Consider the following 144,179-nt stretch of genomic DNA (forward strand, 5'->3'; position numbering starts at 1 on the left):
AGGGTACTCCAGAGACAGTAGTCTCCAGAAAGACGGCTCTACAAACTCTGGATTACTTCTGTCCACTGTTGGCATATGCCAGCTCAAGCTGCTTGCATCCAAGGCTTGTTGCAGTAGGAAGAAGATTGCCAGCATCTCTATGGCCTCCCAAGATGGATGATTGTCCATCAGAACCATTGCAAGTCCCACTAAGTTTGGTTGTCTTTCCAAGAAGCTCCCAGAGGTGTTAAGTGAGAAATTACAAAGTCTTTCCAGTTAACAAGCCCATGTGACTTATCTTTAATGTTATCATTCCATCCCTAGTCTAGCTGAATCCTCTGTAGAATGGGATGATACTGTTCCAAGCACATACCTGTATCTTTGAATATGTCCATTCTCTTTCATTTCCAGTATCAGCTTTCAGTTCAATAGGCAAGATTGCTCTTAATCTTTCTGTGTGACTAACCAGAAAGGAAGTGTTTGCCATTCTGAGTATCTCAGATATTTTCTTGGCTCTCCAGCAGAATTTTCAAACTCTCCTCCAGTGTTTTGTGTAGAATATAGCACTTCTTATGTGACTGTATCTTATTTCAGGACATTGGCTATATTACAGAATATACTGGACATTTGGTACTGTTAATAGCACAATGTTCTGAATAGATTCAGGCAAATGAGCAGAGGGTATCACACAACACAGTGAGTTATTACTGAAGCCCAAAATGCTCCAACACATAAACAAGTTCACTCTTAATCTTTACTGTGAACTAAGTGTGTAACAGACATTAATTCACTTGCACAAATCCCACAATGGAGAGATTTTATTCCTGTTTTGCAAACACCAAAATGAGACGTTCACAAAATGGTTAAGCCAATTGCTGAAGGTCTTTAAAAATTATGTATGAGTTGTGAACAGGAATTTGAAAGCCGACTCCATTCAGCTTCGACAGACTCACCAATAGCCTCTACAGAAATTTCACTGTGCAGCTCAGAGTGAGAGCTGCTACCCTACTAAGCTTATAAGTGATCAGGTCTGAGGGCCAGGTTTGCAATGAGCTGAAGGATTATGAATAAATGATGCAACAGAGCCTACAATGGACTTTTGGGGGATGGGGATGTCATGGTCTAAAGCATGGAATGAGGATGGTTTCAGTCACTCACAGTGTTTTGATAATTGTAAATCATTCTTTACAACCTCACTAAGTCAGTTTCTTTTCTTAGGCAGTTTTCTACCATAGTGACAAATCATCTGAGGAAATAACTTAAAAGGGGAAAGAGTTTATTTTGGTTCCTAGGTTCAGAGGTTTCAGTTCATGGCTTGCTGGCTCCGATGCTTTGGTCCTGGGGTGAGGATAAAGATCATGATGGTGGGGTGTTCACGGTGAGGCTGTCCACCTCGTGGCAGCTAGGAGCCAGCCTGAGTGAGAGGAGCTAGGAACAAAATATATCATTTCAAGTCAGACACCGTGATATTTTTCCTCTAATTAGACCCACTCCAAATAGTCAATCCAGCTGTGAACTAATCAATGGATTTATCATAGCCCATCATGTATCAATAAACTCCCAATAGCATTATCACCAAGCAGTCAATGTATGAGTCTTTGGGGACATTTTTTATTATCTAAACTTGTAAGAAACTCTAAAACATCAAGACAAAGTATGTGTGTGGGGGGGGGAGGGGGGTGCCGGGAGGATGCGGCATCTTAATCTGTATCTATCATAGAACTCCACTGTTTTCCTGGCTGTGATTTGAATGACATTTTCAAAATTCCAAGGTCAGTTCACTTATTCCTGAGGAAATTTCCAAGTAAAAAGGTCTCCTTATTTTCAACAAAATATCTTTGGCCCTTATGCATTCATTCAGCAAACACAGTCATACCTGTGATTCAGATCCTGTTGTAGGCCCTGGTGCTTAAGGACAAAGAGAAGGGCTTTAAAGTTACATAACTCATACAGGAGAGGCAAAAATGCAACCAAGACTTACCTATAAAATTAAAATAACTGTGCACTTAAAGATTATTTACTCGGAGAGAGAGAAAATGAGAAGAGACTTTTCTGACTTTGGACGGTGACATTGGGCAGGGTGATGTAAGGAAGAGGGTACCTGACACAGGAGGCAGGGGATGCAGTTGGCAGCTGCAGGAGTGAGAAGCCCTGTGCATCTGTAGGTAGAGCAGACCAAGATACCAGCAAGGCTGCTCTGAAATCTTTTGAAGCCAAGAGGCAAACATACCAAGTGGCACACAGCAATTTCCTTCTACCTCTCCTCAGTGTTTACGGACATGAGCCAAGCCTCCTCCTGTAGCAACTCTGTTATTCTTGATGATGAGAGTTGGTACAGTAGCATCAGACAAATGAGAGAATCAAAAGATTTTGGGTCACGCCTCTAGAGGGTTTTGCTGTAGCGTGGTGAATCAGCTCAGGTTCTCATGACAGAAGCATGGGATGGGGGCTTTTTACATTACTGTGGCCTGGGAAGCAAAGTATGACAGGAAGCAGTGGCTAGGTATGAACTTCAAGGTCTCCTCCCTTGACCCCAATTGTGCAATTCTGGCCCCTCTCCCTTGAGTCTTCAAATAGCCTCCTAAAGATCACCAGCAGCCAGAGAACAATCATTCAAAACATGAAGTAGATTAAATAATAGGCTTCCGGCTCAGGCCTCAAACAAGCAGTCCAGGAGGCTCTCCGGGTGCCAGGGCTTCCTCATTTTAATGCTTCTGGAGGTGTCAGCCATGGAAGTCTCTTTGGAGGAGGCTTCAAGATCTACAGGATATCAACTGAGGAAAGACAAACAGCGGATACTTGCAGGAGGGTTTGCAAATCCATTTGAACTAGTTTCTGCGTGTGAGAAGATTTGCCAGCCTGAGGCAGGCTTGCACTACAGAGAAGTCATGTTTAAGATCATAGAAGAAAGTCAATAAAATGGGTCTTTGCGCTCTTCCTTTGGTCACTTTTATTCTGTCCCTTCCCTTCTATCTTGGGTTGATTGGAGCTATTTTCCCCTCTCTCCTCGTGGCTTTCTTATTGGCTTCTCTCTCTCTCTCTCTCTCTCTCTCTCTCTCTCTCTCTCTCAGCAGCTTAGAGAGAGAGAGATGTAATTATTTATTCTCATTTACTACCTAAGGAGACTCAGAGGTGCAGACTCAAAAGCCATGGAGGCAGAATTTGCCCTGTAATGTGTCTCCACTACTATATCCAGTTCCATCCTTTTTGTACTTACCTCACTGGACACATATCTAGGTCCGTGGTTATCTCTGCTCCTGTCTGCTGCACTCTAGACAGGGAGGTACCACACTCATCCTCTGTTACAAGTGAACAGACTGAGCCCCTCAATCCTTCCATGACTAGAGCAGGCAATGCATTACCTATACCTAGGGGCTACCACAGCAACAGCATTCTGTTGTCTCCGATATCTAGTATCCCATGGTTTTTAGATGATGATGAAGAGGAAGATGACTAATGCTTTGGGTGAGCAGAGAAATGCAGGCGTAAATAGATAGACCAAGCCCCTGGATAGCACACCCAGCCATGGCTGCCTTGAGCTTCTGTGAGCTATGCACCAGAAACCCTCTGTAGCCTTTGAACTGTCAGTACAGATTCCACCAGGGAATGAGCAGTATCCCGAGCTTCCTCAGGCCCCTCTGAAACCAAGCTAAGGAGAAAGCATGGAGCAACAGTGAAACAGCTCCTGGAGCTTCTGGCCCTGGGCCTGGTGCCCTCGCTTGTGGAAATGGAAACATGAGGACTGTCTAACAGGAAGATGCCTCATTGTTCCTGACTTAAACCCAGTCACTGTCACTTTGTATCTCTCAGGCAGGTGGAGTGATGCAAGGACAGAGGAGGGGAGAGAAAAGGGAGGAGACCTTGGAGCCAGGGAAGAAGCTACTGAAGAAGCTTTCTTGTGATATAGGCGTCCAAGACAGGAACCCATGCACCTTTCCTATAAGAAAACCCTAAATGGGAATATCACTCTTCCCAATTATTGTCCATGAGATACTATCACATCAAAAATTTTCCTTCTATTTTTATTTCTTTCACCCTTTCAGATTACATCAAGTGAGATAGTTTAAATTAGTCCAATGTGCTAGCATCTCTAACAAAGATGATGTTGCAATCTTCCCCACCAAGAGCTAAATCTGCCAGGTCAGGGTGCCCAGATCAAGCCCACGAAAGAAGTCCAGTTTCTACTGTGCTTTCCCCTTTTTAAGAGTTATCTGTTTCCAGATGGAAGTGTCCTTGTAGCTCTCAAGGAATGGTGGAAAGTGTTTATTTAAATCTGATTCACAAAGTGCCTGTAAACATTAAAGAAAACACCAGACAACCTCTTGCAGACACCCCCAAAAGAACCTGGAGGAGAGGCAGAGAGGTCTGTAAGCAAGAGACAAGAGCCTTGGAAGATAAGCCTTGGCAGCCTTGCTCTGAGGACCTCATGGAAATTCTGGAAAGTTCTAGAGGCCAGTTTTGAGGTAGCTGTGCAGAGACTTGGCTCCTGCAGCCAGCAGGGGCCCCTCTGATTCCCTGCATTCTCAGAACAAACATCAGTCTCTCTGCTCTTTGTCTTTAATGACCACAGCCATGGGGGAGCAGCCTTTACTCCCAAGGAGGCTGTTTGTATCCAGTCCATGAGGAGAGACCTAAATTGGCATTCCACATAGTAATAAAAAAATTCCCAGCAATTATTAAAAGATTCTTATCTCTTGCTCCCTACGTGGATAATGAGTTCCTTCTCTGCTGGACTGAGACAGGCTGTCTCTGCTCACACTTAATGAAACCGGACCAAGTTTGCAAATGAGCTTGCCCTGCCTCTCCTCTTAACCTCTGCTTGTCGAGCTGTACATCAAAACTCTGGCTTCTGTCTTTTCTTATTAACAGCCCGTAATCTTACCAGGGACCTTGCCTTGGCACTTCCTCTTTACATCTGCAGATCTGGCTTTGGCTGGACGGAACAACTGGGGATTTTAGCTTCTGGATCTGTAGTTAGAACATCTGGGTGACCCCGTTTAGAGAAGGCTGAGGGGTGACAGGCAAGTTTTAGCATGTATTCTCTGATAAGTCATTCATTCCTTATCACTTTTTTTGTAGGACACAATGATCCTGGAAACCGTTTAGCAATGCTTTTAATGAATGTTCTCTCTACCTGGGCTGAGTCATTGTGAATTTACTATTTTGGGGCTTTTGAGGACTTTCCTTTATTTTAATATCATTTCAATAAAAAGCCTTTGAAATAGGAATAGCTCTTTTGAAGTAGGGTATACTTAAGTAGGTAGAGCTTTCCCTGAAAGGCTCAGCCATGTTCCCTGCTCTGGAAGACAAAGAAAGAAATGTGCATATATGCCAACGGGGGCATTGCAGGGGCCCAGGTTGACATGCTGGAACCCTGAGTGTATAAATTTTCACATTGATTGGGTGATAGTTTCAGGAAATTCTGCATACAGGAAGTATGACTGCCTTTGTTGGAAAGATTTTTTTGTTGGAAAATAATAATCCAATTCAGGGATGTTTCATTCGGACACTTCCAGCTATGTGTTATAATGCTGTATAGCAGAGAAAGATCACTCAAGGCATGGCAGCTTAAATGTGTGTGTGTGTGTGTGTGTGTGTGTGTGTGTGTGTGTGTGTGTGTGTGTGTCCTGATTGTTAGGATTGGGAAATCAAGCAGGATTCCTTTCTTCGATTCTTTTGCCCTCTATAATACAACTGGGAAACTGATATCTCAGGGAGGGATATTTACCTGGTGACAAGCTTGTCCTAAGTGGCTTTGCTCATGTGCATGGCATTTTGGAGAGGACAAACTCTCTTGGAAAGTTCTCCTTACATGGGCTTCCCCCCCTCCCCCCAGTGTGTTCTCAAAGGCTCATTCAGGGTCTCCAGCAAGCCTGGACCTTTTACACGATTGTTCGGTTTCCAGAGATGTTTCTAGAAACAGGCAGCAGAAGCTACTGGCCTCTTGCAGATTCTATAGCTGATGTACACTGAGTCTCCTTGGATGCCTTCCCGACCTAGTGAATCTCTGGTCCCACTTGGGTAATACACAGAGGAGAGGCTCTTCCTGCCATTCTTTTACCTGGGTGTGTATAAAAGTAACTTGGGAAACTCGGAACAAAAGACAGACTCCTGGAATCTCCTAACCTGAATCCTGATTTAAAAGCACAGGGTTGAATCTGTGTGTCCTGCCCATTCTTGTGATTTTCATGTGAGCCAGGTCTGGTAGCCACTGGCCTGTGTCCTCCTCTTTTTTTTTTTTTTTTTTTTTTTTTTTTTTTTTTAGCTTCCTGAAGTGCTAGGTCCTCATTTCAAAAGGACTAGGCAATTAGCCCTCTCAGCTGGTAAAACCAGTTTGGTTATTGAGGAGGGAGAGCCCTAGGGTGTGTTTTCTATACTTAGGGTTTGACCAATGACCTTACCTAGCTGCCCTACAGATGCCATTGGTCACCAGGGCAACCCAGCCAGGAAAGGTTAAAGGCTCAAAGAAAACATGCCTTCACTATTGGGAATGGGGGTTGAGACAACCCTAAGAGCAGGCCATACTGATATATATATATATATATATATATATATATATATATATATATATATATATCATAATATATCAAGATTATAATATATATATGACTTTTTAATTATAATTTAATTATAATATAGATGACTCTTGATGTCTTCTTAGAGTTTCAAATAAAGTTTGAGATTATTTGCTATCTCCAAAGTATACCCTATCCCTACCCCTTAAGCCCCTTTTTGTCTCCAAAGACATCTATATTAAAATTAAATTATGCATTCATGTAACATAGTGGTTACGAAGGAGATCCTGGGTTTAAAGACATAAATAGAATCTTGGCCCTAGTGTTTTGCATGAGTTAACTGTGCTAGAATGACCTTTGCATCACTTCAATTTTTTTCACTGTGCAAAATGCTAGTATAGTCTGCACATATCCTATTTGGGAAAGATATAAAGAAGTACTTACAGTGCAGTGTCCAGTGCTCAGGAAATGGTTCTGCTATTACTTTTTCATTTGTTATATTTTGATAACACTTAACATGCAGTCTCTCCTATGCAGTCTCTTAACGTATTGTAAGTGTGCCATACAATATTGTTATCTATGGATAATGTGCAACAGATGCCTGGAACTTATTTATCTGCCCCAATTGAAACTCCATACTATCCACTTTCCCTGGCCTTTGGAGATGGCTATTCTATGCTCTGCTTCCTTGAGTACACTCACTGTAGATATGTCACACTCAGTATAAGCAGGAGATGTTTGTTTTTCTGTGCCTGGCTTGTTCCACTTTGCATAATGTCCTCAAAGCATAATGCCCTGATGTCTCACAGTGCAGGACTTCTTTTCTGAAAATGTTGGGCCAGATCTCAAGGTGTGAACAGTTATGTGCCTTTACTAAGAAATACATACTAAACCAATGTTTTCCTTGCATGAACATCACAGGCATGAACATCACATATGTTAAGGATTAGGCTACTTGCGTGTGTTGTACTGTTACAGGGTAGGAACACAATGAGTTTATTTATATCAAAGTCCCAACAAACAAGTGAGCAATGTGCTTGGTCATCAATGCTACCATGGGTTAGCAGTGCTAATGAAACATCATGTGCTCTTGCTGTGTTTTCTTAGTTTGTATATTAGTCCTCTATGGAGGGTTTAAGGACAGAATGCTCAGGTTTTACATTATAATCCCTAAAAGGTACAATGCTTAATTTTAAATCCCCAAAGATTAAAATTCTTCACTTAAAATTCTGTAAAAAAAAAAAAATCACAAATCTTCATAGATTAAAATTCCAAGTGTTGAAATCCTAAGAGCCAAAAATCACCCAAATGGCAACCCTCCTTTTACAAAGGCTGTCTCGCAGAAGACGAAGGCTGAATTCTGGAGAGCAGATCAGCCATGTGATATGAGAATAACAAAAAGTTCCATTAAAAACTCCCCATGTGACTGCATCAGCATTCTTTCCAGATGACGAAATCTCCAGAACTTTAAATGAAGTAAAGATGTATTTGCCAGAAGAAGCCACAGAAGATAACTAGTTTGAAAATATTTATGTCCATGGCAGGGTGGATAGACCCTTCTGTAGCACTGTTGCTCTGGTATCGCTAGCATGGTCTGTGAGAAATCTGTGATCCGTTCACAGATGCATATGGAATGCATCTCTGCACATCCAAAACAACACAGAAACATGACACATATGTCGGAAAACCTTAACAGGGAATGATCATTCTGTGGATATCAAATCGTAGCAGAATTTCAAAGAGAACAATGTCACATAGGAAATAAATATGAGTGTATTCTCCTAGGAAAACGAATGCTCTGAAAGATGAAAAATAAAATAAAATAAAATGAAAAGGCAACTCTCCATCCAAATTTGAAAAAAAATTTTTTTTTTTCAAATACAGCCAGTGCTCGTGAGAGTTCGCCAGCTCCTACGGACTGCCTTTGTGTTTTGTATTATCTCTCCCTGTAATGCACTTTTCATACAGTAATTTTTCTTTTTAGTTATTTCTGTTTGTTCTTCTGTATTAGTTTTTACCTCTATTACTTTAAGCCAATGGGTACTTTTTGTTTTTGCAATTCCTTACGCTGCACATTTCATCTTTGTACAATTTCCAAAGAGTTAAAGGTTGTGGGAAGACTTTCAGACAGCTCTAACTCATTTTGGAGGTTTCTTTTTCAAAGAATTTGATGGAAGTACATTATCACAAGGTGTCAGTAAACAGCATGTTTATGCATAAAATTGTGGACCCCCCAATCAACAAAGAGGGGCCTCCTGGTGTATTTTCATTATGGAAGCTAAAATGACTTGCTAGCTCAGGTCTTTGGATGGTTGCAGATGTAATGGTAACCCATCACTGTTTTTGATTGATTTTATCCAAAAACAGAGGCTTTCTGTTCTCCTTATTTAGATGACTGCAATTATAATGTAGGGTTTGTATAACCCCAATCATAGTTATACAAATTCATACATTTCACTCTTTCACTTATGCACTAACAGTATTTGTTTATCTTTTTATACTGACAAATTATCATAAGTGTATTGAATGGTAATGCTTATAAAATATGCATATTATTATTGTCTATTTTACTACAAAGCATGAGTGTTTTGGTCACTCTTCCATTGCTGTCGCAAAATTCACAAGACTAGATTATTTATAAGAAAAAGTTGTTTATTTAGCTCGTAATTTTGGAAGTCTAAGGACAGTGACTGGACTCTGCTCTGCTTTGCTCTGGTGAGTCTTCAGAGAGAATGATACCACAGAGACTGGAGTGCACATGAGGGAGGGGGTGATTTGGGAAGACAAGAAGCCCGAGCAAGAAGAGGAGTTCCTTTCATGTTGAATTTAGCTTTTGCTTCTTCTTATGCCTCCTCTTCTTGTTTCTCACGTGTGAGGAAGAGAAAGACAGTATCTTAACATCTCCACGTCTATCTCCAGCTGAAGCCTGTGATGACAGGGATAGTTTTACTGTGAAGAGTACAGTAATAAGTACAGAGACACTTGTCCACAGCAAACTCTCAGGAGAGTTAACTTACTCCCTGAGACCAGCTTTAATCCTTTCTGATGAGACTGTTCCCTGTGACCTGATTCCCTCCTGTGAAGTATTTCTCAAGGGCTCCACTGTCTTTCATTTCTCTACTGAGGACCAAGTTTCCAACATGTGAATCCTTGTGGAATGGACAGTAGAGATCTACGAAATGTTTTGCCACAATCTAGATTTCTCAAATACATTTTTCTTTAAAAGTTGCAGTGAATGAATTGTAGACAACTTGAGGGCTGGTGAGATGGCCCAGTGAGTGACAGGAGTTTGATCCCTGGAACACACATGAAGAAAACAATTCCCCTGAACCGTCTTCTTATCTCCACATGTTTACCAGGGTACACATATAAAAATACATACACACACACGGGGGGGGGGGGAGAGAATAAAAAAATTAAAATTAAAATTCTTTATTTTCCCAGAATTATATCTCTTTGGATTTTGAGCCGTCTGTATTAAATGTTCATTGGGTAAAAGGGCACATGCTAAAAACCTGGCTGGAATTTCTCTTTCCTGCACAGTGTGCAGGAAAACGGCTCATATGCAGGTAGACGGCTCATAATTCATCTAACTACAGAACATACTGCCTTATGGTAACCTGCATAGATTTCTTAGTTCTATATAGAATCCTGTGAACAGCCTAAAGCGGCATGTATTCCTTTAGAGATGTAGTACCAATATAGAGCTCAGAGTGCCAGTAAGGAGCTCAGAGGGACTGATGTAGGACTCACAATAGTGCTTATGTGCCTCATGGTGCCCTATGCACAGCTCTCAGTGGTAGTGCATTTTCCAGACTGCTTAGGAGCCTCACAGAGTTCATTCTTCATTTTTATCCTTCCATAGTACACTTTATAGAGCTAATTGTTCCATATACGACATATATTTCCCTGTATATAATTTACAGCATTGATTTACTATTGCAATGTGCAAATCCATGTTGCCCTGGAGAGTCACTATAGTCCACATATAAGAACACAGTGCATGTTGTAGAGGCCATACTATCTTGAGTAGACATAATTATGCTCTTCAAATGTTGGCCAGTATTGATCTCATATTTGGTTCTATTAAGCTCATAATACCCTGTGAAAGACTAGAGGATAGTATAGTCAACCCTGATAGCAGTCACAGTGCACACTAGAGAGTTAGCAACATTCCATTAAATAGCTCTCAGTATACTTTCGTATGGCTCATAATGCCCCGAGGTTGACACATTGTGGTTAGCTAGATGAGTTCATCCAGCCCTACTCTTTTCAGAGCCTATAGTGTCATCCATTAAAGCTCATAGAGAACCCATATAGGTTCTGTAGTGCCTACTATAGTCCTCACACTGTAATATAAGTGCTCCTACTATATGTTTATTGAGGACACGGCTGATGGCTTAGAGCATATAGTGAAATATCTAGAAGTTTTAGTACCCAGGATAGAGCTCTATAGAGCTCAAGTGACCTGTGTAGGTCTGACCATGAATCTATACTGATCTTAGAGTCCTTGCGTAGACCTCACAGTGTCAACGATAGAGTTCATCACTGAACTGTGCTGAATACATTGCAAACTCCACCTCTATTGAAGTCACTGTGCTTCTGATCCAGGTCATACTTCATCTGTCGGGAGGTCATCATGTACAGGCACCATGGTCATCAGGCCCTGCGTAGGGCTTGTAGAGCCCTGTATAAACCTCAGGATGATTGCTTCATTAGGGTTATCATTGCTGTGAGGAAATACCATGATCTAAGCAACTTCACAAAGGGTTTATTTGGTTTACACTCTTACATCACTGTCCATTGCTGAACGTAGTCAGGACAGGAACTCAAACAGGGCAGGAACCTGGAGCCAGGAGCTGATTCAGAGGCCATGAAGGGATGCTGCTCCATGGAAGGGCTTGCTCTTCATGACTTGCTCAGACTACTTTCTTTTAGAACCCAGGACCACCATCCCAGGGGTGGTAACACCCACAATGGGCTGTGCCATCCCCCATCAATCACTGATTAACAAAATGTCCTACAGGGCTTTCTACTGCCTGATCTTATGGAGATGTTTTTTTTTTTTTTTTTTTTTTTTTTTTTCATTGAGGTTCTCTCTTCTCAAGATACCCTTATCTTGTCTCAAGTTGACATAAAACTAACCAGTACAGTGGTCATATAAGAGGGTCATTGTACCATTAAAATAACTCACACTGCACCAACATGTAGCCCAGGGTATACTTGTGCTGAACTGATACTGTCCAGTAGGAGTCCATGGTGCCCTATAGAGGTTTTAATGTAAAATATACTTCATATATTATTAGCATTTTAAAACAATATTTTTGTTAATTCTTAAAATTTGATGCAGTGAAAATTGAACACTAACTTTTCCTCCTCAATTCTTCCCATAACCACCTTCTATATTCCTATTCCTATCCACCCAACTTAATGTCCTCTCCGCCCCACACTGACTCTCATTTGTGATGCTCGACTTGTCTTTTCGTAGCTCTTAGTGTACCTGTTAGAACCCATGTGAAGGCCTCCTGATTTGTGCACAGTTCCTACTGCACTGTATAGAGTTAAAAGTGTGCTGTGCAAAGCTCACACTATGAAGTCCTCTGCCAGTTTATTTTCGAGAGGTCATACTGCAGCTGTAGAGATCTCTTAAAACCCTATGTGGAATTTACTGGATACCTGCACTGAACTCACAGAGCCCTTTGCAGAAGTTGGAATGTCTATATATAAGACATATATCCTTTATGGAGCTGATAATTCATTTTCATACAAGTGTGAATGATTAGTATTATGCTGATTTTCTGTCAAGGGTTAAGGGTTAATGAAAACATTTATTTACTTATTTAATTTATTTATGCAACTGTTCTAGTTTAGCGTAACGCCTCACTAGCAGCTATTGGCAATACCAAAATGAAGGTAATTAGCTACTTCCAATAGAGCTATATATAGAAACAGCAGGCAGTGGGCTAGATTTAACTTAATCTTTACCTTCCTTGACCTTGTATGACACAATCTTAGTGCAAGGTGTTTGAGGTCAAACTTCCTGTCAAAAGTGAACCCTTCCTAATTCACTTGCATCTCCTTTGATCTTCCGTGACAAAAACAATTTGGGGAAGAAAGGGTTTATTTGGCTTATACTTCCACAACACTGTTTATAATTGAAGGAAGCCAGGCCAGAAACACAAACAGGGCAGGAACCTGGAGCCAGGAGCTGCTGATGAGGCCATGGAGGGGTGCTGCTCACTGGCTTGCTTCCCATCATTTTCCTCCTCTTGTGCTTTTCCTCTCTTCTTGTTTATTTTTCAATAGGTCTCTTGTCATCTGTTTCTCAGCCAAGACCATGGTGACAGTAATAGAACTACATTCATGAGTTGCTGTGAGGAGTAAGTTACATCACAATTCTAGGAAGAGTGGTACTTCTGTGCATTTTGTTCAGCTGGTGAAGAAAGGCATGGAGAATGGGTGCAAATGCAAACCCTCCTTTGCAGCCCAGAACTTAATGTTCAGTATGAGTTAAGATACATACAAAGGGATACGCCATGCAAGTCATCTCAACTGGATGATAGTATTCATCATGAAGTTGACTCTAAGAATCTTTCATAACTCAAAAGCATAGGTAATGTGAAAAGTAAGACATACAAAATCATATTCCTGTGTTAAAGGAATATTTCCTATATTTAAAAAGCCTTGTCTGACCATGAGGTTAGGAGTTGAATATTCCTGTCTAGCTGTAACTGGATGTTTGTTTCAATACAGGAAGTAGTAAATAGTCCATTTAAATCTTCATTGCTTTGGTTTATAAGAATTGTTGATTTCCCAGTTGAGACACTAATCTCCTAAACAGCCTTAGATTTACACACACACACACACACACACACACACACACACACACATCCCAAAACCCAAAAACACTTTTAGTAAATGATTGGATGGATAAGCACATATGAATGCATGCATATGTGTGGGCTCTCACAATGGAGGAACAAAAACAAGGAATCATAATTTTGAGATCACTAGACCCTACACCATACATGAGTAGGACAGTCTCCTGAGCTAGTACTACTCAGTAATAGTATCAATTTTGGAAAGGAGGAATTTGAAAACAGGCACACAGAAAGGAAGGCAGAAATCTACGGGTTGCAAACATTAAGGATTGCCAGCAAATATCACATGTTAGCAGATAGGCATTAGATTCTTTATTAGTTTACAAAAGAATCCAATTGTGCTAAAACCTTAACCAGGCCTTCCACCTCTAGTACTCCTGATGATTTGTGTTTCAAAACGACAATTTTGTGTCACCTTGTTTATGAGAAACCTTGTGAAGAAATAGGGTTACAATTATCATCTTAACTAACATCAGTAGTAACAATTACAACAAGCACTCTAGACTGAACCATAACCATAGCAACCGTGTGAGGCCTTTCTCTGTGCACTATTTTGCTGTGTATTCCTAAATCTCTTGTGAGCATTGGGATTATTATTCCCACTTCCTGGGTAGGAAAACCAAGGCTGAAGGCCTTAGGAGGTTTAAAGATCACTTTCAGGGTCACCCATATGGGAAGAGGTTCTGCAAAGTTTGGCACTCAGCCACCTTCATTCCAGAGTGATTTTGTGACTTGGGAGATTCTCAGGCAGAGAAAGTTCATGGGAGTCACTCCAAGGATCAGTCACTTTCCATTAGACTCTGGAAATAAGAAGTGATGAGAGACTTGAAAAGTGTAATGGTGACAAGGCAGGGGTTAAGTGGGAGAGAAAGGTCCCTAGGGCTGAGTCATCTGCTGTGCCTCCAGTGTTCCATCTCAGCGCCCACCGAGGCCAGGCTGCTTCTCTGTCATCGCTGGCTTATTTTCTTGTAAGACATCTTAGTCATAAACTCAGTAAGTCCTTTCCCCATCAAGAAACCCAGGCAAGCTACTGGGAAACACCCAAACCAGTTTTGCAGCCTGACTCCATCATATTATAAGCCTGGAGATTGAAGGAGGAGGTTCAGAGGTTAATTAAAGTCAAAAGTTAGGAAACTTATTAATTGTTCATTTAATTATGCTGCGCTCCTCCCTCCCCCTCTCCCTTTTGTCACACCTGAGCAATGGCTTGGAGAAAACACGCTTCTTACACAGATGTTTCTCCTTAAACCCTGCCTCTCCCCCAAAGAAAATAACAGGCAGTCTGTCTGTCACTGTGGTCATCCAAGAAATACAGACTCAAATTGTCAAGGTCCCAGGAGTTGGGTGCTGTAAGCAGAGGGCTTCTGACACAAGCTCGGAGCCCCACTATGTGCTGCAATGCATCTCTTGGAGTCCCACTATGTGCTGCAGTGGAATTCTTTGAGAGGTATTTGGAGGTGGGCGTGTGCATTACCTATGAGGGTAGGATAGTGGGACTGGCTAATGAGTTTTCCTCCTAAGTCTTATGACTTTGGGGAAGTTTTGAGTCTTTGACTCATACAGAAAACCATGGAAGTGTGAAAGACAAACAGGCTTATGGATATTGTGCCAATTAAATAAAGCCCTGCATCTAAAGCACCTACTACAGTATTCGAGGGCACAGTCATTCCGAAAGACAGGTTAGACCCTTGGGGATGGTAGTCTGTTGACAACCCAAGGCTGTTGTATTACTCGCCTTGTCCTTTGTTGAGACAAAACCAGAAAATGGCAATCAGTCCAGACTGGTCCCTTATGTTAATGGCCCTGTCTACTTGTGCAGATTTCCAGATGCTGCCAGGCCTCAGAGTGAATTATTGACTTGGAATTCACTCTTCACAGAAAGATGGGTCCCATGTGAGACAGCTCCCAGCTTCCAGAATTCACTTTGGGGCTCCTTTTTTCTCATTTACTAGGTGGGCTCCCCTTGGCCTGAGGGAGCTAATATGTTTCGTTTCGCAGTGAGTTTTGTAGATTGCATCTGGCCAGATGTTCCTCTGTGTGGGCTCCTTAAAGCAATGTGGGAGGGAAGGAACACCCTGGAGTACATGGGTTTTCAGCCAAGAGTACTGGTGTTACACCACCCTGGACTACACCAACCTCCGTCACTGTCACTGCTGTTAGGGAGCAAGACTGCATTCCTGGCTGAAAGCAGAGAGGCAGTGGTCCACATGCCATTTTAGATATTTCTTCTTTTTATTAGGCATGCTCGAAAGATTATTCCTATTGATAACACAGACTGTACTGTCAGAGACGTCTTTCAAGAAAGGAGCCCAATTACAAGCTATTACCAAATGCTTCAATGGCTACTCTGCCAAGTGACTCCAGAAGAAGTAATGAGTAATGGCTAGGGCACCATGTATTTTGTTTTATAAGTTTTTTCTTCCAGTATTCCATTCAACTGTCTGCTGTAGCCAATCAGCATCCTCCCCTTCTACCTAGCTTAAATCTGGAGGCACTTAAGCATCTTTGTTCTAACTCAAAGTCCAAAGCAGTGCCCCTAAAAGTTCAGTGGAGACACAAAGTTTTCACAGGAGCTATGGGAGGCCTTGTCATTCATCAACCAGGAATGAGGGCAGGCAGCTCTATCTTCCCTTAGAGTGTCAGCCACCCAACTGAAGCTCAATGAAAAGAAAAGAAACAAGAGGAGAACTCCATCAGTTATTCTTAGAAAATATCAAGTCTACTATGCCCTGCACTTCTTTGATTGAATAATGTGAGTTCAAAACTGAGCTCACATTTTTGGATACCAATTAGAAATCAGCCATCCTGATTGGATTCTAGGAACCTGTATCTCATCACAGGGGTGGTTTGGGTATCATGACTTCCAAGAGCACGTATTAATCTAGAGACAGTTGTTGTAGCCTGACTTTGAGGATGATGAGGGGAAGGAAAACAGTGTAGTGACAGCGAAATGGTGACAATGAAAGTACAAACAGCTAGAAGGCCCCTCCAAGAGGATGCTGTTACACCACACTAGCTTCCCCATGACATCTCTGTATTAAATCGCCACACAGCTTCTGGACTGAGACCCTACTATGAAAACTGAATTGATGGAAGGTTGGAAAGAAGGAATGAAGTGCTCAAAGTCACCAGTGACAGAATCCAGATGTGCCAAACTCTTAACTGGCCTGCCTCCAGGTCTTTGGGACTTTGCTTTCCCATTATCCTGTCTGTATTTCTAAGGTGTTACCTGCCCAGATCAACTGAACCAAGTTTCTGCTTTGCACTCCTGTGGTACCAATCAAATTTGTATCTATTTTTCTGTGGCTGTGTTTCCTTCTTAAAAACTTGGCCATCACAGGCTATGTATCTGGCTATGTATCCATTTGCCATTTTGCTAATATATTATATAAGATATGGGAAAAAATATCCCTAAATAAAAGTCACAATAGTTTTGTGCAATCCTGAGTGAGGATCTAGATATTACAGATAGTCCCAATGGGGGTCATAGATAACAATAAAGGCCAGACTTTTCATGAACAATGGCTAGTGGTTATTCAATCCTGACTGTGTACTGATTTTCAATTACAAGCTTGTTGTATGTCATAAATCATCCATTCCTCATTAGAATTATCAAGGCCAGGACTCAAGTGAGGTGTATGAGTCTCTTTGGATTATAATGCAAAACTAGATTCCAAGATTATGAAGAGTGAAAAGCCTCATTAAATGTGTCACCATATATTCCCTCTTGCTTCAGCCTAGTCCCAGCCTTGCCTTAGAAAGTATGTGAGAATATATCCTTCTTCCTTCTACCCAGCTGCTAACTTCTTCTCTTCTACCTCTCTTAAACCTGAAGCCATAACCGTTCAAGGTCACATGGACCTTTTACAAAGAGCAAACTGTGTTTGTCCCATTTCTAGGGGCTACAGAGAGCAAGTGGCAGAATTTGAATTCTTAGTCCAAACCCATTTCTTTTATGCACATGAAGTTATAGGTTTCTCACTTTTTTCCAATTTACAAACACAGTCGGAGAATATATTCTAGGACTGTCCACTTCTCGAAATCTCAGTCTTGTGTGGAAGAATCTTGAGGGAGAGAAGGACCCAAAGAGGAAATGGGCTGGTAGAGGAATGTCAATGCTGGATCGGAAGCTACTGAGAATGTCCATGTGCCACATTGTCTCTCTGTCTATATTAAGCAGAATATTTGTTGTTGTCAGGTTTCAGAACAGGCAGTAAGTGTAGTTTTTAGAATATGACATGTGTTAACCCCGCAGTGAAAACATGGGTGTGAGTAGCTTTAAGAATAATCTGAAATACAAAACTGGGGCGGGAGAGATGGCCAAGTGGTGAAGATGCTTCTTCTTCTTCCACAAGACTAGAATTTGGCTCTAGCAACCATACCAGGCAGCTCACAACCATCGATTCCTCTAGCTCCAGCTTAAGGGGAATTGAAAGCTCTGGCTTCCACAGACACCAGCGCTCCCAGGCACAGAAGACCCCTACACAAGCACAAATGTATAGACATACTTAATAAAAATAAATCTTTTAAAGTAATAGAAAGTGAAAAGAAAATAATAGGAAATAGTTTCTATCCTTTTCCTCCTCCTCCTCCTCCTCCTCTTCCTCCTCCTCCTCCTCCTTCTCTCCTTCCTCCTCCTCCTCATCTTCTTCCTCATCAACATCATGCTTTCCACAACAGTCATGGGGTTTCTGATTAAACTCAATATCAGGTAAACTCAGTAGGGATTTTTGATTACCATTTTCATGGGGATGGGTCAGAGAATGCACCACCTCTATGGTTTCTATGTATAGAAACAACCATATTAAAGAAAGAATGTGATAAGGGCACCCATCTTTATTGCTGCAAGTGTTTCAAGTCAGGATAATTAATATCTAGAGATGAATCTGGAAATTTAAAATGATGGCTTTGGGAAAGGGCTTTACAGCAATACCTGAACCAAGATTTTACAATATGCCTGTGACCTGTCATTCACTGTGCCTGTTGGGTGGTCACTTATAAATCACGATGTTAAGGGAGATGAAGGAGCAGAAAGGAAGTGAAAAAATTGTGACTGAGGGTGTTGGTTGTATGGCTGAGAAGTTGCATGTATTTAATGCTATTGGCTCCATTCTCTCTCTCTCTCTCTCTCTCTCTCTCTCTCTCTCTCTCTCTCTCCTGTGTGCATGCACACACACATTTATCTGTCAAACTTTTATTGAACACGTATTAGCTGATGACTAAGTCTCTGGGTAGAAAACCACCAGAGACCTCAAATAGCTCCTGCTATACTGCCTTGCTCACTTAGGACCTCCCCTTTTTGGTCTGGCATAGTCCCTTGTGTGGAGTTTTATAGGACTTTGCCATGCTGACACAGGAGTATCCCCCAACATGTTTCAGGCTTCCAATGCTGTGTAAGTCTGTTTTTCATTTTTGTAGTAAATACCTGTGGAAAAATTAGCTCAAAGAAGGGAAAATGTAGTTTGGCTCCTATTCTCAGGCCATGGTTGTCAGGCTCCACTGTTTTTGACTTATGATGAGACAAGTTATCATGACAGTATAGGAGTGTGGAGAGGAAGTTTCTGCTGATGACTTCTGAGAAGCAGAAGGAGACAGGATGTGGCAAAAACTTCCAAGTCCTCAGTGATGAAATTTCTCAAACCTCATAGATTCTTAACCATCTTGATAAATACCATGAAACTGTAAATGTACCAAGGAATTAATCCATTGTTTAGGTCCAAGACCCCATAACACAGTCAACTCTCAGTAGCTTAGCCAGGGAAACTGAGCCCTTCAACACAGGAGCTTTTCATGGGATACTTGATAGTCAAACCATAAAAAGTGAAGGTAGCTGTGTGAAGAAATCAAAGTAACTTGGAAGCTTGTGCATGAGGGAATAATATAATCAAACTTGTACTGGTGGCCTAGTTAGGAAAGGTGAGAATGGAAAGTTGGAGGTTCTGGAGTAGAAAAGTGTGTGGGGTGTGAAGGGGCGCATTGAAGCAGCTTTAAGGTCAGCTTCTGAATCCAGTGATGATGTCACCCCTAGGCAACAAAGACCCTCTTGTATTTGTTGCCATAGCAACCACCAAACTCCCAGAATACACCTCACCTGTGCGCCTCTTCTGAGCTCAATGGTGAGCATGATTACTTGGAATCTACGTCACAGTCCGAATAAAAGATGAAGACCCTGACCCATTGCCATTTTTTCCTCTTTCTTCTCTTCCTAGCTTTCCCCTCAATAAGCCTCTTCTCGTGGGACTGTGTTGGCCTGACATGATCATTTTGGAAAAGAGTCTAACACAACAGTCTATATGTATCTGTGTGTGTGGATGGGTGTTTATGTGTGTCTGTGTGTCTGCGAGGGCATCTCTGTGTGTTTATGTGTCTGTGGTCATTGTGGGTGTCTATGTATGTGTATTTGTGTGGATGTCTGTGTGTTGTGGCAGAAGTCTGGGTTTGAAGAAATATCTGCATAGGTGTAAAACATTGATTTGAGAATAAAATGGAAGAATAAAGGACATATTTAGATCATTTGACAGTTTCTTGGGTATGTTAACCACTAAGAAGATCGGGGATTCTGGTTTCCAGATAGGTAGTGATACTATTAAAGCCTTATATCTAAAATGTAGAGGAATAGAAGTTCTCAGATAAGAGTGCAGGCCAAGGTAGGGCAGTCCAGAATCCCTAAATGACTTCATGAACTGACACACTGTGCATTAGGTAGGGCGTTACTGTATAGAACCATTGGAGTGTTGGAGTTGTGTGATGAATCAGACAGTTTAACTAGTAGATAGGGTGTGAAATGGAAGGGGAGATTTTCTCACTAGCATGGGAAAGACTTGCTTCTATTTAGAAGCTGGGGGGTGGGAGAATAGAGCCATGGAAGATAAATTGAAAGAGCAAATGAGAGAGTAGACAATCATTAGAGCAAGTCCCTGCAGCACTGAAGGAAGTGACCCAGAACAGAACCCTGTGCTCTCCCGTGCTTTCCTGTCAAGGAGCAGAAGAATATGGCTCATTTTTGCTTTAGTGATTTTACTCCTAATTATTAACTGGGGCAAAGTGGTGGCTAAGGAAGAAGCACGGCAAGCACATGGAAGTAGGAACGTTCTGAGAGTCTTTCCATGTTATGGCACACATGGAGATCTACAGGGCAACAGAAGGAGGTGGTAAACAGGAAACGGGCCTTGCCAGGTCTTTCTTGTGAAAATGAAGGCAACTTACTGAGATGGTTTTGGCTCTTGGCTCATCTGGAAGATAAACAAATGGTAAAATGCTTCACATGGTTTAATTTCTTACAGGCACAAGTGAGATATCGTGTGTCCACCAAATATCGATATTACTTGGTAAATTGTGACAGGGGCTAATTTTTAATGAACTCTTATTCTGTGTCAGGCATTGGTCAAAGCCAAATATAGGAGTTAAATCATCATGCATAATGGATAACGACCAAATGACAATTTTTTGTAGACAGGCCTTTATTATTTCTTCTTCTTCTTCTTCTTCTTCTTCTTCTTCTTCTTCTTCTTCTTCTTCTTCTTCTTCTTCTTCTTCTTCTTCTTCTCCTTCTCCTTCTCCTTCTCCTTCTCCTTCTCCTTCTCCTTCTCCTTCTCCTTCTCCTTCTCCTTCTCCTTCTCCTTCTCCTTCTCCTTCTCCTTCTCCTTCTCCTTCTCCTTCTCCTTCTCCTCCTCCTCCTCCTCCTCCTCCTCCTCCTCCTCCTCCTCCTCCTCCTCCTCCTCCTCCTCCTTCTTCTTTTCTCCTTCTCCTTCTCCTCCTTCTCCTTCTCCTTCTCCTCCTTCTCCCCCTTCTCCTGCTCCTCCTCCTTCAATTTACTTATTCACTTTACAACCCAATGTCAGCCCTTCCTCTCCTCCCACTACTCCCTCAGGCAAGTCTCTCCCACATTCCACCTTCTTCTCAAAAGAGAAGGAAACCCCCACTCTGGGTGTCAACAGCCTTCAGTTTCCACACATTAAGTCATTGAGGGACTAGGCACATCCTCTCCTACTGAGGTGAGACAAAGCTGTCCATTTAGAGGTGCAGGATCCACAGGCAGGCAACAGAATCAGGGATAGCCTCTATTCCAGTTATTTGGGGGACCCATATGAAGATCAAGATGCTTATCTGCTACATAAGTGCAGGGGGGCTAGGTCCAGCCCATGCTTACTCTTTAGTTGGTGATTCAGTCTCTGGGAACCTCTAAGGGACTAGGTTAGTTGGACTTCATTGGTCTTCCTATGGAGTCCCTGTACTCTTCTGGTCTCTCAATCTTTCTTCCAAATCTTCAGTAAGACTCCTTGAGTTCCACCTAAAGTTTGGGTGTGTGTTTCTGCATCTTTTTCCATTGGGCTGCTAGGTGGAGCCTCTCAGAGGACAGTTATGATAGGTTCCTGAAGCAGCCTTTTCTACAAAGCCCTAGCTGACCTCAAACCTTCTGCCTTAGTTCCCCAAGAATCACACGAGTCTTACCACTACATCTGATCTGAGAATACTCTTTATTTATCTCCATTTATAAATAAAAACATGTATATAAAATAGTTTATAGTGGTTTCTTTGAATAGAGAGACCAAATACTTGATATCATCACTAAATTTTATACTGCACAAGGTAGGCATCTAAAATTATTTTATTTATTCTCTGAAATTTTCATATCTGTCTACAATGTATCCTAATCATAACTACCTGCCATTTCTCCTCCAACTACTCCAAACCCCCCCCCAAAGAAAACAAAATAAATGTTATTTAATGAAATGAAATTATTAGAATGTTTTCTCTTCATTTTGTTTGAGTATGACATTTATTAGACACCAGCCCTACAGAGCCTCCTGCAAAGTCTCTGTGGCTCTTTTCCTGAATATCTCTATGACCCACAGACCTATAGGGAGAACCAACAAAGCCATAGCAGTAATTGCTCTTTGATTCTGAACCTCTTGTGTGATGATCCCTAGGTCAGTCTGACTCCATCCCTGCTGGGCTTCTCACAATACACACACTTTCATAGGTAGCTTTTGTTTCTCCTCCAATTGATGGCTTAATGGTCTGGTTCATGCTGTTTAATTCTCCCCTAGTTTCACTTTACTGTAACCTGATTGCATTAGTTTAATGTTGCCCCAAAAACAAACTCTGAAGTTAGGATTTTGATATAATTAGTTTTTATCAGGGACATGATCCCTGGAAAGACAGCAGGGGCATAGTGAAATGAGACATGGAGAAGAAAGATAACAAATCAGGCATATGGGTGCTGTCTCTTTTAGAAGATGGGCCTTAACCGGAGTAGAGATGCCAAAAGCTTATGCAGAATACACCAGAATTGCCCTGCTTTGAGGCAAAAAGTTGGGATATATTTTTGCCAATTTCTCTAATTACAAAAGGCTGGTATTGGTGGTATAAATCCCTTAGGGTTTCTGGACCTCCAGAAGAGCAGGCTAATGTTCACTTATGGTAAGAAGATATACTGTGATAAAAAAATGTTCACTTTGCAAACTATGAAGATTGTTGTCAGATAACCTCCGGGATATGCCAAAAGACAAGGCTACACACAAAAAGTATCTGCCATAATTGTTAAAAGACACTGAGACTAGGAAGATGGGTCAACAGTTAAAATGCTTGCTGCACAAGCAGTAGTTCAGATCCCCAAACTCACACAATCTCTGGGTCAGTCTCATGCCTCATCTGTAACTGCAGATTCAGAAGGCAGAAATGGTAACCCTAGAGCAAAGTGGCTAGTGAGATTAGCTGAAGCCTGAGGGCTGAGCTTGATTGAGGAACCCTGCCTCAAAGAATAAGGTGAAATGGTCACAGAGGAAGACTTCCAAGGCCCTCCACACATGCGTACACACACGCACATTCTTCCACATACATACATGTGTCCCTACACACGAAAACATGCAGATATACAAACTCACACTACACGTGTGTACACATGGAAAGAAGGAAAAAAAACACAAGATAAATACTATGATCCATTTAAATAAAGTTTTCTATCAGTGAGTGCTCAGGGGGTATGAGCTGCCACAATTAAAACAGCAGCATCTTTATTATTAAAACTAGTATGAAACACTATTCTAGTCAAAGAATACTTCAATCGACAAACAAACTCCCAGATTTCTTATTGTATCCTTCCCTGTTCTACTGCTTATGGCTGTCTGGGCTAGAGATTAATATTTTGTTATAAAACGGGAATCATTTAGCAGATTAAACTGTTCATCTCTGAATTTCTGTGTTCTGCTTTAGAACACCTCCCTTCCCTGCCAAATGAACAATAGATGTCGCCGCTATTGTTTTATTTATTTATTTATTTATTTTTTAAGCCATGCCTCTTATAGCTCCAGGGTCAGGAGATAGACATCTTGTTCTTATGAAGGCTCCCGAGGGGTTAGCTCTAGTCAAACCATGTTACTCTGGAAGACTTTAAGCCATTTTAGCTGCTCAGTGGAGAGAACACATCCCGGGACCCAGGCAGGTTTCCAAGACAACTGGGGGTTTGATGGTTCATTGAAGGATGGCCAAGGCAGCTGTGTATTGGTGCTCTGGAAGTCTCAAGCTATTCTGCAAGAGCTTTTGGTTCAGGAAATACAAAACATATTTGCTACAAACATTTCTCTCCTCGATTTTTAATCACATATATATTGCAAAGAAATGCACCCCATCTGGTTTTTTTACTCGTTTAGACTTATATTATCCAAATGAAAACTGATATTTATTTGATGCCCCACGTCATTTTTTCTATGAAAGAAGATATATGGTATAAGGCAAGTATTTATTATTCTCATCCTGCTATGGACTGGACTACTGAAGTGGCTCCCATGTCAAGAAGGTTGGCCATGTGGTGGATTCCTTTGAGAGCCAGTTTCTCTCAGTGGCAGACACAATAGGCAGCAAAGGCCTCACCTAATTGTATTAATCATCAAAACTTGGCAAACAGAAGAACAGCGTGAAAAGGGGTTACAGGACCTCAGATAGCCACAAGTCCATCCTTACCTCATTTTACATCTGAGGAAACTGAGCCCCAGAGGGGAGAAATTCTTTGCCTAATGACACATGGTTAATTAAAGGCAGACTCGGGGCCAGACGCTTGGTTCTCCAGAGCCTAGGAACAGTGGAGCAGAGATCTTTCTTTTTTCTTCTGTAGAAAGCTGTAGAGCCTCAAAGTACAGATGGAAAGCCAGACGGCAGACACAAACTCACAGAGGTACTGGTAGGACAGGCCCTTAGGAATCATGAGGAAAATAGGTTCAGAGAGACTTTAAAAGCTTACTCCTTTCTGTAAAGAATACTAGCTATGCTGGCCTTCCATTCTTGTTGTCTACCTCGCCATTACTGCTGCCCTTAAGGCCTGACCTAACTGTTCTGAGTTAGCTCTTTGATGAAGGTATTTGGCATAATGTTTACCACAGAACAGAAGCAATTATTATTATTTATTATTATTGTTACTTAGCATTACTATTTTCACTATTACTCTATGGTCTTATTTTCTAAGATAAAATTTCTTAATTTTGCCTAACGTTTTATGGAAACAATATTTATGAGATGCAGCTCATTCTTATAGAGCATAAAAAGGGCAAGAAAAACATCAGACAGGTCTTGTGAGAATATCAGAGTCTACCCTTTTCTTGGCGATTGGTTGAGGTTCTGAGAAGGTATGTCGGAGATCGGAAAACTGGAGTTTTCTGAATGAAGTATTACCTAAGGTCATTGACATTTCTTTTTAAGAAGATACATTATTGTGTGTTCACATGCATTGCTATATTTTCTATGTCATATGAAGTATTTAACTTTGGGAAGGAAATAACAATGTAGGGACTGCATTATTTTTCTTGTTACTCATGAGAAATAATTTAAGTGAGGAAGTGTCTATTTGAATCTAGAGTGAGAAGAAATACATCCCATCATGGGGGAGGAAGGCATAGACACAGGACGATGAGGTAGCTGCTCACCTTGTGTCTGTATTCTGGAAGCAGAGAGGAAGAGCCAGGCCTTCAGATCTCAAGGTTTACCAGAAAGATTTCACTTCCTTTAACAAGCTTCCAAAACAGTGCCACTGGCTGAGGCTAGGTATTCTAACATTTGAGCCATGGGGAGATAGTTTACAGTCAAACCTCAGCAGAGACTTAATGGGTAGACTAAAGCTTTTGTGCACCAAAAAGAAAAAAAATTAGATTATGTAACAAAAATTGTTTAAGGGCAGTAGCTAAAAAGCACTCACCTTCAAAAGTCTGATTTGTTATCGCTTTGCGATGGAAGATGGAAGAAATGCTAAAGCAGAGGAGCTTGGCAGAAGATGAAGAGACAAACCTGGAGAACACAAAGGGAAGAAAATGTGGAGTTTTTGAAGAACAACCCAAATCCAACTTTATACTTTCTGCAATAGGGGGGTTGGGTTGGGGTAGGGGAATGGGGCTGGGCACTAGTGGCTAGAAATTTTGGATCAGTCTGTCTTGCTTTTCTTCTGTAGTAGAAGTTTAGTTTGTCTTGCTTTATTCTTCTTGAGTTTGGTCTTATACTTTTAGCACCCAAGGCAGGTGCTGGCACTAAGTAGATACTCAATAAATGTGCACTGAGTTGAGACCATCGCTAAGTGGAAGTGAAAAGCCATGATAAAGAATCTGGATGCTATTTGTCAGGCAATGGGGGGCTGTTGATGCTTCTTGCTCAGAGGAGTGACGTGCTCAGAAACGAACTTTAGAGACATTGGGTTGGCAGCACGCAGTGGATAACTGCAGCCAGAGACCGGAGGTAAATATCAAGTCTGAGTCTAGCACTATTTCAGACAGGAAGCAACTGAACTCACAGGCAGTCAGAAGGCTGCAAGATCCCCATGACAGAGCAATTGCTTTGGTAGAAAGGTATCAGATTTCTGAAATGAAAAATTTAAAAGTCAAAAGAGGCAGGCTAGGGAGATGGCTCAGTCACTAAAGTGCTTGTTGTAAAAGTCTACGGACCTGAGTTTGATTCGCAGAACCCATGTAAACGTGCCATAAACGGTGACATACAGATATGATCCTATAATCTACACACTGGAAAGGTGGAGGTAGGTAGGTCACTGGGATCTACTAGCTAGCCAATCTAGTTTACTTGAAAAGTTCTGGGCCAGTGAGAGACCCTATCTTAAAAACAAGGTAAATGGTGCTTCTGCAGAACAATAAGCGACGTTGTCCTCAGCTTCCTTGTGCACCTCTATATGTGTTTATACACTTCCCCTCACCCACGTATACCCCCTCACACAAAAGAGAAGGTCACAATAGGAAAGGTAATAAAATGCATAAATGATTTTTTTGTTATCTAAACATAAGGAAGTAAATGCTGAGACTCCAAGACTCGGTCCCTAGATGCAGTCAGTGATAATGTCAGAGGAATGCAGAGAAGAGTGGGATCTGTGGACAGGTTGAGTTGCAGTGAAAGATGAGCCCATTTTAGGCTTTTAGTCATTTCTGGCTACTGATAGGACTTTAAAGGGCACTTAACCATAGTGTGCCAAGAGCAACCTAGAAGGTAAGCTTGGGAAACTGATACAAATTTAGGGTCCTCCATGTGGACCCGAGATCCCAGCTTGCTTGCTTTCTTTCTTTCTTTCTTTCTTTCTTTCTTTCTTTCTTTCTTTCTTTCTTTGTTTTGTTTTTGTTTTTTCAAGACAGGGTTTCTCTGTGTAGTTCTGGCTGTCCTGGAACTCACTCTGTAGACCAGGCTGGCCTTGAACTCAGAAATCCGCCTGCCTCTGCCTCCCAAGTGCTGGGATTAGAGGCGTGTGCCACCACTGCCCAGCCCCAACTTTCTTGATTACATACGAAAGTGAGTTTAAAGACAAGGTGAAAGGAAAGGTTTGGTTACCAATTTGTTTGTGTAGCTACTTCTTCTGAGTTGAAACATATCCTGATGGAGGGAAGAGGAAGGACTGTGAGACTGAGCAAATAAATATGAACTCAGAAGGCTCTGGAAGCTTCAGAAAGGTAAATTCCCAAGGTTTCACAGGAAGTCATAAAGCAGTACAAATGTTGGAGACAGACAGACAGACAGACAGGGAGATGGGGGGGGGGAGAAAGAGAGAGGATAGAAGAGAGCCCAACAACTGTTTTGTCTGCAGGTCATGCTGAGCTCAAGGAGTGTAGTTTTCATGGGTCCTCACACATGTTGGTCATGAAGTACCTTTGAGTGAGCCATGTTCCAGCATGTAACCCCTCACCTACAGTCCAACAAGTGACCCCAATAAGCTCATTGCTTCACCAAATTAGACTTGGTTACAACTGTGGTTATGATATCTTGTTGATTGGTCTCCTGGAGTGAATAAATGTTTGTTCATGTTTCCCCAAAAAATGTTATACAATGCTCTACATCTCCAGACAAACACTTTTCATGGCTATTGTAATAAATATTTTTAAAAAATGGCCTCTGGTCAAGCCGACTATCTAAGCTGTGGCAGCTCTGCCTAGCTCAGCCATCATGTTCTGTGGCCAGAGGCCATGTGCGCACTACAGCTGGAAATGGCCAGCCAGAAACACCAGCCCTGCCACCTACAAGACGACAGAGTGGGAGATGGCTCTGCCAATCTTCCATGTTGTCTCCGCAAGGCTGGGCATTGCCCAGACCATCCCGCTATCTATGGGGGCCCAGTAAGAAAATGAGACTCTAATGCTTAAATATTAACCAAAGGCTTTATATATTTAGTAATGCTCAATAACAATAAATATGCCCATACAAAGAGAGTTGTTTCCCAATTAGCTAACCTAAATGAAAGTTGTTACACACGACTGTTCTCCATACCTGCATGCCTCTCTACCACTCCTACATCTCTGCTCTCCCTAGCTCCTCCTCTTCCTTTTCCTCCCCTTTCTCCTCATCCTCTCCTTACTCCTCCCACCTTAGCTCCTCCTACACATGACCTCTCAGAGACAGCATGGCTACCTGAAGTCACATCTTCATGTGGTTGATTTGCTCCTCATACAGATTGGGTCTGGACATAGTCATGCCCTAGAGGAACCTTAAACACTCACAGGTTCATTCATGAATGCATTTTCTAATGACCCTCTGTGCTCAAACTCAAAATCAGAGGAATTTGATTTTGGGAGTGGGTAATTTAAGAACCAAAGGCATCATTAGGAGAATAAAAACAGACATAAGGCTTCTACGTGGATAATAAAAATGAAAGATGCTTCTACGTCAACAGAGGGCCCCTACTTTTGCTTTTGGTGTGTTTTGTTTGGGTATGTGTTCAAATTTAATGTGTGCATCCAAAGCCCTGCCAACAATTAAGTAGATAAAAGGGCTGGAGTTTTTCTTACATCAAATTTACAACCACGGTCACTCTATATGTGTCTCTTTTTTGGTGCCCAACACTATGACCAGTATAAGTTCAGGAAATTGGCTCAATCTCAAATGGCTCAGTGGACCCATTTAGCAGGTTGAAGGGACCATCTTGATTTCAACTGGTTTCTGTCAATGGCACTGTGAAGAGACAAAAGGCAAGGAAAACACAGGGGATACTCTAATCTGGGAAGTTCCTGTAGGCTCCAGTTCTGATGAATCCCAATTCTGTCAATTCTGGGGGGAAAAGGTCCTTATGGGCAAAGATGGCTCAGGGTTCATGTTGAGGGAGGGTGACATAGGGCTTCATTCTTCAGCTCAGACATGAAAAGGCCTTTCTACCTTCCTTCCTTCTTAGTCATAAGCTCATGTTTTCAATGTAGTTGCCTACCAAGTCCTACTCAATGGAAGTGGTCTACACTACATCAAACACAGCCCAGTTGGGATATCCACTTGTATTTTATTCCAGTGTTCCAGTGTTATTGGAAACCTAGTATTTCTTCATTCCCTAGAGACCATTTGCATATATGCAGAAGAATCACTGACCTTGTAATACCAGTTGCAAATCACTTTTGATCAATTATTTGCATGGAACACTCCCATATCCTTTATCTCAGTAACCTTCCCAATCATTCAAGAGAGGAGGATAATACCACCTACCTTCATTGTGGAATACACAGGTGATAGATATGGTCCAGGGAGGTGAATTCACTTTCCTGATGTCAAATAGCAAGTCAGTTCGTCATGCTTTCAAAATGCATTCTTAAACATTACAATAAATATTAGACACATGTTTACAGGTAATTTCAGCATTGCATGACTTTTTTTTTTTATTTTATTTTAAGGCATTGTCTTAGTTAAGGTTACTGTCATTGTGATGAAACACCATGACCAAAAGCAAAAGGGTATATTTGGCTTATACTTCCATATCACTGTTCATTATCAACAGAAGTCAGGATAGGAACTCAAACAGGAAAGGAACCTGAAGGCAGAAGCAGATGCAGAAGCCACGGAAGGGTGATGTTTATTGCCTTGCTCCCATGGCTTGCTCAGCCTGCTTTCTTATAGAACCCAGGATCACCAGCCTGGGAGTGACCCAACCCACAGTGGGCTGAATCCTCCCATGTCAATCACAAATTAAAAAACTGCCCCATAGGCTTGCTTACAGTCCATCTTATGTCAGCATGTTATCAATTAAGGACACCTCTCTGCTAGCTTGTGTCAAGCTGGCATCAAACTAGTCAAGATGTGTAATATTGGTACCAGATTCGAGTGTTCTTTTTATTTTAAAAATGTGTTAAGATGTAGAGCTAGAGATCTGACTCAGTGGTTAAGATTGTTATTTTGTTATTGCAAAGGTCCCAGGTTCAGTTACCAGTACCTACACGATAGCTCACAATCACCCTTAAATCCAGGGGATTTGATTCTTTCTTCTTGCATCTGCAGGAACTAGGAACACATCTGATGGCCATACACACATAGGAAAAACATCCAGACAGAGAAAAAGAAAATAAATCTAAGATCTTTTAAAAATGTATTAAGTGCCCATATGACTAGGGTTCAGTGTGACACTTCTGCATATGAATAGTGCATGAACTGATCAAATCCAGTTATTATTAATAAATTCAAAAAATATACAACCTATGCATGTTGAAATAGAGACCTACCTAGACCAACATTTGGTACACACACATACACACTCACACACTCACAGTGGGGAGGGGGAGGGAGGGAGGGAAAGAGGGAGTGAGGGAGAGAGAGAGAGAGAGAGAGAGAGAGAGAGAGAGAGAGAGATATTGATCCCCCCCCCCAATCATCTTGTTCCTTGGGAGATAATCATTAAAGATGCTCCTACCCCAACTTCTGTGCATCCAATCCCCCTGTCCCTGGATCTGTGGATCTACCTAGTGGCTCTCTTTTTCCTGACAAGAAGAGTGGGTAGTGGGGAGCTTTTACCTCTTGGGATGAGGAAGGAACATTTTCAAGGTGTGCCAAGTGCATACTCATTCATAAAACAAACATTTGTAGAGCTTCAGCAAGAGCAGGGGTGGTGGCAGCCACAGCAGTAGGGACTTGGCAGTTGGTTCATTAGAAGCTGAAGCCCCCCTGGAGACCAGCAGGGAGTGAGGCTGGAGGTGGGGGGGGGCAGTGCAAAGGCCAGCTGGCTCTCCAGCAACAAAGTCAACACTGCCCCAGATGTCTGCCCCCGGGGTTGAGGCCATTAGCTACAGTTTACCTGCTCACTTCATTTTTCAAAATTAGCCAGAAAAGCCTCCCACAGAAACACAATGGGCAGAATTTCTCAGCAGGGGTAGAAAGAAAACAAAGCCTATCTTTTCCTGTACTTGTATCAGTTTATTAAATGTCCCCTAGAGCTCTGGAGGCTGGCTGACAAGATTCTGATTGCTCCCACGAGAATGTCTATATGACCCTCACCTTTTTTTCTCTTCCAAATGCATCCCAGTGAAGGACAGACTGATGTTTCACCCACCCCTGTCCCCAACCTTGAAGAGAACTCCAGTACTGAATCCAGAGAGACATTAACCTCTCTCTCTCTCTCTCTCTCTCTCTCTCTCTCTCTCTCTCTCTCTCTCTTTCTTTCCCTCTCTTCGTTCCTTCTCTCTCTCCCTTCCTCTGTTCCCTCTTTGTCTCTGTCTCCAGCCCCCCAGGGGATTCTAGAGTTTAAATTCCTTGCTTGACTGTGAGAGTTGCCAGGAGACTGGAAGATGGTATTAGCTTTCAACCACCTGATTTAATCTTTTCTCTCACTCCAGCTTTCCTGTGTTGCTGCTCAGACAAGGCAGAGGGCAAAGGGGAAAGGTGAGAAGGTTAAACACTTGTCTGCAGCGACATCTTTTCATCAGCTATGCTGAGAGCCCAGCCAGACAGGAGTGGCCACAGTGTTGGTGGACTGGTGAAAGATGTTCTTCTATCTGACTGCCTCTTGGTCATCAATGTAGCCTTGTTTGAGCTTAAGTGGGAGAAGTACGGACTGAAGGAGGCAGGAGGGATTGCTATGATTGAAGGAAAATAATACCCAAATTATAAGGACCTCAGCATAAGGTCGCACAGTTGAAACTGTCCGGCACAATATATATGTATATGTGTATGTGTATGTGTATGTGTATGTGTATGTGTATGTGTATGTGTATGTGTATGTGTATGTATATGTATATGTATATATATATATTTACACTACCAAAGCTCCTTCTAGATTATAAACCAATCAGAAACTTAAGAATCCTTGCAGGATAGAAGCCTCTACTTCAAGCACACCCTTGATGCAGACCAGGTAGGATCCAGTGTTGTGTGGGTTTTGTCTTGGTGGAGTCCAGGAAATAAGACAAAGTTTGGAATGTGGTCACCAGCAATGTTCACATGATTTGGCTATTAGTCACAAGTATGCAGGGATTTTTACCTGTCTCCTCTCCAGTGAAGCTGTTTGTGATAGAAAATGCCTTCTTCTTCTTCCTAGCAGGTTCTGAGTAATCCTTGTAGTTGGAGGAACAGAGGCAAGCCTGTAGCTACCCTGGAGAAAGTGTTTCCAAGATTATCATTTGTGACCAGGTCATCCCCAGGGCCTCCACTCTAATTTCTGAGTTTCACTTCTTACTGTGTATATGTCAATATTTGTGAAACACAACACTCTCCCCTCACTGAAAAGTAGGTAAAAGAATTTTTTTGTTTTTTTCTGTTTTATTTTAAATCTTTCAACTCACTGTCACCATCTTCCATATTTGAAGAGCTACCTTCCTGAGTCATGGTCAGCTCTGGAAGTCTTTTTCAGTCCATTTTGGACAGTATCTTAGGCTGGTTACAGATATCAGTCCGTAATTCTTGAGACCTGAAAATGCTCTCTTATCAGTACTGTCTTTGAATATGTGACTCAAGATGAGGATCTTGATTTGATGAGACTACCTTAGTATTTAAGTGGATACCAAACTTGATCCTGGGAGCTTTATAAGAGAAACACAGAAGATATTTGCTAAGCAGAACACCACGAAAAGATGGAGGCAGAAATTTGAGTGACATAGCCACAACCTGGGGGATTGCAGGGGAGGCTGAGACCACCGGAAGACAAAAGAGGCAAGGACTCTGTCTTTGTACTTCTTGAAGCCTTTTATATAATCTGGCACCCTCACTGGACCAGGTGAGACTATGGTGAACTCCAGGTTCCTCAAGCCAGAAGGAAATCCGTTTCTGTTGTTCTAAAACATTCAGTGTGTGGAATATGTTATCATAACCACGTTCAACTTAAATAGGTAGCAACATTTAGTGCTTAGTGCACAGCCTGGAGCTTGGCCGGGCCAGAAGAGAGGCTGAGACCTGTGACAAGCTCAGTAAAATAACACCGGTTAAGAGATAAAGTGTGGCTGTCCAGATGAGATCAAGTAAAAGTGCTTGCTGCCAAGTCTGACAACCCGAGTTCAGTTCCTGGGATCCACAGGCTAGAAGGAAATAATTGACTTTCACATGTGGGTTGTACCATGTGTGCACACCCTCTCAAATAAGTCAATCTAGACTATGGCAGCAGGGCCCAGGTCTCCTCCATATAAGAAGGACTCCGCTAGTGGCTATCAGTCTTCATCAATACAGGATTGCCAAGGTAGCATTGGGAATCTATATCTGCCTGATGGGTGAATGTGAGTGAGAGAAAGGAAATTGAGATGGGGTATTTAACAAACCCAATCTGTAAATGGCCTATATCATATCTCCAATGTGCTATTGGTACCTTTTAATCATGTTAACCCACCTCTGATAAGCAGTCTGGTAGTCTTGTTTCTGACTATATAAGCTAGTGATATCCCATCTAGTTATATGTGAGTGGAGCATTTTAAAAATAAATTTATCCTTAAATGGATACAGATAAAGATATCATTTGTACATATTAATTGTGTATAAGATAATGTTCCGATCAGTGTACACATTATGCACTGTGATAGTTTTCTATTGTAAGGAGGAAGCATGAACTTTTAGTGTGGACAGCTGTGCAGAGCCTCAGCCAAAGGAGACCAATAACCACACAGGCAAGACAATGACTGACGTGAGCACACATAATATGAGTCGATCTGAAACTGTACTGCTTCCGCTTAAAGGCTTTCGTCAGGTGTTGTGAAGTAAAACACCAAATACACATGAAGCATAAGACAGAAAACATAAAGCCAGTGTGGCTTCAGCATTAGCAGGAAGAAGACTGGTCTGTGGCCAATGACTGAATTTTCTCCACCACATGAACTGCTGGGGGAAATAAACACAAACTCTGGGAACAATAAGCAGAATACAAATTCTAGCTTATTGGGGACCTAGGACCTATTTCACTGGGTCTATGGCTTTTATTTTATTTATTTATTTGTTTTGCTTAATTGGGAACAGGAGAGTTTGTATAGGTTGCCCAAACCCTGTGATACAAACACAGCACAACACACACACACACACACACACACACACACACACACACACCACACTAATTAATAGCTCTAAGGATATAATGTAATATTAAAACAGGAAATGTTGGTAAATAAAGTTATGTTCAGTGTTATATAAAACATTACATAGAAAAAAGTATCCTATTAAATAGACATAGTTTAAGAGGGACAAATGGTACTTATGGAGAAGACCAGATAAATTCAACCTTTTGGAACCTCAGCAAACACATACAACACAAAAGCTGACACAGCTGAAGAGACTCCAAGACATGGAGAGCAAAGTGACTGTGGACTGATGGCAGAGTCCAACACTAGCAGACAGCCAGTGCCAGTGCTACAGAGCCAGACAGAGTCTCCGAGTGCAATATAGCACCATTGTCTAGGACCAGGTCCTCAGATGTAGGGCCAGGACCGAGTCTCAGAGCTGCAGCCTATGGGTGATCTTCTTCCTCCTGGTGGACCCTGTCTTCTCAAGTGCCTTTCTTCTGCACCACATGGTCTCTTGCACAGTTGCTTTATATGGTGGGTGCTCCTGAAAGTTGACAAGAAACTGTTCGTCTGCAGTATACTGTTTATTTAGTTTTTGTTTTTTTGTTTTGTGTTTTTTTTTTTTTTTTTTTTTTTTTTTTGCTAAATAGATGTCTGTAACTTGTTTTAAAACAGATTAATAGCAATAATAAACTTATGTCTACATCCTCTTCCCTGCTGGTGACTTGTAATGATAGGGTTAAGATAAACTATTTAAGATTGAGTAGTGACCGAGTGAAAATAGTACCCGAGATTACACTGGAAGCTTGTAAATCCTTCCTTTTCTCACTCCAGCAGCTGGGAAAAGCCTCTCGGGAGGCTCTGGGTTGGTGGAGAAATTACTTAGATCCATCAAGTAAGCGTGTCTCTAGGAACAAGCTCCAAGATGAGAAGGCAAAGATCCTGTCCGAGTCACCTCAGCATGGCCTTCATTCCATCCACATAAAAAGGTCAACCCATGAAAAGAAAGGTCTTGTCTTTCAAACCTGAAACCATCCACTTAGTCAGAAATTTTAGAAGGCCCCTCTTCCCACAGCATCCTACCAGGACTGGTATCTCCAGCCCTCACTCTGCCATATTTGCCTCAGGCCTCAGAAAGCAGAGAAATCATAGCCAAAGCTTGAGTTGACAAATGATCCTAAAACTGAAGAACTCCCAGGCAGGATTTGAGCTTGACCTCGGAGCTGTTGGTCAAATTGGAGATATATATTTTAATGTCACTATTCCTGGTAGCATGAGCTTGGGGTTTATGCCAGAAAAGCTTAGGAGAGGCCTTTCCTCACCCTGGGTCCTCTGCCTACATTTCTCCTTCTTGGAGACATTTTTTCCCTGTTTAGGTACAAATTTTGTTTTATGATCTCTAAAACAGTTAGCAACCTGATGGCTTTTCCAAACCCAAAGCTAAAAGACCATGGGGCAGGTTTGAGTGCCTAGATAAAGGTCCTGGGACTGGTCTATATTGGATATATTTGTAAGTTTGGTTCTAAACTACGTTAAGCAAGCATTAGAAAATTTCTGATGGTTCATGCACAATCCACTCTATAGTGGAACTATATAGAATATAAGTATATTTTATATAGTATATAAGAAAGAACATTAGAAGTATGTAATACTAGAGTAATATATATACATATATATTCATAATCTTGAAAGTTTGTGAATACCAAGTTTAAGAGTATCTTAGTTGTTTTATTGAATAATATATCTAAGCTTCTGATGGCCACCTTTAAAAGGAAATTTATTAAAATGGAGGAAATAAATTTACTCCTATGAAGAAAGAATTGTTTCCATTTTATTTTATATATTTTCCACAGCCATAGTTGAAAGCATATATGCTCCAAGAGATCTAAAAGGCCATTGATAGGTGCTATGGAAAGTGCATTCCAGAGCATCACGGAAACCAAGAGGAGACTGAATGTGAATGGCTGTTTAATGAGACAGTTTTAATACTTGGTAAAGAACTTGGGTATGCAGCAGTCATCCCATTGATGTTAATTGAACTAATGGAGAGTGAGAAAACAGTTGAAAAAAATGTTTGTTTTATCTACAGAATGGTTAGCCTTTCTCAGTAGTGCCAAGAGCTGAGCTGGAATGTTGGGAATGCCAAATGGGGAAAATGGGGAAAGCCAAATTTGGTGTGTTTGGACAAGGGAGCATGACTTTAGAAATGAATAGATTTGTGCTGGCAGTTTTTTGGATAGTTTTAGTAAAGATAGGAAACAGAGCAAAAAGACTTGGAAGAATAAAGGGATATTTTGGAACGAGAGGTTTACACAGATGACATTCTGGAAGCATCTATTGCTGAAACAGAGATGATGGTACCTAGGATGAAGGGAAAGGTGTGGGCTGTGTGGAGAAATGGGGCCATTCCTGACAGTGTCATTCATCTGTGTTCGGGAGCATCCCTCTGAGTATGTGGACCAGTGTGCGGACAAGTATATGATCTTCTGCATTGTAATGAGTTCTATTTTGAGATGCTATGGGGACAAGAGTGTGAAAATTAATTTCTCCACCTCCCTTCTACATTTTCCTCTGTTCCTGTATGAGAGTCAGGTGCCTTACAGACAACACATTTTCTTCTTTCATAAACCTTCATTGTAAAATATAGTACCAGGAAAAATGCACCCAAAAATAGTAGATCCTTTGGCCCTTGGGTTGCATGTTCTCCTTTGTTAGCAACTTCACAGTCTGAGGATAGCATCTTCATTTCTGTTCAAAGATGATACTACCCACCTTGACTAATCCAAATGTCGCCATTTTTATGCTGTGGGATATAATTAAGGAAAATTAAAGGTGTGACTTTATGCAGGGAGGACAAATCTTTTGTTTTTCTAAGTGTAAAGAAAAGATAAACCCTCCTGACCTAAAGACTCATGGTGAAGCTGGCCGCTATTATCACTGCTGCTGACTCTGTAAACCAGGATTTACAATGACATTAAGACAGGCATGATGGTCTGTATCTTGAACAGTAGAATCAAGTGGTTCTCTGTGAGTTCGAGTCTAGCTGAGTTCCAGTCCAGCCAAGGCTACATAGTAAGATCCTGTCTCAAAAATAAAGTAAAATTCTTTACATGTGACTATTGATAGGGTGTGATTGCGGATAGACGGCAGTTGGACAAAAGGCAGCATTTCTATCTCACATTTCTTCTGCGTGTTTTGGGAGACACACTGCTTCTTGAGTTAGTTCTTTGAAAACACAATTCCTTGGAATGCCTTAAACATCAGTGTTCATCAGAGCATGGCACTTAGTAGGTGCTCAGCAGGGGGCAGTGTGACACAATGGTTAAAAGCATAAACAATAAGCTGTCCCTCAGCCTCCTCTTCCTCTGCAACATGAGAGTGATCAGTCACTTACATAAATCCTAGATGAATTATATAACACATACTATTACTACACACAAAAGTAGCCGATGAATAATAACTTTAAAATTTACTATAATAAAATATCTATCTCCAACCTAGATTTCTCATCCCAATTCCAGACCTGGCTTTGTCTAGAAGGTCAGGAAAGGAATCTAACTTAGAATATTTACCTCTTAAACCTAACTGGTGGCTGTTCTGTGCTCTCTAGCTGGTATCTGCCCAGCATGTCTTTCCGCAATCCAGAATCCAGTTCCAGGGAGTTTTGTGAGTTATTTGGCATTTTCTTCTCCCCACCTCTATCTACCGAGCTAATCAGAGTTCTTCCCATAAGACCACCTCAATGTCTCTTGAAGCTTTCTATCTTTCCACAATACCCACCACCTTCATAAGTGGTCTGCACCACCCATCACTGCTGACACCTCTGTCCTTTACCACATTGCTAAGAGCACTCTTGTACGACACAAATTCTGGTCTTGCTGCCCTTTGCTTGAAACTCATCACTGTTCCAAGACTCCTAGGATGAAAGGCAAATTATTCTTCACCAGCAGTCCTGCTGCACCCCCTTCAATGCCCTCCCCGAACCCCCTCCACAGCCCCCCTTTTCCTGGACTCCACTTATTGCAGAACTGTTTCAGTTCCTTAATTAATAATTTTTAAAAGCTTCTTGTTCTCTAGGTCACAGAGTTTTAGCACCAGCTGTGTCCCTCCCCTGTCCCACCCAGTTTGGCCTAGCTCCTCCACCCATCCTTCAAATGTGTTGCTTCCCTGAGAGACATTTTCTGAATGGAACCATGCCCCTTCTTTTAGCCCTTGTACCTATCTTTTGTGGATATTTATCACAATGTGATATTGTATGCATTTTTAAAGATCCACAGGACAAGAAGAGAGGGGAAGACCCACTTTGGCTTTCTTTTGAATTCACACTGTCATTTATATATTCTCTCTCTCTCTCTCTCTCTCTCTCTCTCTCTCTCTCTGTGTGTGTGTACACATTTGTGTGTACCTGTGTATTTATGCCTGCGTGTACATGTCTGTGTGTATTGTGCATTTCTGTGCATGCCTGTGTGTGCATTTCTGTGTGAGCATTCCTGTGTGTGCATTCCTGTGTGTGCATATATTTGGAAAGTATCATCTCTTACATTTGAATACTCATCCTATGGTTTTCATTTATTACTTCACTCCTTCCTTTCTCCAGACATTTGATCCCCAGGGGTTGGAATATGTCATTATGCCTGTGATGATGTGATGATGATGTAAACCCCATTAATATTTTGGGGATACTTTTGCTGTTCCACAAAAGCCAGGCCAGGTTTCATGCTTGACCTTCTTTAACCTCTGAAAGATCTTAAACACCTTGTATGGAAAGTGAGAGACCACAGTTACTTAGAATATGTGTGTGTGTGTGTGTGTGTGTGTGTGCTGTGTGTGTGTAAGAAAGAGAGAGGGGGGAGAGGGAGAGAGAATGGGAGGTGAAAATATTAATAAGGAAAGTCATATTAGGCAGCAGTTTATTCTTATGTGATTCAAGTTGAGCCCTTGTTTAAGACTGTCCTCTAAGAAAAAAAAATAATAATCAGGTGCTATATCCTAACAAGGGGCAGGAACTAGATAGAAACAGTAATCCAGAAAGTGTCTCCAATGAAGTATATATTATATAAAGACTGGCCAGTAGTGCAGGAATGGGACAGATGGTGACAAGTGACATTTGGATGTCTTGATTCAATGGAATGCTGCAGAGCTCCATGTAAGTATCACCCCAACTGGTGGGATGTCAGGCTGGATTCATATACACTTATATGAACTTTGGTATGACTTCCTCTCATTATTGATAATGGCCAAAACTTTCCACATTCAGAGTACGAGTAGATCCCCCCAGGGATCTGGTGAACACTGTCTGTATAGTATGTCTCCCAATCATGGAGCAGGTGTTCCAGGGACTTTCCAGGTCCAGATGATCCCATTGTTGATCTAAAACACAACCCAGATTGTCAAGTTGGCTTGCATCTTTCCTAACTGCTCTGCTACTGGCGCATGCATCTCTCCCTACATGTCATGTAAAGGAAAATTGATCTAACTTAGCAGAAAAGAAAACGGGACCACTGTCCACCTTAGATGTACTTGGAATAAGTAAGGGGCTTCTTGGAGCTTCCAATGTACAGAACCAAGAACTGCTCTTGTATATGAGGGCGTGTGTACAGCATCATTGGGTACCCACTAAAGAGTTGTCAGGTCAAAGCCAAGTTGAGGTGGGAAGAGAGTGAACAGAAAAGGTGCCAGTTAGAGCAAACAACCCAGAAGACCCAGTGGCTGCGCCCTCATCCTGAGATGTACAGCCAAACACTATGGCAGCTTAACCGAGATGACATTTTTCATTCTTATCTCCTTCCATGTTTGCAAAAACCAGGGCCGGAAGAGATGAAGAAACTGAGCCGAGGTTGAGCAGCTGGTGAGGATGATTGGAGGGAGCACTGGTTTAAAACCACACAGACCCCTTTAAATCTGCACTATTTAACCTGGCTGCACTGCAAAGCTCCCAAAGGAGACTCCATAGCATGGCTGTTTCTCCAGTTCCCAGTAATGCAGACTTCAGTTTTACTTTTTTTCTTTTCAATGAAAGAAAAGTCTTGCATGAGTTTAAGCTGTATTCAGACTGCAGTGCTGCTTTCTAGTTTCTGACTCTCGGTTAGTAGAATTTCTATCTACCTCTAGACTGTAAGCCAAACACTCAAACTGAGACCTAACAATGCTTTGACAATAAGGCTGCAGTTTAAGGAAGCATGGTACGCAGGACCAACCATATCCATATTCTTCCCACGGGGAGGCTGGGTAACAAGAAGCTATATAGTGTTTGCCACGGGCCTGGCAACACTGCTATAATATGTTACAAACCCTACCTCCTGTAACCTCTTAAGACTGTCCCCCGATGGAGAGAAATAACGTATCCTGTTGTAAAAGTGAGAAATGAAGATTCTGGGTGGTTGTGTGCCTCTCCTTGTCACATGGGGTGAACACTAAATTCAGGAACTCGTGAACTAAGTACTTTGTTTCCTTGGGTGCCCCTGTACTGGTCATGGGTTTTTCTCACCAGTTCAAATCTATGTAAGTCTTTTCCACGCTGCAAGGGTTAGAAACAACAAAGGCAGAAGGATGTTCACTGTCCATATCAGATGGGGTGCTCAGTGAATGGGAGTTTGGGAAAATGTATCTCTGTTGTTAATATAATAAGTGGATTTTCACATAACACAAAGCAAAAAGGTTCAACAAAATAAAAAGATACTATGGGCAACCAAGAATCCCTCCATGGCTGATACTCCAGATGCACCCTGGGTATCTGCATGCCAGTGATACTGAAGGTGTAGAGCATAAGAGCTGGAATAAGGCTGTCATTTAAGTATGCGTCTCTGTGATCCTCTGATCAGACTTCAATCCTCAAACACTCAATCAGCAAGTGAGGGATTGATCATTTACAGTTACACAGTGAGGAATTTCCAGGAATGATTTCCCTGTAGCATTTTAATAAGTAATCTATAAATAATAATTTATCGAAGTTGCCCACCGTGTTAGAAAAAGGAATATATTAAAGAACCCTGGCTAATTGAAGTTGGCAGTTAAGTTCCCTGAATCGAAACCAATCAGTTTATCTACATGACTTTAAAGAGTTGGGATGAAAATTGCTCATTATGTTCCAACATCCCAATACCCAAAGATCCAGATGTTTCACAAAATATTGACACAGCCTTCCAGGAAACCTATGTGCAACACTGAGTTTAAAACGTTCTGATCCAATTAAAAATAAATTGGGCCAGAAAGAGTCTTACTTCTCTTTCACTGGGAGCTGAAGGATCTTGGAAACTGACAGCTGTGTGGCCCGAGTCAGCTGGATTGCTGGTTCTAAGTTGGATGGACACACAGCTTGAGTTGTCAGTGACTGCACCCACTCCCTCCTTAAACTGCCTTACTTGGGACAATCAATCATGCAGGCACCGTAGCAATCAGACCAACGAGGCTCCCATGGGAGCAGAATAGACAGCAGCAGAGAAGCCTGGGTTTCTGGTAGTAAGAGAAAACACGGTCCAGAAGGCTTAATGGTGGCTCAAGGAAAGACTCTTTTAAGACCTTCTCTGGGTGCCCCTTTCTCTCCTGTGGTTTAATAATTTCTCAAGGCTTGTTTTGACCTCAGCTTAACTTTCGTATGTGTATGTGCCCATGCCTATGCCTGTGCGTGCGCATGCGTGCCTGTGTGTGTGCACGTGCATGTGTGTGTGTGTGTGTGTGTGTGTGTGTGTGTGCCTTTGAGGCATAAAAACCTCTCATTATCCTTTTCCTACTTATGTCTCACCCAGCTTCCCAAACTGTATTATTATGGGGCAGTTGAGGGCAAAACCTGAGAATGAAACATCTGATGTAAGAGATCCTCTGAAGGCATTTGCCTCAGCTGGCTTGACAGTCCAGTCGCCTCTAATCCTTCCTCAGGATTTTAAAACAACTAACATTTTGGGACTTTTGATGAGTAAATCATATGAATTGTTTTGAATGCTCCTGGGAGTTCTGTGAGGTCACTATTACAAGGGACCTGTTTCACAGCTGAACAAAATAACAAGATTCGGCAATTTGCCCAAAATGCCACATTGAGCACAGGCAGTGACAACATCTTTTTACCTAGAAAATCAGGCACAGGCTTCTTTTGACCAGCACTGTATTCAAGGCAGACTACTTGGCATAGTTCACCAGAAAATTTCTGCTGAGTTGAGTGGGAGGAAAGAAGAAGAGGGAGAAGACATTTCTTGGTCATGCAGTTCGTTTTCATACATGATAAGTAACAAGGCAGAGCAGTATGGCTTGAAAGAGCATAGAAGTGTCCTGAGAAGTGTACTGATGATATGGCCACTAAAAATCAAAGTTTTATTTTTAAAGAAAGGCTTTAATTGGCTTTTAAAGAAAGGGATTGGTTTTGAGGTATGATTCTTAGAATGACGGGAATTAGGAAAGAATTATCTGGCAGAGTTAGAAACTTAACAAATCGCTCTGACTTGGGGACTAAATGGTGACTTTTAGTTCTCAGATGATCTTCTAGGACAGACTGCCAAAGTTCATGTGCATTGATGAGGTGCATGTGGGTTCCCCATCTTGGCTGTCTGTTCACTACTTTCCCACCATATTCTATTCTCAGCCATGACATTGTCAGAACCTCTCCTATAACATTTCAAATCAATGATACTGTCCATGTTTTTATTTCATATTTTATCTATGTTTTCTTCCAGTTGCTGTGGTAAAAATACTCTGCCAAAGGCAACTTAAGAGAGAAAGGGTTTACTTAAGCTCACAGTAGTAGGTTACCATGGCCAGGGAGCCAGGACAAGAGCCCAAAGAGTGTAGCCTCTTCCAAAGACAGATGAGAACAATGGATTCATGAATGCGAGTGAGGGCTCAGCTCACTTTCCCCAGGTTCCACCCACAATTAACATGGGCTTTCCTACATCAATTAATGAAATTAATTCAATATCCCATGGCATGTACAGAGGCTCATCTGCCAAGTGACTCCAAGCTTCTTCAAGTTGACAATTAGCGCCATCACATCCTGATATAACATTGATGCTTTCTTCACCTGTGTTCACTATTTTCCCTGGAATACTGCTTCCTCATGAAAGTCTTCTCTCATACCATGAGAGGGTCACTTCTCCCCACCATAGAGTTTAACAGTACACATGGATAGTCTCACTTTCTGTACAATCTTTAGCACAGAGAAGGTCTCCACAAGATAAACTATCAGGAAAGAGCTGTCTAGGTTACAACAAAGCCATTCTGAGGTAACAGTCAGGGCCAAAGACTGTCTTCATTGGCCCCAGTCAAGGCTAGAGTGTATCGATGAGGATGGCATGAAGTTGTCCGGGAGGAGGAACCGCTGTGCTATAGTCACTGTCCTGGTATGTCAATCAGAGCATCCCTTCAAAAACTCAGAAAGACATGGAATTTCAAACTTTAAACAATGGGAAAGGCTTGGCATTATTTTGTTGTTGTTAGGCCTTCCTTGCAAGGATTTAACATTTATCTTCCCTAATACCTAGAAATCAATGGAATGAATTCCATGTGCCCTGCACCAGGACTTTTATCTATTGAATAAGCATCTACAACATTGGTCAAATATGACTGCTTGGCTCCCCAGAATGCTGAGTGGCTAAGAAAGAACTGATGCTCGAAACAAATGCTTCCTTTCATATGGAAGTGTCTACCATGTCTTCCCACTGACTTGTCTACACAGTCTTCTGATATGAGGTAATTATTTTGTATTTGTTGAATTAGCTGAGGACACCGATAGTCTCAGGAAGATCTATTAAATGTCAACTTGTTCTTTTCCAATGCACTTAACTAGCAGATGCTGTCCTTAGATGTGCATGTGATTGGGGTGGCTATGGAAGGGGTTTGCAATAAACAGATGCAAGGAGAAATTTGTTAAGAACATACAGAACCGCTCATGTTTCTCAATTAGAAGTTAAAAGGCACAGCCTTGGGAGCTGGCTTTTCTTCACGTTGGGGAAAGTGTGACGTAATAATCCCCCATTCTTAAGAAATGAAGAGAAATGAGTGCTTTGCTCCATTCTTGATATATGAAAAAAGCCAACTTTAAAGCAACATTTTATTAGAACCATAAGTTTTGTTTAAGAAATTTTAAAATCCGGAGTTTATTTTCCTTTGGTGTTGCTGCAGAGAGTCAATAGAAATCAAGATTTTTCCCCCTGTATTTTTGCTGCTTATTAAACACACTTGTTAACCAGATTTCTCACATAGGTGCAAAATGGACTGGGAAGAGGGAAAGGTGCAGTTTGCTCCATTGACCTGTTTCTTTCCCCTCAGGACTCTCCCAAACAGCTGTGAGAAAAAGAAGGGTGGGGGGAAGAGGTAATTCTGCAGCTCATAGCCAGATGTTCATTTCAAACACACCCTGAACAACTTTTGCATGGTTTATTACATTTTCTGAAACCATTTTTCACAAGCCTGTTTTCTCAGCTGGGAAACTTCTGGTGTAGTCTTTTCAAAAAATATTGCATTTGGCATTACAAGAAAAAAAAAAATCGTTTGAGGCATTCAAAGGACAATCTGTTTGCCTTGGTCTTCAGAAGCCAGCTATAGGAATTTACGAATCCCGTGCCACCAGAGTGTAGGTTCTACTTTCCATCCCCTTTGCAGAGGACCTCCAGAGCTCCACCCACTTACTTATTTTAGTGTTCTGCCCTCTTAGATTGGCATAAAGTGCCTGAGAGAGGAAATCTGGCTGGAAATAAACAGGACCAGTGGAAGAATCCACTAGAATCCAAGCCAAAGCAGAACCCTCCACGTTAACCTATAAATACAGCAATCTGTTTTTATAGGTCCTGGACATTTCTAGTTGCATCCACCTTCTGAGATGAAAATGAGAAAAAGGGTTTTGAGTGCCAAGGAGTTCCATAGAATTCCATTGGCACTGCTGGGCCCATCCACCCTAAAATTCTATCCTGGCTGGCAAAGGGAGGGAAGCTGGGAGTACAAGGGAGCCTACATTCTCCTTAGAGTGGTGCAGGTCTCCTGGCCACTTGCAAGAGTTGAAATCATTGTTCTTGCATAGATCCTCCATGAAGAATCAAGCCTGGAAATGATCTCAGGAAAAGAATGGGCAACCCATGAGGCAAAGTCTGAGTCTGAATGGAAACTCTATTTTGTCTCTGGAATGAATCAAGCCATATAGCTAAAATAAACCAGAAGAAATTATAAAACAGTTTTAATTTGGCTGAACTAGAAAGCTAAAGATTAAATCTTAGGCACGAGTCTTCACCTTCCCAAAGCTCATTCCCTCCCATTTTATTAATATAATTTTTAGTTAGCATACAAGACAGTGGATTTCATCATAATGCTTGCCCACCTCACCTACTTTCAGAATTAGGTAGCAATTTTCTTTCCAAATACAGCTTGTTATTTACAAGTGCATGCATGGGCTGAAATATTACATTGCACCCCACAAGTCATGTGGTTGTTGTGTATCAGTTCAAAAGCTTTGTAACATCCCCACCAAGGTTCACAAAACGTTGCAGGAGAAGGGGTGGAAAGAATGTGAGACCGAAAGATGGAGAGGAGGGCTGGAAAATGTTACCTACTGGGAAAGACAGCCACTGCAATCCAGAATCACAGCAGCTATGGGATGCCTGTTCTGGGTCTGCTCGTTAACAGTCACACTTGGATGGAGTAGAAGTTCTTGGATTTAGGAAGAGGGCAAAATGTCGCCTTCAGTTGTGTACCCACTAGTGACCCTCCAGGCTCCAAAGGATAGTTCCACTCCAATGTTGATCAACTGGCTATGGTTCAACTGACTGGGTTACAGAACAAAACCAAGAATCATGAATCTTACAAATGTACCAGTACTTATGAGGGGAGGTTGATAAGCTTGGGGGTGGGTAAGAGATGATGGGGAAAGAGGGTAATATGAATACTTTATGTACATGTGTGAAATGATCAGATACCAAAATTAACAAAAAAATTCCCTAAAACAACAAGAAAAATCAGGTTGAGAGATGTGACATGTGCAAATGTCTCTAGAATGGATCAGCATACTACGATGCATGTTGTTGGCTATCTTTCTACTTTATGTTTCTGCAACATCCTGAGACAATAAAATAATGCCCCCCCCCCCCGAAGATACATCTCAGAGTTGCTGAAGGCAATGTGCAACAAGCAGCTTGCTGAGCCGGTCTTGCTGTTAGGAGGAGAATATGGGCTGAAGACAGATTCAGGAGTCATTGGTTCAGGGATAAAGAACACACATAAGAGTCCCCAAGACAGGATAAGAAAAGCCAGAGTTAAATAAACAGAGCGAGTGTCCCAGGTGACCACATTGGAAGAGCTACCCAAAGAGGGGGGACCTACAAATTAATCAGAACAAAATGGAGTGAAAGGTAACAAGCACGAGGCCAAGAAATAAATGAGGGGATGTGAGGAAATAACTCTGGTAAACATAATGCAAAATACAGAATTTAGTGGGAAACAAACATTTCACAACACTGCACATTGTTCCATGAAATGCTAGGAAATACAAACTAAAAAAAAATGGTGCTGAACCTTTTTAAGAAAAAATAAGACAGAGTCAGGATCCATTGTCTCTCTGTGACCTTAGTAATTAGCAGAGTATCAGATCAAGTATGTTATTTTGCAAATTTCGGTAAAAATAAGAAACAGGCTAATTCCTTCCAAATCACTGCAAGAGGTTAAAGAAACCAAAGCAGAGTTCATCTAGCAAACGGCAGGAAATAGAGGAAACAATGGGAAAGCATACAAAGCATCACAAATAAGACCTCAGCAGCAATGACTCACCGCTACCCTTGACTGTTTGGAGAATGTCAGTCCAGGTGCAATCCAGAAAGACATCTCTTGGAAGATAGAATTTTCAAAAGTGTCTCAGAGCGTTTCAATGGAATTAACTAGATGATGTATATCAGAAACATTTAAGTCAGAGCAACCGAGGTGTCAGTCTGCGGATTAGAATGGAACCCTGAGTTGACAAAGGGTAGAAGCAGAACAGGGATTAATTTATGAAGAGTTACATTCTATTATGGATACGTAATTGTGGTATAGTCCAGTATTCTTGGTAATAGAGAATTAAATAGGTATGTAAATTCATCTGTTGGTAATTCAAAGGGAAATTATGTTTGCGATGCTTCTATACACATTAGCCTCAACTAGACATGCCCAGTAGACAAAAATAAAGGAGGATAGGGTAAGGGTTTTATTATTCTGACAGGACCACGTCAAATACGTATAATAACTGTTCATTTAGCTAGCCATGCTCCAGACTATTTTTCCTTTTAAACACAGTGAAGCCTTTTTACAATTTCATTTGCTTGTAGATATGATTCTCACACAGATATAAATTTATTCCTCTTCCCTACACTACATATGGTCACATTTCTCTGGCAACGTTCTGGAAGCCGTGTTGCAAAAGTGCCTTGGCAGCTTTGTTCCAGATGAATCTTCAGGTACCGAGTTATTGACAAACTTGTTGAGACTCTGTAGGGTCCCAGCTTCCGAGAAAACTAAAACAAAATTATCAGTTTCCTTTACTTTCAGAGAGAGCTAGGAAACCTGCCTTCATTTCCCTGTCCAGTGAACATAATTCTTAACCCTTGTCCAAATGACCTAATTCAACTTTCCCACTCTATAAGTAATGAGGAAGGGTCATATCCTCCACTCTTGCCTTTTCAGAACTTAAACATTGGTGACAAGAGAATTGGGTATGGCATTGGGACTGTTTATAAGTATATCTGGGTTAGTCCTCAAATATTACACACACACACACACACACACACACACACACACACACGGCAGTGAGTGAGATATAAAGTGAATAAGTAAAAAAAATTAAATTAAATTTTAAAAAATCTATTACATATCATATTGAGAAAATACTACTCAAGACATTCCCACACTGATTAGAATAGAGATTTTCTGGCAAACTTTCTCTCATTTTCTCTTCCACCTAATATCATCTTCATCCATCGCCATCATGTCTACTGCAATTGTCACACATCAGCAGCCAGAACATGTTGCATATTGCAAATTTTGTCTTAAAAAGTATTCAAGTTGGACTCTACTAAAATGTCTATGTTTCTGATGAATAATAAGAGGGAGCACACACCCAACAGCACAGAATGAACACATCGTTTTTGAAATGTCCCACCAAAAGGAAGTTTACCCCTTTGTTTCTCTAGGGAACCTTTGTCTGGAATCAACTCTGTCTCTAGTGAGTGAATCTCTGGTGTTCAGCTTGAGCTTGCTGGGTGTTTTGGGTTGTCCTTGCTTGTTCATCATGGTCCTTAAACTGTCACATGTCAACTGAGAGAACTCACTCCAAGCTTCTGGGCACAGTGAATTGGAAAAATAGCCCTAAAGTGGGAAGGCTAGGGTAGCCCTTCTTGAGGTTCTGGGGAGTACAGCTAAAGTGTCATGCATGCTGGACAGATGCTTTGTCATTAAGCCACAACTCCAATCCCCAATGGTGGTCTTGATTATAGAGATCTACAATGATTTATTTTCATGTTGACTTTTTTATATGTTCTTAACAGCCAGGTTGGCTAAACTCCTATTTGAATAACTCAACATTCTTGCTTGATTTGAAACTGTCTTTTCTTTACAAAATAATCTATTTTCCATCTGCATTGTAGTGAACCTTTCCCTAGAACATTCTCATTTGCACAAGAATATGGCTTCCACAAGGATATGATATTATTCTCTGTGTGATCACATGGTTAAACTTCTCTGGTGACATACTGAACTTAGTAGTCATTTGTAAAAAGATCTTAAGGTCCATGTGCATATCTGCATTCATCCCTTTATCATTCATTCATTCATTGTCTCAGCCATTCATTCCCTGTGTATGAATTCTATGTATTAGGACCCTTGCTAGTTGATAAACAGATACAACTTCACTGTTCTAGTTAATGTCTGTACTAACAAAGTAGACTTTCTTGAAGCATGCATTAAAATAGTGTAGTTTCACTAGCAGAGTCAGAGGGCAAGAAAACCATCAGAAACATAAATACCCTACTTAGGCAGCTTCTTGGCCTGTACCTGGCTGGCTGGCTGACCCTCTGGGCATTCTTGGTTATGTCTGGATGCTCAGGATGTACACATTTGTAGCTCTCACTATAGGACCCCTGTAGACTTGGAGCATTTCCAGGTTGACACTGTGATCTAAAAGAGGATGCTAAACAGGGAACACTCAAGATGGGGCCAAAGAGAGGTTTCATTCATTAACCCCACTTCCCTGCTTCATATATTGAATCTTTGAAAAAAAATAGGATGAAATGTTTGCAACTCTGTTAGAAGAAGAATACAGGAAAATCCCTGCAGGTCAAGGGTTGGTTTGCTAGCCTGACAAGATGTGTCTGTGTAAGGTTACTAAGCAAAATCCATTTACTTTCACTGTTGCATTTTAATTTCAGGAAGACTTCAGTATCATGAAATCTTCATTTGTACTCTACCCTTAACAGTTTGACATGATCCCAAGAGTTGAAAATAGTAGTGACATTGCTGATATTTTTTTTAAAAATTAATGTTGGTTGAATACTTATTTTCTTCAAGACCATATGTAGCCCAGAAATAACACTGTGAGTAAAATGCCATCAGCATTCTTACATTATTGTCTTAAAGATGTATTAAGAGTACATAGTGTCTTACTGTAACCATTGCACAAGACAAAATGAGGATTTGATTCTAAGCATTTGGCATTCAGAGTTTCATATGTTATTCCTATGATATTCCTGAGTGAACAGCACTCTGTATTTTGATCTACTTTTATTTTTAAATTCCTGGTAATAAGTAAAACTGAACTATATGTACGTTAAGGTGTTTGGTAAATCAATATGTAGACAACTGACACCAGAATTGAGGCCTTCAACCAGAAATATTGTAGAAGCTTCTGCTTGACAAACAAAGCCTGCAATTAAAAGTCAAAAAATTAAACCACAAACTGGTGGGTCTGTGTAAGTGATAAGATTTATTTCATGTATTTAAGATGAGGGTTCAGCCACTGATAGAATTTATTTATTGGCCCATTGGTTCCTCCATACATCAAAGCAAAGGGCTACAGTGCACCTCAAAATATGATAGGTGGGAGGCAGCAAAGGTGAGTGGTTAAGAGAATTAATTGGAAGCTGATCTGGATAGATGTGTACCACCATCCACTCAGAAGACTACACAAAGCCCCATTCTATGGACAGTTCTGTAGTGAAGAAGACTAAATATTTTCCATTAGTTATTTGGCATGTTTTATTTGTCATGTTCTCCTATGAGCCAGAACATGAACACAGTGTGAGAGTCTCCTTGGATATAAGGAGACAGATTCCGCCGGAGCAGTGGCTGTCCAGTTTTAAGGAACAACACCTGCAGGGGTGTGGGTGCAAAGCTAATGTCACAGAAGTGCACAGGTGTGGCCTCCCATAATAAAAGTGAAAGGCATTGTGGACAGGCAAACTGTGATGAGGAGAAAAAGAAGGAAGCTTTTACCAAGTATCCTTTGCCAAGCAGAACAGTCTTCTAGAAATGCAAAGGAAGTGGTGGCTCTGGGCAAAGGGGAGGGGGCTGGGCCTGTACTAGTGAACTGAGGGCACCATTGCTGGAGGTAACCTGGTGAGAAAGATGAAATTGTGAAGAAGAACTTCTGGGCATAGGGAGAGAGGATTTCAGCCTTGATGCAATGGGTGATGGGCGTCCATGGAAACGGTTTTGAGCACAGTGAGTCATATTCTGTTAGTCTCAGCTTCTTTCTCATTTAATTGTTTCTTGACCTTTGGTGTTTTTAATGAGGAAAGATTCTTTAAATTCATCCCATTGAGTAAAATATTGTGTAATGCTGTAAACATATCAATCTATAGAAAAATCACAAATAATACCTGAAACTATATAAACCCCCACAAAGTAGAGAAGACACTAAAGGCTGAACATCTCGCCCAGAACGTCTGCATGCCATTTCAGTGAACTGATTAATAATATTTTATAAAATGTTTTTGGATCAATAGTATGTTAAGGCAGCCTTTCCATATCAATAAAGGCATATGTTAGCATTTTAATGAGTGCAGATTTCTCTATTTTATAAGGGTAATGCAATTTACCTATCCTCTCTTTATTGATAAAAAAAAAAAAATCTTTCTCTAATTTCTGTGCAATGTCAACAGTGCTTCAATGAACAATTCAGAGCCCAATGCAATTAAATCATAAAATAACAGATAGAGTAGACATCAAATGCAATGAAAATGAAAGCAAAGCAACTCCCCACTTTAACCTGTTATAGAAAGAGGAGACAGGGAAGGCTATGTCTCCTGCCACACAACTGTTCCTTATTATACCCCTAATAACGAATGCTACGCTCATCAAGTCAGGCAAAATGAAATTCTCATAGCTTATGCTCATTTAAAGTGTTGTTACTTATTATTTGAATTGTACATTCTCTATGACCCAATATAACAATGTAATGCCTGTATGTGATTTGCACTAATCAAAACAGAGATACCCATGTTCTAACAGGGGAGAAGTGATAAGCTAATGGAAAATATCAGATAGCTATGAATGAGCACTCTGCAAAGTATTAGTAATGAGTTGTGGGTCAGGGTGGTAGATGCCTTCCACAAGATCTTCTGAAAAGGGTTTTCTAAGGCTGTCTCTTTAAGATTGAGACTAAATGAGCAAAGGTTTCAGGAGCAAGAATAGCAGCTTCAAATATGCAATAGCAGCAAGCGCGAAGTGGATGCTGAGCTCAGTGGAAGTGAGGGATGGAAAGAGTAGGGGTCAACTTCAGTATCGCTCCCAGTGCTGCCTACAGATACAGTCGCAGGAAAGAGGAGACACAGGAAGCACAGGCGAGGAAAAGGAGGAATGTAATTGCTATTCTTACTTGCCTATTTAAGCAATTGGATGGGTTCTACTAGATCAGAACTTGACTTAGCGTTTGAAAGAGCACTCAGCTTCCCTAAACTACGAGTTAAGGACTCTTTGTCATCCCTGGCCCTAAACTCACAAGACCTAGTGAATACCTGCTCACTGTACGTGCTACATCAGCTCTAAGATGAGTCAGCCCTCCTTAGGCAGGCAGCAGACCCATGTGAACAATCCAGAGTGAAAGAAGACAGCCATCTCCACTGTCAACAAGCAGGGCTAAGGGTGTTGTACTAAATCCTGAGCTGACAACGAGAAGAGAGACTCCGTGCTTATCCTCAAGTGGTTTCAATTTTAATGCTTGAGAAGAATTCGAGATGAGTTACTACATGGGTGAGCACATCAGTTCAGTACTAAGTCAGAGGCTTGTGTTCTCTCAGAAGCAATATGTCTTTTTCCGATATGCAATACACCATCTATTTATTGTGAATTTGCAGTGAGACCATAAGTGCTGGCCTCTGTCTCCTTTCTTAAGAAGAAAGCTAGGTTTTCTGTTTTAAGTAAAAAGTCTAGGGAAGGATGAGTGAGAGGGAAATTATATATATATGTATGTATATATATATATATATATATATATATATATATATATAATACTTAATATAATACTTAATATATAATACTTAATATATAATACTTAGATATAGTTCATATATATATGAACTATATCTAAGGTGGGTATGGCAACACACTAGGGAAGTAAGTATCTCTGCATTTGGGAAGTAAGGGGTTTGATGCTAGGCTAGGCAATGTAGTGAGTTTGAGGCCAGTTTGGATTCCATGAGAAAGACACTAAGTCAAGAATTCAAATCAATGGGTAAGAAGATTACCCAGTGGGTAAAGTCCTGTACATAAAAGTATGATATATTGAGTTTAGATACTGGGAGTCCTTTTTTTTTTTCTACATGTGGTTGCACATATCTGTAACCCTAGAACTGAAGTGAAATAAATGGTTTCCTGGAATTCATTGGCTAGCCAACTAGTGAGCTCTAGTTTCAGTGAGACACCCTGTCAAAAAAAAAAACCCTGAGGTAGAAAACAACAGATGACACAATGTACTCATTTAGTTTCTTCTGCAGGCATGAACATGTATGTGCACACACATAAACATAAAAATGCACATGAACAAACAAACATACTTGTACCACATACATTCATAAATGACAATGAAACAAGAGCAGATAGAAATCATTCTAGACTGTGATATGTTAGCTTCTAGGCAAATAGACAAAGAAATCTCGATTTGACAGCACAAGGTTTATACAAGAATGCAGGTGGTTTATAGAAGAAAACATGTCCTAGACATGTAGAATCAAATAACAACAGCAAAAAAATCCCTGTACAATGTGAAATATGCCCATCATTGAACCCCTCTGTCTCAGGCAGACTTGTTTTTTATGGGTCCATCAGAAAAGTACAGAAACATTGAAAGTGTACCTGCCAATCTGAACATGAGAGAACATTATTGGCCGATAGAATCCCAGAGAGCAAGCTACCTATCTTTTAGATGTCAGTGTTCTCCTCAGTATAACGTGGTCAATCACAGCATTGATTTCACAGAGCTTATCGCATGTCTCATATATCTTCATATTTAGGACCCAGAAGAGCTTAGATGAAATCTCAGGTCCTCATTTCACTCGATTGAAAACTTTTACATATAACAGAGCTCTAAGCCCTATCACATCTTTGTACATTGTGACAACTGATAGGGGGCTCATCCTTGGGAAAGCCTGGCACTCCTTCTTCTAGTAATCCCTGGCTCCCTATAGTTCTTTGTCTACGAGTGAGAGGCCCCTTCAATTTTTCCTTCTTCCACACTAACACAGCTGTTGATATTGCCATGGTTCTGGTCTTGCTTACACAGCCACATCTAGGTGAGACGGTTTTGCAGCAGACTTCCTGGTATCCTGGCTTTTGCAATCGTTCCACCCCCTCTTCCATGATGTTCTTCAATCCACAGATGCAGGAGCTGTGACAAAGATGTATCTATTGGGCTGGGCTTCCCACTGCCAATCTCTGCATTGTATCCACGTGTGGTTGTCTGTGACAGTCTTCATTTGCTGTAAAGAGTAGCTTATTTAATGAGGAGTGTTGGGGGCCGACTTTTAGCAGAAAGCGGCTATCAGCTTTGCAGCCATCTTGAGCCATATACCCTGACATGAGACTTGAATTACAATAGCCTACAACATCTGAGAACACTCCGATAATCTTGGTTTAGATACCTTGAGATTAAAGGTGTGTGAGATTAAAGGTGTTTGAGATTAAAGGTGTGTAATTTAAGAGTATGATTTAGAAGTATAGAGATCAGAGTTAGAGACAAGACCTAAGGGCATGATTAAAGGTGTAACTTAGAGGCGTGGCTTAGAAGTAAGACATATAAAATGCAGAGGCAGACAGTAGGATTCAGACATTAGGGAGACTATAGAAGACAGAACCAGACATCAGACTAGAGAGAGAGATTCATACACATCAGACATTAGGTTGAATCTGCCCTCACCCTCGCTCTTGCTGAACTCCGACCCGCAGACCGGAGCAGCAGCTTGTGCCGGGATACAGTGGCCACCCAAACGTGGGTCGGCCCGGGCCTCAACATTTTGCTCAGGCCAAGACATTTTTTAGCCGCCCCAACGTGGGACTAGTGCGGTCCCCAACATTATTTTGGCACCCAACGTGGGGCTAGTGTGGACCCAAACAGAGGAGTGATAGCTACACTTATATAGAAAAGGTGGCTTGTGGCTAAAAGGGGAGACTGCATAGGTTTTTCCCAACACAGTACCTTTCTTAGTTATTTGGTAATTTTATACAAGGCACCCTGACCACACTTGCTTCTCATTCATTCCAGGTCTACCCTCCCACCCTTTGTATTTTCAAAACAGCTTTATTGAGGTATAGTTGACTTAGAAAAAGGTCTTTGCATATTCAATATACACAATGAGGTTAGAGGTCAGTATATACCAGTGATGCCATGACCACAATCCATGGCATAGATTTATCCATCACAGGCAAAGGGCTTCTGTGGGCCTTCCTACACTGAAGCCTTGGGAATCCTTACATTGTTAAGGATGTCCGCTATGAGAAAGACCAGAGAGGTACTTCTCATACAGCTGGATCTTGTTTCATCCATCTCAGGATTTGATATGCCCTCTCAATAAAAAAATTGATGTTGTTAAGTTTATATAAATCAGAGGTCAGCTGTGAATGCAGGGGTAGACAGGCACTCCTACAAAAGGTTTCCAGAGAGAAGCTCCCATAGTACCTGCATCAGTATCCTTGGGGTCCAGGAATACTGCTCTTCAGATCCCCTACTATGATTTGCATCACATTGAAGGGAGAATGTAGCCTGCCTGGAGTTCCCTCCCCTCTAAGTCTTCTGGAATGGTCCACAGAATTCTAAAACCAGAGGAAATAAAGGAAAGGAAGAAAAAAACCCATAGTTGGATTTTTGCTGATGGAAATTATTTCTGGGGGTCATGACATAGGATGACCATGAGATCCTGGAACTGGTGTTTGTCTTTGTGGGGCAAAGTGCTTTAGTTTAGAGGAGACACAGGAAGCCGGAGCCTGGCAATGCTTCTCTGTGGCTCTGAGTTAGCAAGCAATAACTTCTCCTGGATCAGACTTCTTGGGGTCTCCAGAGCCCACTCTGTCATGACAAGGTGGCTTGTGTGGGTCCTGTGTCCTGCCGCCCCTATATTTGGAGGGGATGTGGAAATAATAATTTTCTGCCCTTTCTCATTTCCTAACTGAGTTTCTGCCAAGGCAAGCTGGTACAAACCAGTGCCATCAGGAAAGCTAGAAGCAGAGCCTGATTCTCTCTAACACTTCATGCCCAAGTGTATTCTTGCTCTAAGTTTGCATCCAACACTTAGTCAAGCTTGTGATCCTGTAAAAGGCTTGAAAAAAGAAAGCCTCAACTAGGATGCCTTCAGTGTGTTGCCACGTGGCTTTTGAGAGCTATGTGTAAGAAGCAGGCATAGCCACCAGCTAATGGTCAGAACTTGCATTGAAGCCTCTCATGCTGCCATGAACCCTTTCCACCAAGACAACTCTAAGCCTGTGTTCTCCCATAAGAAAGAGAAAGAGGGGGCCCACCAGAGAATTTTGTTCTTGGCAGCACTCTGTGTCAGCCTAGCGTCTCCAACAAGTATTTCCATGGGAAGATCTTCCATCTGGGGCTTGGCAGAGAGGGGGAATTTCCTTTGATGTTCTGCCACACTTTCCCATCAGCCTGGAGTAAGGTGCAGCCCTAGAGACCTGGTTCATTTTGAAGGATAGTGTTGGTGTACTTAATGTAGTCAAGAGATGTAAATGGGACATTCTTGTTTTCTTCTGCAAGTCTGAAATGCGCTGAGAAAAAGCAAGTTGTTTGTTCGGCCACTACTTCCCATCTCAGTGTGCAACAGGTCACAAGATGTGACAAGTTCACGCACTAATTCCTTCCTTTTCAGTTAATAGAATAACACAGATGGGCACAGCCTGGGATCCAACACAAATTTAAGCATGAGCAGAAAGAAAATAGGGGTGGCTTGGTCCATTCTCAGTACTTAATGAAACAGAAATTATTTTCTGCTGCCTTGTTGCCTTCAACTGAGTAGCCCTGAGTCGCTACCCTCTGGCAGGATAGTGCAGGCCCCTGCAAAGGCCATGGTCTCAACCATGGGAAATGTTCACAGCATATTACAGCATCAGTTGCACCAGATAGCATGTACTGCTTCCCAGCAATCCATAGACGATAGTGTCCTGACAGAGGCTCCAAACCACTCCATATGTGGCCTGTATGTTGGAAAACAACGACTAAAAAACAAAACAAAACAGGCTAGACCTTTGGTCACATATTATCTGGCAACTATCATCCTGTCCACTGTGAACCTTGAAAGCTCATGTGAAACCGATTTTAAATGTCTTATCGCACACCAGACTGTGACCTTTCTGTTCGAGGGTGACACTATACAAGACTGTGCTCGTCAGCATGTTGCCATAAAGTCACAAGGGGAGCATGGTGTTCTTTCTGAAGACCTACAGGTAGTTAATGGATGCCGACAGAAGGAGAAACACATGTCCTACAGCAGTGTAATTACTGGAAACTTTCAGTAAACAACCACCCCTCCCCACAACCATTATCTTGCGAAACTAGAAGGAAATGTATAGACATAAAAAAAAAAAAAAAAAAAAAAAAAAAAAAAAAAAAGCAAACCTAAGAAACAGAAAAGGTCCTGTTAAGAAATAGCAAGTGGAGCGGAGTGGCAAGAGTGGGGGGAGACATAGCAGGCAATGAATGTGGGGACGAAATGGACAGAGTCCATTACACACACATATACAAAAGTCACAATGAGACCCTACATAAGGATACTATGTATCCTTAACATATGCTAACACAAATGAATGAAAACTTTAAAGTGACAGTGAACTGTGGGTAATGAAACAGTTGAAGCCTAAAGTCATCTTCAAGTCTGAGGCTACTGATGAGCTATGAGTCTCCGATTAATTGCTCAGCTCAACCTTAGACTCTAACTTTTCCTTGTGAAGAAACTGAGGCATGTTCCATGCACTTAGGTGAAGATCAAGTTAAATTTGGACAGCCTTGAGTGGAACATAAAAGGCAAAGGCTATAATATGTTGAGATATTTAGTTGTGCCAACCAATTTTGCTCCCAACCCTTTAATAGTCAACATAATAGTCAATATGCCCTTAACTAATCTTCACCGACTTGTTCTGAGGTAAATATCATTAGCTCCCTATGACAGTGGTAAAGAAAGAGAAGGAGGACACTGAGCTAGACCCAATGACTGCTGAGTCTTAAGCATTGTTTCAGAGGCAAGACTTTCAGAAACCACATAGGACAAGTTCTTAACTTCATGACAGGTGCTCAACACTTGGGATCTATTATTATTTCTTCATGGTCATCACCAACATGGTGATCATCACCACCACCGCCTGAGGAACAGCTTATGTGTCAGTGTTGTAGCCCTGGTTGTAGAAAGACCATGCTAGAGCTGGTGATTCCAGAGAATTTGTGACTTGGAATTGGTTGGGAAATCAAAGAGGAGAATGACCTGGATGTTTTGCAATTTGAGTGAGACTATCTTGACTCATATCTTTATGACTTACTATCAGTTATACTTTGCTTTAGGCCTTATTCTCCCCTCTCACAATAGTCAAGGTCCATCCTTAGAAGAGACCCTTCTCTTCTTTCCTATGACTCTAGTAAATACAGCAAATCTCATTGGGTCCAGCCACCAGAACAGGAAATGATCCATGGACCTTGTCCTTAGAGATGAGCCTATGATTCAAATGGCCCATTGAAACTTTTCTGAAAGCTACCATGGTCTGATATTAGAAGAATGAAGGGGACTACCTCCTGTCACACTTGTGTTGGCATGGCATCAGTGGCCTAACATGCCATGAGTGGTATGACATAATGGCTTTTGGTAGCTATTTCCACTTCTTTCTTTTCAACTCAAGGAAATATGCTGACATAGAAGATCCAGATAATAGTGGGGGAACCAAAGGTGTATGGAGAGGTAAAGGAGAAGAAGAGAAGGGAGTGGAGGGGAAAGAAAGGAGAGAAAAAGGGGAGAGTATCATTTTCACCTCAGCATCCTATCATATTTAAGGTGAGTTCTGTTCCTAAATTTGCATATTGACTTCCTATCATCTTATACAAAAGACTATGTGTATGATGGATTTCTACTATTAACTGTCACCTTGACAAACCCTAAACTCACCTAGAATATGGGTCTCTTGGAAAACCATCTTGATTTATGGGTGGACATTCATCTAAACTGTGGGCAGGGGCATTCTTAAGGTGAGGCTTCTGGGCTGTGTGCAAATGGAAGAAGCAAGACGCACAACAGTGTCCTGGGCCTTCTGCTGCTTGGCTGTGGCCTTAATGACCTTAATGGTTCCATCCTGTCCAACTATACCTTGAACTATGCACTGAGATAACCCTGTTCCCACTTCAGTTTCGTTTGTCATAGTATTTTATCACAGCAACAGGAAAAGTATCAAGTCAGCACACTCAGAGTTCTTCAACAGTGATGCTGCAATGAGTCTGTGTTGGGTAGTTCCCATGGCCTAGGGAGGCCTTGCTGTGAGGCCTCTCAAATGTCCTCAGTGCCCAAGCCTAGAACATTTATCTTTGTCTCTACGAGGGAACCTAGAATCACATCACATTGCCTTCTAGTCATTACTCTATTTTAGTGTTATGGGTGAAGGAAAGAGAACAGGGTTTTAGGCTAATTAACACAATCCTGAATACAAGTATAGCTGGGACAGAAGTCTAGGATTTAGGACAAGTTAACTCTGAGTCTTGGTTTCCCCCCCTCTAAGCTAGATCTGGAGCTTTCGGAATTAGAATAGGGTATTTTGACAAGAAATCCAAGGTAAAATGAAAATGAACAAAACCAACATGTTTCGGTGCCTGGGCCCACAACTGCTCTCATTCCTGACAAAGGGTAGCACAGGAATTCAAGACTAGTACCCAGAGCCTTTTGGGAACCTGAGAACCATTCTACAATTCAGAATAACGATACTCCTTTGTATAATAGAAGTTGTACGAGAGATTGGTGTATAAACTATCAACAAAATCTTAGCCTCACCTCTTAGCGTGAATTGCAAAAAGGTAATCAAAAAGTATGGGAAATTTCTCACTTGTGCCATAAATGAATAACTGCTGCCCATGTATCATGACCACTCTCCTCTATGGCTTTCTGTCTTGTAGTTAAGGGGTTCACAGCTCTCAGTTTCCTTACTCCTCGGGTCAGAGTACTGATGATCCCATAGCCCTCTCTGAGTTTAGGGTTTATCTAGTAACAAAGACACCATGGCAGATTCCTAAGTTTTTCCACTCTGCCACTTCTGATTTCTGCTGGTTTGTTTGCATAAGGAAATCAACACCTTGGCTTGCTGAAGTTTGTGACCTCTGTAGCAGAGTCCTCTATAGGGTCTCTGTCTCTGCTTCCTTTCTCTTCAAATATTCCCTCATGTGTCTGTATTCCCTCGTTCTAGGCAATGGAAATGTATAAGATACAACCCCTGGCCTCAAAGAGCCCGGAGTCTCTTTGAGGGCACAGACTGAGAACCGTTTATGATCCTATTTCTTTAGCTGTCAGCCAAGGAGGTGGAGTTGAGATGCCTGCCAGAGCCTTGTGCTGACTTCTCCGCCTGGGAGAGAGGTGACATTAAAGAGCGTTTATGCTTCACATGGTACCCAGATGCCTCCCTTTGTCCCCTGTGAGCCAGTGAAGAGAGAACTATCTTCCTATAAAAACAGACAGGCTTAATGCCTGGCAGGCCCTGGATGTAAATTTCAAACGATGTGATTTAAGTAAAACTTATTTAAAGTGAAAGTTGTGGTCATACTGAAGATACAGCCCGTCTTTGTTTCTCGCCTTACATAAATGCATGTGAAATTCCTTTCTTTCCCTGTTCATAGTGCCCATTGGGTATAGGTATCCCTTCTGGCTGATTCAGAACATTCATGAAGAAAATCAGAACCAGGGCTTCATCTCTTCCTGGAAATGTTTTTTTCTCTCTCAAATAAACCTGCTGGTAAAATGTTTACAGGGATGATATTTCACACGAGAGAGATGACCCTGTTAAATGCCAAGGAAGGAAGGATCTGCCACCTCATTCAACCTCCCCACTTCTACTTCTGTTGGAGAATAAGAAGTCCATGGGTCCAGAGCAGGGAGGGATTGGGTAGATGTAGGGATCCAAGGAAAATTCTGGAGAGGAACTTCTTGGATAAACTTTTCATTCAAGTCTTTTGTAGTATTTATTCATACATTGTTATTTCTTTTATTCTTCCCTTCCAATCCATCTAAGAAAATAAGTTAATATTCACTTACTACCTATTATGTTCTACAAGAAGAAAGGAGAAGCAGAGACGGTGTTTATTTATAGTATCCACATGAGTCTCTCTTGTCCCCTTGGTAAATCTGTCATTGAGGCTCCGTCTCTGTGAAGAGGTTTTCCTTACTAAGCATTTCCCAGGTCTTTTCGATTCTCTGTTTTCTTAATTTCCTAATTTTACAAATTGTCCACAAGGGATGGGACTGAGGAGACAAAACCAGCAGAGTGAGGCCATACGGAATTTGCTTGCCAAGACTCAAGAGGGTCCTGCAATTGCTGGAGCCTCGAGTTCAACAACAGCCTTAGTAACAAACACAAACAGTTCCCTTGACGCTCATTTGGAGGGATATGGTAGGGGGCCAGAGCAACTGGCTTGTGTTCTAATAGTACTAAAAGCAAAATCCAAGTGAAGACAATTAAATTCACAAAGAAAGTAATTCTCTCAGGACTTGCTCAGAAAAGAACAGTGGCCATGGTGTGGACCAATTAGAGGAAACCGGAAGAAGCAACTTGAACCAGACTTACCAGCCCTCAGAGAAGAGAGTGTGTGTCCTGAGTTGAGGGGATACTAATTTTTAAGTACAATGTTTAGTTCTTGTGAGTATGGAAGCACCTGTCCTTGAGGAGAGGTGAACTTCTCCAGAAGTCTCAAATGGGCAATAATGGCCGAGGTTGTACTGCATTTTTGGAGAAAAAAAAAACATGAATAAATTAGGAGTGTGGGCAAAGCGCATTCCACATAGATTCTACTGTAGTGTTTGTAATAGGAAGAGGAATCAATATGTTTTTCAGTTTGTGACTAGGAGGAGGAGCTGTGTCTAATCTTGGCCATTGACAGAAAGCCAAGATGAACTGAAAAGATAAAGTTCGATTTGCATGAATGGGCTATGTTTATGATGATAGGGAAATTGAGAGAAGTCAACAGCCACACCAGCAGCTACTAGGTCAGACATCCTCTGAGGCACAGAAATCAGGAAAAGGCATCCAAAGGAAGGCTGCAGAATCTCATGCTGGTCAGAGCACCTTGGGTAAGTCACAGACTTGTCCATGGATCATTTATTGATCATGTACTAAGTACTTGGCATTGTGCCAGGGACATAATACTCTAAAACAGTGGGACAATAAGATAGTCTAAGCCACAGCTCAAAATATTACAATGGGCAAACAGAAAGAGAATGGTAGAAGATACTAAGAACATACATAATTAGTCTACCAGTGGGTGAGATGCTAAGGGCATATATTACTACTCCATCAGTGGGAGAGGTAGCCTTCCTTCCCCACTGACTCCATTCTGATTTAGGGCAACACTAAGTACCACAGCAGTTCTACACTTATCTCTGTACGTCTAACTCACTCATCCTGCCTTCATACCTGGCCATAGCCCATGTCTACCTGAAATCCTGTAATACTAGCTTGCTACAGTGTGGATGCAATTAGTGTTCTTTACTATGGCTGTATCTGATGTGCTCCTTTCTCCAAATCTTTTTCCTGACTGTGTCAAAATGAGAACATGTTCAAGTTAAGATACACATCTGGGCAAAGAGATGCAGGAAGGCACTAATTATATACAAACTCAACAAGATGCTTATGGAAAACAAAAGCTTTCTTGGGTGTGCGATGAAAAAAATTCTAAAGTACATCTATTCCTTGAGATCACACAAACCAGGTTATTATGTCAAACATTAATGAAAGGAGGACTTTAAAAATGTAATCAAGGTCCCAAAACAAACGACAAGGAAATCATTGAGGGAACATGATCTTAGTGCAAGACCATTTCAGGAAGAGCATTTTCTTTAGTCTCACAGACAATAGGTGCAAACAACAAGAAGGACCAGGTGCATTGGGGCTAGCCTACAGAAGGAGGGTCATGCAGCAAGCAGTGTGAACACCATGATCATCAAAGAGTAGAGCTGGCTGACAGCCTGGAAACAGGGACTTCAGCCCAACAGCTGCAAGGAAGTTAATCCTTCCCACAACTAGGGAAGAGGACTCTGGACTTCAAATGAAAATTCTAGCCCCGCCAGGTAAGATTCAGAACAGAAGAATCTAGTCACACAGTGCTAACACTTCTAACCCATTAGAAAGGTGAGGTAAAATCGTGCTGTTTGGTTATTGTGTGTGTATGTGTGGTGTACATGTGGTACAGGCACAGGAGTGTATGATGTACATGCCCATGCATAAGGAATCCAGAAGGGGATGTGTCTTCCTCTCACTGTCCAACTTGAGACAGATAACTATAAGCTTACTATTTCCCCTAGGCTGACTGGACAAGAATCTGCTGGCATCTACCTGTCGCTGACCCTTCCTCCTTTGTGTTGATATTATAGACATGCACAGCTTGTGGGTGTTGGGGATTTGAACTTTCATCCTCATGCTTGCGCAGCAAATGCTCTTACCACTGAGCCAGCTCTCCAGCCTCCATTGCACAGTTAAATCTTAAATTGTTAAATGTTAAATTGTGGTTACATGGGGGATAGAACACTTCTACATGAAAAGAAAATTCAGATTTTCCAAAACGCTCAGGTTTAATGAGCATTAAGGAAGCATCCCTCCCTTTATTCACCAGTGCCCAGTTTAAGGCTTTGAATATGGTCTGATGACTGTAGTGTCAAAGGGATACACTCCTGCCATTAGATACAGAGCAAGGGTGTGCTCTGTCCTCGACTCTAGCATGGAGCTGCAAGTCTGATTTCATAGAATATTGATACATGGATTCTTTCTCCAATAAAAAGAACTAAAACTGTTGAGATCATCTTTTGTTCAGTTAGGACTGAGTCAACGGTGAGAATAAGGAAAACCTGGCACTGCTGACACAGAGAATAAGTGAGTAGCCTGCTTAAGAAGTAAATAAATATCATCTACTTTTGCTCCACAATCAACAGATCTACTACTCCATGAACAGAACTTGAAAGCTTTAAACATCACGGAGGCTCAAAGAGGATGGGTGAATGCTAAAGGGACTCCCACAACAATATCTTGACCAATAACATAAACGGAAGACCCATGTTACCTAAGAAGAGAAGTGTGCAAAGGGTGACATTTGACCTGTGGCATTGTCTTCCAAATATACACAGCCAGAGTCAAGAAAAGCTCTTTGCCAAGTGAGACTGTCTGGGTCCTTGCCCAGTTACTGGGCCTTACTTGTTATAGAAAATTTATTACCATAAAAATGAACAAATTGTAAAACTCAGACTTTAGTGTTGAAAAATTAATTTGGCCTTTGGCCCTTTTTGTGTGGTATCTTCAGAGAACTTCCCAATATACTTGGCCAGTTGAGTGCTCAGGGTTAAATATGTGTACTCAGGAGGTTACCACTGTGTTAGAGCCATTTCAACAGGGAGGCTGTTAGAACTGGGAACACATTTAGACTTTCCAAAAGGCACACCAAAAGAAGACTCTGTACATTGCTTACCTCATTGTTTGTCAGGGATGACTCCCTGTTGGAAGCACATTGGGAATTGGAAAATTGTTCATACACTAGGCTGGAGAGAACATAAAAGCCAAATCAAGGGTTGCAGATTAAAGATGGAGATGAGAATTAGCTTGAAGGGTGCCCAACACTTAAAGAAAGCCAGTAATAAATTTAGAGAGTTGTAGGAAGAATGATGTCATACTAGAGATGGCATAGGAAAGTCAGTGTACGTCATAGAATGGGGCTTGACACTACTGTAAAGAGTCTGACTTTAATCCCTGAAGAACTTTACCAAGGACATGGTTTGATGATTTTCATTGTTGAATGCCATCTGTGAAGATGGTAGTTTGGAGAATAGTCAGGACAAACCAAGATAAAACCACATTTTTGTCTTGTCAGTGACAGAAATTTAGATAAAAAATAAAGTGAGGAGGGTGAGCTATATTTTAGGTTTGGGGCATGTTATATTGTGGTTGTCTGCCATATGTGTGTGGACATGTCTGGCCTCTATTACTTGGGACCTAGAAAATGACTGGCGGTTCGTCCTGTAGACATGTTCCATTTGGAGTGCTGTGCCCATGAGTTTATGAAGGAAGAGGATAGCACTATTACTTTCTTCATAAATCTGGATGTTCCTTTAGACTGTTGCATTGGCTGACTAATCTTTTGTTTTAAATGGAGCCATTAGTACATCCATTCATCAAATGTCCAAAGTTTAATGAGACTCTGCTGGGACAAGCATTATTCAGGCAGCAAGAGTGATAGAATGCAAGGCGAACAAAATCCCAATAATCTTGTAGCCTTAATAAACAAAGAGTTAACTACAATGAATAAAACACTAAGTAATATTTATATATTAGAAAAATTGAATATGAGAGAGCTACGAATGCTTAACAGAAAAACAAAAAAGCCTCAATGCTGAGAGACAGCTGCCATTTTAAAGGTAACAGCGGCTCCATGTCTGATAGTCTGGCCTATGTATTAGTTGTTTTCTATCCCAGTGACAAAATACCTGATGGAATGCCCTAAGGGGTAAAGGTTTTATTTCATTGCACAGTTTCAGACACTCTTCTCTATTGTGACAGAGACAGTAGAGCAACAGTCAAGGGCCATGTAGTGGTGGGCCAGGAAATAGAAATCTACAGAGATAGAAGCAATAACTGCTTGTCCTGACCCAGTGACCTATTTGCACCAGGGCCTGCCACCCAAAGATTCCATGCCACCCCCTAAGAGAACAGAGTGGTGGAGTAAGTAACAAACGGGTAATCCTGCAGGGAACATTCCAGATCGAAACCATAATACTCAGAAAAAGATATCTGGGCTGATGATATTTGAGCAAAGATCTGTGGGGGCAAGGACTGAGGCAAGTTGAGGTCATAAGGAAGAGGGAGCAATGTGAAGATTCTATGGACAGGGAGACAGTCAAGAAACTAGAGGTTGAGAAAATGAGGGACAGATGAATATGGGAGGAATGAGGATCAAACAGGTGAGTTATCACGGAGGTGTTAAGGACAGGGCTAGTGGATCTGGGTGAGATGGAAAACCACCGGAGGGTTCCAAAGTGTTGATGGAGCTAATGCTCCTGTCAACCAGGCTCATAGGTATCCATGGTTAGTGGCAGCTACTCTAAACAACTGTATGTGTATTCATTGTTATAGTTAATTAGTATCAGTATTACATTCATCTGTTCAAGTGCTCACCTGTACGCTATAGAGCGTGTTTACACCGAGCATTGTGATTAAATGTTGGGATCATAGGCATTGCTAGTGCAAAGCCTCTTCCTTCCATAGTTTGCAGAACATATCTCTGTGACACCAGAAAAAAAGGGTTTCTTAGTAAAAGCACATGTCATACATGCCTGATAACCTGAACCAAGGTGGGGGGTGGGGAGCACTGAGGCAACAGCTCGGCATTCCTACAGTTAGATATGGTTGCAGACAAAAACATCACCTGGGAGACTGTGGAAGCTTGCCCCCAAATACACAGAATAATAGCAGGAACTATAGAGGCTCACATCAATAGCTGGAAGGGGACAAGTGACTCCAGAAGGATTGCTACCTCTCCTGCACATGTAACACACACAACAAATAAACATATACTTATTCTACTTCCAATTCCATATTTCATCTCATATATAAGAATTTTTAAAGAATTAGTTAAATATAATGAATACTGACATATTTTCTGCATAGCCAGACCCCCATTTGACCAGAATATGTTATTGTCTGGTTTTATTTACATATCCTATTCTCTTCCTTTCCTTATTTTTATATATGGAGCTTTGTTTTTATGGATTCTTTCAAAGTGTTTGCTTTAATTTCATGGTAGCTTTATCTTTCTTCTAGAATATACATCCCAGGACCATGGGTGAGAGCATAACTCATTAAATTTTGTATAGAATCCGTGCTTGAGATGACTGCATCCTTATGGCTACTGCTACCCCATTTGGAAACTTTTCACAGTGGGAGACGTCAGTGCTCAGCCACAGCTGGGAGACTGACTCTTGTGAGGGGGAAGTCCTGGTTTGTAGCACTTACCAGTTTCCCCAGTGTGAGCATTCGTCCCCATGATCACTCTCTAGTTAATGAAGCCTCAGCAGAAATCACAAGTATTTAACAATTTGTTAGGGCTAGTTCCAATACTCTGCAGTTTGGCTATTCAGGCCTACTTGATTAAGTACCAATACCAGGAAAGAAGAATTAAATGAAGACATTCACGTTTAGTGTGTAATTCTTCTCGGTTAACAAGAGCTTTGAAGGTCCTTGCATAAAGGCTACAAAGAGAAGTGTTCTAAAAACCTTGATATACTACTGAGTGCTTTGGTTGTTTGTTGGTTTGCTGTCCTGTGTTTGTTTTGGTTGTCAAACAGTTTAAGAACATTGTTACTTCGTTAGCTAGGAAACTTTATTGGAATACATTGTGTGCATACATTTTAAGATAAGGGTCCTAATCTTGACTGCTGCTTTGGAGCCAAAATGGAGGAGGACATGCAGTCATTTTAAATACTGTCTCAGAAGTGTTTATAGCCCTCGGGTCTCAGCACAGACTGGAATGAGATTGTCTGCTGTTGATGAGGGAAAAGCACAAAAGATCTTGGAGGACAAAAGATCTTGGTACAGAGAGATGCTCGCATTTAGTGAGGCAGTAAAGGGAGAAGCTGAGCCAACAGGGAAGAGGATCTGACAGATCTGACAGTGTCTTCTTTCAAGTTACACAGTTTCCACATGGGCTTCTGATATACGAGAGAGAGAGAGAGAGAGAGAGAGAGAGAGAGAGAGAGAGAGAGAGAGAGAGAGAGAGAGAGATAGAGATCCTGATTTAGGGAGAATGCTCATTGGTATAGTGATTGCGTTCACATTTCCCAAATCCACATAAAAGCTGGACATCCTCACTACATGAGCTTCAGCTGTAACACCAGCACTCCTACAGTGGGATGTGAGATGGAGACAGGAGGATTCCAAGCAGCTTGTAAGTCATATAGGACAGGAGAAAAAATAGAGAAACCATGATTTAACCAAGGTAGAATGTGAAGACTGACACAGGAAATTCTTCTCTGACCTCCACTTACACATTCTGGCATCTCTGTCTCTGTCTCTGTCTCTGTCTCTGTCTCTTTGTCTCTCTGTGTGTGTGAGAGACAAAAGTCTATAAATATCTTTTCATTTCATTATATTTTTACATTTGTATTTGTTTATGTAGTATGTGCATATGCCCGTGTTTGTTTGAGGCATGTACACATGTAACTGTGTGTGTTTGCATGCATGTATAGGCATTCTAGTCTGTGTGTAGGCCAGAGCTTCACTTCGGGCTTCCTCCTCTATTGCTCAAGGCACATTTATTTTTGCAACAGCATCTCTGGAAACCCAGAGTTCAGTGGATTCTATAGCTTTCACACCAGGAATCCTCCTGCCTCTGCCACCTTAGTGCCAAGATTACAAGCACACATCACTATGTCTGGCTTTTCATACGAATTCTGGAAACTTGAACTCAGCCTATTCCTCAGTGGCTCTTGTAATCTTATTTTATATGCAAATTTTTCTTTAATTGTTGAAACAACTTGAGTTGCTGTTCGCATTTTTCTCACATCACAAATGAGACAATCAGACGTAGAGAAGATCAGTAACATGTCCAAGCCCAAGTGAAGCAGTACACAGCAGCGGAGATTCAGCCCAGACATCTTGTGTCTGGAGACCTCATTATTTGCAGGGCTGTCTCAGTCTGCTCCCCAGGGCTCACCACAGTAGCTACTGCATAGATGTTCAAATGTGCTTGCTTGTTCAGTGAGCTACAGGGAATGGATTGTGGTCACACTTCCAAGAGGAGAAGTTGTTGGAGGAGCGCACTTGTTTTTAGAGCTTTTAATGTTGTGGAAGAAAAACTATACGGAGGTGCATCCCGACTTTCTAAAATCTTGAAAGTTTAAGTCTTTCTTGGAAAACTTCAAAGAGGGAAAAATAAAAGTGTATGAACCCAAAGGTAATTGTCCTTTTATACTGTTACACTTGTCATTGTGCCAACATCCACAAATTTACCCTGGAGATGAAATGAAACTGCCAGATCTTCATGATTATAAGATGATTACAGAGGAGGGACAGCTAGAATCATAACGCAGGCAGGAGTCCGCACACCTTTCCAGCTAGTGAGGACAACCAGGATGCTTCCTGGTGGTTTTTTTCCCCCAGACTTACTGCATAAGTATCTTTTTATTCTCCCTCTGTCGACTCTTTCTCTCCTGGTAGTTGGGCAGCCCTGTTTGATTGTTCCATGAGTTCTGTTGGCAAGGAATTCTTGTGAACATGTTAGTATCATTTAAGAGGCAGTTTATCCGAGCTGGACTGAAAAACAGAAAACCCAGGTGAGGATCCCGTGAAATATCAGCTGCTTCGGGTGTGTTACGCTTCGGATGAAGATTTTCACTGCCGCTGAGAATCCTTCCTGATTAAAAGATTCTGCAGGAAAACGTTAGAGTATGGAAAGATAAAGCTTGCACAATACACACCAGCACGGTGTTCCCACAGCCCCAATTTACTTATTCACTTACTTATTCATTCACGGGACATAAAAGACAAAGTAACAAGGTGACTAAAGCAAGTTCTGACTTCAGCCATTTAATTTAGAAAAATGTTTATAATTGCAAAGGAAAGCTGGAGTTAAAAGAATCACAGACATAGAACCCATTCCTAGGCCACTCGCCTTTCTGGTGAGATGCAGACAGATCTGTGTAGAATATTCCAAACAGCCGCACCCTCCTGGGGCCGGCTGTGATTAGACCCTAGCCGACCACAGTTCAGGCAGATGAAAAGAATGAGCGTGTTCTGATAGAGTTCTACTCTGCTTTTCCCTCTGGGGCTGGTGGGTGGGGACAAGCCCATTTGTCCTGTCTTACAAGCGCAACATCTCTCCCTTTTAAAAGGAAGAGCTTGCCACATGCCATATGCCTTACTATTCGTCAAGCGGTAGAAAGAACTCAATACAGACTAAGAAGTACAATGCCCAAAGGGACACCATCAATCCTGTGTTACCACAACGTCCTCGCTCTCCAGTTGTTTATATTGATTTATCTTTTGCTCAGGTAGACTGACTGAGAGTAATTTTCTCAGTGAGAGACCTCAGATTGCCTGTGCTCTGAGCCCCTGTCTGCTGGAGACGCTGTTCCTCTGCCTAATACAGAATCACCAGAGAGAGTACTTGGGAACCGCCATCACTTCCCCCCACGTGCTACAATTTGTGATTTTTCAGATGTTTGAGCCGATTTCAGTATATGAATATTCCATGGCTTGGAATCTATTTCTGTCTATACACCTTTATTTCTGACTTTTATGTGATGGCTTATGCTTTAGACTTGGATGGCCAACATGATTGCCTAGAGAAATTTTGGTCTAAAAGGCTTTTTTATTCATCTTCAGGATGGGTGACCTCTTTTAGTTAGCAGATTAAGCTTTTTGCTTTATCCAGAAATGTTTCCGTCTATTATTACTGTATGTGTTATTTTAGATCTGCTTTTTCTTCTGCTTAGATTCTCAAATGTTGCACGTGTGTGTGTGTGTGTGTGTGTGTGTGTGTGTGTATGCATAGGGACATATATAGACACATATGCGTATGTTCTATGATCATTCTGGCTTCCCATTATTTGCTTCTATGTTTTAAAATCATTTTACTTTCTCTGCCAAATTTCTGTAGACTTTTATATTCTGATATACATATTTTAAGTATTAAATCATGGGTCTTTAATTTAGAAATCAGGATAAAGTATCTTTTAATTTTAGTCATTTTATTTAGTACTTACCTATTTGGCTTGCATATGCACGTATATATTTACTTTTAAATATACTAAGCTATTTTGGAGTTTTTTCTCTGATCTCTGCAGGTTAGAAAGCTTTGAGGCACCTTAGAGAACCCATCAGGAAAGCCCAGCTTTTCCCTACATGGGCATCTGCTTGTCTTGAGAAACCAGGAAAGAACAGTGACTCCTCTTCTTTGCTCTCATCTCTGCAGTATCGCTCCCTACAGATTTTCTTAATGCTTGTGCAATCTATGAGTATTTTGTATAACCAATAAAATGGTTTTGGCTAGGAGATAGCCAAAGGCCAAACCATGTATTCCACACCACACCAGCAAGGATTATTATGATATAATAATTTTATTAATTTTGTATAATTTACTACATGCATATAGTGTATTTTGATCATACTCAAAACTCAATCCACCTCTAACTCCTTCCAGCTTACTGGTGTGTGTGTGTGTGTGTGTGTGTGCATATGTGTCTGTCTGGGTGAGTGTGTGTCTCTCTGTGTGTGCATATGTGTGTGTATCTATGTGCATGTGTGTGTGTCTGTGTGTGTATCCACATGTGTGCATGTGTGTCTGTCTGTCTGTGTGAGTGTTGTATGTGTGTGAGTGTGTGTCTGTGTGTGTTGTTTGATTTTCCACTTTACCATCATTGTTGCCCTCCTTTTGGTTAGCTTTCTGCTTGGAAATATAACCTTGGACTCACTTCAGTGATCTTAGTGCACAGAATCCCAGCTCCTAGTTATGAAATCCAGAAACAATCTCCCCAGAGAGTCTCCCACAATCAAACACTACTAAGTAGCAGAACATAGAAGATGTCAAATCTGCAACCATGCAGGTATGAACACCAACTCTGCCTCTGCCTCAACACACAATAAAAGTCCCTTTCTTAGACATACACATGCACGCACACACATCCCCAGTCCATGTCAACATAGATGCCACTGAGCAATACAAGAATGCAGTGATCAACATTTGTTGCTATTTGTCTGATGTTGAGCTGCATGCCAAACAATTTATTTCACATATAATCATGTGAAATTATATTTCACATATAATCTAGTAGCCAGCTAGAATTTAGTTTTTTGAACTATGTGAATCACAGTGTTTTTTTTTGCTTCTTGCTTTTTATGTAACTAATTGGACACAGATGTTACATCTCCTTGTCCTTAAACGTTTTGGAAATTTAACCCCAGTACTCTTCACCTATGAGTCTTGTTGCCTACCTATACTGTTCTTCTCCTGTCCACCCTCTAGGTCAAAATATGAATCTCATATGCAAAACTCCCATATAACTTTAAAACAATTTCTACAATCCTCAGAACATACATTTTTTCCCCTTGAGGACCCATTTTGTGAATATTTGAAAAACTGAGTTCTGACATTCAATGGAAAAAGGTTTTACTACATATTACTTATCAATGATTTAAGGACTTGATTCTTTTTTTTCAAGACGGAGAAATGTTACAATGTTTTCTACTCCTGGGAAAACAAGATAGCATTTGGCCACATAATTTTAGTTGACCCAAACTTCCTTGTATAACATTTGAAGAGTTTACAGGAATGCCTACCATACTATGGGGTGCTTGGTATCTTAGAAAAAGGGTCCACTTTATTCTTTGTGTATCTCCATGAGGATACATTCATGGCCAATACAGATCTGGATCCTGCCCAAGACCACTCCTCTGACTTCCAAAGAGAGGATACACTCAACTTCCAATGGCCCATCCAACAATGATGGGACCATGGTTGACGGGAATTATCTCAGTTTTGTCAGTAAAGAATAGGCACTTGGTAATGATCCATTTCCTTCCCCTTCATGTGTCCCTGCAGCGGAAGACGGCAGGACAGAGCGAGACCCTTGGCTCAGCTTAGCCCTTTCCTCCTCTTTCCTTTCCCAAATACCCTGTCCTCTTCCATGAGGTTCAATCTTAATTCTTGAATTCCAATCAAGTTTTAGAGGAAGGGGAAATACAATTTCTTGCAGATTTTGTTGGTAAAGAAGCTGATGCTATCTCCCATTGTTCTTCCCATCATCCGGTTTGAACTTGTATAAAGGTATGCATCCAGCTGTGTTCTGCATCCTATGAACCATCCTGGAGATTGACTTAATTTACACCAAATATGGATAGCAAAAATACTGCTCGAGTGCAGAAATTCAGAACTACTAAAAAAGCAAAAGTGTAAGTAAAGAGAAAACATCGGGATGAAGAGAGCCCTCAGTATATGAATTACACGTATAGATGCCTATAAAAATAAAAGAAAGGAAATCAATGAAATGAGAAACGGTCTATAGGACATCACTTCTACAGCTCTGACAGTGGCTGTGCCCCATTGTATGAACAACTACAGACTAGAAGTCAACTATACACAGTGGTTATACAGTTGGTGCTCAATAAATACTCATGAGAGGGTTAGCTTCCTATTCCTAATGTTCCTGCATTTCTAAGCCACAGAAATGGGGAGTAATAAAAATATATCTGCATAAAGCTGAGGCAAGATGGGCTCTACTCTGGATTGTAAAAAGTCCTTTTTTATATTAACTTTGTATTGTGGAATTTTCATAGATTTACCAAATAATTAGCAACAGGGTAGCAGGCAGCTGGCACACGGCTCTCATTTGACTTTCAGTTGATTAACTTTTCAATGTCATCAGAAAGCACCACTATTTTTCCAAAGCAAGAAACCAATGTCAGCATTTTATTGAAACAAAATTTTAGTTGGGAGTCACTGAGTTTTATATTGGGAGTATTTTTGTCTTTGAGGTATTGAATCCAGGAAATTACAGCCAGATCCAGTCACCCTGCCACTATAGTCTCCAGTCAAAGGGATTTTCTCTGTCTTTAATTTTTTTGGACTCTGGCTCCTTTCAGGCATATTCATGAGATTTCCTCACAATATCTTAGTGATAAAACATCTCCCAACCCAGGTTTTCCTCAAGTCTTTTTCCTCCTGGTTTGAGTAGAGTCACTGATGAGTAGATAGACTATCTGTGGGGAGTCTGAATGGCATTTCTGATGATACTGGTATAAGAGTGTCTGCCAGGAATCTAGAGTAACTAGAGTAGATGATACAGTTGTTATTTTGAAAACTATTTTGTTAGCCGAGCAGTGGTGGTGCATGCCTTTAATCCCAGAACTTGGGAGGCAGGGGCAGGTGGGTTTCTGAGTTTGAGGCCAGCCTGGTCTAAAGAGTGATATCCTAGACAGCCAGGGCTACACAGAGAAACCCTGTCTTGAAAACAAAAAACAACAAACAAACAAACAAACAAAACCCCCAAAACCAAAAACCAAACCAAACCAAACCAAAACAAAAAAACCCTGAAAACTACTTTGTTATCATTTAATTTCATAATATTTTGTGCATTACACTAGGAGATAGTCCTTTATTGTGGAATGAGCGATAACTAGAACATGACATCCTGTGGTTACCAACTAACTCAAACCTTGAGGAACTTTAGGACTTTACAATGGCAGTGTGGCATCTGATCTATTCAACTTCTCCCTAAGCTCTTTCCATGGAAATATGGGCCAAGAACCACCTCTCAAGAACACTGTCCTCAACAGACAGCAAACTTCCTTCATCTGCACCTCTTCAATTTTCTTCTCTTTATGCTTCAAAAGACACTTTCCCTAATGCGCTAAGGCACCCCCTCCCCCCAGCTCCAGCTTATCTTGCTTTGGCCTCTGGTTATATTTTGGCCAAGTCTATAGCCTAAATCAAATAAAAGGCAGAAAAGGAAGGAGTCAAGAGGGTGATTGCAGGAAAGAAAGCAGTCTTCTCAAGGTGTCTGATTTCTGGGTGAGGTATTCATTACATCAGTAAACCCTTCCCAATGTGGAAATTACAACTTCTGTGAGCATATCTCCTAGATATTTTGATGCTAAAAGAGCACATATCCCTATGCCTAACTCAGTTACCACATAACACACTCATGTTTATTGCCACCATGCTGTTAAGTCTACTTTACAGGAGTTTTAAATGCAGAGACTTAAGAGTTAAAATAAAATGTTGTTATCTATTTAACATATGCTTTGGTTTAGTAGCATCATCATAAGAGTTTCTTGGACTTAAAAGAAATTTAGGGACAGGAGTCCACGTTTCAGCTTTAGTATTGCTGACTTCTGCATTTCCCGTATGTCTGGGTCTGTTTGTCTCCTGTGGAAGTGACTTCACTGGGACTTTCATTGGGTGTGCGAGGGGGCAATTTTCATGCTAAGTTTGAGTGAAGTAGACCTTAATTTAAAGGAAACTTAGATCCTTGATCATTTACGCAAAAGATAATTTAGAAGCTAATGATTTTGCAGTTTTAAAAATCAATATATAAATTATAAACAGGGATAACATTGCCAAGATTTGAGTTGGTGGTTTAAACAATGAAGTTGCTGAAAGGTGCCATAAAACAGAACAGAAACACAAAGATCCGGTCAGAAGAGAGTAAGACCATTGTGGAGTGAGATGGGAGCTATTGCATTAACAGACAGGAATGGGAAAAGTATAAGAAAAGTGATAATTTAAGTGAAAACATAACATAATTTCTTTGAACTTCATGGACATAAATTTGGATTTCTTTTTCTTGCTGAGTCTAAGAAAAACTTCTTGAAAAATACTAAACTTTTGAAATTCCTGAATTTTAATGACATAAAACCCCTTAAAGTTTCTGCTTATACTGTTGCTTATTTATGGGATAAGAGGAATTGATAAGCAGTTAAAGGTGTTTGTTTGTTGCTTTCACAAAGGACCAGAGTTCAATTTCCATTGTCTGTGTCCTGGGGCTCACAACCTACCTGTAGTTTCAGCTCCAGAAGATTTGATGTCTTTTTCTGGCCTCTACATGCAATTATACACACTTGACCATGATGAGAGAGAGAGAGAGAGAGAGAGAGAGAGAGAGAGAGAGAGAGAGAGAGCGCACACACACACACACACACACACACGAACTAATGTACACATGCGCACACTCACACAAGCGCAGACAGAGACACACTAAACCTCTAAAAAGAAAATAAACAATTGATTATTTACATAGCTGTATAAAACCATGAACTATCAGATTTCTCTGTAACATGAAGAAGCTCTTTAGGCAAACCTACAAAATCTGAGGGGAAATCATTGCAAGTTCAGTGTTCTACATATGAAGAAAACATTCTGTACTACTGGTGAAGCAATGAGTCTGGAAAGACATAAAAGAAAAATCACAACCCTTATCATCTAAACGTCTTATCTCTGTGTTCTAATATTTCAATGCAATTAGAGCAGAGATATCCATATATGGAAAATAGAATAAGTGAAAACTAATGAGTAAATAATGCATATAGATATATGAAAAGATGTGTCTATAAACACATACCATATATAAGTATATATAATTAGGTGCTGCTGCTGTAATTCTGTAGCTCAGACTTAAGTCTTGAATGAGAGTTAACACTTAGCAGTGGATGATCTTTGATACACTAAGCTACCAAAACAGAGCAAACAAAAAAACACCCCCATCCTCAAAAATCCCACTCCACTAAATTCAGCTTTGGATATAAGGGATAATGTAACTGGTCAAAATCAAAACACCAGATATGGCAATAGGCTATGGTAATAGTAGATAAATGATTTGTAAAAAAAAAAAAAAAAAAATGTGTTGAAAAATGCAGGTGTGTGCTATGATTAAGTTAATGGAATGTAATATTTCACATCTGTACTCAAGCTATACAAAAATACCATGAAGAATAGTTGTTGACAACCAAAGTTCCCTGACTAACAACAGGCTTAAACGAGTATAGGGTAACTAGAATCACTTCCTGTGAACAACAATCTTCCAGTGGATGACAGGACCCTCTCCCTCATGACACTCTCTCCAAATCTGTGTTTTAAATGTTTGTAGCTCACAATTTCATAGGCCTCTTTCAGTGGAAAACCAAAGCCACTGGAAAGCATTTATCTCAATGGCTGTGTGTTTGTTGGGGGCAGGGTGCCTGTGAAGTGTCAGTGGAAAAAGAGTTTAACTGTTACAGAAGTGGGAAACATAATTATACTCCAAATTTATTCAGCCTGATAATGACCAAGAAAATAGGATAACCAGAAAAGAATAAAATAAATTTTCATTATTTATATTATGTATTAAATCCAAACCTAATGGATGATGAGAAAATATTGATGTGAAGGCAAAGAGAATTTAAGACAATATATATGGGAAAATAAAGATGCCTATGAAAGGTGAACATCCAGAGGTTGAAGAAGACCTTTTATAGGGCTCTTAATTTTTCTTGTATCACATGTGCATTTTCCCAACATAGTCTCTGCTGTTTCGTTATTCATATTTTATATTTTTCATTTTTGATTCATCTTGTTTTTCCTCTCCAAATCAACAAACACCAAATTATTCTTCTCCTTCCATAACTTGTTCAAAAATCACCAGATATGGTAGCTATAGCTGTAAGTGTTCATGCTGAATTATGTATTAAATTCTGCATTTATAGCAAAGAATTTTTGCCATTACCTTATTTCTTAAAAGACTACTGTAATTATGCTTTCATTTCCCCTCCACCATTGTGACCACTATCCTTCTGAGTCACTGTTTAAACTGCAGACATGTTATAAGGGATAAAATGTTTCTTTTCATGCATTCTTTAAAATTCTGAACAGCAGTCACCTCTCCTACCCAGCTTTTCTTTCTGCTGAAAACTACAACAAATATATCCACATATGTGTCTTTAGATTTTAGAATTTTAATTTCTGTAAGTTGAGTTCTAAGAATTAAGATAAACACACCAAGTAGTATGTTTAGTTGTAATTCTTTCACTTATAGCTGTTTCTTGATACTTTGGAGTATGCATGTATTAAAAAAAACATAACTCACTATTGTCCATTTATGGTAGACATTCCCGTTTGTTGTTTTTACACATGTACTTCTCAACTGACACTGGTGTTCAAGCGTACCATCCACTGCAGTGGTCTAATTTTCTTCATTTAAATTAGTCAAGACACATGGAAGTCACAATCACAGCTCCTGATACTTTCTCATCTAAAATGTTGGGCCACTAAATTTTACTGTAATCTTACTTCAACATAAGAAATTTTTATTTGAAAAATTTATACATGCATACCATACCCACTCTTATTCCCTCCATGCAAAGCCCCAACAAATCTCCCTCCCAACTTCATGTCTTCTTTTTATTTTTATAACTTACTAAGTCCAATTTGTGCTGTCTATAAGGTCATTGGTGTAGAATCATCTGACAGGCAGGAGTGACCTGCCAATGACCACCACCTAAAAGAAAATTGACCCTCTTCCCTTCAGCAGTTATCACCTGTTAATGGCTCGGTGGTTAGTAGTGAGCCCTTGGGAGCCCCTTCCTGTTTTATGTTGGAGTTTGAAACTCATTTTTGGTGTTGTGTAGTTCTCCTGTAGGGATCCATGGCTGCCGTGAGTTCCTATGTACAACAGCTACATCGTGTCCAGAGGACAGCGGCTCACAGCACTACCCCGTATCTTCAGACTATTACATTCTTTGTACCCCCCTTTCAAGTATGTTTCCTGGCCTTGGAGAGATGATTGATACAGACTTCTCATTTAGGGCTGAGCACTCACGGCCACTTATTCTCAGATCAGTGACTAGTATTGAATCTCTGCATTAGTCACTACCCAGTGCTGTAAGAAACTTCTCTGACCAAGGTTGTGAGCAGCACAACTTTATGAATACAAGCGTTTAGAAGGTAACAACCTCATGGGCATTTAGCAAATAATATCACCAGGTTCTCTCCTTAAGCCTATGACTCTCCCAGCCTTAGGTTCTGAACATGTTTTTAGTACCAGGCATAAGTTTCTTCCTGTGCAGCAGGCCTTAAATCCAATCAAGACAGTGGTTGGCTGTACCCATAAAGAGTCATGCATCTTGCCTGATGAATTGAAATTGTAGTATAAAGGATCCACTGTTGGCTAAGACCATTTTTTTTTCTTTTCTTTCTTTTTTCCCCTAGCAGCCTACATACCCTCTTCCAGCACTTTGATGGCCAACAGGGAAAGAATTTCATGATCAGCTCAAGATACAATTTCTTTATATTTTGAACTGAAGCATGTGGGTTTTGTTGTTGTTGTTGTTTGTTTTGTTTTTCCATAGGGTCAGACCATGTTGTTCTGTGGGTAACCAAAAGCAACAGCTCTACCCTGTATTGTTTAGGAAACCTCTGGAGTCTTGATAAGATTTGAATGTAATCTTTGCTGGACACAGAGAATTTCAGATAGTAACCCAACTCTTCTGGGAGCAGTACTACCCATCCATGCAAGGTACAGCTGTTCAAGAGCCACATAAGATGGGTATGCCAAAAACACACTGGAAGCTAGAATCATGCAACCCAAACAAAAAACACAAAAAGCAGATAGTAGAATGCACATGAGAACACTGGAGAGACACTGTGAGCTAAAGGTTAGAGAGGATGGAGGCTGTGGATAAGGAAGAGGAGGGAGAAAAGGGGGAGGGGTTACACAAAGCTAAAAATGTATGAAAAGTTAAACATATGTATGTATGCATGTATATATGTATACATGTATAAAGAGAACATATTTTAATTGTCTTTAGAGTTAGCTATACTCCTGTGGTAGGAGCAAAAGACACCATGCAGAGATCAGGAGTCTGTTGTCCTTAGTCTCCAAGGTTTACATGCAAATTTTGTTACTTTCCAGCTGGGACCAGGAGTGTTAAGTCTCCTTAAGGCTTCCCATTCACATCCTTAAGATAAAGAAATAATTTCATTCATATGGTTCATATAAAGGTCAAATGGAATGTTTAATGAAAATAAAATTCATAACAAAGTGGCCCGACTCCTAGCTTGAACCTGAAGAACAGCAGCCAGTAATAACAATGTCTTCTTTAGGGTGCCCACACATGAGAGAATGGAAAGCTTCACATTTCTGAGCTAGATACAAAAATCTCCTTATGCCTTTCATCAGGATATCCATGATTTCTGCCTTGTTTGCATGGACTCCCATTCTGGAAACAACTAGGGTGCATCTTCAGTAGGTCTTGTCAGATACTTGCTCCTGTCCACACACAAACTCATGGCTCGAGCTGCTGATGGGTGTATCCTCTGAGCTTGGCTCTGCTGCCTGACTCTTCTTTCTGAAAGAGAGAAGTCCTCTTTATCTTCTGGTATTCTGCTGCTTCCTTCCTTTGATCTGATGCCTCATTATTTTCTTGTGATGTTGTCAAGGTGGTGATTCTGTGACCTGAGGGTCACTTATAACCATAGACTCCACTAGGTCTGAGCACTCTGAAGCAGTTCCCCATCCTGATCTTGCCTGAGTCCTATGATGACAGCGATTTCTCCACTGAAGAAGGTACATGAAAATGTATCTTGAACCTCCATCACCCCTATGCAGAAGGCCTCTGAGCTGACAGTCAACCAGAGACAAATATGGTGACTTAGAATTGTGGGAGAAGTGTGCAAATTCTCTGATGGCTAACACTCACTGAGGCTGGGACTTGCTGGGAGCAACACAGATCAGGAGGATGAGAGAAGGGCCTAACTTTGCTAGAAAATGTTCTATTTCCCATGGGGTGCTGTGGATCACCAACATAGCCTAGTCTGTGTAGCAAGCTCTGTGAAGAACAGGGCAAGAAAATGTCATCAGGACTAGGATTGCATGAGCCTCGGGTTACCCCACATCTGCTTCATTCAAGTTGAACTCTGCTCACTGCCTCTCACATTCTTCAGAAAACAGTTTCAGCCATATATTCAATAACGTCCATTCAGTGTTCTTACTTCTTTCTTTTTGTAGAGTAATCAAACTTACACATGATGTTATATGCATTTAGTTTACACAACATGTGGTTTTGAAGTGTGTATACTCTGCGGATGAAGGGAATGCTCCGGCAGCCGTTACGGAAAACAAACAATTGAGCTGCCATATGGGACCAGCTGTCTCACTACTGTGTATGGATCCAAAGGAAATAAAATCAACATGCTTAAGAGACAGCTGTGCCCTCATGTTCACTGCAGCAGGTTCACAAGCTAAGATATACAGTCAGTGCACGTCCACAACATATGAAGAGGTCTCAATGTGTGGCGTATATGTGGACAATGGACTACTATTCACCCATCAAAAGGATTAAAATGTCATTTTTTCACCACATGAATAGTCCCCAAAGATATCACATTAAGGGAAGTAACCAAGCACATGAAGATGGGGGATCTTTCCTCCATCCCCAAAGGATTTATTCACCATCTTTTCTTCCTCTTCTCACATCCTAACAGTCTCTGTGATTAATCTCCTTGTTCATGCTTTCTGAGCTTTCTTCCTTCCCTGCTTTTCACATCCCCCTTTCTTTCACTATGTTCAGTGTCTGTCATTGAATTCTACATACATGAGCATGTATAGTATGTGTGTTATTTTAATTAAAATATAATCATATAATTTCCACCCACCTTTGCCATTCAATTCCTCCCATACCCCCACTTTTTCTCCAATTAATGTCCTCTTGTCCTTTGAGTATTATGTATATACATATGCACATATATTTATGTATAATGTATTGTTCATATATATGTGCATAAATATATAAATACAATCTGCTGAGTCCATTTAGTGTAGTTTGTGTGTTTATGTTTTCAGGGCTATAATTTTGTATTGAATAACTAACTTGGGGTCTAATTCCTGGAAAAGGCTAATTCTTCTGCACTCAGTAGTCATTAATTTTCTGTGGTTCTTTTTCTAGTGGTAGGGTCCCTGAGAACCTCTCCCTTCACATTAGCATATCTTTTTGTGTTGTCTTTGTTCAGGTTTTGTTTTAGGAAGTCATATTGTTGTGGTATCATGGGTGTAGCTTCTCTGCTGTTTCTAGGAGACAAGATCTCATAGTAGACGTCCTCTGACTCTACCTTTTTGTTCCTTCTTCCAGGATGTTTCCTGAGCCTTAGATTCAGGAGTTGTGTTGTTGTGTATCTATGGTCAAAATAATCAGCTGGTTGTGATGTACACAGCCTCAAGAGAATTCTACTTCTTAATATCCCTGAACATATCTATTTTCCTATCCTCCTTATGCCCATCTGCTTGTCAATTTTAAATTTTGAAGGACCCTTGAAGTCTATGTACTTTCTGAAGCTTTCCTCAATTGTCATAAAAAAATTATAATTTTACCTTATTGGGAACCCCATGAAAACTCATAGCCTCCAGAAATTTGACTATGTACATAATAAAATGTTTTTAAGGGTAGACATAGATCTGTGTTTATTCTTCCATCCTTAGTACTATAAAAAGTACATCAAATATGTATTGGCTGATTTATATCATACAAATATATTTTTTAAATTTCTGCATAAGTAGGACTAGCACATGAAAATGTAGATCATTTATTTTTATTTATTATATTTATTCATTTTAAATAATAATAATATTCATTTATTAGGAAAATAATAATGGCAATGAGATACCCACTAGGAGAGTAAAACTAAAAAGCCAACATTATCTGGCATTTGGAAAAGAACCTGAGCTTTTTCTAGTGGAAATGAAAAATAGCACAGCCTGAAAAACAGACTGTAAACTTTTTAATGAAGAAAGTACACTTATCACAAGACACAGAGATTCTCTCCACAGTGTTTGCTAAAAATAAATGAAAACGTATATTTACTGAAACTACAAACCAATCCATTCATTGTGCCATGCACCTGTAATCCCAATACAGGGGAAGAAGACAGAAGAGTATAAGGAGGTCAAGGCAGCCTGAGCTGCATAGAGACCTGTAAAGGAATTTTAATCCAACAACATTGTTGCTCTGACAAAGGATCACATCCAAAGACTTTCCTAAGCCTGTGTGATCTGGCTGCAATACAGACTTGTCCTTAGCATACACCTTTAATCACCCTGGCTGGAATACAGACCCACCCACCTTTAATCCCAAACAATGTAGGTAAGATTAATTTGTAGAAGGAAGCAGCCATGTTTAAAGGTGATGTCTAATTGAGGGCAGACAAAGCAATGAATCATAGATATGAAAGCTTTGACAGAATGAGCCAGAGAGTGAGAAGGAGCCAGAAGATTAGAACAAATTGCCAGAGTTAGTTTGAGACCAAGTAGAGCAATTCTGTCAGAAGCCAAGAGAAGCCAGTTTGAATCAGTCAGCTTAGAAAGGAGTTTGTGCCAGAATAGCTGAGTTGAACCAGTCAGCCAAAAGTCAAAAATGGTAGTTTATTTAGCAGTAAGCCGGCAAAATGACAATTACTGTTGAATAAAAATTACTTTTACAGAGACCATCTCAAAAAACCAAGCAAATCAATGACAACAGCATAAACATGCAAAATAAAAACATTGACAGATCCAGTAGCTTCATTAATGATTGCTTAAACTGAAAACAGCCCAAAGGTCTTTCAACATCAGAGTTGGCAAACTGTGGTATACCTATGCAAAGGAATTCTATTTAGCAGGAAATCAAACAAACTAATACAAATAACAACTGGATGAGTCTTAAGAACATGATGCCAAGTGTCTTAGTTCCCTAAGTTCGCTTAGTTCCATTTCTGTGAAGAGACAGCATGACTAGCAATTCTTATAAAAGAAAACATTTAATTGAGCTTGGCTTACATTTTTTGAGGTTTATTCTGTTGACATCATGCCAAGAAGCAGGTAGACTTGGTTCTGCAAATCGATCAACACAGAGTAGAAGGAGACCATGTACCACATAAGCATAGCTTGACACTAAGCATAGCTTGACCATAGGCGACTTCAAAGCTCACATAGACAGTGATAAACTTCCTCCAACAAAGCCACACCTCCTGATAGTGCCACTTCCTATGGGTCAAACATTCAAAGACATGAGTCTTTGAAGGCCATATCTATTTAAATCACCATGAGTGAAAGACATGTACTCAAATAATGTCATGCTTTTTCATTCACTGACATAACACTCTGGGAAAGATTAAGAATGTATATAGAAAGAACAGTTCAGAATGTGTCAAGAATTGAATATGCAGTTAGAGTTTGAGGAGTTATTAACATTATGCAGCAACTTAAGTAATGGTAGGATGCCTCTACAATTGCTAAAAGTCATGGAACCAAATATAGCTTTTCTGTATGTACTCCAGTTCATTTAATAAGAATATAATATAGGAAGAGGGAGCATTTTGGATATAGTACAAGCTCTTTCCCATCACCAGTGATCCAAAGAGGATCACCAACATGGTTATATATACTCCATCTTTCCCTGAAGGATCTGAGGTGGAGAGGCCAATCACCTACTTGCAGTCTCCTCAGAGGTTCAGTGTCAGAAGCTAAAGACCTAAATTGTTTCACAGATCTGTGAGTAATTGGAGGGAGTAGCCTAGAGTCATTGAACAATTTAGTATAGAACATAAATCTGACTGTTTGACTGACATAAATTTTATTGGGCTTTTTAATATTAATCTTACCCAGTAGACCAATGACTAGGCTTCAATAAAGGTAATGTCTGTCAAAGGATGACATTATTTAATTTTTGAAACAGAATTAATCAGTCTTCGTGTAGACTCTTCCCTCATGTATATTCCTTCATTATTGTATTTAATAAAGTGTATTTTAATTATTTGTTTCTACATAAGCCTTCTCCACAAGGACTTTGGGTTCCTGAGGTCAGCCTACTTGTCTGTCTACTCCAAGTGCAAAGAAAATAAGTGCTTGGTAGATTTTGTTGAAGAATAGATGAACACCATGATGAGTCCCACCTCTGTGCACGTCTTAACCTTCCTCCCGGTTTGTACAGTTTCTCCATGTAACCTTTCCCCTATTTAGATCCTTTAGCCATTTCTTTGGCAACACTATCTCTTTCATGGTAAGGGTTATAGTCCACTCACCACCTGCAGCTCTTACTGATGTGCCAGATCCAATGGCCTTTATGTAATACCTATTCAACCATACTACAGTTTCCTGCCCTTACTACTTCACTGATCTCATATCTCACCATTGAGTGGTGATCCAATTCACTGCTGACACCTTGTTTTCTTTCAGTGTATTATACATGTCTAGCTGGGTATAGCTTAAAATGCTCTTCAATATGACGTTCACCCCATTATTCTTGGGGGGATCTTTGCTACAGTAGTCTTTCTTGGACGAAGCCTTTCCTCATCCACAATATCACATTACTCTTTATCACCACTTCCTGGCATCTCTGAAGACATTCACTTTAATGAAACTTCATTTGGAAATAGATCATAGAGTCCAAGACAGCGTACAACAGAGTAGAAAGGGACAACTAGAAGTTGTGACATACTTATGACCCTTGTACAGCCTCCAGGTCCTATTAGAGAGTAAATAGACTATTTAGACTGAAATTGTCCAAATAGTCTATGAGATAACTGTTTTGTGTTTTGTTTTGTTTCTACCAGCTTGTCCAGGGCGCAGTATCTTTGTTGCCTTTAGAAAAGACTGTGTAGACTCTTGTTTCATTGCTTCTGTCTTGAAGGCTTAGTTATAATTAGATTTAGTAGCGAGCACAGTAAACAGTGTCTTCTGGTTATAGCTGGTAATATGCCTTCAGGAGGCCTCTGTCCTATATATAGGTAGTGATAACTTCATTAAATATGAAGAATCTAAACAAACCTTAAAAAGTTATACTCAGTAATTAAACAAGAACCACAGGCACATTTAACATAAACTATGGGTATACTCTGGTAAATTAATAAATGTATTGTCTCTCTAAAGCCAAACCCACACAGAGTAGGTGAGTAGGGACTGAAATTGTCCAAATAGTCTGTGAACACTGGCAGGCCACTTAATCTCTATGCCAGTTTGATTATCTGTGCATATTACTAGGATCATTCTCAATTGTATGTGGGGTGAGTTCCTCACCAGCGAATAGATACAAAGGACTTTGCATGATGACTTCACATACTTTATACATACATAGTACCAGATATACAGCCTAAAGGTGATTGTACATGGGAGGGTGAATAGATTTAATTTTTTCTTTTTTTCTCCACACTCCCCCCCCCTTTTTTTTTTTTTCCAATTTTTGTCCAGGCAGTAACACCAGCCCTACCCAATCCTTTTTGAGGAATAAATGAATGAGAATTACAATAGACAATTTCTGTTCCTACCCTACCACACCTACTCTTGTATTTCCCCAGATGCTGAAGATGGCAGGGTGTATGCTGAACAGAAACTTTTCTTGCCACATCTGCCAACAGCTGGAATTCCAGCCAGCACTGCAGCTTTGCTGTTGGGAGGCATCCCTGGCACAGCCCTTGAGGAAGTAAACAAACTCCACCACACACTCTGACTTCCCTCTGGACTCCATCTGGGGATTCACACCCACACCCCAGATTACCCTCTTCTAACCTTGCAGTAATCCACAGTGAAACTGCTAAGAAGTAGGTTGTTTGTGGCAGACAGTGTGAAAGCCAAGTCTGAAACTTTTAACTATGGCTCAAGAAATCCAGTTCTCAAGAGCTCTTGGGACAGGTCAGTCTTCCTCAAGGGAAGGTTAAATGTACCACTTCCACTCACACCCACCATGATGCTTCTGAATCTGTTGGAACTGTTTCTGAATCACAAGCACTGTCTGCAGGAGCTTTTTTTTTTTTTTTTTTTTTTTTTTTTTTTTTTTTTTTTTTTGTAACAGCCAGGATCTTAGGATTTTATTCTTTTTTATTTTTTTTATTCACCTGCATGCAGTTTTTATTGGATTTACTTCTTTCTTTCTTTCTTTCTTTCTTTCTTTCTTTCTTTCTTTCTTTCTTCCTTCCTTCCTTCCTTCCTTTCTTTCTTTTTTTTCTTTCTTGATATTTTTTTAATTTACATTTCAAATGTTATCTCATTTCCAAGTCTCCCCTCTGGAGCCCCTTATCCCCTGTCCCCTCCCCCTGACTCTCTACCACCCACCCACCCACCCACTCCTGCCTTCCCACCCTGGCATTTCCCTACACTGGGGCATTGAATGCCCTCAGGTACAAGGGCCACTCCTCCAACTTATGTTTAATAAAACCATCCTCTACCACATACGTAGCTGGAGCCATGGGTCCTTCCATGTGTACTCTTTGGTTGGTGGTCCATTACCAGGAGTTCCAGGGGGTCTGGCCAGTTGACACTGTTGCTTCCCCCATGGGGATGCAAACCCCCTCAGCTCCTTCAGTCCCTTCTCCAACTCTTCCATCGGGGACCCTACGCTTAGTCCAATGGTTGGCTGCGAGTATCATCTGTCTCTGTATTTGTCAGGCTCTGGCAGAACCTCTTAGGAGACAGCCATATCAGGCTCTATCAGCAAGCACTTGTCGGCATCTGCAATAGTGTCCAGGTTTGGTGACAGTATATGGGATGGATCCCCAGGTAGAGCAGTCTCTGGGTGGCTTTTCCTTTTGTCTCTGCTCCATACTTTATCTCCATATTTCTTCCTGTGAGTATTTTGTTCCCCACACTTTGGTCTTCCCTCTTCTTGAGCTTCATGTGGTCTGTGAATTGTATCTTGGGTATTTTGAACTTTTGGGCTGATACCCACTTATCAGTGAGTGCATACTATATGTGTTCTTTTGTGACTGGGTTACCGCACTCCGGATGATATTTTGAAGTTCCATCCATTTGCCTATGAATTTCATGAAGTCTCTATTTTTATAAAACCAAGTAGTTCATCCAATGTGATCCTAGCCCTTCCACACACACTGAGGCTACAGAGGTTTACAGAAGTCTGCGTATTAAAGAGCTCACCAAGTCCTGTCAGACTGAGCATTGTCAATGATTGAAAGCATCTCTGGATTCCCTCATCACCACTTACTCACACATAATTGTACAGGAAGAGACTTCAATGACATGAACAAGCCTGTAAAACCTGCACCTCACAGTCTTCACCTCGGCTCAGTCTTCTCTCAAATGTCTTCAGCTGATACTCCTCAAATCAAAGCTCAGCTTCCTCTAGCTCCAAAATAAGCCAAGAGAAATCCTTGACCCATCTGCATGTGCTGAGCTCTCATGTGCTATGAGACCCCTTAATCTCCATGTATGTTTGACTATCTGTGTGTATCACCAGGGTCGCTCTCTATGGCAGGTGAGGTTTTCGGGAGCTATGTCTCTGGCAACAGTGCAGACTCATCAGGTTGTATTTAAGACAGTTGGCACGTCCTCATGGACTTTGTGCTGCAGACAACTGAACTCAGCTCTGACTTCTTACTTTTACTGAGGAAGTGGGTTTTACTTGTCTACAACGCTGTGCCTAATGATGGAGCAGAATGGAAGGACTGTGGAATGTGGGAGGATTATAGATCCATACTACGTTGAAGTGGAAATTTATGGTTTCTTTGGAAATTCAGTTGTGTAACATGATGTTTTTATGGAAGCAGTCTTGTGAGAGGATGTTTGGCTGAAGCAGACACAAGAAATGGCATGTGATGTTTTGCAGGAGCAGACACTTGAGAGGGTGTGTGATGTTTGGAAAGAGTATAAATGGAACCCCATAAACAGTGAGAGCTCTCTCTCTTCTATTGGGACAGCATGCAAAGCTTCCCTGGGCTTCGCTGGACTTCGCTGGGCTTCACTGGCTGCTCAACACTTTGCTGATCTTTTGTGTCCATGCAATGCTTTGCTGGTCTTGCTTTTTCACTGGTCTTCGCTGGTCTTCACTCCATAGAAAGAAATACACCAAAGAAATTCTCGGTATGAGAGACAGAGTGTGAGTGTCTGCATGCACACACATGCACATATTTGTCTGCATGTGCAAGATTGTCCCATGAAGGATGAACACAGAGTGAGAGGGAAATGTGAGGGTGGGGAGGGGGGAGTGGGGGCAGGGGGTAGGTGGGGGCACAGCCTCATAGAAGCATGAGGAGGGGGATGGGATAGGAGGTTTCTGGGTGGTGGGGGGAAGTGGGGTAAGGGGATAAAATCTGAAATGTAAATATAATACCCAATAAAAAATTAATAAATAAATAAATGAGAAATTCTCAGGGTATTCTGGCTGAATCTTGCTGCTTCTGTTGATTCGTGTAAATTTGGTGGAGCCCTGCAGTTTGTGCTTCTGATTTCTGTTTGTTGTTTGCTATTGGAGTGGACTACTGGTATCCTGACAACGAAGAGTGGAATCATCCCCAAAACTATTTCTAAACAGGTCCTCAAACCCCTTTTCCTATTAACCTTCTTTCTTTCCAACCTCTAGCTGGTGGGTTAGAAGGGAGGTTGAAATGTTCAAGAACCCTAAAGTAGGTCAAAGAAAATCTAAGCCTGCACAATGTACACACCAGATAGAGAGAGAGAGAGAGAGAGAGAGAGAGAGAGAGAGAGAGAGAGAGAGGAGAAAGAGAGACACCAGGTTTAGAAGTGGCAGCACAACATACCCTTATGTATAGCTTACACAAGTAGGCTTTTTTCAGTGTTTTAATTACATAAGACATCTGAGGTAAGCTGGTTAGCAACTCCAACTCATAAAGACTTCCAATTTTTTGATTCTTTTGACAATTTTCCTCATGGTTGCAAGAGGACTGCTGGAGTTTCTGTCATTGTACTTCATTTCAAGGGAAGGCAGAAATGACACATGGAGATATTATCAAGGTACATCTTATATATGCATGGACATCTCAAAACATAAACAAAGTATTATATTTTACAAAATGAGATATTCTCAGTTGTGTTTGTCCTCATACCAGAAAGGCAAGCTTTTTTGTCAATTTAATTTAAATATTGTTGCCTATAGCTATTTATCATGTATACTTATGCCTAGAAAAGAAACTGCCAAGGATTGAGGAGGAATTTTGTTAGTCATTGGCTACTCCTGTTTCCCAACCTCAGCAGCATTATCATTTGAGACTGAAAAATGCTTTGGTACCGAAGGATTTTCTGTAGATTACATGGTTTTTAGGAACATTCCTAGGCTATAGTCAAATGTCAATAATATTCAGCGCCCAATTTGACAACCTAAGATGTCACCCCATACTATTCAGTTCACCCTTGGTGAAATGTAAGTGCTCTTGAATGAGAACAAGAAATTAAAACAATATTACCCATTGCAAGTATTGGATACTTGGCTACTGTGAGGAAAAGAGGGATGCCAAAGATGGTGGAACGGGGGAATCCAAGGACCTCTCTGTGTGCCATACCTGTACAGTTGTCACACGCTCCATATCTGTGTGTAAGACTGATAATAGCACAAGAATCTTCCAGGCTGGAGTAACATTTAATTAATAATCAGGACAATCAATGATAACAATCATTGTAATGATCCTTATGGATGAAGTGGGAAGAGTTGATGCTTTACACCACTTTGAAATGTGTGTTTGAATACTAAACGGCACCTTGTTCAAAGAATTATGGTTCACAAGAAAAGAGAAGCCACTCCTTGTATCCACCCTCCCAGGCTGATAGTGTCTTGGAGGAGAATGAACTTCCCATGTTCATCATTAGTTAGGTCTGAACATTGGCAAATAGAAAAACACTTTACACACTTAATCCTGGGATATGAGCTGTTTCATGACTCAGAATTGTCTGAAAGGAGATTATAAAATCTGATATCAGAATTGTTATTCTCCCAGTGGGTGAAGTGTGATACCAGGGAGATCAGAGGATAATTCAAAACAAGACAATAAAAAGTGAACTGGAGAGGTTAGAAAAGGCATGCTTCCTCTTCTTCCTCCTCCTCCTCCTCCTCCTCCTCCTCCTCCTCTTCTTCTTCTTCCTCCTCCTCCTCTTCTTTCTCCTCCTCCTCCTCCTCCTCCTCCTCCTCTTCTTCTTCTTCTTCTTCTTCTTCTTTTTTTTTCTTCTTCATCTTCCTCTTCATCTTCTTTCTCCTCCTCCTCCTCCTTCTCCTCCTCCTCCTCCTCCTCCTCCTCCTCTTCTTCTTCTTCTTCTTCTTCTTCTTCTTCTTCTTCTTCTTCTTCTTCTTCTTCTTCTTCTTCTTTTTCTTCTTCATCTTCCTCTTCATCTTCTTTCTCCTCCTCCTCCTTTTCTTCCTCCTCCTCCTCCTCCTCCTCTTCTTCTTCTTCTTCTTCTTCTTTTTCTTCTTCATCTTCCTCTTCATCTTCTTTCTCCTCCTCCTCCTCCTTTTCTTCTTCTTCCTCCTCCTCCTCCTCCTCCTCCTCCTCCTCTTCTTTTTCTTCTTCTTCTTCTTCTTCTTCTTCTTCTTCTTCTTCTTCTTCTTCTTCTTCTTCCTCCTCCTCCTCCTCCTCCTCCTTTTCCTCCTCCTCCTCCTCCTACTCTTCTTCTTCCTCCTCCTCCTCCTCCTCCTCCTCTTCCTTTTCTTCTTCTTCCTCCTCCTCCTCCTCCTCCTCCTCCTCCTCCTCTTCTTCTTCTTCTTCTTCTTCTTCTTCTTCTTCTTCTTTTTATCATCATCATCATCATCATCATCGTCATCATCATCACTATTTCTTTTCTAATTCATTATAATATATGTTTGAAGTAAACACTGGAGTATGATTATAATGTGTAATTGCAGGAAATATAATTGTGTATAATAATTATTGTAGGTATACTCAAATATTACATAATTATAAACTTTAAATTTGCTGATTTAAGGACATAGTTAAATATCAAAACATGTATTATACTATTTAAAGTTTTAGGTTACTCACCCCTGTCTTTAATTAGACTGTACTTTATATTTTTTAAAAAAGGTTATTTGTACTAATTAAGTCATTCATTTATTATGCATTCAAGTGTCAAATATCATGATGAGTTCTGAAGACACAAAACCAAAAAGTCACGATGCAAAACGGACCGTTATTACTGCTTTAGAAATACCTCAGTCATAGGCAGAGACACTTAATATTTTAACTTGGAGATGAGTGAAAGAGATGCTTGGCTGCATGTCTGTGACTAAGTGAATTCATTTAAAGGAGGGGAAAGTAGAGGCAACGAAGCAAGATGAGCATCCCAGATGTGATCTGGCTGTGGGGAGGAGATGATCAGTCCTCCCCTGGCCAGCCACACAACAGGAGGGAGACACAAGGTGGAAGAGTTTGTAGGAGGGAAGAATCCTGGGCATGGCTTTCAACACACTTATCTCAGTGACCCTCAAGCTATGACTGTCATAACATGTGGAGCAGAGAGTGTGGCAGGACTCTGCCACACTCTCTGATGTGAGAGAAAACACATGTCTGTGTAGAATGACTATTTATGAAGAATCAGGGGAGCCTTGCATACTTACATCCTACTGGCACAAAATGCTAATACTAGATGAACCCAGAGTCTCCTGTGCACACACTGGGGCAAGGCTTCTCCTCTTATCAATACCCAAGGAGATAAAATCAAAACACAAACATGACCATTTTCATTTAAAAACTACAACAAGGCACAGCATTTAAAAGCACAGACTCAGAAGCCAGAACTTGCATTCAAAACAGGAGTCCAACTTTTATTATTTGTGTACCAGTCAACAAGGTCACAGACCTCAGTTTTTCTAGCTATAAAATGGATTAACTGAAGTACCTCCTTCATAACCTCTTTATGATGATTAAATGAGACAATATGAATAGAATGCTGGAAAAAAAGTTCCTGGAATGAAGAAATAGTGTAGAGCTGACTGTGAAGGAAGCTACTGTTGGCATCCTGTCCATATGCACACTTGGGACCAAGTATCCACTTCTTGGTCCTAAGAGATTTCAGCATAATCTGATCTTGAGGCTGTTTCCTACCCTGTTTGAGAAGTCTGTGGGTTATTTGCTCTATGCTGGGAACAGTTTTTTTGCAATGGAGAAACCAGAGGCACATGCTCACAGTCTCTCTTGTAGTTATAGAGCACATCTCCTTTGAATTCCCTTTACTGGAAGGCCGTTCCATTTCTGAACTTGAGCAATAGTGAAACATGGTCAGAGGGAACAATTAAGAAAACTCTGGCCCAAGTAAATTCTCCCAAATTGGGCCACACGTAGCAATTCTGACCTTAGATGCCTATCAACCAGTACCCTCTTTCTCCAGGCATCTCTGAAACACTCTTTTGTGGACCACTATGATGCTGTACCCATAACAAAGCAGGAGTCTTGGTAGACATAGCCAGAGTTTTTTCATTCTGCTCTAGAGAGGAAGGCTGGGGCTATTGGATGTTTCTAGAACCCCACTGCTTCTCCTCTCCATTCGACTAACAAGAAGGTCTCATTCACTCTATTACAATCCTGGTGTCCTTCCCATATTATTCCTGGCACATCTTGTGCTTTGTAACAACATGAAACATCCCCGAAAGACCTTGGGTTATGTTTATTTGACTTTCCTTCAAAAAATAAAAAGAATAAAGCCAGAAAAGAAGCAAGGCTGAAAACAGGATTATTTTCCAGACCAAGTTGAAGGAGGGAGCCTGTGGTGAAGGCTGAGATGGACAGGGCTGGCTTCCAGCTGGAACACATGGGTGATGGCTTTTCTCTATGACTATAGGAACATAGACTGATTGGTCTGGTGTTAGGCTTGGAGCTTCTCCTTTTCCTTTCACAGAAAACGCAGGGGTTTTCTGGGACTTTGAGAACTCCCAGAGCCATGTGGGTTTGGTGATTTTCCTGGCCTGTTTGAATGTACAATCTCCAGGGACTTTCTGAAGCCAGAAAGAATGACTGAAGTAAAAGTTGGTTTAATTTTAAAAAAAAATTAGGTTTTGATGAGTTTCAAGAGTCTTTTTATGTAGTTCAGGTTGACCTCAAGTTTGTTGTGAACCCATATCTCACCTTCTGAGTACCAGAACTCCAGGGTGAGCCATCCTACCCAATTCAGATAGCTTAAGCCTTTGCACCTCAGGAAATGAAAACAGAATGAGGAAATAGTTCTTATTTTCCCTGTTGTTGGTGCCAGTCCATAGGAGAAACCTGCTTGTTGCAACAAGCAAGAATTCAAGTTTCCTGAGGGCCACAGAGTAGACAATAATGTCCTTGGAACAGGTCTCAGATGCTCACAAAAGAAATTAAATGATTTTAACTCTACCAACCATTAGATTTTTAGCCACTTCAACATAATCCAACACAAAGGAGTTTTTCTTGGAGGTAAAGAGATGAAATATTGAGGAGGGGAGTGACCTGAGCAATAATCAGAAAAATTCAAGAGACACAGGACACAGCCTTATGGTAAACAGAATAAATCCTTTAGGCCAGGCAGCACTGATGAGTTATAGGTTCTGAAAACCAAATAGATTTCAGTCAAATAATAAGATGGAATCAGAGTCCATCAGTTCTGAGAGAGGAAGAGATTGTTAGCTAGTGATGAAGACTTTATATCTGAGGTTTGCATGAAGCCAAACCGTGGAAACAAGGGCTCAACTTATCAACACTACTAAGGACAGAATCTATGCCTACAGGATTCTGATGGCAGAATTGAAAATCCAGAGGATTCTGAGCTCTTGTTGGAAGTTCACCCTGTCCTCATTCATAATGTGATACTGGAATCTGGAGGGAAATAGATCATAAGATTTGGTTGACTTGTGTACTCAGTTTATCGCCAAACTGCAGTACATATAAACATGACTCTCTGGCTGAGAGATTCTTCTGGCTCGGTTGAGGCTGAGTGCTCTAGAATAGCCTCCTCATGCATCTAGTGGTCAATGCAAAGTCAGTTGAAGAAGGTGAAATTACTAAGCTAGCTGTGTGCCTTTCATTGTCAAATGGGCTAACTATCAACACATAATGTTGGTCCCTAAGTTCTTGAGAATGGTCACAGAGGGCCATCTCAGTGTGTACTCAGTTTCTGAATATTAGCTGGCATCTCATTGATCAAAGAGAGTCATAACAACAATTTGGAGATGGTGCAGGAAGGCATGACATGGACAAAAGGAAGAAAATAGCATTAGTTTATCTTTCAATAAAATACCAAAATCTCCCCCATTTCCTCCTTGCTGTTTGCTCTTTACAGAAACCCCTGGATCTATCCATAATGACTGGGTGCAAAGAGCTCGTTAGGGAGGATTTGCCTCTATAATAGACGTTCAGACATTTTGGGTCTAGAATCAACTGGGTTGAAGTAACTTAGGTAGGTTAGCATGTTCTACATGCTGGCCACTGAAAAAGCAGTAATGTGTCAATTGTACAGAAAAGTTAGAGGCACAAGGCTGCATTTACTTTCCACATTTAACTGCTGAAGGCACTCCTTTTCCAAGAAGACTTTTTTTTTTCTGTAGTCTTTTGTTCTTTTGATTGAAACTTAATCAGCTTCTTGTTTGACAAAAATGACAAGCTGCGTGAAAGGGGAAACAAGAGTTTGGGTTCTGCTAATCCTAAGTCCTATCAAACATTAGAAGAAAATAAGCACTTTCTACATAATGTTCTCCACTTTGTGTTTTAGACTCAAATTTATCACTTAAAGAAAGAGAGGGGGAAAACACACTGTTTAGACTTTGTGAAAAGAAAAAGGAACAGGGAGGAAATTAACTCTTTCTCTCTGAGGATTTGTGCATTAAGGTTTTGTTGTTGTTGTTGTTGTTTGTTTTGTTTTGTTTTTTAACCGATATTATCTTAAATTTGTCCGGATAGAGACACGAGAGAGTAAAAGTCGGGCAGGTCACATCCAGATGATGAGCTCTGACGTTTGTCTGCCTGTGTCAGAGAAGGTCCTCTGCAGCTCACTGGCTCCCATGTCTCAGCCAAAGTACGGAAATTGAATCCTAAGAGTATGCCCTCGTGCTGAATTTCATGAAGACAGCCAGCATTTCTAATTCTTTTACCAGGAGAGTATTCCATGTAGATGTAAAAATACATTTATCTCAGCCATGTGCCTATGCACAGTGAGACCTTACACAGACTATATCCACTCTCTACCCTGCACCCATCTCTGCATCTTCTTTCTGACTTTGAAGAGAAATGGAGAGATTTCAAGTAGGGCATGGGTATTGATATTCATAGCAGAAACACAGTACTTAGTGAATACTTAGCAAATGCTTATGTCATGTTTTCTTCTCTCTTCCCTTCATTGATTTCCATAAGGCTCCAACTTTTCCAACAGGCTAGTCTATCACCCCTGGAAGAAAAAAAAAAAAGCCATACCATGTATCTGTATAATTAACATTTGACAGATACTCAATGGCTTTGGTGGTGGCTTGTCATGTGATAGGCATCCAGCTTAATCCCAGCTAGTGAGACACATGGGAGATCCTATCTTTCCCTAAGCTATAGCTAGAAGGTGAAGAGCCTGAGTCTGAGACCCAGAAGCATGGTTTTCTGAACCCATATGCTTTTCCATTAAACAGCCAGTCTTTGCTAATATAAACCTATTTATTCACTCACTCATTAGTGTTTCAAAACTATCTCTTGATAGTCTATGGTTGTGAATTACGATGATGACAACCCCATATCTTGGACTGCCATTCTGCCCTCTCTGAGTGGCATGCCAATGGCACTCAGATACCTTAGTGGTGAGGCAGACGTGCAGCCCAACACACACATGCCAAAGCACTGGAACCAGAGCCTGGTACTAATATATGAGAAGGTGGGTATCAATAAATGTTCCTGAAGATATCTTAGAGAAAAGGAAGATTCTCGTGCACTAGTATGTTTCCAGAGGATCTTATAGGAAACAGATGTGAGGCTGAGAACAGGAGGCTAAGAGAAAGTAGGTAACCCCGGGAAGAGGCTGTTAGCAAACAGCTGAACACAGAAGACCCTTGTGACAATGACAAGCAGCTGAAAGAGATCATCTGGGTGTGAAGAGCTCCACAATTAAACCTTGACCCTAAACCATGTGACCATGAAGCCACATCCAAGAAGCTGCTCAATGTCCTTGTCATCCTCAGAGAGGGGAGGGTGTCTCTTTCCAAGACATCATGAAGGTCAAAGTAAATCATGTATGTGAACATGACATTGTTGCTGCTGTGTATGTATGATGCAGCTTCAATCAACTGTGGTTAATGTATTAAACAATAGAGAACGTGGAGAACATTGGTCATACTTTATAAAGTTCGGAAGTATCCATCACGGCCCATTGCCCAGGTGTCACTGGCCTTCTGGTTGCCTCCACAGGCTGGTTGACACCACATCAAGTGTGGGCCTTGAGGCTACCTCTGATTTTAAGGAATCTATTCACTGCCCTTAAGAGAGCCTGTTCTCACCCACAGGAGATTGTTCCAGTACAAAATAGGTCTCATCTCACTAAACGCCAGCATAGATTGAGTATATAGAACCATCATGGCTAAGGTAGTTTAATGATTTGAAAATTCCAAATAGTTTGTCTCTCTTTGGAAGTTCTACACATAAAGCATGACTTAAAGACAGATACATTTCCTGAGCCAGGGCTGGCTTGCTACTCCCAGGCATAGTCAAACATAATTGTCTCCACAGTATGAGCCAGTGTTATGGATTTTCCAGACACTAGTCCGAGATAAACATGAGGCTTCTTTTCAGTCAATGAAATGGAAGGAGAGGACTACACGATGAACTGAAGATACAAACATTTTACAGTATATGGCTTCATCTTTCCAGCTAGACTTAGATCGCCAATGACAGTTCATTTTACTACACCTGTAAATTCTATCACTTGGCAGAATCAACCTTCTGTAGCTATAGATAATGATTGAATGTAGCAGATAAGAGTAATCAGCCCATCAGATCTGCTTTTGAGAGAATCTGGACACTTGCAGGAACAGCCCTAAGAGGTGAGTCCCTAGGAAGAAGGGAGAAGCTATCATACAAGGAGACAAACTCTAAATGCCCCCAAAAGAAGTATAGGAAAAGTCATACTGCTTCAAGCCAATACAGATAGGAAGAATATGGGTCTTTCCAAAGAACAGAGCTTCCCAGAATGAACAGCATTCATGTTTTCAAACTCCTCTGCCTTCCCAACCAATCGTGGAGAAGCCAAGACAGACAGAAGTTCCGCACTTCACTGAAGAAAACCATAGAATAGGTGGCATATGAACCCAGAAGTCCCAGGAATCTTTAGTGTGACTAGTCTGACCTTCATAAGAAATGAAAAGGGGAAGATAGAGGAGCAGGAGAGTTAGATATTATAACATAAATTAACACCAGAATCTTGGGCAAATGGTGCCAAATTCTTAGTGGAAGCTTTGTCATATACCAAGTGGAGTCGGTTCCACCTCTAACAAGAAATCTCACATTCATAGGTGAAACACGAAGCTCTCAAATTTCTTTCTCCTTAAAAAATAAAAATATAAAGGCAAGAAAGACAAGGAAAGAAAGGGAGAAGAAGTGAGAGAAGTAACAGAGAGAGGGAGAGTGAATTTCCACAAATAAAAAGAAAGGAAAGAAAATCCCCCAAGAAACCCAGCAGCTAAATCTCTTTCTTTCCTTTTTAATCTTGCGTTGGATGTTCTGGTAAAATCATTACAAAGGCCGTTTATTTTTAAAATTGAAAGATTGGGAAGACTCATAATGAGATATTATGTGTAAAAGTTGCACATAAATTTCCTCTTGTCATATTTTGGGCTTCACTAACGCATCCCCTTGGCAGGACAGAGAGAAGTTGATCGCTTTAGTATAGATTGTGCACGCCTCAGAAATATTGCCCTAGGAGAGAGCTCCTGGGTGGCTGACTTGGCTCCATGCTGATTGAGAAATTAGCTGGGCTTTTATTGGCCACACTAAATTGTTCTCAGGAAAAAAAAATACATTTTTATTACAGAACAAGGGGCAGATGATTGAAACAAGCCTGCCTTCTCTTCTGTCTGGAGCTGCGTTTTAGATTCGTTAAGTATACTCTCTTCTCTGGGTTTCTTGCTGGTGTTTAATGGGGGCGTGCAATATCCACCAGTAAAGAAATTACCTCATTTCTCTTGGCATCCTCAGGGATTCCCTGATCCTTTAATAATGTTCTGTTTGAGTTCTCCTGTGTATATAAGTGGGCAGTGCAAGGGAAGTGGAGACTTTGCATAATATTTTTACTCCAAGGTTCTGAGAATGGGGTGGGGGTGGGGACTAAGAGTTGTAGAAGGGATCGGGGAAACTGAGAACCTAGTCACTAGCCTTTGGGTCCAGAGCTGAAGTTCATGTTCATGCCAGAAAGATATCCTCTGATAGCCAACCAAAGGTAGCCCATGACAAGGAGCATGTGATATGTCTTGTGCATACAAAGCTGAATGGATCAGATGTGGCTAGGAGAGCAAAAGGAATCATTTGTTTCTAGACAGTGCCCAAACTCACATCTGTTTGGCTTCTGTCTCTTGATGAGAGCTTGTTTTTTGTTTTTTTTGTTTTTTTTGTTTTTTTTTGTTTTTTTTTTTTTTTTTTTTTTTTTACTCTGACTTCCACCTGAGTTTTGTAATGGAGACTTGAGGGGCTTCTTCAGTTCTGAAAGTTTCATTGCCCCTGTAAATGTGTCTACAAATACTCTGTCTAACCATTCTCCTCAGGCCAAGCAGGCTCTTACTTAGACTTTGCTATGCCTTGTTACATACTTTTACCATGAGAACTACTATGTTCCTATGGATGGGAACAACTAGCTGATTTCTGAAACTTATCTAAAGATTACTTACATCTATTAAATGTTAAAAGCCAGACATACGATCTTATCCAAGGTAAATTAATTGGCCCACACAGAACTATTGGGGAGTTAGAGAAATGGATTATACAGCCAACTGAACCATTTCATTAACCTCTTCAATCTGATCCATGAATTTTTAAAAAGCCTTCTAAATTATAGAATTGCACATGCATGTGCAATATGATAGAGCAGTTAGTATATCAAATTTGAGATTAAGTCAGACCAACCTATGCTGTATATCTGCCACATTCCAAATCCGAGCCCTTAAGAAAACCATGTGAGTTTTCTGATCCTGTTTCCTCTCACATAACACTGAAGACAACCCCACACTAATGATGAGGATTTTACATATGATATATTTAATCATTATATATAAATTAAGTAAAACATTTAACTTAAACATTAAGTTTATAACTCTATTGATATAGTAAAATATGCACAGTATATATTAAAGTATACTTAATGTAAATAAATCATTACCAAGCCTGGTGCACAATAGAAACTCATTAAATGTTAGAAACTGTTCTTGCCCATTATCAGCTCCTTGGCTGAAAGGTAGACTTATTTTCCCCACAAGCTAAATCTGACAACAGAGCCAAGTCTCACAAGAACTTAGTGGTTAAGCTAAGACAGAAAACATAACCTTTGATTACTTATCCTCCTTCGCTAAACTTCAGACCACACTGGCTCCTATTAAAACTAATTTTTGTTCTCTTCGAATGGAGATTTAAATTTGTCATGCCTCCCTAAGCCACTGGATCCCAAGCCCTATCACTGATTGTTCCGTTGGGAAGCCAACACTACTCGAGGTAATTAATCCACTGCAGGTTCCCCTACCAAGACTAGGAAGGAAACGCCAAATTCTGCTTGGTTTCTTTCTAATTAGGAACAGAGAGTGGGAGAGAAGGAAAGAGAGGGAGAGAGACGGACCAGGGACGGGAAGGGGTTGAGCTAAGTGGGGCGTGGTTCACATGTGTTCTCAATCATGACCACACAATGAAAATGTTTTCTTTCTGGAGCAATCAGGCAAAATCTTGGAAAGATGAACTTTTTCCCCCTTGTATGTACAATAATAACAATATCCAAAATTTGAGGTTTTTTTTTCAATCTTGACACACTTTGGCTTTGAATAGATTGGAAAAGATCCATACTCTGATGACCTGTTTGTGACCCATTTCCCCAAGGTCTCAGACCTTCATTCCATAACAATAGCCAAACAGATATCCGAGGCAAATTGTGTGTCATGGTCTGTCCTAAAGGTTTTGTATACATTTTCTCAAGTTCAGCATCTTTCAGCAATACTACCATTTGGCATTATTACCTCCTTCAGACATATAGAGAACCTGAGGCACAGAGAACTCAAGTAACCTATACACCATCAATGAGCTAGTATGAGATAGTGATTGGGTCTGTACTCTGGTTGTTGTACCTTGATTCTGGCCTAATCAATACCCACAATTCTAACCACATACCTGCATGGTAGAATGAAAAGCAGAAGCAGACACAGAGCAAAGATCCAAAGAATAAGAGCCAGACAGCTTAGATGAATACTTTCAGGAAAAGAGATATTATCAGAAGACTGGATGCCAGACTGTCTTGTGTGGCTGGGCTCTGCCTTTCTACTCTAGTATTTTCCTAGTTCATGGACAGTTGAACTGTCACCCCTGCCTCTGTTCCCTCTGCTGTCACCCCTTGTACCTATGTTCTTCACTTTGATTGACATCCAGACTTTCATTCTCTAACACTCTTGACCTTGAATTATGTTTCTAACCTGCATTTCCCCCAGGCTCTGACCTATGGATTTCTAGTTCTGGCCAAGTACCCTCATCCTGGTTCCTAATTGCTCCCATTGCTTTACTATCTACTCTGACGGTTCAGTTCCTGGACTGGCCTTTGCTCTAATTAACTGCAGCTTGGATCTCAGAAACACAGATCCGAGTCCTTTTCCAGTCACTAGAGTAGCCCAGATTGACCTCCGTGGGCTAAAAGTAGAAGACATCACACTCACCTGTTGAATAGAGAGCTTGATGTAAAACTCACTGTGTGAGCTGGTTCATATGTCATAGACATGGCACTGCCAGGAGAAGATCCTCAGGGGCCAGGCCATCTGCTGAAAAAGCAAGCGTAAATGGAGGGATAGATAGAAGGAGGGATGGTATCTGACCTCTGATTCTTCCAGGGTTACATTTTTGGATAGTGGTGTTCAGAGGCTTAGGGAAACCATCATTCCAGGAACAGCTGGCAGAGCTGGCACTCCTGGAGCAATTGATGGCCTTCCGGGCCAGAGATTAAGTTTAGGTCAGTAAGACAGGCAGAGGTCTGGATACATAGCAGTGTTTCAAAGATGTGTCTGAGCTGACTAAGAAGGAAAGAGCTGAATAATCTGTGAAGAGCAGTGACGGTGAAGACACCCTGGCATGCACTTCCCAATCAGTGTGCAGAGTTCATCTCAGAGGCAGCCTTTCCCGTAAGAGTAGAGGACACTGGGGGACACCTTAATATCTCTGAGGATCAGAAGGCAGAGTCCTTCTCCTCTGAACTCTCTGGATACATCCATAGATATGTGTATTAGATTTGATAAGAAGGGTGTTCAGAGGAAGAACAGCTATGTACCTTATACCTGCTAGCTACTACTGTTTGTGTTTGAATGCTTTGGATGGATTGCTTGGACTCTTTCATGGAAATTCTAGAAATTACATGCGCATATACCCTTCTCTGTGTTCTAATTCATCTACAAAAATTAACTCACTTGCATTTCACAACTCCCCTGTAGACACGGGATTTTTATGATATTCATGGTTCAGTTTTACAAGGGAAGACACTGAAGCCCAAAAGAGTTAAGTGACATGAAATGTCTGAAGCCACACAGCTAGTCTGGGATGTTGAACAGTGTGTGACACTACCATCATGGTACCTCTGATAGTTGCCTTCCACATAGCTTGTTGTCTATCTCCCAGTAGCTCTGTGGAAAAAAAAATGCTGTGCACCACAGAGGGGTTAGTAGTGGGAAATTGGTCTACCATATTCAACAACATGCCCTTTCCTGAAAATTCAAACTGATCCACAGGGAGAGTGAGCAATGGAGAATATGAGGTAGAGTTACAGTGAAAACTCTAATAACTGACAGGCAGTTAGGACCTAATCCCTGTCACATCTTTAGGGACAAAGGAAGCAATGAGCCTTCCCAGAAAGGAGAAGAGTTAGGCACACATCCAGGGTAAAGCTCAGGCCAAGAACATGACAACTTCACCTTCTTATTAGTCTCAGAGCTCTGTGATCAGGTAAAACCTCTTTCTATCCTTCATACTCATGTGTCTTGTTGATCACTGCAATAGTCAATATTAATTAGATTTCTTTCTCCTATAATCAAATGAAGAGATAAGTAGTCATGGATTACTTTGATCGACAAGACACATGAATATAAAGGATAAGAAAGAAGAGTAACCTGGTATTTATTTGTGTGTGTGTGCCAAGGATCTATTTGCTAATCCTCATGCTTGTGAGGGAAGCTGCTCACCTAAATGGGCCATCTCCCAGCCCAGGTAGATTGCAACTTTAAGCTGAGAGGTTAATGTGGCTGTATGTTGGGAAGTTAAAGGAGGAACCATGAGGATATCTTGGAAGGATATCCAAGCAGAGGGAAGCACATGTGCAAAGGGCCCAAGGCAGAATCAATAGCCCAGAGGCTAATGAGATAGGATGGAAGAGCTGACAGGAAGGGCAATCAGCAAGGAGGTTTGAACACTAACTAGATCACATGGAAAGAACTCGAGGAGCATCCTTCTGATATTTTGTTCTTGGAGAAATGGAAATGAGATGGTTTCTTTGGTTCCTGGTAGAAGGTGACAAATCAAGGCTCTAATTTGTAAGGTCATACAAGCGAATGGCAGACCCAACATTTGACCCCATGTTCCCCCTTAGTATTACACTCTATTTTCTGTGCAGTTGCCGGGGCCCCAAAGCCATGAAGAGCTACTGCAGGTGGTTTCACTCTTAGTGTTGTCTAATATTTTTCTGTCTTTGCTCTGATATGAGAAATCTCTATAGAGTTTTTATCTTATTGAACTGTTATCATCACAAGGAAGACAATGGTGAATACTAGTTAATATCTATAAACTGCAAAGCTTACTCTTTTCCCAACACTGCACTAAGAACATAACATATCATCTTGTTTGAACCCAGAGACAATAAGACCAGACCGTGGTGTGACTTTGGTACTGTTGGGAAAATGGGGATCTGAGACTTGGGGTTTTGTCACTTACCTTGGAATCTCAGCCCCTTCTGAATCATTCTGGGACAATGATGACTTTTCAAGCAAGACTTCACTATGAAATCTTCCAGCTTCTTACAGTCAAATTATATGTTTCGCTATATTAAGCTCCTGGGACACATGGGAAAATGCTACTATGCTTATTGTGGATAAGCTATCTCTCTCAACAACTTTTAGCCTAGTTAAGTAGATCTGAGAAGCACCAAGTGTTTCCTTAACGATAACTCCAGCATGAGCCACAAAAGAGCATTCAGTGTGGAATTTGTGGATGCCATAAATTAATGAGATTTGAGTGGGCAACGAATGCACCTTTCCCTACCATTTGACAGGTACTTGGTGGCTTTAAATTATCAGTTTAGATGATGTTGCATCATCTAAACTGCACATTCAAACTGCACTTAGTTTGCTCACTTGTAAATGGAGACACTATGAGGTTTACTGTAACCAAGAAAAGACCTAACACATGGCCAGCGTTTCGTGCAGTGACTGCTCCATTATTGACATTCAGGCAATATTACTATTTACTATGATCTAAACTTGGAATTTTTTCCTACAGAGTAGTTCAGGCAGATTTGAGCCAAACAGAGGCAAAATCTCCTAGGAGACAGATAACCTTCTGCTTCCTGGGCCTTCTGAAATATACAACACGGTTACAGTGGTATGGTGGTGAAAACTCAGAACCCATGATTTGTGTAACAACAATTGATTTTGTAAAGGGTCATGAGTTGAAGAGAGAGCTAAATGGAGGTATGTATGATAGCATCTGCCTTTTGTCAATTTTCATGGTATGAAAACTTCCATCATGGCCAGTCCAAGTAACTAAAGCAATGTCTCTGAATGTGGCATTTCCTGGACATGTACACACTGCTGCTTTAGCAGGCTCTGCTATCTAACTGCTGTCATCCCCTGCTGGCTTGTCTTTGACCAGTTCAGACTGTCCCCTCAGTATAAGAATGATTGGCTCAGCTTCCTCTTTGCAGCCTGGTGAGATGTATTTTCGCTATGTAGGTGAGATAGATATGCATTTTATTAGCAAGCATTTATGCAGATTGGCATCTTATACACATTTACTCATCAAATCAATAATCACCTTTTGAGAAAGGCAGGATTTTTACCCTCATTTCATGGAGGATGAATCTGAGAGCCATGCAGCTAATAGGTCAAGTAATTTCTAGGGTCACATGGCAAGTAAAATGCAGAGATAAAAGTAAAATGATATATGCTTCATTTTGTTCTCTTCTTGTTTTGGCCAGACACAGCGTAGCAGAGCCAATTCACTGCCCATAGAGGAAGGCCTGAGACTCATACCAGCCACTCTCAAACTCCTGGGCTGGGTTAGGGCAGCTTAGGAGCTTTTGAACGAAACCTGTCCTGCTTCTGTAATCCCATTCTTATTATGTACATCATAAACATTTAAGGGCATCTAGAACACTCCTTATGTGTCCTTTTTGTAGCCCTGTACCAGTGCCCCAAAGGCTGTGCTGTAACCAAACATTTCTGTTGCCCTGGATTAAAGTGCTTTCATCAGTGCCGCCTTTGCATCTTTCATGGAAGGTACAATTCACAAATCTTCCTCAGCTTGCCTTTTACAGAAAGCCCTGCTCTGGACATGGAGGTAGGGTATCTGGGGGTTGTGGTGGGTTTCCCAAGGTTGTTCTGGCAGTCAGAGTATAACAGCTGCTCAGCAACGTGAAGCTCCAGCAGCCCCAGAGGGGCAGGGGTGCAGCAAAGCTTGATGCCCTGTGCCAAGCCCAGCACCCACCAGCTGCTCCTCCCCACTCCTGATGAGCAGGGGCACTGTTAACCCCATCAGTGCCAAGGGAGGAAGAGGCTTTGAAAGAGCTTTTCCCAGTGTCTTCATTATCCATCATCACAGAACTGACAACCCCGACTCCTCCTCATCCTTCTCACTCTGTTTTACTTTGTCAGTCTTTAGTTCTGAAGCCATCTTGCTGCAAGTTCTTGTCTTGTTTTATTTCTACATCTCTACATCGTTCCCGATTGCCTTTTAGCCAGAACTTTCCTGGTGAGAGCTGCTTATATTATTATAGTTTAAGCAGAGAATTATAACAAGAGTATGTTCACTGCAGCAAGTCAAATGAACTTCAGTGGCTAGAAATCTCCTTGTGACACCACTCCTTTATCGTTGCACAGTAATTAGTCTCTTCCCACTCTTTGACAGACAGAAAGGGGGAACCCAGCCTCCCAGATTCTGACTCATAACCAAAGGAAGGAGTGGAAGGCTCTACAGTCCTTTTCCCAAGACCCAGTGCAGCCCAAGCTGTGTTTGTAGGGTGGACCCTGCAGCCTCAAGAATAAAAAGCATTAGGCCAAGTAGAAAACAAACAAAACAAAACAACACAGCACAGACACAGATGCAGACATGAATAAATAAGGAAGGCAAGCCCACATATGGGAAGGCTCCCCTTCCTGTTCCCTGGTGGCAGACTCCCCAAGGCCTTACAGATGTCACTGCAGGATTGGCTTGTGTGTTCTAAGCTGTGCCAACTTGTACCCACAGTTACTTTTGGAAATGGAGTAGAGGGAAGGAAACCTTTGATTTTAAGGAGGGAAGAGTCTTCTCGCTGCAGAGACAGCATCATGACTGTGCATTCCTTATCGTTTCATTGAGATTAATCACACATGGACCTTTTTATTTTTCCTTCAGCTAGTGTCCTCGTTGGAGATTTGCACAATTTCCTCAGAGGTGGTAGAGGGCTGGCCTGGTCCCTGATCCAAAAAGAGATGGGACATGGGACTAAAGTCCCTGATGTGCATATGGGGAGCAGAAGGAAAGTCAGACAGTCCAACGGAATCAGAGACAGCCAGAGCGCCCACACAAACATGGAACTTACTATGACAGCGATGTCCACACACATTTGATAAACATGTACACACCCACGATGATCAGTCATTAACTCAGAAAAATGGTCAGTATCAGGTTCCCAAATTAATTACAAAGTAAGGATTATTGAGTATTAAGTACAGTATTTTTAAAGAGAAAAATAACATTGCCTTTGCTGGCACAATAATGACTCAGAATTCCTACTTTCTAGTGAGGTTGTTTGCATGCGAACAGATTTTTTTTTTTTTGCATAATTGTTACACAATTGGTGTTCCATCTTTCATTGCCATTTTCCTTCCTCTTTTTTCACTTTTCTATATTGTCCACACTTTAAGCATCTACCATGTAACCAGGGTTTGGACAATCTATAATCTTCCAGTGAGTAGTAGGACCACCATTCACTCCTGCTTCTCTTCTCATCAAATGTTCATGCTATGTCCACAGACTTTGTGTGAATGAAGTTTCAGCTCTGATCAGTCATTTCTTTAGGAATGTTTTTTACTAGATAAGGCTTGTATTCTATGATTTCTGTTACATATTGTCATGCTGTTTTCCACAAAAGTAAAAGATTGGGCTAGTGCACAGAATTTTTTTTCTATTCTGAACATCATTGATCTCTTTTTAAATTTACATGCATTTTAGAAATATCATGACTTTGCCCTTTGTAATATTTAATATAATTCACATCAAAGGACAAAGTTCCTCTGACTTATAATGATGTTACTAACTTAAAACAATGTTACAAAGCTATAGTAACAAAAATGGCATAGCACTAACATTGAAACAGTCAGAGAGAGTAATGAGGTGGTAAAGAGAGCCCCAGATAAAACCATCATTCTTTTCATCTTGCTGACTGATCATCAACAAAAGTGCCAAGAACAGACAATGGTGAAAGACATTTCTTGATAAATACTGTTCTCTCAAACTATTAAACCTTGACAGGAGTTAATATCTAAGATATATGAGACATCCAGACAATTCAACATCAATAAAATAATTTAATTTAAAACAGAAACAAAACAAAGGAATGGCTATTTCTTAAAGGAGACATAAAAGTATGCACTAATTATAATAAATGACCAACATTAGCAATCACAGCGAATTGATTATTATGGTCCCAACAACTCATCTCAGAATAAATGCTATCAGAATTATATCCTGTGTTTAAAAGGATGAGAAAAAAAGAGAGAGAGCCCTTGCAAAGTGTTGGTGATAAATGTCACATACAGTTGTATATGCACAGGGAAATCACATTATGTCTTGAGAAAGAGGAAGAGAGGGAGAGGAAACTGGTGAAAGAAATGGGAATGGCGGTATGGAGGGGAGGTGAATGGAGAGAAGGAAGGGGAGAGAAGAAAACGAAGGCAAAGGAAGGGAAGGGAAGAGAAGGGAAGGGAAGGGAAGGGAAGGGAAGGGAAGGGAAGGGAAGGGAAGGGAAGGGAAGGGAAGGGAAGGGAAGGGAAGGGAAGGGAAGGGAAGGGAAAAGTAGGTAATTTATTTCCTGGGACATTTCCTCTTACTAGTTTATTCAGCCTGGGTCAGAGTATCATCCTTGGTTGAATAACTGGTAGAATACCAATTTCAAGTTCTACACCAGGCCTACTGAAAAAGAGCTATCTGTTATGAGCCTTTGGAACCACAAATTTTAAATCACCCTTTGTTATTCTCCACCCCAGCCTCTGCCCATCTACTAATGCTGTCAGACAATCTGGATAGGATAAAGTGGCAGAAACAGTCAGAGAAGATCTGAAATGAGTGCCCCTCCTGAGCAGTGCATATGTTTCTGTCTCACTCTGGGGCTTTCCTGTCTTCTTTACAGTCTCCAGAAGATCCATCTGTGAGCAGGGTGTCTGAACATACCAACTGTGAACAAGAGGCTTAAAGGCATCCACGTGCCTGACGCTCCCACTAAATAAACATTTTAAAGAATGATCTTAAACACCCCTGCCAGTGTTCTCTCCTTGGGATGAAAATGACAGTAACCACTGAGCTCCTGGGAGAAACACAACAGGGACATAGAACTTTGGGGAAAGTGTTAGATAAATTTAAAAATGTACTGCCAGTCTGTGAAGTTATGCTCCCTTAGAGTGATGTAGAGTCAGGCTTTAAATGAAAGTTTTATGTGCCATCTTTAATCCTCAACATCTCACACAGTGACATCCCACTCTCCATAATATACATGGATATTGGCTAATGAGTACCAATTATTTATTTGGAAAGTATCTTTGAGTAACTATAAGACGTTCTTGGCCTAACTGATTTGTTTATCTTTTGCTGAGGTGACACACAATGCAGAAGATTTCTGTGGTTCTGATTCCTGACCAAGAGACCTATCTGAGAACTGCCTATCTTCTGAGAACCTGGTTCCCTATCCAATCAAAAAGGATCCTGAATATCCAAGTTCATCTGCACCTATCACCTGTCACCCATTCATACTTGCATCCATTTGCCAAAGTATGAGTAGAGTCTCTAGCATGCCAATCATTGAGAAAAAGAATGTTGAGTTAACAAATATGGCCCTGGTCTAAATAAACATTTGGTTTATTGGCTGAGTTTATAAGTAAACAAGCAATGTCAATGTCAAATGAGTACTATGATAATACAATATGGTGCCTGGAGGGGGTTAAGTATGGGAAGGAAGAGACAGAAGGGCCATTCAGGGTTCTTTGGCAAATACCCAGGTAAGTGTGGTAGCAGTGAGCATGAAGAATCATTCAACTTCTTTGATACTTTCTGCTCATTTTTCTTTCTAAGTATTGGAGGTGTGGGTATAGCCGAATCACTCACGTCTGTTAATGGCTTCTAACCCATTAATCAATGGACATAAGGCCAAAAGTGAACGAAAATATATTATGTTCTATTAAAGCTGAGTCTCCTTTCACTGAAGCTTGAGCTGACCCACTGAGCTATGAGGCAGGTTGTGGAAAGTAGAAGGACTCTTCCAAAGCGGAGTTACATGCAAACTCAGAAGACAAGGCAGGGTTACAGCCCCAAGTTTCCATACATTCCATGTTGATGATCTTTAATTGTGTCCTCTCTGAAGACTCTAGGCTTTGTCTATCATCCTTTATAGACCCATAGAATGTAGGTGTCTTGGGGTTTCTATTACTCAATAAAACACTATGACCAAAGCAATTTTGGAATAAAAGGGTTTATGTCATCTTATATTTCCAAGTAACAGGTCCATCCCTGAGAAAAGTAGGGTGGAAACCTGGAAACAGGAATTGATGCAGAGGCCATGGAAGCATGCTGCCTACTGGCTTGCTACTTCTGACTTGTTCAACCTGCTTTCTTATAGAAACCAGGGCCACTACCCACAATAGGATGGACCTTCCCAAGTCAACCACTAATTAAGAAAGTACCTTCTCAGACTTGTCTTCAGGCAATCTTGTGATGGCATTTTCTCACTAAGAGTCCCTCTTCCCAGATATGAACTAGGTTATGTCAAAATGACTAAAAACAACCAGCACAATATGAAATATACAGTGTGCCAGTGCTGACAGCAGACTTCAAGGTACTTCTTCATGCAAATTCTTCCATTACTGCTTCAACATTTGAAGAATCCTGAGCCATGTTCCTGGATGATAGTCATGAGAAGAACCTATATGTTCTAGCATAGTCATCCTGGATCTACTTTAACATGTTAAACAGAGCAGCCAGGAAGGCTACCTCAGAGACCATCACTGATAGCAGGAAGTTCAGAATCACTTGTTTGACCCACAGACTAGTGAGCAAAATATTGCAATTACTTTGTGCTGCACAAAATTATTATTATAAGAAGTACTTAACTGTGTACTCTGCAGGGTCTGAAAGAATAAGAAAAGTGATACCAGGAAAGAAAACTGTAGACATTGTCACTTGTGGCCATAACTCTGTGGCTTATTTTGATGACTTGGTTCATATCAACTTGTCTCTGGTGTAACCAAACATCAAATGTGAATACATTTGCAGAAAGAAAAGAGATCACACATCCCCTCTGATACCTTTTGAACCCTAATCAGAGACAAGCCTTACGTAGAGGCAGAAATTTTCTCTTCTGGGTACCAACTCACTCACCAAACCTGTGTTCTTACCACCATGACAGGATTATTTTTCTGACAAATCACTCTGGAGAATATGATCTGATCTTTTAAGTGCACTGAGTAAAACTTTACAAATAAAAGGTAATAATGAGGATGAATACAATAATTAAAAGCCCACAGAGCAAAGGTAACTAATGGACTTTCCGTGCTATTTCTTTATGTTTCCCTGAAATAGTATTCATGCTTGAGTGTAACAGAATATATAGAAAAACAAGCTGTCAGGTTTCGGACACAGTTGATGTCTAGAGGCAAATATTTCTGCTAACTCTGTGATGGAGCCCTGGGGAGAGCAGGAGAGGTCCCAAGCTGAGAGGGATTGGCAGCTGGGCTAGGAAAGCAACCTGATGCTCCCCTTCCCTTTCACAAAGAAGGTTTTGTTTGGATTGTAGGGCATGGTGAGTGACTCCTCAGAGCCACGGGGATACTGTGTTCTGGGTGAACATCTGGGGTTGCCAGTTCAGCCAGCCTGAAACCCTACCCTGGCCAGAGCTGCTCCGACGAACCAGGTGTAGGTGTATTTTTCTAGGATGTCCATAACCACAACTTACGCTGAGAAAGTTGTTGCCCATAGTCGCTTCATTCTGGAGGGTGAGAGTCCCCCTGGGTTCTCATGAAGATGTGTTTACTGAGGCCACATGCCCAAGAGCCAAGTCCAAAGGCTGAACATATGACCCCTACACATCCTTCTTCAAAGTATGTTAAAAGCTCACATTGGCCAAATCTCCACTTTCTCTAGCCCTTGCTCTGGCTTTCCTACCATGTATTTATAACAGCATTTCAAGAGAGTGAGCCAATATGTTGAGCTAATGAAGTGAATTTTAAAACACCATTCCTTCATTTTTCCTTCCAAGAATATTTCCCATAGTGTTCTCTGCATCATGACACAGCCTGATATTATGTGACTGTTAACAGTGACACTTGGACTATTCGTTTGCTTCTACCTTATTTGCCGTCAGATCCAGAGGCAGACAGATTATTATATGACAAATGTCAATGTTTGCACATAAAAAAAATCCAATATTGAAAGTCGTTTCACATGGATTACTTAAATTGATATTATGGACTCAGAAGGAAGGACTGGAAATATTTCTGTAGCTTAAGTTGCTCATATTAGTTTTAGTTTTTGTGCTTCTTAGTTTTTAAACCACATGATCACACCCGAGCACTAAAACAGCCCACTCCTCTCAAATTAGCATGTGGTATGTTTGACATGACAGAATATACTTGTACCTAGTCGGGCCTAAGCGCCTGTTCCTGGCACATATTTTTACTCAGGTTTTGACTCAAATAGAGATTAGCTAAACTATCACCCTGTGTAGGTTAATTACTAATTTAAGAGAGTTCTTTAAAATTCTTAAGCTTCTATGTCCTTTCTCTTGGGTCTGTTTGATTGAGAAATGTCCCCCATAGTCTTGAGCCTTTGAGCACCTGGTCCCCAGTGGGTGGCGCTATTTGGGAAGGTGGAGGAGGTGTAGCCTTGCTGGAGGAAGTATGGTATTGGTGAACTTTCAAGCTTAAAGCCCAACCCACTTTCGGCTTGTTTTCTCTGTTCTGAGCTTACAACTAAAGAGGTGAGCTCTCAGCTTCCTGCCCCTCCAGGCCTGTCCCTGCTGGAGTGCTTTGCCACCATTACAGCCTCATATCTTTCTGGAACTACAAGTCCTTCTGTAAGTTGCTTTTACTCATGGTGTTTTATTCCAGTGACAGAAAAGTCACTAATACATCTCTATGGAGAAATAATGGCTACATTTTTGTTGTTAGACTAACTAGGGCATTTCCTTCAACTTTATAAAATGTAACTTGGTACACAGTGAGAGCTGAATGGTTGAGTGCATGAACAAATGAATTAATGATAGAAAGGAGACAAGATAGAAAAATGATAGGCTGAGTTGATTTATTTGTTAAAATTTTAAAGCCACTTCCCTCATGGAAAAACATTAGTTTAGGACATTAGCGTCTATATTATAGGCAAGTGAGATGTCTCTAAATTCATGTTACACACTTAATTACAGGTAACTGTAATTAAGACTGTCTTAGAAAAATTGTACTTTACAGTTATCACAAAATGTGATTTAAATTGTGTGTCATGGAATGCTTTTTCATAATAATGAATTTATTTTTTAGAGTCTAATGTGTGCATAACTAATTTACATATTTACATATACTTCCTAAACAATCAGAATCTGAGTTACTACACCATTTTTTAGCTAGTTTATAGCCAAATTATCTCTTCTAAGTTTGCTATTGTTTGAACTATGAAGGAACCAATTTTCTTAGATTGTTTTTATGTTTTAAGGAAATATATATACACATTTACAGTATATTATGCCCATATATATTTAATGTATTGTAAAGTATACATAAAGTTTATGATAAGTTATAATAATGTTTTGGATTTTTGTTTTTAGAGACATAGTAATCTTTCTGTCCTAGAACTCACTGTATAGCTCAGGCTGGCCTCAAACTCACAGAGATTCTTCTGCCTCTGCCTCCCAAGTGTCTGCACCACCATACCTGGTTATAACATTTTTGATAGTTTCTGTCAAGTATATTATTTATTATGTCTTGTAAAAATGATAGCCATACTTTAAGAAAACTTTCTTTTATAAAATGCTATATGTATGCATACATTACATATACATATATATTACATATACAAATATATAATGATATTAGTAGAAATTAGTATGTGACCCTGATATTCCCAATTAATACTTTAACTGTAATGGTTGTGAATCTTTAAACATGCTTTTTATGAATATGTGATGTTTCAATTACTCTGTGTAACTCTATATAATATGTCACCCTTCAAATCCATAAGCCAATTTTTGTGTTTCTTTAGGACCTCTGCAAAGCACTTTGCTTCATGGCCTAATGAATCCATTAAAGTCTTTTTGGTTGCTGCTCTTTGGTATTTTTTTTTGAAGTAGCACCTTTCTCAAAGCCCAGGGTGGCTAAAAACTCAGTAGATAGCCCCAGCTCTCCTCATATGAATAATCATCCTGCCTCAGGCTCCCATGTGCCTGTATTACATGGATGTACCACCATGTCTGGTGCTATAGTCTTCTTGTACTTTCTTTCCTAGGTCCATCTCTCCCTTGGGAGGCAGGATAGTGAAGTTCTCTGGGTCTGAAAAGGAATAGGTCTCAGGTCTCAGTCTTTCTTTGTCTAGAAACAGGAAATAAGAATCCTAGCAAAGTGACCTTCCCTTGGCAATTGTCCTTTTTAAAGGAAGTTGAGTCATTTTTCTCTAATGTGATGGAAAATAATGTTTTTATGTAATAAGAGTTAGGACCTTGAGTCCTCCCATGGAGGAAGTTGTCCTTGTGAAATTGCCATCAAGAGCCAGCCTGGAGTGGATGAGGGCAGAGCAGATTGAATGCAAAAATAGCTCATAATTCCCACCCTGCATCCGCTTCCCCTGCAATGCAACATTACAGCTCCTCTTGTCAGGATGCAGCGTACTTCTCTATACTCTTAAGTCAAAGAGCTTTTGTGGTTTTCTTTAGTAATAGAATGTGATACAAGTGGTATTTTACCCTCCTGAGGCTCTGCACACCTGTCTTCTCTCTCTTGAAATTCTCCTTTGTCACAACATTTCATCCATGGCAATCTGCAAGATGATGTGTAACCATGGTCCAAACTTGCACATCCAGAGTCACTATCCAGCCAACCATGCTATGGAGATCACTCTAGATCAGCCGACCCCTACATGACCCAACAGTTCTGCAAATGCATTGAAAAGGCCACCAGAGATCACCCCAATCTGCCAAAGCATCCATTTGATACCCTGAAAATATTCAACAGTAAATGTTTAAATTCTTGCATATTATTCTAGCAATAGCTAACAGATGTACCCAGAAGCAGAAATTGATCGATTGACAAAAGACTCTTGAAGAGTGCAGGAAGCTTCTCTGGCAGGTACAAGAATTGAACATGCTCATGGCTTCAAGGGTGGATGCTGTTAAAACTGAGAGAGAGAGAGAGAGAGAGAGAGAGAGAGAGAGAGGAAGAAGGAGGCGTTTTAAGTTGCAAGAATTGAGCATCCAAGTCTATTCTCCTAACTATGAAAATGACCACATAAATGTGTACATGTGAATGTGCATATATGAATATGTATGCAAGCCATTAATATGGTATATGAGTAGACAGAGTTCTTGTTGTTTTGCAGAAATTAAAGTTAGAACTGATCATTTCTAATGGAAAAGTGATGTGAAGATACTATGTTTGGAAGTCAGAGCCTCCAACAATATGCCAGCTATTGGAATTAGACTCTTCATTTCTATTCCCTCATGTTAGTTCACACAAAAATTAAGAAACTGTGTTAGGACTTATGTGTATGATTGAGTTCATTGGGTTGGAAGGAAGGAGGGAGACCCAAAGTTAGCTTCATTTCTGTCAGAACAGAATTCTGCAGCTGCTGTCTGGAGAGCAAGTCTCCCATATACATGTCAGTGAAGGGAGGATCAGGCCCCTTGGAACACCTAAGCTTTATCTCTTGCACGTCTCACAACCATGCAAAGCAGTCATCCATTATCTGCGTTCTATTTAAAAGTGGACCAAGTTTCAGAGACACTAAAGGACATACAGGATTTCACACAGCTGTTGAGTGATAAATCGTATTTTAAGTCTAGGATTGCTTGACCACAGCCCGACAATCCCTTCAATGCCATCAGAACTGTCAGAAACACTCATTCCGCACATCAGGTGTACCCACCAGCTGTTTTGTTGTTGTTGCTGAGAGTTAAGGATAACACCTCCCTTAGCAACTGCAGAGGCCCTTGGTTACACGTGAGGGTTAGCAGCCACTCTCCTCGTGAACAGCTACGGAAGGCTTCACCCTGCACCCTCTCAGGTTCACGATCATTTCTGAGATGACACAACAGGAAGGAAGCCTGGGCACTGATTCCGCAGCTCACTGACATGGAGTTGGTCAGACACAGGCCCTCTGACATGGGATCGGTCAGATACAGGCTCTCGGATTTACAAGAAACATGAATCCTGCAGGTGGTTGACAAATGTCTTTTATAGCACTCATTCATCAGGAATATTTCAGTTAGTTTATGCCTGTAGACTATGCCCTCAGGCAACACAGTGTACTTTGCTTCAAGCAGATAATTTTTTTTCATTGGATGCATTTAAACACACACACACACACACACACACACACACACACACACACACACCTTCATGGAACTAACACACTAGATCACGGGATGAAATCCAAAGCAGTTTAATTCCCTTCCACTCTGACATTTGCCTGTATCTGAACACCTGTCCAGACCCTTCCCCAACACTGGGTTAACTCTTAGGAAGAACGCAGCAGCATTTGTCTGTGCTCTTTGAGATAAACAAAGTAACTCTGCCTGCTGGAACTGCCTGTAATGGTCTCTGATTGGTGCTGACTACGTCCTGGGGGGTGAGAGAGGGCAATGATCATAACCTTGAACCTCTGTCATCACCTGGCTCTGGAGCAGGTTGGAAACCCACAGAAGGGGGAGAAAAACCTTGTCTTTTTTTTTTTTTTTTTTTTATACCAAAGTCATCCATCCTCTGTCATGTCCTGTATTAACCCCCCAGTTTCTTGCTTGCACAGGAGAAAGATAACAGCTCAAAGGCTTGGAAATGCCTTACCTGACTGGCACTTGTGTACACTGGGTTTCCTTTGCCTCAGACATATTTTTATAATTCATTCTGCCTCTTCTGGGTTATTCTTACGGGGACTTTAGCTGAGCCCCTTGACACAGAGGATATATTTCTCAACTGGTCTTAAGAGAGAAAGCCTCTGGCTTCTTTAAATTTAAACTATTTATTTATTTATTTATTTGTTTATTTGTTTTCGCTGCCCTCCAACTTAAGTTCTGCATGTCTGTCAATGTTTTTCATTACAAACACAACTTTATTAGTGGTTGGGTCTCGACACCAGTGTAATAATATACGCCTTTATAGACAAATGTAACTGTGACAGGAGTTTCTTATGCTTATTAGGACTTCAAATTTATGAAAATTGCACTTATTAGCATTGTCCCTAGATCTAGTTATTTAATATGTTAAGGATTTTTGAAATATTTTGATAACCATGCTTAATGGGGGGTTGCTTATTTTGCAATTCCCATGAATTGAATTTATGCATTAAAATAAGCAATCTGAGTACTGGGGATCACTCCATTTTGTTGGGTTTGCATTCTACCTTAAATCATCTCTGCTCTTGCCCTGTGTTGCTCCCCAGCAACGTTGTGAGCAAAGTACCCTTAAGGAATGGAGGTCAGTAGTCTTTCTCCGGTTCATATGGCTGATGCCTCCTTGGGAAGCATGTACCATTACCAGGGCTTGGAAAACATGCAAGAACTCCCTGGCCAAAATCCCTAGTTGGTTTGCTGTGGAGGTCTGCTAACCTGCTGGGGCGCACTAGCAGAGCATCCTCTCTGTGTATGTGTTACCATGCTCTCAACATAATCAGTGAATAACATGCTCTGAGTTCGCTAAGCTCCCAGCCAATGCCTTTGGCTTTCCAGCCTCCTGCCAGGGCTCCAGACCTCCCACTATTTGGGAACCTAAGAGTAAATACTTGGCAAAACAGAACACTGCAGGAGCTGAGTCCAGTTGCATAGTTGATTTCAGTTCTCATTTGTCAGTGCCTGGGCCTCACTGGTTGCTAGAACCCTTTGGAATCTCCACCCTGTTCACGGAATCCAGAGGAAGTAGTGCAGCTCCCCAGATGGGTCTTTCCAAGCTGCCACTAGACATGAAGCAAAGGGACACATGTCCTACACCCTCTTCTCAAAGAGAAGAAATATTCTGAAATACTTCCCCTAAACAAATCACACTTTAATTGCCGGCTCCCATCTTCTACTTTTTCAGTAGCCTTTGGTACACAGATATATGGCTCATATTAAACTATATTCACTGAAATTATTTCAGGCAACTGATTCTAACACGTGAACACACACACACACACACACACACACACACACACACACACACACATCTCTGATGGGATCTAGGGAAGAATATTGAACTATAGGAATTTTAGATTTAGTGTTGGCCTTTAGGGGTTGTGTGTGGGGGGAACCATGAAACTTGAAGGCAGGGAAAACTTACACCATATGACCTCTAGTCTAAAGACAGAGTCCACTAATCCTGTGATGCACTTCTAGGCATGGGAGTGTAGCTATAAGGCTTCTCAGTGTGCTCTTCTTCTTTGCTCCCTGCCTGCCCACCCAAGGGCGAAGCCTAAGACTAACCCTCAGCCCTCATCTGATCTGTTACCAAAGAGACAGAAATAAGGAGGCTTGAATGCTGCATGCTAATTTCCTGGGTCACCAGTCTGTCTCTTTCAGGTCTCAGTGCTATTTTGAGGGAAAAACAAAAACAAACAAATGAATTGACTGAACAGGAGGAAAGGGCTGCTTCATTTGTTACTAATGCCTGTACTCAGCTTTGTGGGTTTGCTTCTTGGAGGGCAGGCAGTTGTCTCCCAGCCAGAGTCCTCCTTACTCTGTGGCGTTTAACAGGGTCTGCCTTCAGTGACTTAGCCAGAGTTTCCTTAGACAGTAAACAGCCACTTACTACTGCCTTTTACACCACCAAGAAAATGAGATTACTCTGAGAGGAGACAGCAGCTCTGGGCTGCTGTCAAAAGGGCGCTCTGACTGTTTGTTTGGCTGAAAGGCACCACACAGCTCAGACTTGTTTAAAATTAGCTTCCCCCATAAATCACTTGCACAATGAAGTGAAGTGCCTGCCTCTGCCCTCTGACATATTTGTGTCTCTGTTTATTTTTAATGATGACATGGCTCTTTCTGTCTCCAGTTGGCTCTTTATCTTCCACGTTCCCAAACACTAAAATCGGTGCCAAATGAGCAAAATCTAAGAAATGGCAGGGAAAAAGGATTTCCTTTGCTTCCAACACAGAAGACAGTGGGGAACCTGAGTAAGGCACTTTCTGCCTTGACAAGATTATAATGTCTGTTGGGCAAGACAAAGGAATGATGACAGTGGCCACATCAAACATGTAGATAAGACAGCCATACACATAAAATGAAAATATTTTTAGAAAGAAAAATAAATGCAAACAAATATAAACATATAGATAGATAGATAGACAGACAGATAGACAGACAGACAGACAGATAGATATAAATAATGGAGAGATGGGTAGGTGGATGGATGAATGGGTGGGTGGTTTGGGTGGGTAGGTGGATGGATGGATGGATAGATAGATAGATAGATAGATAGATAGATAGATAGATAGATAGATAGAGATAGTCAAATATGTGGTTCTCTGAGTAGCATAAGAGGTTAGTAAAGGAACACAGACAGTGAATATGTAGTTCCCTTCTAAAATCTTTCAACTTCGAGACACATACGAATTTTTTTTTCTTTTACAAGTAGTGTGATTGGAGTTTCTGCCTAAAACCTTGGGAGAACTAGAGGCCTGCTATTTCTAAGCAAGTACATAGTCTCGTAGCTGTCTCCAGCCCAAATCTTATTTTTAAAATCTATTTATATAGACTTAACTTCAATAATTTATAATGGGAAAAAAAACACAATATTTGACCCAGTGAGAAGTCCAAAATATAGAATATTCTTAGAGACAGGGCAACTTTATTAGACATGTCAGCACCTTTTCAACTTAAAAACTCCGTCTGCTAGGAAGAGGTCCCAGAACAACTTTCCCACCCATCACATGGAACACAAACAAAGAGCAGTAAGTGGGCACCAGGACTAAAACTCACACAGGAGGAGGCCAGAGCCAAAAGTCGGGTATGAAGAGATGATATCCAACTTCGGTGGACCCACAGTTTACTATTAGAAATAGATAATTTACTCAAAACCTCTGATTGGAAGGGAAAGGTGTCCTGCGGGGGTTCTTTCTCATGAGTGCGGTCTCCATGAGGCAAGAATGATTTTCATTTTCTTGTTACAATTTTTGGTAGTAGCATCTTTGGGAAATGACCTGTAGAATAAGGAAGGGGAAGTATTAGTTCACTAGGACACAGGACCCTGTAGAATGTGGCAAGGATGCAGACATAAAGTCGCAGCAGCGTTGCACCCTAGGGATGGTGCCCTGAGTTTCTCTCACTGGAGTATTGACTTCAGAGAATCAGGTATCCCCGCATGTCAATGCTCTGCTTAAAGAAAGCTGAATAGAGCTTGGACATTGCTCTAAAGGATGCACAGTTAATTGTCTGCTGAGAAAAGAAAGTAAACGCCCATGGAGGAGGGTGGGAAAATTAAATAGTAACCAAATCAACCACAATAGCCAAGTGAAAGTGACTCTCATAAATCAAGATTATGTCCTCATTTGCTGACAAACAGTAGCCTTCAATAAAATTCCTTTATCACAGATAGATAATATGAAAAGTTCTTTTAAGAATTGAGCATAAGAATATGTCTACGAAGTAACCTATAACGAAAATGGTTAAAATGAGGTGATAAAAGGTAAAAAGGAAGAATATGAAAATATACCAAAGTAGTGAAAGACTTTGTCTCAAGGAAGTAAGGCAAAGAGCGACAGATGAAGACACCCATCATCTCCCTTGGGCTCCTGCATGTGTGTGGAGGCAACACACACACACATGCACACACACACACACACACACACACACACACACACGAATTAAACAAACAAAATACAAAGAATGCGTCCATGAAGTCCATACATGAGTCAGTGAGAAGCCAAATCCATGCTGTTCAAACTCAAGATGAAGACAAAAAGCATAGTTTGAGGTCTCCAAAAATACAGGTGTAAATGGCAAAGGAAGCGAATAGAACAGGACACCAATGAATGGGATTTTGAAGCAATACCAGAACCGTTGGGAAAAACAACAAAAACAAAAAAATAAATAAATAAGTCAAATCAGAGGAAAGATCTTACAGTACATTGCCAAGGAGTTCATGACATTTCAGGGAAGTCAGTGGGTGGGAGCCAAGCGTGGTTGTGCGGAGAGCCGTGTACAATAGGCTCAAAGGTTAAGAAAACGAAAATTGGAAAGTTTTGATAATTTGACCAAAGCCAAGAGTTAGAAAGGACAGGCAGAAACTTCAACGTATGAATTATATATTAGACTCAGCAAGCTTGTGTTGTTACCTGAGAATACTAAATTAGGCTGTGTAAGTACAATGGGCCTCAGATAATTCAAAGACCTTCTATCCTTCATGGACAAAGACTAAATATCTTCTTTGCTTCATTCTTCTCTATAACAAATGTTAATAGTGTGACACCCTGTTGGACACATTAATATAGCTCCTCAACCCAGACTATACAGTCTAATAGTGTACATAAAGGATTCCCATAACACATGTTGTATGTGCTGCTAAGCCATGTTAGGAGAGACCACCGGAAACTGTTGTTTGTGTTTCCTTATATTTTCCCTGCATATTTATCAATTTTTGTTGTTCCTGTTTCTCCTGGCATTTTGTACCAACCATCTGGGATCATTTTGTAACTTCCATTGGTAGCATCTGCTTGTGTTAAACTGTCTCCATTGTTCTTGGCGCTAAAATGTCTTCATCTTACCTTCACTCTTTAAAATATATCTTGCTGTGCAGTTACAGCATAGGAGTGTGGTTGTTCTCTTATTTTTTTTAATTGTTTTTCAGGAAATGATAAGCGTGCCCTTTTCTTCTGACCTCTAATTTATCTGTTTAATAGTCAGCAACACTGCTTATCTGAAGAGAACACGTCTATTTCTCTACTCTCTTAAGTGATTTCTTTTCTCCTTCAAGGTTGCTACAATGTGCCTAGAAGATTTTTTTTTTAAAGAAACATTTATTTTTATTGTATGTGGATGGGTGTTTTTGCCTACATGTTATATCTGTGCACTACATGAATATTGTTTCTGCCAAGCTCAGAAGAAACTTCTACAAATTTCAAAAGGTATGTTCTTAATGTGTGTATCAGTCAATATCAGGTACGGAAATGAATGTAAATGTGCTTAAACACTGACACAATTTTTTCATATTCATCAAAGTCACATAGCTTTCGAGTTCTTCCACCTGCCAACAAAGCAATTAAATAGTTAAAATTTAACACCTTCTCATTGTGAACACAAGTAGTAATACTCATGTTAGTAAGTGAATTAGCAAATAACATTATTTACCAAAAATAGAAAATGTACCTTTAAAATAAATCTATGGATTTTTCTTGATGGCATCAGAAAAATCTACATAGACATTTACTCATAGAAATATTAATATTATAGAAAATACCTATAAGCAAAAGTGATAGAACTATTAGTTCCTAGTGATAGACTGGATTGGTAAGTTATGTATGTTGTACCAGAGCACCACATACCTGTCATAATAAATGTATTATTTTATTTGCTTCAACACTTGCAAATTTTAAAATACAAAAGCAGAGGAACAAGCCAAGGTGCAAGAAATGAAAAAAAAATAAAATTTATAAAAAATTAAAAACCTAGACCAACATAATGTTCCTATAACAGTAGTCACATGTAGCATGGCTTGTCCAATGATACATATGAACTTACACAGGTCATGCTATGGTCTATACTGGACACTATTAATGGGAAACATATCTACTGAAGAGGATTGTCTTTTCAGCAAATGATAAAGCAGTGAGATGAAGAAGAAGTACATGAAGGACATGGGGTCTGACAGGAAAAAAATGTACCCTAAAAAGATATCTGAGCAACCAACAGTCAATGTAAACATTTTAATATCCTTGTGGAGGGTGGATATAACCAAATATTATGTTAGACCTTACTTTGTAAAGTTATTTGTAGGACCATGAAAGGCAGTGATTTCTGGATGAGCTAGGTTTGAAACCCTGGTGACCCACCAAGTGATCCTGCAGGGTTCCCTGCAAGGGATGGTAGGTGTTTGCCACGCTCCCAGACTCCAGGCTCCTGATATGAGGCTGAAGACCTCCATAGATTTGGGTTTTTCAGTCACGTAGAACAATGCCCACTAGCCCCTCCACAGGTAGAGGGTATGACTACAGGCCACAGAGCATCAAAACAGATCTCTATTAATGAGGTACCTAAAGGCAAGAGGGGCGTAGCCAATTAAACATTCGTGCCTAGACCCTCCTCCTTGCAAAAGGTATTTAACTTCAGGCCCACCCTGAGGAAACTGGGGTGTACTTTTCATCTACTTTCCACCATGACATTGAATGTCTTAAGACCATGGACTGTTTCTCTTCTTCGAAATTTGCCATGGGGAACAGTGGAACAGGCCTTCATCTACAGAGCCACCACCTAATCTCCCGCAGAAGAACTCTGCATTCCCAGCCACAGAGACTCTCATCACTAGGGACCTAACCAGAGCCCCCTCTCAGGCCAATCCAGCCCATGTGCCCTCCTACTTCATTCTCTGCTCTCCCGTGGGCTCCCAGCGTGCCCGGGGGCCCTAGAACCTGAAAACTAGATGAGCTAGCTCCGGCTCCCAGCGGGACCTCAGAATGTGTTCTCTTCCCCAGAGTGGGATCCTGTGGCTTCACATAGCCTGATGCCTGTGGAGTGAGGATTGTCAATTTCCCATGCCTCTGTCTCCATGAGTGGCCCTAGCGCCATGGCGAAACAGACTCGACCCACACATCAACCCAATAACAGGTCCCACGCACACTTCAACCCCACAGTTACTTTCAGGATTGAGTTAATGCATGGAAAGCATACAGTGGGTACTTATATTCGTGTGGCTTCTGAACTGCATGCCTCCTAGGAGTCAGAATTTCTAGGCTGCAAAGGTCACCTACTATTTTCTACTATGTCCTGAATGTAGGCCACAGAGGGCTGGCACAGTGGTCTGACTGACTGCGCAGGTATCTTATTGCTCTCTTTGTCCACCCTCTCCTGGTAGTCTTTAAATACCTTTAAATACAGATGGGTGAATTACAAGTGTTCTGGTTAGTGGCAGACCCTCCTTGGCACACGTTAATATGTGCTCCAACCTGTTTCAGCTGCAGGGCAGCAAAGCTGTCACTCTTGTCCTGGAGAGGTGTAGTGTGAGTTGAAAGGACCCATAGCTTGGCATGAGCCATCGGTAGAAATTTCAGGACTTTGGATTTGACTCTGACAATCAGTTCCATGTGTGACCTGGTTTATGGTTTCAGGGAAAGTGATTACTTTTTAGTAACCAGCCAGCATACTTATATGTGTTTGGAGATTCTTGGAAGAAGGTTGATTACACAGATGCCAATTGCATTAGTATTGACTTCTCAGAGAACATTAAAAAAAGAAGAAACCAAGAGAAATTGACTATTTATTGTTCCCTCTGTTCTTTGCTATTATAAGAATTTCTGAGGAGGGAAAATTTTCAAAGCTGTTTCAGAATCATTGAGTATAAAGCACTCTTCGGCCTTAAGGAGGACAAATAGGCTTTGGTTTCACCCGCAGGCTAAACTCCATAAATATTATATAGTTAACACACAATCCAGATTCTTTAATCTCATGGAGTTCAGGGAAGAACAGCTTTTGTTTATGGTGAGTTTTCTTATGTGCTGAATATAAAGTATCAATTAAAGTGTAATCTGAATGGTTGTTTGAATTTTTGGTAGCATATTAGAAGGAGTTACAGAGAGCAGAGCTTCCCAGTGATAGGTAAGGTTTTTGCAGTGGTCATGTTACAGCCTGAATGGGGCATGCCTGGTTGGGTTTCAGAAAAGAAATGTAAACATAAAGCTTGTTTCAGGGGCCCCACTGGAACTGCCCACCTGAACTGTTCACATGAACTGTTTTTCTAAGGTACGTCTCCTTTTCAGAATACTTTGCCTGGAATCCAATCCCTACAGATGAGGACCTTCCTGGTTTATAATGCTTTCAATGCTTGGGCACTTTATTTTGTCATTACCTCCGCCCAACTATGTAGATTTTTAAAACGTGTATGTGTACGTATGTGGGTGTGTGAAAATGTGTGTGTGCTTGTGCGTGCTTGTGCGTGTATGTGTGTGTGTGTGTATGTTTGCGCGTGCATGCGTGCAAGCGTGCAAAGATGTGTTTATGCCATGGTACATATGTGAAGGCAAGATAAAAGCTTTGGGAATCAGTCCACGCTTTCTAATTTATTTAATACAGTCTCTTGTTCACCAATGCACTTGCCAGGGTATCTCCCTTTTGAGCCAATGACATCATCCTGTTTGTATCATTCCTCTCACTAGTGAGGTGCTGGAAGGTTAGGTAGCACAGTCAGGCAAGTGCTTTTCCTCATTGAGCCCTCTATAGGGACTTATTTTTTATCTGGTAATAGACTACATCTATTGACACCTCTTTCTGTTGGTTTTTTTTCATTCAACTAATTTATTTTCAATCAACTAATTTCCTTAAATTTTTCTTACGATATTTATGCATTTATTTTGGAAGGATGCCTATTGAGGTCAAAGGACAACTTGCAGGAGTTGGTTTTTCACTATGTAGGCCCTGGGGATGGAGCTCAGGCCATCAGAAATGGTGGCAGGCATCTTTACCCCTTTACCCAGTGAGTCTTCTCACTGGCCCTCAATTTCTGTTACCAAAGTTGGTCCCAGAAGTAATTTCCTGACCTTTGGAATGTTATGTTCATTTGTAATTACATACCAAAGAAATGTCAATGGGTTTAGAACTGGAGATAGGGAGGATCTCAGAGCAGCATGCAATTTAAAGACTACAAATGGAGAATATATCAGAAAAGAACAGAAAATACGGTGATGCAAACAGGCTTGGGTGACAAACCCAGAGCAGGAACCACAGCAGTAACTTCGTGGGTAGAATTGTTGAATTCAGCTAATAGTCACTTTGATGCCTCAATTTCAAACAAAAGAGTGTGTAAGAGGCTAAGAGTGTGTATTTAGCCTGACGACTGGCTTGAGTTATAACAGCCTTCAAAGACCAAAAACATGCACTTGACCTTGTAACAAGTATTGCATATGGCACCCAGCCAAAGCCCACCAGCCCTCTCCAGGACAAGAGTGACAGCTTTGCTGCCCTGCAGCTGAAACAGGTTGGAGCACATATTAACGTGTGCCAAGGAGGGTCTGCCACTAACCTGAACACCTGTAATTCACCCATCTGTATCCCTCAAGTCCTCACCCCAAAGTAAATTGACTCTGAGCTCTAACAGCTGTCTGGGAGACTCTGATGGGCTGTTCACTGCAGGAAAGGCTCTGAGACATGACTGAAGCCGTGGGTGTGTTTCCAAGGTCAGAACCCAAGTTTAATTGATTCTTTCATCTATGGAGATGACAAAGTAGCAAGGGAGAGGAATCTATAATCTCATACCATGTGTATAACTACTAGAGTCTAGTTATCTCATCATCTGTTTTAAAAATAAAAATAACAATAGTTGATAAGTAAAGTAAATAGACCACAAAGACCTTTATTTTTTAACTTAGAAGAATAAATTTAAAAAATAAGTAAATAGAAGGACTAGGGGACAGGAAAAGAAACTTGTGGGATAAAAGGCACTTGCATTGCCTCTGAGAAGGGAAGAATATAAAAGAAATAGTCACTACAGGCTGCCAGATTCATACCAACTATAGGAAAATAGAAATGCACATGTGTGAAGAGATAAATTAAAAATGTTTTAAAGACAGAAAGGAAAATGCATGGACTTCTCACTAGTTATGTGTGTGTGCAATATACGGAATTCACAGTACTTACAACAGCAGACTCTTGCTAACATCAGCACCCACCAGCATAAACAGATTATTATAGTGAGACATTTGTAGTCTATGAAGGTGATATCTTAAAGAAAACCTAATCTTAAAAAGTGACAGGCTGAAGCTCCCTTGTGACTTCAATCACAATTAAATTCTTTTTCCTTGCAAGATTACAGATTTTTTTTTCCATTTCTTACTTTTTGTTTTGCTTAGATGTTTTGAGTCTATATTTTTCAGATTTTTTTGTTTGCTGTTACTATGCAGAAGGGGTGCTCATTTGATTATTCTCCACTCCCCAGTCATGTATTTAATCTTGTTAACATGGTTTTTGTCTACATATTGAGAGTATTATAATAATAAATAAGAGAAATTCTTTCTTCTTTCAGACTAGTGCTTAATGAATGGAGACTCTGTGTGCCCCTTGTGTCTGTAGTGTTCATAAACACTGAAATACTAACTCATAAACACTAAAAGTACTAAGCATGATATTGTCAAAAGCCAGAGAGAGTCAGCTTTCAGCTGAAAGTACATCTGTGAGGAGGTATTTCACTGAGTTTGGCTCATTAACATCATCTCAGGTATTTATTAATTTAACTAGCTGTGCCTGGCCTTTGATGAGCAGTGAGGATATTGAGATGCATTTCTAGGGCCTCATTCCAAATGAGATCAACCTGGTAGGGAGAGCTCTGCAGTCCTGTCTGCTTGAGCTATTGATTCTGCATTCAACTCTTGACAACCAAATCAAAGGGCTTGTATTTTGAGCTCCGAGAATATATTAGAGACTGTGGTGAGCACTGGGAGTTATGGGTACTTGCTGTACCTCTCCATTTATTCTTCTAACTCACAATGTTTAATGAATGGTAGTTATATGTTAGATGATTGTGCTGGGCTATGAAGAGAAAGTTGAACTATACAGACAAGATGAGCATTGAATTTATACTTTGGAAGCAAAGAGAAAGCATAAGAAGAAGAGCTGGATAAACATGCATAAATTCTGACTCTTCCGGAGATTTATGTTTTTAGAACTATGAAGACAAGAAATTTTGAGAGACCCTTATGATGCACAGTGAGAATCTTTGCAGATGGTGTGAATGACACAAAACTTAAGAAAACACAAGATGATTCAGTGGGCAGAGGTTTTCTTGTAAACCTGATGACCTGAGATAAATCCCAAGGATTCACATGGTAGAAAAAGAAAACTGACTCTCGGAAGTTGTTCTCTGTATTCCAGATGAGTGTCATGGCATGGTATGACATACAAACACATATAGACATACAAAAGCATCCACCTGCACACACACACACACACACACAATGAATGAATGAATTAATGAATGAATGTAGTAAAAATACTTCAAGCCCCCTCCCTGGCCAAGCCCTCTGTTCTACAATATGTAATAATTCATATAAACATATAATAATACTATACATTATATACATATATATATAATTATATTGCACACAGTAAAAATAAAACAATAAAAACAGAAAATACATCTTAAGGAATAAAATCATAACACCCATGATACAAAGCATATAATGTGTGTAAATTTCTGTAGCTCTTATGTTATAATCATGTCAAAGAGGAATCATACTTACTGTCCACTTATGGTCAATATGAGAAATGCTTAACTGTATTTATAATTTTATGTAAAACTTGGACAAGCTAGTTGATATCCACAGGGTCACCATCAATTTCAATGGAAACACTTCGCATTTTTGTTTTATTATTTTAACTAACTGCAGTTTACTTTCCCTCCTCTCCTCTCAATAACTTCCCCACCTCCCCTCCTCTGCACCCACCCCTCCACTCCTCCTGTTTTTCTTCAGAAAAGGGCAAGCATGCCATAGATGTCAACCAAACATGGCATGTCAAATCAATGATTCCTAATGATAGTCTGCTATACTCATAGGTTGGTTCCTAGCCCAATTGTCATCAGAGAAGCTTCATCTAGCCTGATGGAAACAGATGCAGAGACCTACAGCCAAACATTAGACACTTTCCACTTTCTAGCATAAGGAATAATTTGCAGAATTGTCTGGTTTCTGAAAGACAACTTCTATCTTTAAATCAGTCATGAGATTGCCTAATCAAAAATAAGAACGCGTTCCCCATGCTTTGCAGTAGGGTTCAGCAGCCCATTAAATGAATATCTAGTATTCTCTTGTCCGATTCAGAATCTTCCATTACTTTTTTCCTTTTCAGGTAGGGCCTAGTGAAAAGGAGTTTTCTTACCTATATGGCATTCACCAGAACCATAGAAAGGCTACATCTCAAGAACTAAGGTTTCAGATGAATCAACTTTTTACAGAGATCAATCTTTGTGACTTGAAGCAGTTGATTTCTGCTTGGATTAAGGTGTATACTCAAAGTAACAACTTACCAGGTATTCCTCAAACCTTTTAAAATGTAACATGATCAAGTGCTTTAATTATTACAATTTTTTAAACAGAATACCTACTTTTTAATACAGTATTTCCTTTACATATGAGGAAAATTAATGGATAGAAAGATAGATGATAGATAGATAGGCAGACAGACAGATCAAGAAACACAATATTCACATCCATAGAAGTCCATATATAGAAACTAAGAGAGAATAAACCTACAATGGCTATGATTAATATATGTAGGTAATTAATTGATCGGATTGATAAGGTAAAATGTAGAAAACATAAAATGAACATAGAGCATAATTAAATATGAATCATTGTTTAGGAAATGGCTTTCAAAAGAGCTGAGGAGATATGTGAGGGGTTTGTACATCTGTGCATGGCTCAGTGCTAGTGATCTGCCGGGGCTCAGAGAAATGTTGTAATTTTTCCAAAGTGAAACATTTCATGTGTTGAACCTTCCTGTCATGTCTTTGACAGATGCAGCACTTTTTGCCTTACTTAGAGTAGAATAACAAGTTGGTCCTTCAGTGTTTCTAAGCAAGACTGGGAGGATGAGATGGTGAGATGGCTCTGTGATAAAGAGCATTTGCCACTTTTGCAGAGGACCCAGGTTCATTTCCTGGGCCCCATATGGTGGCTTATAACCACTGGTAGGTTTTTGTTTCAGGGAATCCAGTGTCCATTTTTGGCCTTGGCAGACAGCAGGTACGCAGGAAGTGCACATATGTACATAAAATGAAAGTAAATAAATGTTCAAAAAAGGTTACAGAAAGTAGGGATGGGTTCTAAGGCGCTTTTCGGCACCAGAGAGTGAAGACCACCTTTTCCTCTCTATGTACCTGAAGCCACACATCCTCCTTCAGGTATGATCTAGTATCAGCCTTAAGCTGTTAAGTTTGCCAAGATAAGTCTAATTCATAAAGCCAAACTAACAAGAGCCAATGCTCCAGGAATGGAGTTGACTGCTACATTTAAATTCTACCATTATTTTCTGCTCTTCATATTCAGACCTGAGGAGTGACGCAGTAATAATGGGATTCCAATTTTACATGTCATTCCTTTTATTTTTTTTTTTAAATTCTGCTCTCCTACAATACATGCTGACCATAGCCCTCCCTCCCTCATAACTCCCAGCTCCTCCCCTACATCTCTTATACCACAAATCCACTGCCCCTCCATTTCTCTTTATAAAAAAAAAAAAAAAAACAGGTCTTACAAGAACATCAACGAAAATAGAACACAGTACAAACCCTCATATCAAGGCTGGATGAGGCAACTCAGTAGGAGAAAAAGGTTCCCAAGAGTAGGTTAAGGAGTCAGAGACACCCCAACTCCCTCTGTTAGGAGTCCCACAAGAACCCTGAGCTGAACAACCACAATGTTGTGTCCTAACATTGTGTTCTTCCTCTACCTAATGTTTGGCTGTTGGTCTCTGTATCCCCTCCCATCAGTTGCTGGAGGAAGTCTCACTGATCATGATTGGACTAGGTACTGATCTATAAAGATAGCAGGATAACATTAGGAGTCATTTCATTGATTTTCTTTTCCTTGCCAGTCATGTTTGGTTCTACCCTAGGTCTTGGGGTCATCCAGCTTCCAGTTCTTGGCCATGTCAGACATGGATGGGTTCACTCTTATGGCTTGGGGTTCAATCTCAATATGAATAAAATATGAAGCTTGGACAAAAGAAGCTGAACTCCCTCCCTGGGAGGTTGTTAAAAAGGAGAGTCTCAGAACCCATTTGAAAACTACTATTATATCACAATCTTTGTTTTAAAAATGTCTTGAGTTATTCACATATACATTAAAGTTGGGAAACACAGAGATTCAGGTTTCTGTTTCTGTTGTGATGACCTAAAAGCATGTCCTAGAGATACCTGGACAGTGTTATTCCATGATGGTGAAACGTGTAGAAGAGGCTCTTAGTCTTGCTCTATCTCAATTTCTATTCATAGTAGAGGGTGCCTATGTCCTCTTGATGGGTTTTGATATGTGGTAATGTTCATAAAACACCCAAGACATTTGGGGCTGTGCTGTTGGTTCCTGTACGTGGTCTTTTCAAGTGGTCAATAAATAATGACTTTATTTTGCATTAAATAAAAAAGGAAACACTCGTGCCTCAAAGCCAATACACACTTCTGACATTTCCTCACATCAGGGACCAGGATCATTTGCACTGCATCTCATTCTGAGTGGATTTTGCTTTGTTTTATTTTGTCTGTTTGTTTTTTGGTTCTTGGCCTAGTAGCTTTAGTTAATAAGGAGGGGGAGGGCAGGCAGGACCAGGAAGGCAGACCACTGCCTTTAGATGACAGCCTCCCTCCCATCCATGTTCCCAACAGCCTACTTAATAACATGAGCAATAACGGGGCTCATTACGCATGCAGCTCCATGATCATTGCTGAGGAGAAAATTAGTTCAATGCCCTGAGCGACAGTTGAACTCTACCAAGCACCTAAATAAAATAAAAGGCAAAGAAAATATATACATCTATATACATATTATAAAGAGTGCAGTGAGAAAAGTCATAAAGAAGCAGGTTACAGAAGTCTTTCTCTAGGAGCTCCCTATATGTTAGGCTAGTATATAGGCACTAAGAAGTCACTTAGCCAAGAGTGGCATTATAACCAAAAGTCTTTTGGATGATAGGAGGAAGTCTGAGAGGCTCACATATCAGACATTAGGTACCTTTCTGCAATGTCACAGTTACAGAATAATTACAAACACAATACTATATTCTACTATGGTCTTTACTTAGGACTGAATGTGTTATCTTTCATCACATGGTGCATATATCAGAGCTAAGAGATTAGCACCTATATGTGCTATTAAATGCGCTACAATCTCTCTTTGGAGTTCCCCTTTCCTCTCACTGCTTCTGGATGGATTCCAGCATACCATATTGCACTGAGTTGGAATGTCTCTGTAGTCTCCACCAACCTAGGAGAGTTTCCTTGCTTCTCCTGACCTTGATATTTTTAAAGAGTGTTAATCTATTAGTTTGTATAATTTCCCAGAATTTGGGTTCCTCTGGTGTGTGTTTCAGGGGTTGGGTGAGGTTAGTAATTTGGGGAGAATATTGTAAAAATGACAAGCCTTGTTTGTAAGGTACCGCAGCAGGAATACAAACAGCTCCTGATATAGGTAATGCCAATGCTTTTTCCTTCATTAATAGGTTTCTCCACATCTTTCTAAGCTTTTAGAGCTTGAATGTTAAATTTTAAAAACATATTTGTGCTATCCCAACAATAATTTTAATGTCAAATGTTCTTTTCCAAAAGCGGGAAGCAGTATTTACTATTTTTTGCCATGTAGTATAGACTAAAAATCTCTTTATGGTGTTGCTCTGGTGTGAGTTTTTCATTTTTTACCTGAAATTTTGCACACATTTTCCAGATTTTTTTTTTATTTTCCCCTATGCTCACATTCCACTTCCTGCTCAAGAGACATCAATGAGTCAGGATATTTTTTTGTGTATTTTGTATTTTACAAAGAATGCACTTTTTTGTTTAAGTGGAAAACAACTTAGTAGCATAACAAAAAGCTCCACAAAATATTTTTTAATAAAACACACAAAAGCTGTTTCCATCTATACTCTTAGGGCATGATCATATATTTTCCTCTAGAATTTTATGTTTGAAATTAAAACTGTTAATGTAGGTATTGTTCCCTATAAAGTGTTGACACATTTATATTTGCATGTTTTGATTTTCCTTGTAAAATGTAAATATTTTAATGAAAAATATTTTAGCCTTTAAAAATCTCTTAAGGTTTAAAAAAAACTAAAGGGTTTTAGAATGCATTTCAGAGGTAGAATTTTTGCACTGCAAACAGGAAACCTCAGGCTTGATCTCCAACATGTACACATGCATACATGCACACTCAGACATATATACACACACACATGAGCATGCATGCATAGTCAGACAATTAAAATAAAATAAAATGAGTAAAAAGGGGAAAGGAAGGAAGGAAGAAAGAAAGGAAAGAGCTAGAAACATGTCTAATACTTCATACTTACTATGTTGTTTAACTTAATTCTATGACTTCTGTGGTCTAGTTCTTAGTAAAATAGTTTCTGTTTATAGATTTTCTTTGTTATCAATGCAATGTTTATCTCTTTATAATCTATTTTAAGATTAATTTTTATTAATGTATATATATACATGTGTGGAGAGAGAGAGAGGGAGAGAGAGAGAGGGAGAGAGAGAGAGAGAGAGAGAGAGACAGACAGACAGACAGACAGACAGACAGACAGAATATACTATCTGTGCACTGATGCCCAAGGGGATCTCAAGAGGACATTGGCTTCCCCTAGAGCTGAAGCCTCAGGTGTTTGTGAGTCTCCCAGCAAGGGTGCTGAGAACTGAACTGACCAGGTCCTCTGTAAGAGCACTAAGTAGTCTTAGTTAATGAACTATCTCTCTAGCTCTTTCTTTTTTCATTTTCCTAATCTTTTGTTTGTTTGTTTGTTTGTTTGTTTTGTTTTGTTTTGCTTTTGTTTTTTGAGACAGGGTTTCTCTGTGTAGTCCTGGTTGTCCTGGAACTCACTCTGTAGACCAGGCTGGCCTCAAACTCAGAAATCTGCCTGCCTCTGCCTCCCAAGTGCTGCCTAATCTTTTTTATTGGATATTTTATTTATTTACATTTCAGATGTCCTCCCCTTTCCCCATTTCCCCTCCTTCTTTTTGCTTTTATACCATTTGAATTACATGCACATATTCAGGTCAGTTCTAGGTTGAAGGTCTAGCAATACAATAGATGCAAATAGACAAAGAACAAGCAAGACAATAAACACAAATAATCAAAGAAAAAGCAAGGCAATAAACAAAGTTCCATGATCACTCCCATGATCACTATTTCTAAGGGCTTATCAAGATGACCAAAATATCTGAGCCAACTTCCTTATCCTAGCCCAAAGTCATTTTCATATCTGAAGCCTACTTCTTTGTTCTAGCCTAATATTTAGATTCCTGCCTGAAATTACTTCTTTGTTCTAGCCTAATATTTAGGCTCCTGCCTGGAATTACTTCTTTGTTCTGGCCTAAGATTTAGATTCCTGCCTGAAATTACTTCTTTGTTCTAGCCTAATGTCAGATTCCAGCCTGAAGCCTACTTCCTTGTCCTTGGCCAATGTCATATTCTTGATGAGCAGCCACAAAGGCTCTCTGTATCTCCCCCTTTTTTATTTCATTAATAAGACTGAGACTGTCTTAGGTAGTTCAGACAAGAATGCCTTCCTTATCCATCATGGAATATGCATTATCAAAAACAATGCATCTCTGTCTTAGGTTGGTAAGGCTCTGTGCAGAATCTTACCCATCCTTGGCTTGCAAGCCTGTTAAATTAATAACTCTGTCTGGGAGTCCATTTTCAGGTTAAAGCCATGTACTTTGGCTGCCAACATGTTGATGTTGTTAAAGACAAGCTTTAACACAATGGGCAGAAGTAAAAGTATTCCCAGAACAAAAAGGGCTAGCATGATCAAGGTATATATGCCATTCTTGAAGCTGGACCAAAATACAAATACTGACCTCAGGCCATGAGTAATTTTATCAGCAGTATCTACAGCATCAACACTCAGCAGAGCAGCATTCTTGAAATTCATAAGCTCACTGTGTAAAGTTAAAACATCCAGAGAGGTGTTAGAATTATGCCAAATACACTGCAAGGGTATTTAAATTTTTTCCTAATTATAGTGACTACCACTGTAAATTTTAGAACTAACATGAATCCAATGGTATTTTGCATGAGACACTTTCCTCTGCAGAATCTTAGTGCTACTTTTATTCCCCATTCTTTGCCCACTGTAAAATCTTTCTCTCAACATATGCCTTTATGTTTTTAGTCTCTGATGCCATCTCAGAATATCCTTTACTACTGATATACCACCTGATGGCATCAGTAACATTCTTTCCAGTAACTAAAATAGAAAAAATACCTACTAATCCTAACTTACCAGTTTACTTTTAAAAACATTTATATGTTCCATATATGTTTCTGCAAATTTTCTTATCTCCTTTAGTTATTTCTGTCCATATACTTAGGAGTCATAACTCTTCATATTTGGATATGACAGTTTTCTTAAATGTTCTTCTGTATTCTGTGGTTGGCAGTCTTTAGTTTACCCAGACAATGTCACTTGTACTTTCATTTAACGTAAATGTGCATGGTTTTATATCCGTGTTTTACATTAACCTGTCGTCTCAAGAGATGAAACAGTTCATAACTTTTCTGGTGAAGGGGATATTGAACATGTGTTATATTTTTTCTCTAATATCTTTGTATATATTCTAAGGGAAAAATAATAATTCCATTTAAATAGCAATTCTTGTCATCATTACAGGTATGAGTTATTGCCATTTCTTCTTTAACAAATTTCTTATTTTTCTATTGGGGCATAGATAATTTTGTAGTTGACTGATAATGTTCCTTACATACCAAAAATACTTTTTCACTTTTTCCACTGACTTTGTTGAGTATCATAAATTGATATTTTAGAGTTTTTAAAGGCTCAAATCTATCAATCTCTTTATCTTTTCTGAGAAAATTGGTCAGGTACTATTAGTAGGGATGGTGCTGAAGTCCTGGGCTCAGACAACAGCAATGGAACCAATGGAGGTCAGCACCATCTAGAAATAATTAAAGGTTTGTCAAGCCCACGTGATATTCAATCAATTAACAATTGAGGGGTTGTATGCTTGCTGTGAGTACATAAAACAGAATGTGGTCACTAATACACAAAACAACCAAAATAATTTTAGGAACCTAGAAAGCCATGGTTATTTTTTTTGCAATGGAGCCCTAAAAGAACGATGAGAAATACAGAAAGATCAGGACATTCACAGGAAGACAAAGCTAAAACAATGATAACAAAACTCCAGAGAGGAAAAAACAACAACAGAAGATGAAGGTTAGAATGTCAGAATGAGATATTGAGTGTTCACTGGTGTTTGAGTAGGTAAAGTACAGCTGGGATCCAGGTATTGCTGGAATCACAAGGATATGGTCCAGAGATCAAATAGTGGTAGAAAAATGTGTGAACATTATTTAAGGGTCAGACTTTATGTTGACAAGTTATGTTCATGTCAACTCTTTAGCAAATAATAACAACCACAACAACAGTAAAGCTGTTATCATCTTCACCTTTGCATCTTGGGTAGGATAAGGTGAGTCTGTTTCCCAAAGCAACACAGTCCATACTGTAGCTTCTACGTATGTGGATCTCTTTGAAAATAACATTGATGTTTTTTGTCACTACACTGCTAAAATATCCACATGTCTATGTCAGGTAAATTTGAGCACATGCAGCCACAATGTGTGCCACCCATTCTTTCTGCAGGAGAAGTTGGCGCCACAGTATCGACAAGAAGCTTGTTATCTTTAGGTTAAAGTGGATCTGTTATCATTACCTTATGCAGAGGAATCTGATCATTGCCCTGAGGACAATTTTGTTATCTTGCTTTGCATATGTGATCGTTACCCCAAGGCCAGAGATGCAATCACTGTCCTATAGGAATACCTATCGTTATGGCTTGGAAGTGGAAAAGCAATAATTAACTTGCACAAATAGATGGGATCATTGTATTACAGGTAGAACTGTTATTGCATTTGCCAGAGAAACGCAATCTTTAGTGTGCAAAAGACAATGTGTTAATTACATTTATGGTAGCGATATGCTCATTATATGGCCTATAATGATGATATCAATTGCAGTTCAGGTAGAAATTGGGATCGTTGCACTGCTGATAAACCTCTTATAATTACATTGCTGCGAGAGGTACAATCATTCAGTTGGATATGGTGCATATGGAGATGGGGTCATTATAGGACAGGAGGAGGAGATGCAATCATTATACTTTCTAAACATGGAGTTTTAATGACAAGGCTAGCATCTGAAGATAGAACCCTTTCTTTGCCGGAAGACCTATGATCAGTTCAGCTGCAAAAGATGCGATCATTTCCCTACACAAGAACTTAGGGTCTTGCACATAATGTACGTGTGTTGGACATGAAGAATGGGGATGTTACTCAGAGAATGTACTTAAAGTGAGGTGCCTCATGAGGAAATCTGGTTCAGATTCCTTAAGGGTGGACAGGTCACATGCAGGAAGAAATACCAGCAAAGGTGAAAGAAAGTCAGACAGCCATGGATGTTCCAATCATCTAAGCTGAGGTGCCACACTTGTGAATGAGGACATCTCAGATCTTGCAAGCCTTGAAGAGTTTCCAGTGGATGGAATGCATGGATTCATCTGGCTTGTACCTCATAGGGCAAAGGCAAGCAGGTCAGCTGAATCCAGTCCAGATGATAGAATCAGAGCAAATAGAGATGCTTTATTTTAAGTTGCTAAGTTTTAGAATGATTTGTCGCATTGTAATAAATAACAGAAATAATTATGCACACTTTAATGATATATAATCAACATATAGTGTTATGATAGCCCTTTCAACAGAATGGAAATGATAACTTCTCCATTTAAAACGCAAAGCAATTTAACGATAATAGCTACAACTGTCTTGAAATGATCTAGGACCTCATGAAGTTGATTTAATACGTAGCTATTCAAAGTGTCTAATCATGTGTCCATTTGATGAATAGTGATTGCAGATCCATGAACAATATAAAAGTAAACATTCTTATCCTCTCTTTCTCCCCCTCTCTTTCTTCTTCTTCTTCTTCTTCTTCTTCTTCTTCTTCTTCTTCTTCTTCTTCTTCTTCTTCTTCTTCTTCTTCTCCTTCTCCTTCTCCTTCTCCTTCTCCTTCTCCTTCTCCTTCTCCTTCTCCTTCTCCTTCTCCTTCTCCTTCTTCTTCTCTCTCTCTCTCTCTCTCTCTCTCTCTCTCTCTCTCTCTCTCTCTCTCCTCTTCTCCCTCTTATATTTTGAAGTTGAATATTCATATTGACATGGTAAAAAGTTGAATTTGCTTTGCTTGGAATAAATCAATTTTTGATTGAAGTGCCAAATGACCTTTATTAGGTCCCTTAAACTCTAAGCCTCTTGTGTAAATTGAAGAAAACAGTTCCAAGCCATGGTTTTATTTAGGGTGATTAAATAAAAATAATAACATATAAAGTATGTATTATTATCTTCTGCACACATAATAGCATTTAAACTTTCACTCTTATCAGGTTTCTGAAGTAATGAACAGTGATATTATTCCATGACTGAGCTCTTGGGTGTTGACTGGATGCAAGCATCAGAATTAAACCTTAAGAAAACTCTAATGATGAGTGAGGTTGAAGAGATGATGGCTCACTAATCCAGAGCCCTGGCTACTCTTCCAGAGGACCAGTGTTCAATCCCTAGCCCCCACAAGGCAACTCAAAACAAACTGTAACTTCCACTCCAGGGGAATCTGATGCCTCCTTCTGGCTATTACAGGCACTGCATAGACATGATACACATACATATAGACAAACATATAAAATAAAGTTGGCAGAGAAATAAGGATCTTTTGGTGTAACTCAGTTGCAAATTGACAGAGTATATTTTTTGCTTTGTTTTCAGAGTCTGAATCCATTCAATTAGTCATGCTATTTCTTAGCTGCACATAAACAACATAATATCTCTTCTAATTTGTTATTCTGTGCTTGAAAAGATGAGCAAGATATACTTAAATTTAAAATGTAATTGTTTCCACAGAAGAAAAAGATAACCAGGGAGAGCAACAGATGAAAATAAGACATCTGTCAAGAAGAAAACATGGTATGACTTCTAGCTTTGAAGAATGGCTGATGTTAAGGTGAAAATTTAAAAGCTCGGACTAGGTATTGGTAAGTTATGAGGCAGTTCTAATGCTCCTACATTGATAAGAAGGTTTACATTGTCTTAGACACCTTGGGACACAGTTTGAAAATAGATAACTATTCCTAAGTCATATGTCCCAGAAATTAAAGAGCTAGATATACTCAGAGAAAGAAGATTAAATCAATCTCTCTCTCTCTCTCTCTCTCTCTCTCTCTCTCTCTCTCTCTCTCTCAATATATATATATATATATTTTTTTTTTTTCTCTAAAACTTGAAATGAACCAGACCCCAACTATCTATGGAATATAAACATACAAATTTCTATTTAGTGGTAAGGATGAGTAAGCCAAATTCAAACCATACAGATGAGTCTCTTAGATACAATGTATCAATGTATTAAGTAAGAACTATATATTAAAGGATGTCACTAATAGCTGATCAAAAACTGCCACCAGGGACTGTGGAGGTAGCTCTCTGGGTAAATTTTGTAGTGCCCAGGCATAAAGGTCTGAGTTCAGATCCCCAGCACCCACATTCAAAACTCTGGGCATGGTTGTGAATGTCACCTCAGCTCTGGGAGGACAAAGGCATGCACATTCCATGAGCTCTCTGCTAAGACACTCTAACAAAAACAGTGAGTCAAAGCTTCCATGAGATGCCCTGTCTCAAACAGGAGGAGAAATGGAAGAAGGGGAACTGAGTGTCAACCCTTTGACTTCATATTGGCATGCTTACTGGTTCACTCATGTGCATATATGAATCTGAAATGTCCCTCAAAGGCTTATGCTTTGAACACAGTGTGTGCAGTTGTTGCTGCTTTTCCTCTGAAGTCCCTGGAGCCCTTAGGAGCTAGGTCTTAGTTTGTGTAAGTAAGTCACTAAGGCAAGCCATTGAAAATTCTGGTCATGGCTCCTATAATACCCCCTACCTCCTAATCCTGCTACTGTGAAGAGAGCAACTGCACCAAAAGTCCCCTGCCGTGGAAGACTAACACCCTCTCAGACCATGAGAGAAAGTAAACATTTTCTCACTTGAGTTGTCAGCACTAGGAATTTTGTCCCTTTGATGTAAAAATGTCCAGTATAGGGAGGGTATTGACTATGTACATGCACATTAGGCTGGTGAGAACTCTTCTGGACTTCAGTGGGGGTGATTACAAAGAAACATGACTGCCTCAAATTCATCAACCACACACTTGCAATTCTGTCTTTTACTGTGTGTGTTTTACTTACCCCAGTTTAGAAATAAGTTAGGAGATAAAAGTATTATTTTGGAGAGTTGAAATAGAGAATGAGCAGTTTCCGAGAGACTGGGGGTGTGGTGTGAATGTAATATTCCCTAAAAGAGAGAACCCCAATGCTAAGAGACTAGAGGCACTTTTGTTTATGCTAGCCAAAGGGGCAGAGCCCTCCTGTGATGGTTAGTGTCAATTGTCAGGATAAGAGAATTTAGAATCACCTGGAGATGGGTCTCCAAGCTTGCCTTTAGGAAATTATCTTAATGCCAGCTAGCGTTGATGTGGGTAGACAGTTCATTGTGGGCGACACCATTCTGTGACTGGGTTCCTGGACTAAGCAGCTGTAGAAAGGGAGTCTAGCAACAAACTTATGTTCATCTCTCTCTCTATGACCTCTGAATGTGATGTGACCTCTGGGTGTGATGTGACCAGCTACAACAGGCTCCCTTTATCTTGACTTCTCCACTATGATGAGCTGTGCATGGTGAACTGAGCTAAATCAATGCTTTCTCTCTGAAATTGCTATAACAGCAACAGGAAAGAAACCAAGACACCTTCCCTAATAATTCTGGGAGAAGCTATGTATCCCAGTATCTTCATCAAGAGCCGGAGCTCACTGTGACCTTCAAGATCTGGCCAGTTCAGTTTGTTTTGTACCCAGGCCTGGAAAGCTTTCAGGACAGAGTATCTACTTAAACCAAATGCCGGGAAGCAAAGCCTGCTATTAACTGTGTGCTGCCTTCTGGGGAGGGGTTGTGCTACTGAACTGCTGCTGTACTTTCCCACTGGGGTCCGCTGACACAATCTGGGGCCAAACCATGGTGGTTTGTGTTTGCAATCTGGGTTTTACTGGAGCTCAGGGTTGTCTGGACAAGACGTAAGAGCATCCCGAGCCAGAGGCCTCCCATCCGCAGGCCTGGAGAGTCACCACCCCGATGGTTTTATGAGCTTGACACCGAAGCACTGGCATACTTGTGGCCATCTTTCTGACCCTTCTTGTCCATATGACTATATTATTGGCTAGAGCCTTCCTTCCTTAGATGGCTGTTGCCTTCGGGTAAATTAGCAATTAAAACAAACAAGCACATTCATGGGCCCAGTATTTACTCATCCTGAACCCTTCATGGCTGCAAGCCTACTGGCTCCTCCCAGACAAGAGCTTTGTAGCCCAGACTACAAAGGGCTTTCTGTTTAAAGGGGATAACATCTATTTCCCAGAGGACTTACTTCTAGCACGGAGTTGCTGAAAAGTGAGAAGTGAGGGCGGTTGTATATGCAGGAAACACATAGTTTCTCCAACACAGATCAATCCGTTTCAGTTCCCTTATCCACCGTTTGCTGGTTTTCCAAGTTCAGTCCAGTAACATTCAGAGTCTCGATTCATAATAAAACGAGACAATGTTGGTAAGCTCCATTTCATGCAGAGTTCCAATAAATAGATGGAAGTGTTGCAAAAGCGCTCGCTGCCTCACTGAGAACGTTCTCGTTTTCAAAAGAATGGTTTGGGATTGGGGATAGTTCAGCTGTTAAACTGCATGCTGCACTACAATGAGCACCTGAGTTCCCGTTCCCAGAACCCACGTCAAAAGCTAGACAGGGTGGCCTGTGCCTGTAATCCCAGTGCCCGCAGGCAGAAACTAGGAAAGCCCTGGAGCTCCTTGGCAAGCCAGTCTAGCGAAGCATCAATCCCTAGGACCAGTGAGAAGCCCTGTCTCAAACACTGCACTGGAGAGCAATAAAATACAAACAAACAAACAAACAAAAAACAAAACAAATCAAAGCTGATAGAAACCTCTGATCCCCAGCTATGTGTGTACTTATACCTACATGCATAAACACATACGTGTTTACGTACGCACAAAAGTGAGTAACTGATCTTTCGCCCTCCAAATCACATCATCCTTTGCTTCTTCCATGTAATTACCAAATCCATGTAAGCATCTTCTCCAGAACCATTACTTTGCATGCCTTGGGACTGTCTTTTAATCCCTATTCCTATCACGCCCTACTTAAGCAGAAGTCAGCATCAAGTCCTATTGTCCTGTCTCTAGCCAGCCTCCCCTCCTCTCTAGTCTCCTAACCACAACCTCATTTTCACCATCTGATGAGGGATTTTGATGTGCATCATGACATCTCCTTCTATGCTGATTATCACAGATCCCTTTATCCTCGGATGTCTTAAACCCAACTTTCAGGACATTGCATTTTAATCCACAGAGGAAATTTTCAATAGCATTTCAACTTCTTTCCAGCCCTTCCTGAAAGCTTTTTTTTTTTTTTTCCTCTTGGAAAGATCTCTGTGCTGCGTAGTTTGTTCACCAACTTGACACATCTGAGCTGTGTCATCTGAGGAAGAAGCAGTTAAGAAAAATGCTTTTAACAGACTGGCTGGTAGGCATGTCCCTGGAGCATTTTTTAAATTAATGGTTAATGTAGAAGGACTCAGCCCCCTGTGGGGAGGTGGTAACTGAGTTCTATAAAAAAACAGATATGGAGGGTCATACCTCCAAGGCCTTTGCTTAGGTTCCTGCCACTATATTCCTGCCTAGAGTTTCTGCCGTGGTTTTCTTTCATGGTGGACTACAAGAGTAAACTGAAGTAAATGTGTTTTATCATAGCAATAAAAATTAAACTACAAAACCCTCTTCTTTTTCCTCTTCTAAGCCCACAAGCCATTTTCCATTGGCAAGATTGCTGTGAATATTCTCATTGTTTATTGATTCATGAGTTGGTACCCGACTCATGTCATTAGTCCATTTTTTTCAAGCCCAAACATTTTATGTGTTGGTAGCCTGCTTAAGATTAATTCCACCACCATTTCTTTTTCTTAGTAATTCAATTATTTTTTAAAAATGCATCTTTTAGCCAAAGAATCTTCTTTAGTTCAGGGCTGAGGTTCTTTTATTAGTATTATTTTATTTTTTATTTTTTATGTATATGAATGATTTGTCTTCCTGTATGTCTGCATGACAGAGGAGAGCATCAGATCCCATTATAGATGATTGTGAACCATCACATGTTTGTTGGGAATTAAACATAGGAGCTCTGGAAGAACAGCCAATGCTCTTAATCACAGAGCTATCTCCCCAGCCCCCCTGAAGTTCTAATTGTTATTGTTACTGAGCAAAATTATATTTATCTACACAATGTTTTCAAGTAGTTGTAAAATAAAGGGATAAGCTTAATGAAGTGTGGCTAATATTCTAATATTCTTGGAGCACTCATGGTAACACAATTGAATCTTCCTGGACCTTTTGCCCTTGAACTTTCTATGTTTCTGACCACTGGTTCAGTACTGTTCCCTTTTGTCCTTTTTCTGGCCCCTCTTTCTGCATGTGAGTGGCTTCTGACAGAGTTCCCTTGGTCTCACACGTAACTGCCTTGTGTGATCTCATAATTCCTGACTTCAGAGACCACTCTATGTGACTCTCTGCTGACAATCACACTCCAGGTACTTTACCTGCTGTATTCTCACCCGGGTGACCTTGCCAGACATCTTCATATAGATCCCTTCCTGTGTTTCAATCTTAAAATTCCAAAAAAACAATGGTTTCCCACTAGGAGGGATTTTATTACTAAAGTACATTTGGCAATATCTGAAGATACCTTTGATTTTTATAGATAGGTTGAGGTCGTGGCTGGCATTCATGAGTAGAGGCTAAGAGAATTAACACATGGGCCAGTCCCTTGCAACAAAGAATTATATGGCCAATACTTCTGAGTTTGAGAAACCCTGCCTTGAAACAAATTAGACTCTGCCTTCCTTGATTGTCCAACATGCCCTAATTCTGATAATTGTCACATGTCTTCTCACCTGTTAGTGACATCTCCAACCTCTAAATTGCCTGGACCATAAATTTCACTTCATCTAGGTCAACTATGTGCTGTGGATGATTCATAATGTGTGTCTAAAAGTGATTGGAAATAAATAAAACATTGCTTCTAGAGTAGTTCATAACTATCTACATATCTATGTATATATACATATATACACAATTACATATATACATATACAAACATATCTATAGTTCATATATATATATACAAAATTTTATTTATTTAATTTTTATTTATGTCTTGTTTTTGAGACTATAATTACACCATTTTTACCTTCCTATCCCTCCTATGAGGGAGGAAAGCCAAGAATGTTTTATACTCTTAGTCTCTTGAATGTAAATGTTATAAAATTATATACTCAAAATTTAAATTTCATTTCAAGTACATTATTTATTAAATACATCCTGGTTAAATCAGTTTCTGAAATAAACATACATTTCCAGAAGTTCTTGCTGTCTATTGGTTGCTATAGTTGCCATGTACAACCAATTGAAAGACATACCACCAGCCAACTTCTGTTGAAGTTGGTGAGTCTACCCAGTATCCCTGAGACAGTAATTAAGCCAGTTTATAGGAATAAAACCAATCTCTACTGTTTTTCTCTGGTAGAGTGACTCTCTAGAGCTGGTTCTCTGCATAGCATTTATCTTCTATATTTGTTCATTTTCATTTGGACTTTCAACCTGCTCCTTTTCTCTTGTTTCTTGCTAGAGCGCAATGCCTGTGATATCAAGTCTTATCTGGCTTTGTCACCTATTGATTGCATCTGGAGGCTTGACATCATGTTTTGCATTAGTTAGACCCTCTTTTTCATTGACTAACAAACATAAGAATGCATATATAGATAAGTGTGTATATCAACTATAGGGAGTCCTGTGAGGGTTCACATAACAAAGGCTTCTGCTTTTATTTCATATCTGTCACTAGGGAGAAAGACACTAGGTCTACCTTAATAAGTCATCCAAAGTTGTTATATTTTTAAATAGACATTTCAGAATTCTAACTTCAGGTTCTTCTTGTTAGCTTGTAACTTTGAGAGAATTATTTACTTTCGTTCATTTATATAATAGTCACTGGTTGTGATCCTAATTTATGTGGAAGCTGAGGTGAGATTTTCAAAATTAGCAGATGCAGTCAACACGTCTCTTATCCTAAGTCATGTCTAACTAATTAAGAGACAGGCACTAGATGCCTTCAGAAAAAGGTGTATTTCTTTGGTTGGAGGGAATAGGTAAGTAATAAGTGATTAAATATAGGGTGAGCTACTTATAGCTGGTGAGTGTTCTGTGTCTCTGCTTCCTAATCTACAGCACAAAGGGTTTCACTTTGATGCTTTGGTAAGGATAAAGGAGGATAAATTAG

At 40.5% G+C, this 144,179-nt stretch overlaps 1 long non-coding RNA gene and 1 other non-coding gene across 5 annotated transcripts; one reads left to right on the top strand and one right to left on the bottom strand.

Annotated features, from left to right (window-relative positions):
• Positions 1-12,903: 12,903 nt before the first annotated feature.
• On the top strand, positions 12,904-13,028 carry LOC117704813 (small nucleolar RNA SNORA40). The gene has a single exon (XR_004606332.1). It is a non-coding gene; the product is annotated as a small nucleolar RNA SNORA40 (small nucleolar RNA).
• Positions 13,029-25,561: 12,533 nt separating this feature from the next.
• LOC143441211 (uncharacterized) lies at positions 25,562-115,034 on the bottom strand. 4 transcript variants are annotated; one of them, XR_013108441.1, is made up of 3 exons: positions 114,716-115,034; positions 100,810-100,911; positions 25,562-25,651 (listed from the first exon to the last, which is right to left on the bottom strand). It is a non-coding gene; the product is annotated as an uncharacterized LOC143441211 (long non-coding RNA). The 4 variants fall into 4 exon arrangements; XR_013108440.1 differs by lacking the exon at positions 25,562-25,651 and adding an exon at positions 32,069-32,183; XR_013108439.1 differs by lacking the exon at positions 25,562-25,651 and adding an exon at positions 79,285-79,581.
• Positions 115,035-144,179: the final 29,145 nt, after the last annotated feature.

Source organism: Arvicanthis niloticus, chromosome 2 (genome assembly GCF_011762505.2).
Source record: "Arvicanthis niloticus isolate mArvNil1 chromosome 2, mArvNil1.pat.X, whole genome shotgun sequence".
NCBI lineage: Eukaryota > Metazoa > Chordata > Mammalia > Rodentia > Muridae > Arvicanthis > Arvicanthis niloticus.